Raw genomic sequence first — 143,316 nt, 5'->3', positions numbered from 1 at the left:
CAGACCGTTTTTTGCACATCTGACCACTGTCACTTTAAACATTAATAACTCTGGAATGCTTTTAGTTATCATTCTGATTCCGAGACTGTTTTTTCGTGACATATTCTACTTTAACATAGTGGTAAAATTTTATGGTAACTTGCATCCTTTCTTGGTGAAAAATCCCCAAATTTGATGAAAAATTTGAAAATTTGCATTTTTCTAACTTTGAAGCTCTCTGCTTTTAAGGAAAATGGATATTCCAAATAAAAAAAATTAGATTCACATATGCAATATGTCTACTTTATGTCTGCATCATAAAATTGACGTGTTTTTACTTTTGGAAGACACCAGAGGGCTTCAAAGTTCAGCAGCAATTTTCCAATTTTTCACAAAATTTTCAAACTCACTATTTTTCAGGGACCAGTTCAGGTTTGAAGTGGATTTGAAGGGTCTTCATATTAGAAATACCCCACAAATGACCCCATTATAAAAACTGCAATGCCCAAAGTATTCAAAATGACATTCAGTCAGCGTTTTAACCCTTTAGGTGTTTCACAGGAATAGCAGCAAAGTGAAGGAGAAAATTCACAATCTTCATTTTTTATACTCACATGTTCTCGTAGACCCAATTTTTTTATTTTTACAAGGGGTAAAAGGAGAAAATGTATACTTATATTTGTAGCCCAATTTCTGTCGAGTAAGCACATACCTCATATGTCTATGTAGAGTGTTCGGCGGGCGCAGTAGAGGGCTCAGAACTGAAGGAGTGACAAGGGGATTTTGGAGAGTACGTTTTTCTGAAATGGTTTTTGGGGGGCATGTTGCATTTAGGAAGCCCCTATGGTGCCAGAACAGCAAAACCCCTCCACATGGCATACCATTTTGGAAACTAGACCCCTTGAGGAACGTAACAAGGAATTAAGTGAGCCTTAATACCCCACAGGTGTTTCACGACTTTTGCATATGTAAAAAAAAATTATTATTTTTTCACTAAAATGTGTGTTTCCCCCCAATTTTCACATTTTTGCAAGGGTTAATAGCCGAAAAGACCCCCCAAAATTTGTAACCCCATCTCTTCTGAGTATAGAGGTACCCCATAAGTTGACCTGAAGTGCACTACGGGTGAACTACAATGCTCAGAAGAGAAGGAGTCATTTGGCTTTTTGAGAGCAAATTTTGCTCGGGGGGCATGTCGCATTTAGGAAGCCCCTATGGTGCCAGAACAGCAAAAAAAAAAAACACATGGCATACCATTTTGGAAACTAGACCCCTTGAGGAACGTAACAAGAAATAAAGCGAGCCTTAATACCCCACAGGGGTTTCACGAATTTTGCATATGTAAAAAAATAAAATAAAAATTTCACTAAAATGTGTTTCCCCCCAAATTTCACATTTTTGCAAGGGTTAATAGCAGAAAAGGCCCCCCCCCAAATTTGTAACCCCATCTCTTCTGAGTATGGAAATACCCCATGTGTGGACGTCAAGTGCTCTGCTGGCGCACTACAATGCTCAGAAGAGAAGGAGCGCCATTGAGCTTTTAGGAAAAAAATTGTTTGGAATGGAAGTCAGGGGCCATGTGCGTTTACAAAGCCCCCCGTGGTGCCAGAACAGTGGAAACCCCCACATGTGACCCTATTTTGGAAACTACACCCCTCACAGAATGTAATAAGGGGTGCAGTGAGTATTTACGCCCCACTGGCGTTTGACAGATCTTTGGAACAGTGGGCTGTGCAAATGAAAAATAAAATTTTTCATTTTCACGGACCACTGTTCCAAAAATCTGTCAGACACCTGTGGGGTGTAAATGCTCACTGTACCCCTTATTACATTCCGTGAGGGGTGTAGTTTCCAAAATGGGGTCACATGTGGGTATTTTTTTGGGGGGGGGGGTTTATGTCAGAACCGCTGTGCAAATCACCAATTTAGACCTCAAATGTACATGGTGCGCTCTCACTCCTGAGCCTTGTTGTGCGCCCACAGAGCATTTTACGCCCACATATGGGGTATTTCTGTACTCAGGAGAAATTGCGTTACAAATTTTGGGGGTCTTTTTTTCCTTTTAACGCTTGTGAAAATAAAAAGTAAAGGGCAACACCGGCATGTTAGTGTAAATTTTTTTATTTTTTTACACTAACAAGCTGGTGTAGCCCCAACTTTTCCTTTTCATAAGGGGTAAAAGGAGAATAAGCCCCCCAAAATTTGTAGTGTAATTTCTCCCGAGTACGGAGATACCCCATATGTGTCCCTAAACTGTTTCCTTGAAATACGACGGCTCCGAAGTGAGAGAGCGCCATGTGCATTTGAGGACTAAATTAGGGATTGCACAGGGGTGGACATAGGAGTATTCTACGCCAGTGATTCCCAAACAGGGTGCCTCCAGCTGTTGCTAAATTCCCAGCATGCCTGGACAGTCAGTGGCTGTCCGGAAATGCTGGGAGTTGTTGTTTTGCAACAGCTGGAGGCTCCGTTTTGGAAACACTGCCATACAATAGGTTTTTCATTTTTATTGGGGGGGGGGGACAGTGTAAGGGGGTGTATATGCAGTGTTTTACCCTTTATTATGTGGTAGTGTAGTGTAGTGTAGTGTTTTTAGGGTACATTCGCACTGGCGGGTTACGGTGAGTTTCTCGCTAGAAGTTTGAGCTGCGGCGAAAAATTTGCCGCAGCCCAAACTTGAAGCAGGAAACTTACTGTAAGCCTGCCCGTGTGAATGTACCCTGTACGTTCACACAGGGGGGTAAACCTCCAGCGGTTTCAAAACTACAACTCCCAGCATGTACTGACAGACCATGCATGCTGGGAGTTGTACTTTTGCAACAGCTGGAGGCACACTGGTTGGAAAACCTTAAGTTAGGTTCTGTTACCTAACTCAGTATTTTCTAACCTGTGTGCCTCCAGCTGTTGCAAAATTACAACTCCCAGCATGTACTGATCGCCGAAGGGCATGCTGGGAGATGTAGTTATGCAATAGCTGGAGGTACGCAACTACAACTCCCAGCATGCCGAGACAGCTGATTGCTGTTTGGACATGCTGGGATTTGCAGTTTTGCATCTGGAGGGCTACAGTTTTAGAGAACACTGCAAAGTGATCTCCAAACTGTGGTCCTCCAGCTGTTGCAAAACTACAATTCCCAGCATGCCCTGACAGCAAACAGTTGTTTGAGCATGCTAGGAGTTTTAGTTTTGCAAGATCTGGAGGGCTACAGTTTAGGGACCACTATATAGTGGTCTCAAACTGTAGCCCTCCAGCTTTTGCAAAACTACATATTCCAGCATGCCCAAACAGCTGTCTGGGCATGCTGGGAGTTTTAGTTTTGCAACATTTGGAGGGCTACAGTTAGAGACCACTGTATAATGGTCTCAAACTGTACCCTCCAGATGTTGCTAGGCAACTCACCGGCTTCCGTCGGATCCAGCCGCACGTCATCGCCGCCCGCCGATCTCCGTCGCCCGCAGCCTCCGTCGCCCGCCCGGATCGGTAAGTGGATCTTCGGCGCCGGTCCCCGTCGTTTCCCCGTCCTGCCCCGCCTATTGTGGGAGGGCAGGACGGGGAAAATGAAAGTAAACCCCCCCCGCCCCCGATCTGCTATTGGTGGTCGCGTCTAGACCACCAATAGCAGGGATAGGAGGAGTGGCACCCCTGCCACCTCACTCCTATCGCTTCAGGGGGATCGTGGGTGTCTTAGACACCCGCGATCCCCCTTACATTCCGGGTCACCATAGACCCGTAATGACCCGGAATCGCGCAAATCGCAAGTGTGAATTCATTTGCGATTTGCCGCGATCGCCGACATGGGGGGGTCTGATGACCCCCCTGGGCATTTGCATGGGATACCTGCTGAATGATTTCAGCAGGCATCCCGCTCCGATCCCCGCCCGGCGCACGGCGGGGACTAAATCTGCCCATGACGTAAATGTACGTCCCTGGTCCTTAAGACCCAGGGTGTCGGGACGTACCGTTACGTCATGGGTCCTGTAGGGGTTAAGGACATTTGATGTAAATGTATGTCCTGGTGGTCTGGTACCTAACACTCCATGAAGTACATTTACGTCCTGCACAGGAGCTGCGCTCACATCATGCACGTCAGGTGCCCGACACTATCGGCAGCCCGGGACAAAGCGGTTGCCTTGATGCCCGCCATTAACCCTTCACATGCCACGATCAATACTAATCACAGCATCTGCGGCAAGTTCTCATGGCGGATCGGGATTACCTGTAGCCTGAGTGGAGATCTGATGAGCCAAGATGGCGGAACGGAGGACCCCTCACCTGCCCCTGCTGCTGATTTTTCACGTTCCAAAAAACTTAAGAAGTGATTAAAAAAAGTCACTTACTGTATACGCAATAGTCGTACAAAAAAGAACGACAGATTTTGGCGGGAAAAAAAAGCCACATATACGTAAAAATTAGAAAGTTATAGGTGGTCAGAAGAGGAATTTATGCCATGATTAAGGGCATCATTGCCCCGAAACATGTAGGGCTACCATGCTGTGCCTATTTGTATATCCCTGAATAAAGCTTGACGTTTTTTACCTGGTGCCGGATACTTCTATTGCTATTTAGTTTGATAAAGTCTGACTTTTTTTTTATTTATTTATATTTTTTTATTATTATTATTTAAAAGAAGTATAATAGTAGAAAAACGTGTAACCATGGAGGATCGTTTTTAATCATATTGACCCAAAGAATAAAGAAAACATGTCATTTTTACCGTAAAGTGCACTGCATAAAAACGAAACACCCGACCACCACCAATAGTTGCAAATTTGGGGTTTTCTTTTAAAGGGGTACTCCCAAGGAAAACTTTTTTTTTTTTTTTTTTAATCAACTGGTGCCAGAAAGTTAAACAGATTTGTAAATCACTTCTATTAAAAAATCTTAATCCTTCCAGTACTTTTTAGGGGCTGTATACTAAAGAGAAATCCAAAAAAGAAATGCATTTCCTCTGATGTCATGACCACAGGGCTCTCTGCTGACCTCTGCTGTCCATTTTAGGAACTGTCCAGTGCAGGAGAAAATCCCCATAGCAAACATATGCTGCTCTGGACAGTTCCTAAAATGGACAGCAGATGTCAGCAGAGAGCACTGTAATCATGACATCAGAGGAAATGCATTTCTTTTTTGGATTTCTCTTTAGTATACAGCCCCTAAAAAGTACTGGAAGGATTAAGATTTTTTAATAGAAGTGACTTACAAATCTGTTTAACGTTCTGGCACCAGTTGATTTAAAGAAAAAAGTTTTCCACTGGAGTACCCCTTTAAATATGTGTATCTCACTTTTTATTTACTTAAGGGTGAAGAAGGAGACCAGACTGTGAAAATTGCACTGGCGAACCCAGACCGATACGTCTTAAAGCCGCAAAGAGAAGGCGGAGGTATTATTCATATAACCTGGATCTATTATTTTCTTATTGGGCCCCCAGGACAGTATTTTCCAAACATTGTGCCTCCAGCTGTTGCAAAACTACAACACTGCCCAAGGGGCCCCATAGACTTGATCACACCATTGATTCTGTTTATCCTTGATGCTGCGTTCAGTCAGTTAGTTCACATTAAAATCTGCAGCTTCAAATCCCGAGCATCAAATATGCGCAGAAAACCGTACGTAGAATACACCCTAAGGGTACAATCAGACGAGCGGATTTCGCTGCGGATCCGCCGCTGAAGGACCTCTGTATGCTGCCTTTACACGCACCTGCTCGGACCGGCAATACGCCGCTACGAGCAGACACACTGCGATGTGTGAGTCGCCGCGCGCATGCGCAGTATACCCGCACACCGAGGCAGCTCTCGGCCTGGCTCATTGAGCAGGGGGAGCAGCCGCGATGTGTGCGAGTACACCGCGCATGCGCGCCGACTCGCACATCACTTCAGAGTGTCCGCACGTAGCGGCGTATTGCTGCTCCGAGCAGGCACATGTAAAGGCAGCATACAGCGGTCCTTCAGCGGCGGATCCGCAGCGTAAAATACGATGTTAATCCGCTCAGCTGAACGTACCCTAAAGCCGCAAATTTTTGATTCAGGAATTAATTTAAGCCTTTCCTGCGCATTACAAGGGCTCACGCGTTTGATGTATTTATACTATTTTTATTTTTTTATTTTGTTTCCTTCAGGTAATAATATCTACGGCGATGAAATAAGAGAAGTGCTAGAAAGGGTTAAAGACGGCAGCGAGCGCACGTCCTACATACTCATGGATAAGATTAAGCCTCAGCCGGTAAGGAGCTGTCTATTGAGAGCCAATGGCAAACTACAAGTGTCAGAATGCATCAGCGAGCTGGGGATGTTCGGTGTATATGTGAGGTAAGTAGCCGCTTGGGTATGTTGTTTTTGTGATTTTTTTTATTTTCATTTTTTTTTTCTCTTAATACAAGAAACTCAATCTTTCATTTTTTTTTTTTTTTAAGATTCCAGTTTTAACCCCTTTAAGAACGTAAATGTACGTCCTGATGCGCTAGGACTTGACGCACCACGACGTACGTTTACGTCCAGTACATGAAGCGAGCACAGGAGCTGCCCTCGCTTCGTGTACTGCAGGTCCCGGCTGCTATCAGCAGTCAGGGACCCGCCGGTAATGGCGGACATTAGCGATTAGCATTGATGTCTGCCATTAACCCCTCAGATGCCGTGATCAATACTGATCACAGGATCTGCAGCAATGCGGCGCTTCTAATGGTTGATCAGATTACCCGCGACACGACCGCGGGGAATCAGATCAGCCAAGATGGTGGACGGAGGTCCCCTCACCTGCCTCTGCCGCTCTCCCGGGAGAGGCGGGATTACAGTACACAGGGGAGTGACTTAGCGCCCTGTTACTACAGCTGATGACCAAGCAAACACTCACTGTGCGAGATTGACACTCATTTACTTTAGAACAGTGGTCTCCAAACTGTGGCCCTCCAGATGTTGCAAATCTACAACTCTCAGCATGCCCGGACAGCCAACGGCTGTCCGGGCATGCTAGGAGTTGTAGTTTTGCAACATCTGGTGGGCCGCAGTTTGGAGACCACTACTTTAGAGCATCAGGCCATCTAAGAGCACCCTGACCAGTGTAGGGGCGGAGCTGTCCTGGGCTCTAGAAGCAGAGGGCATCGCCCATTGGGCACCAAAGCTAATTTGCATATCTTATGAAACTCTGATTTCTCGGTCGCTCTTCATTGGGGAACACCTTACTGATGGGTATATGCTCTTGCCACTAGGAGGCGCTGACACTAGGGAAAGAAGTCTGCTCCTCCCTGGCAGGATATACCCGCCCACTGGAAGTGAGGTCATCAGCTTTAGCTTAGTGTCAGTAGGAGGCAGACATAGGTCTGGGAGCTCCCCAGACCTGGTCCTTTTTTATTATTTTCTAGTAAGGGCTGTTAGGTTTTTTTTCTCCCTTTTTTTTTCCCTTTTTCAGGTGGGGGCTCAGGAGCATGGCGCTACCTGTTCCCCCATATGCGACAAAGGGGCACAGACATAGAGTATGTACTGTCGACCCCTTCTTGCCAACGGCCAGCGCCTGGAGGTTGTACCCTGTGTACGGGTCCCCCACTGCCCCTGCTCGCCCCGCTATCTTAGCCTGCTATGATGCAGCATGGCCATAAGCTGGTTGAAGACGCCTGGGTGAGTCTAACATCCTCCCCCCATTCTATACTCTGCTAGGGTTTCTCCATCCTTAGGTCCCTAACTTTGTGGCCTCCTGGTCACGCTACCGGCAGCCCCATCTGCAGCAATCCTCAACACCACAGGATTATTGGGGGTTGTCATTGGGGGGGATATCCCTGACATTTTTATTGGGGCTCTCGGGTGTGGGGGCTCGGTGGGCTGTGTGGCGGCTCATTCTCTCATATATAGACAGCCGGCTCTGCCCACACTTTCACTTTCCTTTCATCGGTGCCATTATGCGCCTCTCATTCTTCGCCCCTCACCTTGTTCCTGGGGCGACGGGAGGCCAAGCGCTTGGACGACGGGGCCTGCCATTCGGCTCCGGCATCTCCCCGAAGTGCATGTAATATCTGCTGCTCCCTGCTCGCCAGTGACTGGGCACGCTGCAGGGGTCGGGGGCGCTCCATTGGCAGTTCTTGGCCTTTCTCTCCCGGGGGTCCGGCAGGTTCTGGCCTCGGGGTCCCTGCACAGCTGCTTCCTGCACTCTCTTTATTTACAAAAAGAAAAAGAGAAAAAATCTTTAGTTTCTCAGTCCATGTTCTTACCCCCCTCTTGTGGCCATTCAGTAGATTGCAGCCCCTACTTTCTGGTCCCTTGTTTGGCTTCCCCTTGTGGTGGCAGACAGCTATTGCAGTCTTTTGATGTCTGCTTTTTACCAGTTTAATCTTGCTGTGTTTCCGCTCTGGGGACCATATATTAAATGTTATTTTTGGGGGCTGCTTTAATATTTGCTTACGCCACCCTGTTTTATCACCTGAAGAAGCAAAGGTCTCTTCGCCAGCTCAGGAATATTGTGCGTGGCATTTCTGCCATGACATGTCAGCCACAGCCCCTGCAGATGCATCCACATCCTTGACCTTAGCTGAGGGCCTTTCCCAGGCGTTTCGTTCTCTTGAGTCTTTAGACATCAAGTGTCCGCATTGTGGTCTTTACTCCCGGGAGGGGGCTGGGCAACCGCAGTGGTATTCATTTTCTCCCACAGGTCCTTATAGGTCTTCGGAATCTGTGGCTAATGTGCTGGATCCCCCCACTTCTAGTGTGAGGTTTTCAAGCACGTGTTCCCACGTGAACATGGACTGGACCCAATACCACAGACAGTGGTATGCGTGGTTTCCTCTGCCGCCAGTCACTCATCACATGGCTGCCGCATCCACGGCTGGAATTACGGCTCCCACTGCTAACAAGTGATGTCCGAAGGAGTGACCTGGCGTGTACAATGGATTTTGTGCAGGGCCACGGGGATACAATCCACGGCTCCTTAGCCTCCCCTGATCTCCCAGGATGGCTGGGGTACTATCCATGGCTCCATGCCCCGATCCCCCACCCCCCTCCATATGCGACAATAGGGCACCAGCGCCTGGGGGGTCTTCTCTATTGATAAGCCAGACTGTTGTCTGCTCAGTTTCTGCCGCCACCTGTCTCCCATCATGGGGCTGCCGCGCACTTGGCTGGAGTTCCTGTATCCCTCTTCTAATGTAAGGAGTCCAGAAGGGTGTTGTTATAGGTGCAAGGGGACCCTGTGCCAGTACGCTGGACAGTGGTCTTCATGGTCTCCTACACCTCTAGGTCGCCCTTCAGGAGTTAACGGTCCCACTGCTATGGCGCGGTGTCCGCAAAAGTGACCCTAGTGTCCTATCGACCCTTTTTAGAGCGACAGGGATGCAATCCAGGGCTCCTCCACCTCCTCTGATCTTCCAGGGTGACGGGGATTCTATCCACTGGGCTGCCACATGCTTGGTGGTGTTTTCCTGTACCTTTCTGTGTGGGAGGACTCTGGACGAGGGTTCCTGCAAGTGCCCAGGGATGATGCCAGTCAGCCAGACTTCTTCTGCATGGTCTCCAGCACCACCAGGTCGCCCATCAGATCGGCCGCACTCCGGTACCCCACTTTCTTTGGGAGGGTTTGAAGGAGTGATCCTGTGCGTTCAGGAATCTGGTCAGCCATGATTTACTGCTATGTCGGGTCAACTACCATACACTTCCCACTCCGTGGACAGAAGTACAGGTATCCCACTGCCGAGGTGCAGTTCTGAGTGAGTGAATCCATGTTGCTCCATGTGCCCTATGCAGTGCACTACATACTGGTTCGCAGGGTTCCCTGCTTTACCAGGTCCCCCTCTACATGTCTGCCATTCTCATGGCTGAAGGCTGGTAACCCACTTTCAATGTGTGGCTCTGACATCGGGACCAGGTGTGGCCATGGCCCCTATGCCATATAGCCCGACTGTGTCTGCAGGGTTTCTAATCCAGTAGGTCACCTCCCCCTTTCCTGACGCTCCCGTCACTGCATCCCGATGACCCACTTTCCATGTGAAGTTCCACGAAGTGTGTCTCTGTGGGTTCATTGAACCCGTTATACTGTTCAGACTGTCTCTGCATGTTTCCTGTCCCACATATCTCCTTCATCTCTTGCATCTGTGACAGCAGTCCTGGTGTGGGGCACCATTAGGAAATGGGGTGTGGGCGCTTCCTATAGGTTCCATGGCTTTGCACCGCTACTGCAGCACTCTGTTCTCCTTTCTAAGAGTGCAACGTTGGTCTGCTAGGGGCATGGTTGTGACAAACCATTGGGTGCCGTGCTGGTCTTTCATACTGTGGACTTGGATGTCTGCGATTCCTTTCGTGTCTGCAATCTTGGTTCCTCACTACTATTGAGAGGTATCCATGTCTGTGTCCCTACGTATGTTAGGTCCCTCGGCACGTGTAGAGCCCACCTTCCCTTCTGTCGGTGGGGTGTGCTTCGGATCGTCTTCTAATCTTGTTTCCACAGGTCTGCGGTGGTTGAGTACCTCTGTTCTGGCATGGGGCATCACAGACAGTTCAGCGCGTAAAATGCCTCCAGGTATCTTCCTGGATTGCTGTGCAGGGTGGCTCAGGCGCCTGCTCGGTTGCCTTATACACGACTAGACTGGCTACGTTAGTGCCCATCTGGCCTGGGATTTCACCCCTACAATGCTGTCGGTTGCTGTGTGTTTATGTGCTTCTTCCTTGCATTTGTAGTCACGTCTTTACATCTTTGCCCAGCTCCAGCGTCCATGATTCCGATCCCTCTGGGGACACAATTAAGCTCCTCGATATGTTCTCGCAGAGTTCCTGGGAGCTTCGTCCACCCAGTATTTTGTCAGTTGCCGCAGGGCGGCTTGTGCCTGGTGCACTTTGACAATCCTCCTTCCACGGGGGTATGGGGATCAGGGGGCTTGGCATGGTCAGTGCCTGAGTTTCATCTCCACCACCCCTTGTTTTCCCCTTCACTAGGGGGACTATTTCGCTGGTCGCTTTCTACTACCGAGATGGAGTCATCTCTCTCTTCCCACTTTATAGGTGGGATATCTGGCTGGGCCCTTGTTTTTCGCTTAGAGCATTCAGTAGAGCTTTTCGCTGTCTCTGCCTGTGTGCTTTCTGCCCACTATTGCAGCCTGGCTCTCTTCTTGTTATCTACTGCTGCTCAGGCAGCCTTAGCAGAAACCCCTCCGACAACGGGGAGTGCCATCATGTGTGGCTCGGCGACAGCTGGTCTAAGCTCCGTCTGTCGTTTGGGTCCTGCCATTACTCTCCTCCCCCTTGGCACAATCTCCCTGGTAGGGTGTGTTCCTCCTTCCCTTGACGGTGTCAGTAGCACTACACTGACTCCACAGTTTTCTAGAGTTACCTTTCTGTGCCCAGAGCCTGGGAGTCCCAGCTGGGTTCCCTTTTGTTCCCCCTCCATTCCTCTCCTGACAGGTTGTTGCTTCGGAGTGCTCTGGTCCGCTTGGACCAGGACCAGTTGGTCTCGTCTTGGCCACTATCCTGGGACGCTGTGGTATGCCTTCTTCTTAGGTCGGCCCTCGTGGTTCTTTGGGCCTTAGTGATGGTTGATGGTCTCGCGCATGTGTAGCGGTCCTGCCCAGATTTCTCTGCGATCTCCTTTATGGAGCGGTCTTTCTGTACCGCACTTCTTCTGTCTCAGCACGTATCTTTGTCACCTGGAGCGTTTCGTGGATGTTGAGTTTCCTTACCCTTCAGGTGTAAGTCTTCCGCGAGACTCTGGAACCTCCAATTCCCATGTCGGTCTCTCCGGTGTTCCAGATGCTCCTTTTTAGGGTCTTCCGCTCCTTTCTTGGCCATTAATTCTTCCGTGTCCATCTTCCAGGTGACTCAGGAACCTCAATTTCCCACGTCTGTCCCTCTGGTGTTCTGGGATGCCCTTTTTTCTGGACATTACGCTTCTTCTTGGCATTATTTCCTTTCTTCTCCTTCTGGGTCCATGTTCTCTCGAAATGGCGGGCGTTCTGGTTGTCCGGATTACACCAGCTGAGCTATGTCACCTCCCAGGTGCTCTCGGCGGGCTCCTGGATAGGGGTTTTGGGTCTGCAGATGTTTAGATCTTCAATCTTCCGCACCAGGCCCCTCTAAAGCCAGTTTCTGTCTCTTTTTTTTTGTTGTTTCCCAGCCAGGCTAGCCCTCTGCCTGGTTCTCTGTTCCTTAGAGTTGATTTCCTACCTCCTTCCGGGATGGTTCCAGCCTCTCTGGCTTCCTAGTCGACTTTTTCTGGTCTCTCTATGAGGACCGGAGGTTTAGAGTCCCTGCGAAGGACGGTCCCTTCCTTTGGTGGCCTAGTCCATCTCCTGGGGGATCATCCGCGAGCCCTGTTTCTAGGCCTCAGTTTTCCCTGGCCTGGGGTCTCGTCCGCATGCCTTATGGAAAAGTGGGTTCAGTCTCAGGACTGATTCTTTCACTAGTGGTTGTTATTCCCACTCTAGGGGACTGTTTTTGTACATCCCATCAGTATGGGTGTCCCCCAATGAAGAGCGATCGAGAAATGGAGATTTTTTTTTTATACTCGCCGTAAAATCTCTTTCTCGAAGCCTTCATTGGGGGACACCACCCACCTATTTCTTAATTTTTTGTCCGGATATTCTTTTATGGTTAGTTTTCTAGGGTTATTCGGACATATTTCTTTGTTGGCTTCTCCTACTGCTTTGTGACAAAATTGATTACCTCACTTCCAGTGGGCGGGTATATCCTGCCAGGGAGGAGCCGACTTATTTTCCTAGTGTCAGCGCCTCCTAGTGGCAAGAGCATATACCCATCAGTAAGGTGTCCCCCAATGAATGCTACGAGAAAGAGATTTTACAGTGAGTACAAAAAAAATCTCCTTTATATCAGTGCTGAAGGGCTCAATTAACTAATGAGAGGCATCTACGGATTCTGGGGTCAAATGCCCTAAACAGCCATGCCCTTACTTTATATCCTTAAAACCTAAAAATACCCTTATACAGATGACTTTATAAGATTTTGCCTGTTTTTGTTCTTATTTTAGGCAAGGTGAAAAGATGGTTCTCAATGAACGGGTGGGTCATCTTCTCCGAACAAAAGCCATTGAACACGATGATGGTGGGGTGGCAGCTGGGGTCGCAGTCCTGGACAATCCTTACCTTGTTTAACACATGTTTAATCTACTGTGACTTCTAATACTCAATGTGCCTACGCTGACCCCTGCTGGACACTGGAGGAACTTTTGTATATCTGCTTATTGAAGGCCCATGCGTTACTTTTTTAGGTTCTTTGTTATCTTCTGGATGTTTCTATTTATTTATGGGGGCCACGTAAGACTGGGATTTTATACAAGGCATAGTAATTATGAACGAAAATAGAACGCTTCCTGGTATTAAGAAAAAAAAAAAAAAAACTCATGTGGGCACAGATCTCTCCATATCAGCAAGGGCTTCCCCCTCAACCCCTCCTGTCTGCTGAGGACCAGACCAGTGATGTGAAGAGGGGGAGCTCATATTACTGCTCATTGGATTCTAAGGCTATAATCACCCTAGCCCTTAAAGTTACCTGCCAGCGTGTTAAACTTTTCTCTGCCTTATGCCACCTTGTGATAGAGAATAAGACATCAGGATCTTCAACTTCTTGGTTGGCTTACTTTTAACCCACCACCTATTTGTTTTTTAGCTGTACCTTGTCTTGTAGACTTTTTTTTTTTTTTTTTTACAAAACTGAAAAAGTTTTTGGCATTAATTGGGCAAAAATGTTAATGCTCTTAATTTTAGTAAATTCCCCCTTCCAATATTTCTTTCAAGCCAATTATGTGTCACTAAATCCTTTTGTTCTGTGGTCAATGTGAAGTTCTATGATGTATCATAATTTTTACCTTTTTGATATGTTACTTTTCAGCTCCATCTTGCTGCTATGAAATTTAGTTTTTAAATGAATAAATGTATCATATGTAGATATGTGATTTAAAAGAACATTAAAGATGATTGTCAGAAGAATTATTTGACAGATTCCCTACAGACCAGCATGGATGATTCAATTGTATCAGAATACGTTAAAAAAACTAAAAGAATTAAAATAAAAAATAGAAGGGATATTACACTTGCATACAAAAGTCTAACATTATTTACAGAAAGTAATTTGAAGAGTTTTTCTGGATACAAGAAATATTTTAAAACACAGTGCACGGTCTTCAAAAATAAGTCATGCTCACCTGATCCAATTCCTGGCTGCTGCTGTTCAGACATCTCCCGGTCCCTGCTACGTCTGTTGATTTATTTTTTTGTTTGTACTATTTCAGCCAGTAATTGACTGAATGTTCCTTTCTTGCGGATTGTACAGTGTTGAGCAGCAAGGACTGGGTGGCCTTGGAAGCTGCGGCAGTCAGGATCATAGATTCTAGAGCAGTGGTTCTCAACCTGGGGTACAAGTACCCCCAGGGGTACTTAGTTATCCAGGGGGTACTTGGAAAAAAAAAAATCAGTAATGGCAGCCACATCCACTGGTTACCGGTCTGGACCAGTTTGAAAGAAATGGTCGGCTGCTGTCACTGCACTGAGGAGCGGAGCAGGAGGACAGCAAAGGGGCAGCACGGGCACTGGGTGCTGGGTGCTGTGGGCAGTTACTACCATCAGCTTTGTTGCTCCACTGCCCCTGAAAACCGGGTACCTACTGCTATGAGCCATAACAATAGGTCTCCAGACCAGAGGAGCAGTAGAGCAAAGCGGGACAGTACGGCGGCCTACAACTATATATGGGGCAGTTTGGGGGGACTACAGCTATATTTGCGGGTAGAGAGGGGGGGCTTAACTTTATGGGGGCGCAAAGCAGGTACTATTACTGTGTGTGACAATAAACATGGGGAGTTTGTAAATAGGTGGGTATTGTACTGCAGAAAGGAGCCTAAAATGTTTGTTTGTTTCTGTGGAGACATCTTGTATGGGAGAAATCTTAATGGCGGTCTAGGCCAGATGGAGTAGAAAAGAAAAGTAAACAACTCTGGTTAGAGAAGACGTCACCTGTAAATTGTGGGACTGGGGAGAGGAACAGGGGGCCTGTTATAGAGGAAAGTGAATAATACTATCATTACAAAATGTCTCTCATATGGGGTACAATTTGTTGGGAAAGGGCTGTCATGGGGTACTCAGGCATAAAAAGGTTGAGAACCACTGTTCTAGAGGGTAAATGCATCTTTTATTTTTAAAACACACACACACACTGCGTACCTGGACAGCGTGGCTTCAGCTAGGTGTATGCTGACACTCAGTGGAGTTACTCTCACACACTCGGTAGCTTTCTCATTAATGTCTTAATTTCAGTTTCAAAACTTCGCAAATGGTAGAGATCCCATCAGACGTCCGATCTTATACAGGTCAGATAGACAAAGACCTGTGCTCCATCCTGCCACGCGCTACGTTTCAGGGCATGGCAGGGGTCATGCGCACAGGGGTAGGAATGGTACGGTGATATAGGGCATAGCAGTATTCCTATTAAGGGTATGTTCACACTACAGAGTGTGAACTAAATCTCCGCCCGCAGAATTCCGCAGGCGGAGATTCAGCCTGGCAGGCAGCGGTAGGACCGCGCGGCACTGCGCCCTCACCATTGATGGCTATGTAGTACTCGCGGACTTCCGCGCAAAGAATGAACATGTTCTTTCTTTGCGCAGAACAATTTCAAATTCCGCAGTGTGAACTGGTCTCGGGGAGATCCCATTCACACTAATTTGTTCACACCACGGAATTCCGGGGGAATGCCGTAGTGTGAACATACCCTAACTCTTTCAGTGCTGGAAATTCAACAATGCTTACACATTTACAATGCCATTAACCTATTACCTGTATATATTTAGAGAAATATCTTAAAAGGGGTTCTCCGGCCCTTAGACATCTTATCCCCTATCCAAAAGGATAGGGGATAAGATGTCTGACCGTGGGAGTCCCGCCGCTGGGGACCCCCACCTCTGTGAGCTGCACGCCGCGCTACCAGCTCACAAACTGCCGGGTGCCGACCACAGGGCTGGAGTATCGTGACATCACGACTCCGCCCCCGTCTGATGGCACCCCCCGCTATGCAAGTCTATGGGAGGGGGCGTGACGGCCATCACGCTCCCTCCCATAGACTTGTATAGCAGGGGCGGAGTTGTGATGTCACAATACTTCGGCCCTGTGGTCGGCACCCGGCAGTTTGTGAGCTGGAAGCGCGGCGTGCAGCTCAAAAAGGTGGGTGCCAAATGCAAGATTGCGGGGGGTCCCCAGCAGCAGTACCCCCGTGGTCAGACATCTTATCCCCTATCCTTTGGAAAGGGGATAAGATGTCTTGGGGCCGGAGTACCCCTTTAAAATTAGTGGTCTCAGTAGTTGAAACCCAACTAATCAAGACTTTTTTTTTTTTTTTTTTTTTTTTTTTTAAATGGGAGACTTAAAAGGGATATTCTACCCCTAGACATCTTCTAGGGAGTAAGATGTTGGATTGCAGGGACCCCCAGGATCTCTAAGCAGCACCCAGCATTCTTTGCCGGGTGCTGCCCCAGTCTCAGAAACCCTGGGTTTCAGAGCCTGGAGATGTGATGCCACGCCCCCAGCATTCAGGTCTATGGGAGGGGGTGTGATTGCCGTCAGGCCCCCTCCCATCGATATGGAGGGGGCGTGGCTCTTCAACTGGTGCCAGAAAGTTAATTTTAGAACATAGGTTTTCCCATAGAGTACCCCTTTAAATGCATAAAATGTGATACAACAGGGTATAAAATTCTGTCTACAAGCAGTTAATTATCATTCTAAACTTAAGGCAAAAATAAATAAAAAGACAAAGTTATAAAGCCAAATTTTACTGTATTTAGCAGAATGTGACATTAGGAAAATTTACGGAGCAATTACACATTAAATGCAGATGAAGAAATCCTGTTGGAGAAACAAAAAGCGCGAGACAAACAACAGACAACGCACATTTATTATTCCCTTCATCCTGTCACTTTTTTGTGGCCCTAAATTCACTCAAGGTAAAGTAATTAATTTAGGATAGACATCACAATCTCCAACTAAAACAAACCGTATAGAACCACGGGACGACCTGGTGCTTCACTATTTACATAAGATCAGCAATGGCTGAAGCGTACAACACTTTAAAAAGGTAACAGTACTGTGTTACTATTACAAAAAACAAAACAAAAAATCTTAAAGGGGTACTCCGGTGGGAAAAAAAAATGCTTTCAAATTAACTGGTGCCAGAAAGTAATACTTGTAAATTATTATTTTTTAAAATCTTAATCCTTCCAGTACTTAGCTGCTGTATGCTCCACAGGAAGTTGTGTAGTTCTTTCCAGTCTGACCACAGTGCTCTCTGCTGACACCTCTTTCCGTATCAGGAACTGTCCAGAGCAGGAGAGGTTTGCTATGGAGATTTGCTCCTACTCTGGACAGTACTTGACACGGACAGAGGTGGCAGCAGAGAGCACTGTGGTCAGACTGGAAAGAACTACACAACTTCCTGTGGAGCATAAAGCAGCTGACCACAATGCTCTCTGCTGCCACCTCTGTCCGTGTCAAGTACTGTCCAGAGTAGGAGCAAATCTCCATAGCAAACCTCTCCTGCTCTGGACAGTTCCTGATACGGAAAGAGGTGTCAGCAGAGAGCACTGTGATCAGACTGGAAAGAACTACACAACTTCCTGTGGCGCATACAGCAGCTGATAAGTACTGGAAGGATTAAACAGAAGTCGCTTACAAATCTGTATAACTTTGTGCCACAAGTTGATTTGAAAACATTTGTTTTCCACTGGAGTACCCCTTTAACGTATCTATAGGCAGAAGAGTTGGGATAAGGCATAAAAAGGATTATATTATATTATAAACATTTTATAGCAATTTTACTACACAATGGCCAAACCCTTTACGATTTTATAAACACATAAAACCAGATACCAGAGAGAATGTCGAGTACATTTGACATTTCATCGTGTACATGGACGGCTGTACACACTGCGTTCATTACATATAATAAATTCTCACACGTATATTGATCTTCAAAATCAAAAGGAGAAGAGATTTTTGTTCTACAAGTACAATGTCCTTTTTTTTACAAAAGTATAATAAAGCAACTTACTAATATAATGCTTTAACCCTTACTGCACAGATCTCTCTATATCAACTGAACTCTCCGGCCCGTAGCTGTAACATCAGGTCACACTCTGAAGGGAAAGCTTCCCCCCCCCCCCCCTCAGGACCAGACCATTCATGTGAAGAGGGGGAGTTTATATTACTGCTCATTAGATTTTAAGGCACTTCTAATGGAAACTACTGTGACTAAAAGGCTTCTTGCTGCTTCAATTTTTTTTTTATTTAAAACATGTTTTATTGGTTTTCCATCAACAGAATAACAGACATAGAAACAGTTCCCATAATACATCTTAAGAACCTCCTTCCACATATCCTCCGAGAGACTGGGAACATCCCCAACCCACTTCAACTGCACCACAGCAAACGTGTCAGGACCCACTGATTGCAGCAACACAACTCTGGGTGAGAGGCTTAGTCAAGTCAGCAGTCCCCAGGAGCAGCTCTAGCTTCTTGCTGCTTTAAATCTAACGAGCAGTAATATGAACTCCTCCCCCCTTCACAGCAAAGGTCTGGTCCTGACTAGACAGGAGCAGGGACAAGAGCTTTGCCTTCAGTCTACTCAGGACCAGACCATTAATGAGCAGTAATATTAGCCCCACCTCTACAAATCAATGGTCTGGTCCTGACTAGACTGAAGGCAAAGCTCCCGTCTAGTCAGAACAAGACCATTGATGTAAAGAGAGGCAGCTCAAATTACTGCTCATTAGATTTCAGACAGCAAGAAGCCTTTCTCACCATAGTTTCTTTTAGAACTAGCTTAAAGCGGATATCCACCATAAGGTGATTTTAGTACATACCTGCCAGACAGTAATGGAGAAATGGACGTGCTTAGAAAGGATCTGCGCTTGTCTTGAGGCTAAATGGCTATGAGATTACCATAACACTCTGGCTAGCTTTTTGTGAACTGGCATTTCCTTTTTGAGTTTTCTTTTTTGCCTACAAATCCCATTTTCCTCCCTCCCAAACATCACCCATTGAAACATAAAATGAGCTGCATCCATTCAAAAGACCTGTGGTTTTCAATCAGGGTGCCTACAGCTGTTGCATTAGTTGAAGATTGATGTCTCTCCCACCAAGCGATCCCTCCACCCATTGAAGGAGACAGGCTCCCTTGTCATCAGCTGACTAGTGATGTCTGGTCTCGGCCGCATTGCAAGCTGGGAAAAATCTGAGACAACAGTCATTTTGTATGCTGTTAAAAATAAATATTGGGGTGAAAAATCACATACGAATTGTGAGAAAACAGTCACATACAGGTACAGACACTATATTATGAACTACACTAACTTTACAGCCCCTGTAGCTTAGTCAAATAAAAAAAAAAATCCTGGAAATACCCCTTTAAGACCTATTAAGCAGTAATATGAGCTCCCCTTCTTCACATCAATGATCTAGTCCTCAGCAGACAGAATGGGAAGAAGCGGACTGCTTTCAGAGTGTGACAAGATGTCACAGCTACAAAACCAGACAGTTCAGCTGACAATGAAAGATCTGTGCATTATGAATAATAGCCTGTGTATGGTGTCAAAAAGTATACTTGCTGTTTCTTTTGCTGAACAACCCCTTTAAAGGGGTATTCAAGCCCCTAAAAATAAGGTAGAGGAATGGCGATATCGGATTATCTGTACATGGCAGGCGCTAGAACCGGTCTGACATATGTTGTCTGCATTAGCGGTAATGTATGCCTCAGCGGGTTCCGCTAAAACTCTAGTTTTAGCGGAAGTATCCACCGTAACCGGATGGAGCCTAGTTGTAATACCACACACAACCTGAGGATCGGTGATGGCGCCATTTTTTATTTTTTTTTTTAAATCTTGGATATCCCCTTAAGTCATGTTCACACGGATTCCGGCAATGCATTGAAAAAATAGAAAAGTCCCTTCTTTTTGTGGATGCCAGAATCGGGGCAGAAACGTCAACGGGACCGCCGCAGCAAAATGTTCTGCAGAATATTCCGGCGGATTTTAACAAGGACATTCGGCCGTGTAATATACACACAGCGGTACTCAACATAAGGAGCGCATTTTTTTTCTTCCCTTAAAGATACATTTTAATAACAATTCATTGGACAGTTCGCATTTAATATTTCCAGCATTACATCTAAGAAAATATAAATATCTACATACCAGGTGGTTTCCCAGGTGTTGCTTAAAGGGGTACTCCGCTGCCATATCTTATTCGCTATCCAAAAGGATCACAGGGATAAGATGTCGGATCGCGGGGGTCCGGCTGCTGGGACCCCCGCGATCTCCAGCCCAGCACCCTGGCGTTCTGAACAAACTCTAGAGTTCACGCCTCCTCGTAACGCCACGCCCCCCCTCCATTCATGCCTATGGGAGGGGGCGTGACGGACGTCACGCCCCCTCCCATAGACATGAATGGAGGGGGGCATGGCGTAACATCAGGACCACTGCTGCGTGAAGATCCCCGGGGGTTCCATGCGATCAGACATCTTATCCCCTATCCTTTGTATAGGGGATAAGATGTCTGGCAGCGGAGTACCCCTTTAACTTTATATACGGAGGACACAAAAATATATATATATATATTAAAAAACACATAGCTTTTCAATAATCACACATCACAATGCCCATTAGATCATTTGTCTCCAAGGACGTCATCTTTCTTTAAAGACCACCTCTTTTAGAAGACCGGATTTTCGGCTCCTCCCATTCTTTGAGACAACCACCCAAAATGAGTGGTCTTTTCTAAGAGGATCCAGTGCAGACCCCCATGTAAAGTACTGGACGGATGTACTTTGGCCCTCTATGAAAATAATTTAACAAGGAAAAAATTATTGTATTTTTACCTGATTCATGTGGACAGCGCCTCCATACAGAGTCTCCTACACACGTCTCATGCCTGGTGATAAGTTGGTGATATTTTAGTTAAAGGGGTACTCCGGTGGAAAAATATATATTTTCTAAATCAACTGGTGCCAGAAAGTTAAACAAATTTGTAAATGACTTCTATTAAAAAATCTTTACCCTTCCAGTACTTTTTAGCAGCTGTATGCTACAGAGGAAATTTTTATTTTTCCTTCTTTTTGAATTTCTTTTTTGTCTTGTCCACAGTGCTCTCTGCTGACACCTCTGTCCGTGTCAGGAACTGTCCAGAGCAGCATAGGTTTGCTATGGGGATTTTCTCCTGCTCTGGACAGTTCCTGACACGGACAGAGGTGTCAGCAGAGAGCACTGTGGACAAGACAAAAAAGAAATTCAAAAAGAAGGAAATAATTTCCTTTATAGCATACAGCTGCTAAAAAGTACTGGAAGGGTAAATATTTTTTAATAGAAGTAATTTACAAATCTGTTTAACTTTCTGGCACCAGTTGATTTAAAAAATAAGAAAATAAATAAAAAAAGTTTTCCACCCCTTTGACCAGAGTGCTTTCTGCTGCCACCTCTGTCTGTCTCAGGAACTGTCCAGAGCAGGAGCAAATCCCCATAGCAAGCCTCTCCTGCTCTGGAGAGTTCCTGACATGGACAGAGGTGGCAGCAGATAGCACTGGAAGAGTGCTCAGACTGGAAAGAACTACACAACTTCCACTGGAGCATACAGCAGCTGATAAGTACTGGAAGGATTAAGATTTTTAAATAGAATTTATTTACAAATCTGTACAACTTTCTGGCACCTGAAAACTATTTTCTTTTCTGTCTCCGGAGTATCCCTTTAATGTTCACCAGGTTTTCTTTACAGCAGTCAAACTTTCACTTTTCTTATAAAGAGCTATAAATCGCCTGCAGACATAGGTTAAATGATTTAAAAAAAATAATCTGTCTGCCTTCAGCCACCTGCTGCATATTTTATATAACTAAATTCCATGATAAAACAGTATGCAGAGAGCCCAAAGGCTGTCCGGGCATGCTGGGACTTGTAGTCTTGCAACAGCTGGAGGCACCTTGGTTGGGAATTCCCAAGATTCCATAGACCGCTCGCTTTAGCAGCAGTTACCGGGACTTTATTATTTTTTTTTTTTAAAGTGTATGATAACACCCCAACAAGATCGTAGGTATGTTTAAAGGAGTTCTCCGGTTCTTAGACATCTTATCCCCTATCCAAAAGGATAGGCGGATAAGATTCCAGATCGCGGGTTTCCCGCCGCTGGTGACCCCCGTGATCTTACACGCCGCACAGGGTGCGGCGTGCAAGATCACGGGGCTCCCCAGCGGCTGGACCCCCGCGATCCGGAATCTTATCCCCTATCCTTTGGATAGGGAATAAGATGTCTAAGCGCCGGAGTACCCCTTTAAAAATTTGTTAAAGTCTGTTCTGTAAATTTAAAAATTGGACAAATCTAAACTGATCTGTCATGGACATGTTCACTGTGCAAACTACAATCTACAGCAGGGTTTCCCAACCCCGGGCATGCTGGGACTTGTAGTTTTGCAACAGCTGGAGGCACCCTGGTAGGTAAAACACTGCTCTAAGTTATTGCTAAGACTTTCCAATAAGATAACCTTAAGAACCCTGCATCCAGCCATCTCTCAATGTTTATACCAGCGTACACCTACCTACAAAATTGCGTGCTCAGTGTGTTTTAACTTTTGTACATTTTTTGCCTAAATCATTATCTCATTATGCGCTATTTTTAGTTTGTCCGCGCTGCCTTCGTATTTTTGCCTATTTTTCTAGTACGCTTAAGTAAATGCACTGAATATATCACTTGCGCAATTTTTATTTATTTTTTTCGCTCAAAAGTCCTTCGGTTACCATCTGGCATAGGATTGTGTATGAGCTTTTTCATCCTCCCCCCCCCCCCCCCACTATCTTGTCATTTGCGCAAATTTATCACGTTACATGCGCAACATAATAGATTTTTGCACTGAAACTGGGAACAACTACACACTTGCGCAGCAGGTTTCGCATTGTGCAAAAAAATCGCCACTAATGATACATTTCCCCTTTACAGCTGGTAGTTTTAGGGCTTATTCACACTACGGAATCTCCCCCCCCCCCCAAAAGATATTTCGGGGCGAAGATTCCATCTGGAATAGGCGCTGGGACCGCTCGGGAATGTGCGAACTCCATAGACCGCAATGAATTTTCTTGCGCGATAGAACAAACACGTTCGTTCTTTTTGCGGAGTCTGGGGTCCGGAATTTCCGCTGCCGAAATTCCGTAGTGTGAATGCGGAAAAGCTGCTGAACTATTTGTTCTTTCCCCCCCCCCCCCCCAAGCATAATTCCGCTCCGAAAATCTGTAGTGTGAATGAGCCTTTACAGGGTTAATTTTTTTTTGCTATTGCACTCCTTATGGTACATAAAAAAAAAATCTTTCTAACGCACTTTGTTTAAAAATGAAGAAGTTTTCTATTTTTTATTTGTGTTTAAAAAAAGCTGCCACTAGGTGTCTCCCTACTTGTCCAGAGCACCCCCCCCCCCCCATCTCTTGCACAGACTTTGGACTGTTGGCCTGGCAGAAGTCCAAAATCAGGAAATACTGAGGAGTGTGTGCAGCCTTAGCCAATCATAGCTCATCTCACACTGAACTGCTCTAGGCTGTGTGTAGCAGAGTGAGGGAGGAAGTTCTCCCCTGTATGGCTTCAGATGATGTCACACCTTCTGGGGAACGCCCCTTCCCAGTCTGGGAATCTGAGCGAGCAGAAAATACAGAGCAATATCAAGGTAGAAAACTAAAAAAATAATAAAAATAAAGGCAGGGGGTGGTTTATCGTGATGGGGGCAGTGACCTGGGAGGATTATAAAATTTAACAAGATCATGAGAGGTTCTCTTTAAGAAGCAGCACCACAGCTGTCCTCAGGTTGTGTATGGTATTGCAGCTCAGTTCCATTAAAGTGAATGGAGCAGAGTTGTAATACCACACACAACCTGCAGACAGGCGTGGCGCTGTTTTTGTAAGAAAGCGGCTTTTGATTTTCCACTCCTGGATAACCAATACACCATTCAATAGCCATCTCCTCCCGTTCACCCCATATACATGAATGTTCAGCTCAGCTGAGCGTTCATGTGTTCTGAATGGGGAGAAGAGAGGTAAGCTGCTGCCAGACTCCTCTGATGGCTGCTTATCTCCTAAACTAAATCAAACATACCTGGTCTATGGAGTCAGTCAGTCCCAACTAATGTGTACACATAGCCTTTAGATTGTTTAAAGCAGTGTTTCCCAAACAGAGTGCCTCCAGCTGTTGCAACATTACAACACCCATCATGACCGGACAGCCAATGATTCAAAACATTTTCCAGGAGGAATAACAGAGGAGCGGCAGAGCATGGTTGTCAGGCAGTGTTTCCAAACCAGGGTGCCTCCAGCCGTTGCAAAACTACAACTCCCAGCATGCCCGGACAGCCAAAGGCTGTCCGGGCATGCTGGGAGTTGTAGTTTTGCAACGGCTGGAGGCACCCTGGTTGGGAAACACGTTCCAAGAGAGAAGTCAGGAGCGCCGACAGCTTAGCATTTCTGGTTTTCTGCTCAGCCGGTTCACCAACTTTTGGTTTTACAGAACGTGGCTAAAGAAACCACGGAACATATTCCATGTAAAAAAAAAAAATAATAATCATAAAAACACACAAGACTCAATTCTTCCAAAATATACAAACACACAAAATCCCTTGTAGACACCGAATGACTATTATGGCTGCGACATCCGGGAGGTATTGAACTCTGAGATTCACAGTGGACATTTTTACGTTCTCCGTTACGACTGAATAGTCTGACACCGGTTTTCAAACAGTTGTTGTAGGACGGCCGTGTCCGCCAAAGTCGAAACGTCGCCCAGTTCTCGGTCATTTTTGGCAATTTTTCTTAACACCCGTCTCATTATTTTACCTGTGCAAAGAGCGAGAGAAACATGGTCACTGGTTGGCGATGAAAGGGCAGAAAACTAGACGGGTAAAGGGGTTTGGGGTTCCAAAACCTATTTTGTTGATGAAGGATTTTATGCTTCCGCGCATACGCTTATGTGCGCGTGCGCATACACTTATGTGCGCGCGAACGGTATCTATGCTTATGTGCGCGTGTATACATGTGCTTGCTTACTTACGTGCGTGCATATGTGCTTCCAAACGGCTGGAGATATGTCGATTAAACCTACTACACACCTTTCTTATGTGTTAAAAGAAAAATATAGTACAGTTTAGCCATATCCATACAATCTATGCGCATGTATGTATGTACGCACATATGCGTGCTTATGTGCACGTATGTGTATACGCACATGCATGTGTGCTCATGTGCGTGCTTTCATGCTTGCGTATGTGCTTACCTGCAAGCTTATATATGGGCATATGTGCATGCGTATTATGTATGCGCTTTCGAACGGCTGGAGATATCTGTCGATTAAACCTACTACACACGTTTTTTTTAATGTCAAGATATATATAAAACTGAGGAAGAGGGGTGCAGACCCCCTCAAAACGCGTCGTCAAGTATTTAATTGCTGAAATAAAAGAACGCTGTTCATCACCACCAGCAAGCACCAGAAAAGTGTACATTTTTCTACAACCTCACCAAGTGTATGTATAATTTTATATATCTATCTATATCTATCTATATCTATCTATATCTATCTATATCTATCTATATCTATCTATATCTATCTATATCTATCTATATCTATCTATATCTATCTATCTATCTATCTCCGCACACTTGTTGAGGTTGTAGAAAAATTTACACTTTTCTGGCGCTTGCTGGTATAGGAAGAAGGAGTGAAATGATGCCAAAAATCCAGGTGGTGATGAACAGCGTTCTTTTATTTCAGCAATTAAGTACTTGACGACGCGTTTTGAGGGGGGTCTGCACCCCTCTTCCTCAGTTTTACAATATCCCAATACCGACAGTCTCAGCAGCCCGAAAGGAATGAGATCAGGAAATAAACCGGAAGAGCAATGCAAGTTTATGGTACTTCCGTAATATTTCCTGATCGCGTAACTCTTCTGAGAAGAAATTTAAACATTCTGCCGTTGCTCCAAAATCATGATAAAGTATGATTTAACTGCTCGCCAGGCAGAAAATAGTTAATGCAGGGGAAAAGGGACAGAGAGAAGATTTATTGTGGGCTGAGAGAAGAGGGAAGGGAGTGGTGGTGGAGAAGACATCAGTGCAGGGGTAATGAGAGGGCATGGCAGCACTGGAGTGCAGGGAGGACAAGCAGCCTATTAATGCTGGGGCTTCAGGAGACTGGGAAAGCTGGGGAAGTCCTTTGTTCAATGCATTGTGTACTGCAGGCCACCTAGCTTTCCAAGTTTTCTGAAAAGCTCAGCTACAGCTGCTTTATTTGACAAATTCTCTTTGTCAGCAGATTGGGAAAGCTGGGTGGCAGGCAGTACACAGTGCAGGGCTCACTGTACTCCCCCAGGCTGGAGCAGCAGTGAAGTTCTGCATTGCATTAGCAGTAAGGCTGGGTTCACACCACGTTTTTCAAATACGGTTACCGTATACGGTTTTCCGCAAAAAAAAAAAAACGTACGGCAAAAACCGTATGCAACCTTATACAACCGTATGACTCCAAATTAAAACGTATACGGTTTTCCCCCCGTACGGTTCTATCCGTTTGCATCAGTTTTTGCCAACGGTTTTGCTATTTTGTTGGAATTAGTTTTCCAGCAATTTAATAAAGTTACTATTGTTCTATTGAAATTCCAATCTGCGCATGTGTCAACTCCAAAAACGGATTAGAAAAACCGTGTGCAACCGTATTCTGAAATTCTGTGTACGGTTCTCATAGACAACAATGTTAAAAGAACCGCATACGGTTCGCATACGGTTTTTCCAACCGGAGGCAAAAACGTGGTCGACAGCGTTTTTGCCTACGGTTGAAAAATCGGCAAAACCGTATCCGAGGCAAAACGGATGCAACCGTACACAACATTTGGAATACGGTTTACAATGCATTCTTTATGCATACGGTTTCGGATACGGTCGTATACGTTTTTTTTGCGGAAAACCGTACACGGTTACCGTATTTGAAAAACGTGGTGTGAACCCAGCCTAAGTCCTGGCTGCTGATAGCTTGTAAGCGACCAAGTGTACATGATGCCCTATATCATCTAGGGCAGTGGTCTTCAACCAGCGGACCTCCAGATGTTGCAAAACTACAACTCCCAGCATGCCCGGACAGCCAACGGCTGTCCGGGCATGCTGGGAGTTGTAGTTTTGCAACATCTGGAGGTCCGCTGGTTGAAGACCACTGATCTAGGGGGTTAAAAAACTAAAGAACAGAGTTTTGGACTTGGATGATAAGATGGCTGGACTGTGATGTGAACAGAGCCTTATTCTACGTCTTCAATGTGTTCCAGGTACATGTTTGCGACCAGTCACAATGGGATGCAGATGAGTGTACATGTATTTTTAGCACTCAGAAGCACGATGTGCTGCACTTTTGAGAATCACGTCCAAAAACTGACCCCAAGAGTCGATCAGGGCCAACGCCAGTGCACTCATCCTCCCATTTTGACAAGTTGCCGATGCATACGTGGAGCAATGTGCAAGTATCGTAATGTTTATCCGGCATAAAAAGTGAAATTTTTTAATGGAATAGCTAAAAAAAATTGGAAAATAATAACATGATGCACCATTTCTTACCTGAGCGTGTTTTGGGCAGTCCAGGGGCATTCTGGATATAATCTGGAGTGGCAATTGGTCCAATCTTTTCTCTTACTTTAAAGACCAGAAAGAAGACAAATACTACTTTAGAGAGTGAACCATAGACTTATACTCCTACACTCTATAGAATGAGCACTGGTATAGCATTCTTTGTTCAGTCTTATGCCTTCAGCAGTTTTGTTACTTGATATTAATGTATTGGTAACTATGCCTTGTGAATATAGTGTATAATTCTATGTTCATGATGTAACAGCTCCATCTAGTGGCCATTTACATACACTGTAGATCTGCTCATCAGAAGCTTGATCCATATCAGCCTCCATAGCCTGTAGCCTATGAACTCTGATGACATCATCAGCTCAGCCCATAGCAGCCATTTCCGTATTTTACAGCCAGTGCTTTAGAGGTAACTAGAGATGAGCGAACTTACAGTAAATTCGATTAGTCACAAACTTCTCGGCTCGGCAGTTGACGACTTTTCCTGCGTAAATTAGTTCAGCCTTCATGTGCTCCGGTGGGCTGGAAAAAGTGGATACATTCCTAGGAAAGAGTCTCCTAGGACTGTATCCACCTTTTCCAGCCCACCGGAGCACCGGAAAGCTGAACTAATTTATGCAGGAAAAGGCATCAACTGCCGAGGCGAGAAGTTCGTGACGAATCGAATTTACTGTAAATTCGCTCATCTCTAGAGGTAACCACACAGCCAGTAAGATCCTGAGTAAGGCTGCATTCACATCTCGTTTTTGCAATACGGGTCCCGTATCCTGTTTCTGTACAAAAAACGAATGTCTCCAAACCGGACCGAAACGTATGCAACCGTATATGCCTCCTCACGTTTTTAAACCGTACACGGTTTGAAAACGGATGTCCGTTTGCATACATTTTCCTTGAAAAACACGGATACAGTTTTATGTTTGTCAACATTTTAAATAAAGTTCTTTTTTTAATTGAATTTCCCAAAAAAAAAAAAAAAGAAAAAAAGAAAAAACAGTATTGTGCAAACCGGATGTAACTGTACGCACTTACGGTTCAATAAGGTTACCATAGAACTCCATTTTAAAATAACCGTATACAGGTTGGATACGGTTTTTGACCGGTACACAAAACCGTAGTAGACTACGGTTTGGTGTACCGTTAAAAACCGTATAAACCTATAAATGATGCAAAACGTACACAACCTGATGCTACGGTTGGCATACGGTTTACTATGAAATGTCTATATCTACACGGTTCAATACGTTTTTTTTCAATGAAATCGGATACGGCAACCGTATTGCAAAAACGAGATGTGAACGCGGCCTAATCCTCTCCATCCAGGCTTATGGTAGCATCGCTGGTATGTTTACACATCTATCTAACATTATGGTTCGCATCGCTATGCATATTGCTGTTCGCCTGCTGTTTTATTACAGTTTATTAGAGAGGAGCGAACTTACAGTAAATTCGATTCGTCACAAACTTCTCGGCTCGGCAGTTGATGACTTATCCTGCGTAAATTAGTTCAGCCTTCAGGTGCTCCGGTGGGCTGGAAAAGGTCGATACAGTCCTAGGAAAGAGTCTCCTAGGACTGTATCCACCTTTTCCAGCCCACCGGAGCACCTGAAGGCTGAACTAATTTATTTAGGAAAAGTCATCAACTGCCGAGCCGAGAAGTTCGTGACGAATCGGATTTACTGTAGGTTTGCTCATCTCTGCAGCTTATAGTTAGCAGCTAGGGGCCAGGCTGGTCATTCTTCTATATCTGTTATGCCTGACCATGCTTATCTCCTATGAGTTCTATGTAACTTACATGTTTCTTTTATATGCATTGTCATGTCAGCGTGCATTAGTAAGTGCGTTATTTTTCTGTTCCTCAGTTTCCCCACATATATCCTTCTAATAAAAGTTGAACGTTGCTCCTTTGTCAATAAATTGCTGGGAAGATTTAGCCGTCTGTCAAGTTATGCACGTGCGTAGAGACGTGATGACGGCGACGGAGAGCGTGGAGTCCAGAGAGTCGGGGACACCACGGGGACAGCGATGGAGCGACATCCAGGGCAGCGGTGAAGGGTCCGGAGCGGCGGGGACAGGTGAGTACTACCTCCTATCCAGTGGTCTTCAACCTGCGGACCTCCAGATGTTGCAAAACTACAACTCCCAGCATGCCCGGACAGCCAACGGCTGTCCGGACATGCTGGGAGTTGTAGTTTTGCAACATCTGGAGGTCCGCAGGTTGAAGACCACTGTTGGGTTCAGAATCTTTTTTTTTTTTTTTTAGATTTTGCACCTATAAATTGGGTGCGTCTTATACACCGGTGCGCCTTATAGGGCGAAAAATACGGTAAAGACAGAACGTTCAGCTTACAGACAACGAAAAGGATTCTGATAATGTAAGTGGCATACACAGTCATAAGATAAGCTGCCATATATGAGTAAAAGTCGTTACCTAATTTTTTTAGTTGATCGGTTAGCGATTTAGTAAACTCGTGTCCATCACGTAGGGTGACGAAGCAATACAGACATTCCCCCTTTACTGGGTGCGGGTGGCTGACGGCAGCAGCCTCGGCTACAGATGAGTGTTCAACCAGTGCGGATTCCACCTCCGCTGTGCTCAGCAAGTGACCTGAGGGTGGAGGAGCAAGAGACCGGCATCGATTGTTACACGGATATTTTTTGGGTGGTAACTTTATTAGGGTTTTTAACCCTAAAACAGATGAAACAACTCACCAGATACATTAAGCATGTCATCTATCCTTCCAGTAATCCAATAATAACCGTCCTTGTCTCTTCTGCAGCCTAAAAATAAATAAATGCAAATAAAAAATTAAATAAATAAGTAAAATACAATTAAATAAATAAATAAAATTAAATAATATTATAGGGAATCTGCCACCTGGTTAATGCTGCCCTGAGAGCACCAATTTCTGCGGTTATCGTACAATATATCAAGTGCTGTGAAAATCAGGAGTCCTCTAATGCAGTGTTTTCCAAACAGTGTGTCTCCAGCTGTTGCAAAACTAAAACTCCCAGCATGCCCAGACAGCCTTTAGTTACAATTTTTCCAAATATACTATTACTTTTTCATAATCTAAATCAGTGTTTCCCAACCAGTGTGACTCCAGCTGTTGCAAAACTAGGCCAAGCATGCCCAGAGAGCCTTTTCCAAAAGCTGGAGGCACCTTCAAATTGTACCATATTAATTTCAGCTTTCCAGATCTCTGCTTGCTGTCACGTACTAGGAACAGTCATTGTTTAAATCAATTAGGGTTTCTACGGAATGACTGCAAGCGGGGATCTTGGGAGCCCTTTAGGAGGCGACATAACATATACAAGAAAATGATATAACTTACCATCTCCTGTCACATAAAATCCAGGGAACTTCTTGAAGTAGGTCATCTCGAAGCGTTCATGGTTCCCGTAGACTGTGCGCATGAGTGCAGGCCAGGGTTGTTTAAATACCTGGAGAATGAAAGCAATACAATTGTCATAAAAGTCATTTCATTGTTTTCTTGCACATATGGATACGTAGACGACGCATTTTTTTCAGTTTAGGCTAATGTAGTCACAGAACCTATTTAAATCACCAAGTAAGGCCCCTATGTATGTCCGTTTTATCTGTAGTATTTAAAGGAGATATGCAGCAAAAGTTATTTAAACTATGGCTGTGCTGCAAAACAAAACAAAAAATAACTCTCCTTCCTATGTTCCCCCGTTGCAGAGCTATCGGGTCCCGTTCCTCCAGTGCTGCAGGTCTTCCGGCTTGTATAAGCTTGAAACATCACGAAGCCGTTAGCGTATCGCCGGCCGCAGCGATGTCCCGCCTCGGTTGGTGATAGGCTGAGCGAACAGTCATGTAAGGAGCACCGGCCGAGGCGGGCATCACTGCGGCCGGCGATACGTTGACGGCTCCGTGACATTTCGAGCCTATAGAAGACAGATGACCTGCAGCACCGGAGGAACGGGACCAGATATCTCCCCGGGCACAGGAATAGTTAAATAATTTTCGCCACATATGTCCTTTAACATACTATATAATTATGAATAGTCAACAGAATATTTACGCCCTCAGCCCCCTGGAGTGAATTGGCAATGTTAATTTATACCATTCAGAAGCCAGAAAGGATACACAGTCCACTCAGCTACACAGATTCTTGTATCATCAATTGCCAGCTCTCTATGGCCAGAAAAGGAAAGTAGCTGAGCAAGTACTCTTCTGCAAACATAACTGTGTATTTCCAGCCAGAGTTAATGATGCGTGACTTTCACGTCACGATTGTCTGTATCATACAGCCCGAGATAAGGAACTGTAATACCCGCTACGGTAAGTACAAGTCTTCGCAAGTATCTTCACCACAGTTAGCCAACAAATAATTATATTTATTGGACTTTATCCATCACCACTAGCATCACTAAAGCGCGCTTAACATATGTATAACTTTCCTTAGTATTACCAATAACAAATCACTTAAAAGGGAACTGTAAACCCTGTGCTGTGAAGAGTAGTATATCTATATGAAATTATATATATATATATATATATATATATATATATATATATATATATATATATATATATTTACACACAACAATCTACATTTATTCAAATACAGTTGTCTTTTCTGGAGCATCATCATAACTCTCCAAAGCCGGAATTCCACCCTGAATTTCTTGCGACTCCATTTCCTTCAGAACCACTGGCCCCAATCTTTCATGTAAAGCAATAGAGCTCTCATTAAATGAGCAGCTCTTATCCATGTGACCTGCTCAGAGTGCATTGGCAACAACACTGTCAGCAATTTTATCCCATGAATTCTTCACCCAATTCCCAACCTCTTGTAAGGCTAGGTTTCACAAAGTTTCCACGCTGATTTCATGTCATTCTATGTTAAGTGTAGTCAATTTCCATATGCAAATGGTCTTTGAATGGCTTCTTTATTGCAGTATCAGGACTCTGCAGATAGGCCGTCATTCCTGCAGGAATCATTATTTGATCTATTCTTCTCTCTGCGAAGAAGGTTTTCCATGTCTTCAGCACGGTGAGTGCTGGCCGAATCCCAGACTAGCAGGCCTCTTTCGCCACCTCCGAAAACAAGTGGCGGCATTAATTCTAGCCACTTCCTTATAACTGCTTGTGTGCACCAGGCTTTATCTGTTTCAAGAACATAAACGCCAGAAACACGTTCAATCCCATCTTTCTTGCCCTTCGTGATGATAAGAGGTGTGACTTTCTTTCCGTCCAGACGAATTGACAAAATACAGGTAGCACGTGAATTTTCGTGACCAGTGGAGGGAACATAGATTGAGGAGGCACCCCTCTGTTCAACTGTGGTTTTGGCACCCAGACCCATAAACACTGCAGTTTCATCATAGCAATCATGTTACCAAGTTGGTATTTCCATCACCAAAGGACTTGAATGCAAGTGCTCACTTAAAGGGGGCTCAGCGTTTAGAACATACTCTTTTGAACGCTGGAGCTGTTACGTTATAGCCCCGCCCCCTCATGATGTCACACCCTGCCCCCTCAATGCAAGTCTATAGGAGGGGGCGTGACTTGCATTGAAGGGGCGGGGCGTGATGTCATGAGAGAGAGCGGGGCTATGACGTCACTAGCTCCCGACGCCGGCTCCAGTGTTCTGAACACTCAGCAGTGGAGTAACCCTATAATAACTTTAGCATCTTCCAGCTTAAACAGCGTTGTTGATTTTCTGAGAGACAGTTCATATCGCTGAAGGAAGCCATCCAGCTAGTGTTGTGATGCTTTCAATTCTGGGGATATGTAAAATTGTGGTGCCAAAGCAAGGGAAAATTCATGAATATCAGCCCTGCACACAACCAAAGACTTCGCTCTCCTGTCAGCAATCCTTTCACTGATCATGTCTTCCAGCTCAGGAACTAAAGGTTGCCGACCTGAACCACACTTATGGTTCTTAGCATATCCTCTGTCCACCTGTAGACTGAGGTTATCATAATCTGTCCACCATTTTTGGCCCATTCGGAAATCCAACTTCTCTTTGCAGAAAGCCATAAGATTCTTGCCCCGGGAGTCCTCCACAATGGGGCTGCCCGCACCTCTCCAGTCCCCTTTTTTTTAAGACCAAGTACTGAACGAGTATCGATACCATTTATTTATTTTGTGACCAACCAAAAGTCCTACCGTATATGAGGGGGAATGGGCATATGAAAGGAGATTTTTTTTTACTCACTGTAAAATCTCTCTCGTAGCATTCATTGGGGGACACCTATACTGATGGGTATATGCTCTTGCCACTAGGAGGCGCTGACACTTGGAAAAATAAATCGGCTCCTCCCTGGCAGGATATACCCGCCCACTGGAAGTGAGGTAATCAGTTTTATTACAATGCAGTAGGAGAAGCCAACAAAGTAGTATGTCCGAATCACCCTAGAAAAAAGAATCCCAGATAAAAAAAAAAAAAAAAAAACAACAATCAGAAAAGAATGTTTGGACAAAAAAAAATGAAGAAATGGGTGGGTGTGGTGTCCCCCGATGAAGGCTACTAGAAAGATTTTACGGTGAGTACAAAAAAAAAAAAAAATCCTTTTCTTGGTCACTCATCATTGGGGGACACCTATACTGATGGGACATACCAAAGCAGTCCCAAAGGGTGGGAATAACAACCACAAGCGAAAGGGAATCTGTCCCAAGACCCTCCCACTTGTCCATATGGCCTGTGGACGAGACCCCAGGCTAGAGAAAACCGAAGCCTAGAAACAGGGCTCCCGGAAGATCCCCCAGCCATGGAGATTGCAGGGACTCCAAACCTACGGTCCTCATAGAGAAAGAGACTAGAAAAAGTCGACTAGGAAGCCAGAGGGGCCGGAACCATCCCGGAAGGAGATCAACTAAGGAACACAGAAAAGAGGGCTAGCCCGGCTGGGAACAAAAAAGGGAAAATGCACAACAAAAGAAAAAGACGGAAAACATCTCTAGAGAGGCCTGTTGCGGAGGATCGAAGATCTGAACATCTGCAGACCCAAAACCCCTATCCAGCTAGGGAGGTGACCTAGCTCAACTAGTGTAATCCAGAAAACCGGAACGCCCTCCATTTCGAGAGAACATGGACCCTGAAGGAGAAGATGGAAGGCAATAATGGCCAAGAAGTAGTGGAATGTCCAGAAAAGGTGCATCCCGGAACACCAGAGTGACAGACGTGGGAAATGGAGGTTCCTGAGTCACCTGGAAGATGGACATGGAAGAATAAACGGCCAAGAAAGGAGCAGAAGACCCTGAAAAAGGAGTATCCGGAACACCGGAGCGGCCGACATGGGAATTGGAGGTTCCCGAGTCTCCCGGAAGACTTGCACCCGAAGGGTTAGGAAACTCAACGTCCACGAAACGCTCCAGGTGACAAAAATCTTGCCGAGACAGAAGAAGTACGGTACAGAAAGACCGCTCCATAAATATGATCGCAGAGAAATCTGGGCAGAAAGGTTTGCTGTGTCTGTCAGCGTAGTGTCCAGAGTATGGAGGCGCTACCAGGAGACAGGCCAGTACATCAGGAGACGTGGAGGAGGCCGTAGGAGTGCAACAACCCAGCAGCAGGACCACTACCTCCGCCCTTGTGCAAGGAGGAGCACTGCCAGAGCCCTACAAAATGACCTCCAGCAGGCCAGAAATGTGCATGTGTCCACTCAAATTGTCAGAAACAGACTCCATGAGGGTGGTATGAGGGCCCGACATCCACAGGTGGGGGTTGTGCTTACAGCCCAACACCGTGCAGGACGTTTGGCATTTGCAGAGAACACCAAGATTGGCAAATTCGTCACTGCGCCCTGTGCTCTTCACAGATTAAAGCAGGTTCACACTGAGCACATGTGACAGACGTGAGAGAGTCTGGAGACGCTGTGGAGAATGTTCTGCAGCCTGCAACATCCTCCAGCATGACCGGTTTGGCGGTGGGTCGGTGTGGGGTGGCATTTCTTTGGGGGGGGGGGGGGGCGCACAGCCCTCCATGTGCTTGCCGGAAGTAGCCTGACTGCCATTAGGTACAGAGATGAGATCCTCGGACCCCTTGTGAGATGCATATGCGGTTGGCCCTGGGTTCCTCCAAATACAAGACAATGCTAGACCTCATGTGGCTAAAGTGTGTCAGCAGTACCTGCAAGAGGAAGGCATTGATGCCATGGACTGGCCGCCCGTTCCCCTGAATCCGATTGAACACATCTGGGACGTCTCGCTCCATCCACCACAGACTGTCCAGGAGTTGGTGGATGCTTTAGTCCAGGTCTGGGAGGACATCCCTCAGGAGACCATCCTCCACCTCATCAGGAGCATGCCCAGGCGTTGTAGGGAGGTCATACGGGCACGTGGAGGCCACACACACTACTGAGCCTCATTGTGACTTGTTTTAAGGACATTACATGAAGTTGGATCAGCCTGTAGTGTGGTTTTCCACTGTGATTTTGAGTGTGACTCCATATCCAGACCTCCATGGGTTGATACATTTGATTTCCATTGATAATTTTTGTGTGATTTTGTTGTCACATTCAACTATGTAAAGATGAAAGTATTTCATACGATTAGTTCATTCATTCAGATCTAGGATGTTATCTTCGTGTTCACTTTATTTTTTTGAGCAGTGTGTATACACATATATACACACTCTGTATACACACACACACACACATACACACACATACTTACTAGATAACCTTCAGCTTCTCCTTCAAGTTCCTCCCCAGACTCATTCAAGATGGCAGGAACAACTCCAAAAAAGGGAAAAGTCTGAACAATAGAGGAGAAAAATACAATTAACATAGGCATTATATAAGCTGATAACATTCTCAGGCTGTGTTCACAAATGTTTGTTTGGCAGAAGATTACCAAAATCTCGGTTTTGATCACGATTTGCACAAACAAAAAAAAAAAAACACGCTGCAGTGTTGCGGAAATGCATCGCCTACACACAGCCATATCTAGTAGGCTTTTATATATGAACATGCTCCTATAACAGGTTTAAACAAAATAAACAAATAAAAATTACACACACACACACACTATATAAATAATATATATATATTTTTTTTATAATTTTTTTTATTTACTTATTTTATTAACACACACATTATATATGTATATATATTTTGTAATAAACTATTATTGTTTATGTATAACTTACTGCTGAACCCGGCTTGGTTGCTGTCGCACCTGGAAGTGGAGTTAACACATGACCTCCCTGCAAAACAATACATAAAAAATATATAAGAATATTTTTACTTGCCGTGCACTACCCATATATGTTTCACATGTACCCAGCATCATTCAATGCCTTCCTTATTGAACAGTCAAGCGTCATTTCTCACCGTTTCTGTCTGCCAAAAAGTGTCGACAATCGGGCATCTCTTCTCTCCTACCACATTGTAATACCAAAGCCAGGCTTCAGGATTAATTGGTTCTCCGACTGTTCCCAAAATCTTCAGGGATTTTCTACTATACCTGCCATGAGAAACATACACATGGTAAATGCGCAGTGCAGATGTAAGGGCATTTGGGGCCTTTGATAAGACAAGCAAGGAGTTAAAAACATTCCCTACAGCATATTTTACACGGCTGTAATCTATGTCTATATATTGTTCAGCTACATACAGATCTACCTTGGTGAGGTCACCAGTGATGACATCTGGGAGGGGTGTCATGAGCGGTTGGACCCCCATGGGGCATCACTGTGGGAACATCTCAGGGTTAGGCTCTATTCATACCACATTGATGGTTTGTATAGAAAAAGCTAAGCGGCAGCAAAAAGCCTGAGCAATAATGTGGAACAATGTCTAGGATACGCGGTGCGGAGGACCAGATATGCTGTAGTAGGTGCTAACAGTAACACGTCATTCATGATGAACGATAAGTGAAAAGGACGTTGCACTCACCACAAATCACAGCAGGTTTTTCTTTTAAATCATGGTTTATTCATCGCGAGTTCAAAGGTGCTGTACAAGCAGGCAGGAGGGAGGGGAGGGGAGCGGGCATCAGCTCCGTGGAACTGACCGAGTGCGACGAGTCGTTTCGCAATAGAACTACTTGATCACGCTACCTTTGGTAGCGTGATCAAGCAGTTCTTCTGCGAAACGACTCGTCGCACTCGGTCAGCTCCACGGAACCGATGCCCGCTCCCCTTCTGCATGCTTGTACAGCACCTCTGAACTCACAATGAAAAAAACATGATTTAAAGTGTATGTATTAAAGATAAAGCCCTACTGAACAACTTTTCAATTGCTTTTATTTAAAAATGTTCCCTCCTTTCAGTTTTTTTTTTTACTTTAAAAACTACTCCACTAGGGGTCTCCCTAGTAATCCTGTCAGCAAGCACTTCGGACTCAGTGAGCGAGTCCGAAATCACTCTGCAGCCAGGACACATAGGAACAGTCAGACAGGCAGGAGGGAGGGAGCACTGAGCTTCTACACAATCAGGGAGCGAACAGAGGATACCTTCCCTCTTCTCTTTCTCCCTTCCTCTCACCTCTCTCCACTTTCCACATGGCTAATTATATATGCACTGCTTATGGGACTTGCCATTGCTATGACAGCCTCCCCTGCATTGTGCCTTCAACTGAGCTACTGAAGAGCAAATAATAAAAATTTTTTTTTTTTTTTTTTTAAAGCAAATAAATGCAGGGATAGACTTAAAGTCAGGGACAGATGGGGAGGGGTATTAGGGAAAGTTTAGATTGTGATAGGTGCTTTTTAAAAGAAAAACCTGCTGTGATTTGTGGTGAGTGCAACGTCCTTTTCACTACTCGTATACCTCATTGATAACCTACACTTGAAGGATCACTCAATGCATTTCTCATACATTGGGGTTGTCTCTCAGCACCATGTCCATGTACGGTATATAGTGCCATACGTTGCTGATACTGTATTCCTCTGTCTATTACACTAGACTATAATGCAAAAAAAAAAAAAGTACAACAGCCTGACTAGAGCCAAAAGGACACTCTTTGGCCTTCATCATTTGAACAGAGCCATTTTCCTATCTATTTTAGGATAATCCTGAAATCTGACAGTTCCCATTCTGACCAATAGGCCTAAAACTAAACAAAGACTTCCTGTTCTGTACAGATCATTTCCCAATAATGCCTTGTTTCTAAGCACAAACCGGAGTCCGGCAACAAGTGACACCAGTATATAGATAACACGTGATCCACCACCATTCACAGTAGAGCTCCAGCCTCCCTGTAGAATGACTTATGAAAAAGGTCACAGAGCATGCTCAATCACGTATTAAATTCATGTGAACAGGACAAGTCCTGTCTATTGCAGTCTATGGTCCTTGGGTCCTGCCATAAAGTATATCACTAAATGCTGTTAAAAAATCTCAGACAAGATGGCAGCCCCCATAATTAAAGGGGTTGTCCAGTATTATAAAATGCTGCTTTTTTTAAGGAGTGTTGCTGTTTTTTTTGCGTGCACACAAAAAAAAAAAAAAAAAAAAAAAAGGAACAATGTTTTCTAATACTGGGCCAACCCCCCTTACTATAAAACTGCTGTCACTTGGCCGAAAGATGAGAATCCTGAACTCGGCTCGGGGCCCCATCTATATTGAGAATTCCCAAATAGGGTTTATGAAAATAGTTTTCTGAACTAGATAACTACAGTATTACTTAGGCAGCAAAATGAGAACTGTACCTCTTCACGGGCTCCTCTCCGTACTTCATCAGCAGGCGGATTGCTGTCGGCGCTGTGTAGAATTTGCTTACGTTGTACTTGTCAATGATCTGCCACATGCGGGAGATGTCGGGGTATATAGGAAGCCCTTCAAACTGGGAAGAACAGAAATAATCAGATTACAAAAATATGTCAGATAACATGTAAGAGGACTTTGAAGCAGACCTGGCAGAAGGTTTTCGGGTAAAGTAAGGGGCGTGGACTGCATGCACTTAACAGTAGCTAAACCCCACCCCCACTTCCTGTGTTCTGTCTTGGTCTCTCTGCTGCTAGAGAGAGAATTTCCCTAACAGCAGGCAGTGGTCAGCAAACTGCAGAGGAGTGAGACACCTAGAGGCCAAGATGTCAGATAATTTTTTTCCTGGGGGTAAGGAGTCATTTCAAATAATCTAAGACAGGGGTCTCAAACTGGTGGCCCTCCAGATGTTGCAAAACATCAACTTCTAGCATTCCCGACAGCCATTAACTTCAGCAAATGACTGTCTGGGCATGTCCAGGCATGCTGGGAGTTGAAGTTTTGCAACATCTGGAGGGCCACCAGTTTGAGACCCCTGATCTAAGATGAGCGGTCAGACCCTAAGAAATAAAAACTTTTGACATTTCTCTGTGACATGTCAATGGTTTTGTTAGAACGACAAGGACGTCTAAGTTTTTTTTGCTATTAAATAAGACAGTCATGTAGTCTGGAGAATTTCCTTACCAATACACTGGTTGCCCCATTGGCTAGAGGTCCATAGGTGAGGTAGGAGTGCCCGGTTATCCATCCAATGTCGGCAGTGCACCAGTATACATCGTCTTGGTGGTAGTCAAACACATACTTAAATGTGGTGGCAGTGAAGATCATGTAACCCCCCACAGAATGGACAACTCCCTGGAAAGTAAAGAAACAGTGGAGTATTTTATTCTTGCACTAGGGAAGTATTTTCCAAACAGTGCATCTCCAGCTGTTGCCAACTCCCAGCATGCCCGGACAGCCAAAAGCCTGTCTACCTTATCCAGAAGAACCACACTGTCCCTGAAAGGTAAATCAAGGCTTCCCTCATCTCAGCAGACATTGGCTGTCTGACCATGCTAGGAGTTGTAGTTTTGCAACAGTTATTGACACACTGCTTGGAAAACGCTGCCCTAGGGACATTAGTTGCACCTGCAATACTTCAATTCTCCCCGTTTTTTTAACCCCCGAGTGTATGTACTCACCTTGGGTTTGCCGGTGGACCCACTGGTGTACAGAATGAACAGCTCATCTTCGGCATCACACCACTCGGGCTCACACTCCATGCTGGCTTTCTTTACAAGTTCGTGCCACCACAAGTCCACAGATGGATTCCACGTGGTCTGAAATGACAACCACCTTATATATAGAATTTATAGAATATATAGAATTTCCAAATAAAAGGTAATATTAGCATGAACCACCATACGGCAGCAAAAAGTTAGAGGTCCCCATACCATCAAGGTCATAATCCTGTCCGGCTACACTATCATCTTTGCCCCAGCTGAAGCACACGGTAGGAAAAAGTCCAGGAAGTGAGGGTGGGACTAGCACTCCTCTGTTTTCATGCTGCAGGTTGACAGGACAGGAGGGGGGTTACACAGAGTAGCCTGCAGTGATTGGATGAAGAGAACAAGCACAGCACAGCAGACTCAGGGAGGAAGTTAATGCATGGCGAGTGAGGGAAGGCTCAGTGCTTGCCTCAGACATGCCCCTTCCTTAGTAGTGGATGTCAGAATGAGTGAGCAGCAGAACAGAGGGATTTGTGAGCCAAATACAGAAGCTAGACACAAAAAGACATTAAGCGTCTGCATGACCTAGTTTTTTTCTCAGTGATATGACAGGTACGCTTTAAGTACACTGCTTAAAAAAATAAAGGGAACACTTAAACAACACAATGTAACTCCAAGTCACTGACACTTGTGTGAGATCCCACTGTCCACTCAGGAAGAACACTGATTGACAATCAATTTCACATGGAACAGACAACAGGTGGAAATTATAGGCAATTATCAAGACACCCCCAATATAGGTGGCGACCACAGACCACTTCTCAGTTCCTATACTTCCTGGCTGATGTTCTGGTCACTTTTGAATGCTGGCAGTGCTTTCACTCTAGTGGTAGCATGAGACAGTCTACAACCCACACAAATGGCTCAGGTAGTGCAGCTCATCCAGGATGGCACATCAATGCGAGCTGTGGGAAGAAGGTTTGCTGTGTCTGTCAGCGTAGTGTCCAGAGCATGGAGGCGCTACCAGGAGACAGGCCAGTACATCAGGAGACGTGGAAGAGGCCGTAGGAGGGCAACAACCCAGCAGCAGGACCGCTACCTCCACCTTTGTGCAAGGAGGAGCAGGAGGAGCACTGCCAGAGCCCTGCAAAATGACCTCCAGCAGGCCACAAATGTGCATGTGTCCACTCAAACGGTCAGAAACAGACTCCATGAGGGTGGTATGAGGGCCCGACGTCCACAGGTGGGGGTTGTGCTTACAGCCCAACACTGAGCAGGACGTTTGGCATTTGCCAGAGAACACCAAGATTGGCAAATTCACCACTGGCGTCCTGTGCTCTTCACAGATGAAAGCAGGTTCACACTGAGCACATGTGACAGACGTGACAGAGTCTGGAAACGCCGTGGAGAACGTTCTGCTGCCTGCAACATCCTCCAGCATGACCGGTTTGGCAGTGGGTCAGTAATGGTGTGGGGTGGCATTTCTTTGGGGGGCTGCAAAGCCCTCCATGTGCTTGCCAGAGGTAGCCTGACTGCCATTAGGTAGCAAGATGAGATCCTCAGACCCCTTGTGAGACCATATGCTGGTGCGGTTGGCCCTGGGTTCCTCCTAATACAAGACAATGCTAGACCTCATGTGGCTGGAGTGTGTCAGCAGTTCCTACAAGAGGAAGGCATTGATGCTATGGACTGGCCCGCCCGTTCCCCTGAATCCGATTGAGCACATCTGGGACATCATATCTCTTTCCATCCACCAACGCCACATTGCACCAAAGACTGTCACCTCCGTTATGCCCCCTCCTATAGCATTGAGGGGTGTGGCTGTGACGTCATGAGCCTCCGGCACTGAACCCGATGCTCTAAATGAACACCGGGTGCAGCAGGGAGATCGCTGGGGTCCCCAGCGGCAGGAGCCACACGATCAGACATCTTATCCTCTATCCTTTGGATAGGAGATAAGATGTCTAGGAACGCAGTACCCCTTTAAACAAGGCAATACAAAAAACTACAAAAAAAATAATAGAACCATGAAAAAAAAATCCGATTTAATATTTACCAAATTGTTTTTTTTCTGAAGAAAATAAAATAAAAAAATAGTCATGAAACCATAAAATGGGAATCGGAGGCAAAAATTTAATTAAAGTTTTTTCTGCAGATCTGCAACTGAGCAAGTAGCGACAAATCTTTCCACAAGAACGCGTCTAGAATGTAATAAAAACAAAAAACACAAAAACAGAAAGATCATATTTTAGAGTCCTTTATGCTCCTGATAAATCACTCATGAATCAAGGTGGTTTACTACCTCCGATCCCACTGACACAAACACAACAGAGACGGCACAGTGACAGCACAAAGACAGAAATCAGTCGCGCAAAACCAGATACGTGACAGGAGGCGCCAGCGCTCAACTCTTCTGCTATCAAAACAGATCTGCAAGGTACAACCTGACAGATACATAAATCCACACGCATCGATGACAGTCATAGCATTGGTGTTTACTGACGAACTAATGGTGAAATCACATTATAAAATAGGGAAAAGTACAATATAAAAGTTACCGTATTTATCGGGGTATACCACGCACCGGCCTATAACACGCACCCTCATTTTACCAAGGATATTTGGGTAAAAAAAGTTTTTTACCCAAATATCCATGGTAAAATGAGGGTGCGTGTGTGCGCGTGTATACCCCGATATACCCCCAGGAAAGGCAGGGGGAGAGAGGCCGTCGCTGCCCGCTTCTCTCCCCCTGCCTTTCCTGGGGTCTAGAGCGCTGCTGTCGGCCCTTCTCTCCCCCTGGTTATCGGCGCCGCTCCCCTTTCTGTCCCCCTGACTATCGGTGCCGGCGCCGATAGCCAGGGGGAGAGAAGCGGCGCCGACAGCCAGGGGGAGAGAAGGGGCAGCGGCACCCATTGCCGGCGCCGCTGCCCCGTTGCCTCCCCCCATCCCCGGTGGCATAATTACCGGTGTCGGGTCCGCGCTGCTGCAGGCCTCCGGCTTGCGTCCCCAGCGTCGTTGCTATGCACGGCGCGGCGCACTGACGTCATGCGCCGCGCCATTCAGCGCATAGCAACGACGCCGGGGACGCACGCCGGAGGCCTGCAGCAGCGCGGACCCGACTCAGGTAATTATGCCACCGGGGATGGGGGGAGGCAACGGGGCAGCGGCGCCGGCAATGGGTGCCGCTGCCCCTTCTCTCCCCCTGGCTATCGGGGGGTTGAGAAGGGCCGACAGCAGCGCTCTAGACCCCAGGAAAGGCAGGGGGAGAGAAGCGGGCAGCGACGGCCTCTCTCCCCCTGCCTTTCCTGGGGGTGTATCGGCGTATAACACGCACACAGACTTTAGGCTAAAAATTTTAGCCTAAAAAGTGCGTGTTATACGCCGATAAATACGGTATATATCAACGCAAACAGCAAATGGGTCATTGTATTCATATGGTAAATACCTTTAAAAAAACTGTATCCTCTGCATTACAGCTAAGGGTGCATGCATGCCACGATTATGCCGTACTGTTGCCCGACCGGTGCCGCATCCCATTTATTTGAACGAGCCTACTGGCAGACCACGGTTTTCAGTATGGCGACAAAACCATATACGGTCCAAAAATGAGCCGACTGGCTGACCGCAGTCTGCTCATTCAAATGAATGGGATGCGTGGTCATCGCATCCGGCAAGGGAAATTCAAAAACCGCCCGCTGTGGTATCCCTGTCTGACCCGTGCCGGGTCAGACAGGGATACCACAGCAGGCGGTTTTTAAATTTCCCTTGCCGGATACAGCGACCACGCACCCCACCCCCTTTTCTTTTTGTTTGTTTGTACCCTCTTTAGCTGTGCACCCCTCCTCCTTTTTCACAGGTGGTGTTTTAAATTGTTAAGGTATCCAACATATCATCCAGTCAGAGGCTATATGCCCAGCAGAGGTGAGTGGATAGGAGCGTTGGGCTCAGAATTTGTGTTAGAGTCCCATCCTAAATGATGCCACCTCCCCGTGGTGGATGGGGGACACGTTTTGATCAAAAAGTGCGCTAAGAGCCTCAATTTTTTGACCAATGTGTGCTGCTGCAATCTTCTTTTTTTTTGTATACTGTGAATTTGCCACAGCAGCGTGCACCTGTGTATTAGGTTGTTGTGCTGGCTAATTTTCTTTTTGTATATATATATATATATATATATATATATTTTTTTTTTTTAATAATATTATTAATTATTATTATTATTATTATTAATAAATAATAATAAATGCATTATGGTCCACAAGTATTTTTGCAGGGTGCTAGGTCAGTGTCTACTAAAGAAAGATCTGGGAAAAGTCATCGAAGAATATCAGCAATTTCACTATACAACACCCCGAGCTTAGTCAGGTGCAGCCTCTATATATTCCAGAAGCCAAATGACTCCCAAACTATAAAAAAGGTTCTTGATAACTTTCCATAGGATCTGCAGTAGTTCGGCCTTTCCTTCTACTTCATTCATTGAAGAGAAGAGGAGTCTCTTGTTGGTCAGAAATCTGGCTTAAAGGGGTACTCCGCCCCTAGACATCTTTTCCCCTATCCAAAGAATAGGGGATAAGATGTCTGATCACGGGGGTCCCGCTGCTGAGGACCCCCCGCAATCTCAGCTGCGCCATCCCAGACATCCGATGCACAGAGCGAACTTCACTCTATGCCAGATGACTGCCCATGCGGAGGCTCGTGCCTTCATGGCCCCGCCCCTCCCATAGACTTGCATTGAGGGGGCAAGGCCTTGACGTCATGAGCGGGGCGTGGCCATGATGTCAAGAGCCTCTGGCGCTGCACCCGATGCTCTAAACGAAAGCCGGGTGCAGCACTGAGACCCCCAATGGCGGGACCCCCGTGATCAGACATCTTATCCCCTATCCTTTGGATAGGGGATAATATGTCTAGGGGCGGAGTGCCTCTTTAAGCTAGGAACCGCTTGATGTCTGCTTCAGTGGAAATGTCTTCAGTGGAAATTATTATAATAAATACAATAAGCAATATGTAGTATAAAGCAGGCTGCACCGACCATCTAATGTGTATAGCGGTCAGGTACACACGTGTATATTGGGGGGAGATAGATGGCAGCTGATTTTACGTGTATGAGAATCTCTTGGACTCTATTGCACGTGTCAGTTTATATAATATTTCACACCTTATCGGTGTAATCCTTCAGTAAACAGAGCTCAATATAAAGTATAGTTCTGTTCCAAGGTAAACATGCAGCACTGGTGAAGACTACGCTTATAAGGCTGGGTTAACACCACGTTTTTGCAATACAGTTCCCATATAAGTTTTCTTTTTTATTATTTTTTTTAAAATTTTTATTAAACAATTTTTTCATACAAGAAAAATAAAACCATATACGTTTTCAATTTGAAAACCGTATAGAAAGTATTGAAAACCGTATGCATTGACTCTCCATTGAAAACCATATGCCAAAAGATGCATCCGGTTGTGTCCGTTTTGCATCTTGTACGGTTTTGTCAGTTTTTTTTTTCCGTACCCAAAACCACAGCCTACTACGGTTTTTGGTCCAGGAGAAAAACCGTATTGAAACGTATCTTTTTTTTTTTTTAAATTAAAAATTTTTTTTTTTTAACATGGGAGTCAATGGGAACCCGTACAGAACCGTATGTGTGTACGGTTCCATCCGGTTTTTAACTTTGCAGTTTTTTTCTTGAAATTTCAAGAAATCAAACAAGTGAAACTTTATTCACAATGGAGTGAAAAGTTAAAAACGTATACATTTTTTTTCTTAAAAAACGGATGCAACCGGATATTTTTCAAACAGTATACACACGTTTTGATACAGTTTAATCCGGTTTTGAGGAATCAGTTTTTTTTTTTTTTTTTTATCAAAAACCTGATACGGGAACTGTATTGCAAAAATGTGGTGTGAACCCAGCCTAAGAGACAGTGCGTGTTAGTGACAACACCCTGTGACACAGAGACAGAACACCACGGTGCTGTTAGTTAGACGCACTAGAAAATTTACACACACAGCCGGAATACCTGGGGTACAGCTTGCCTCGCTCTGTTCTGCTTGTTTCCCTGTTAAAAACCCAGATATATGGTATATTCAGTAGCCTTAAAAACGAAGAAAAAGTACAAAACGCTGACATGGACGGAGAAAAAAAAAAAAGTCTGTACTTCCTGAAAAACAGTCACTTGCACATACTCCCAGTCAGTCCTAAAGGGGTTATTAAAAACGTATCCCCAATTCACAGAATAGAAGATCAGTGTTTGATCGCAGGGGTCGACCACTGGTACCCCAGTAACCTCCAGAACAGGGCCCTGCTCTCAGGGGTTCTCCGGAGAAAGAAACAATGTGTATGGCGTCAAAAAGTAATAATTATAATAAAGAAACGTACTAATATAATGTTATTAGCCATAGTGCAGTGACGTCCCATCACACTCTCTGAATGCAGTCTGCTCCACCCCGTCTCCCCCCTCCCCTTCTGAGGACCAGACCATTGATGCAAAGGGGGAGGTCATATTACCACTGCACAGTGGTCTCCAAACTGTGGCCCTCCAGATGTTGCAAAACTACAACACCCAGCATGCTCAGACAGCCAAAGGAAGCCCCTGATCCCAGCCACGCCGGTAAGCTGCCCAGCAGCCCCACCACCCCCAGACTCTCAACTTTATCCCTCCCTGCCCCGTCATTGGGCGGTCACTCCTGACTGACCAATTGCAGGGGATAGGAGGAGGCGGCACCCCTGCCACCTCACTCCTATCCTTCATGGTGATCAGGGCTGTCTCTGACAGCCATGATCACCTTTATTTTCTGGGAGATCAGGTCAACAGAAACCCGATCAGCCCGGAAAAGCAGTGATTTGCCGGTCAGAATCGACCGGCGAATCACGGTGATCGCCAACAAGGGGGTGGGGGGTAGCCCCCCACCCCCTTGTTGGCGATCACCGTGATTCGCCGTTCTCAGGACCCCCCTAGGTGATGTGCCGGGATGGCTGCTGATAGATTTCAGCAGTCATCCCATTCCCATCACTGCCCCGTGTGTGGTGGTGACTGGAAACGTCAAGGGCGTATACAGGAGGGAAGGGAGCATACAGGAGGGAAGGGGAAGCGGGGACGGTGCTGACTGCTTTCAGAGAGTGTGATGGAATTTCACAGCTATGAGCCAGAAATCTCAGCTCCTATGGAGAGATCTGTGCAGTATGGATAATAACATATCAGTAAGTTGCTTTATTATACTATTTTACACCATACAAGGGTTGTTTCTTTTGCCGAACAACCCCTTTACATTGCCCTCTTCTGCCCGAATTTTTTCAAACTATTTACCAAAAATGTGTTTCAGGGAAACTTAGATAAAAAAATGATTGTAGACACGATTACAGATCCCCCAGACTTCTGAATGTTACATCTGCCTACTTTATTTTCCCCTTTCTTAGAACCATAAACTAAAAAACGGATTAGAGGATCCTGCAACACACAGGGAAGAGGTCAGTGAATGAGATTTCTTTCAAGACCAAAAAGGAAAATTTTTTTTGCATGAAAAGGAGGTTAGTGAATTTGGAGTCTCTTGTTAATAACCAAGGAAGTGACCGAGTAAAGAAGAAGACGGCCGCAAGCCATTAGTTATTCCCGGAGAAGGTAAACTGGGCCACACACAAACATCATGATCACTGACCCTGTATAGCAGTGGTCTACAAACTGTGGACCTTCAGATGTTGCAAAACTTTGACTCCCAGCATGCTGGGAGATGTAGTTTTGCAACATCAGGAGGTCCACAGTTTGGAGACCGTTACAGTATATGATCTGCAGCGGGGAGCTTGTTTCCACCCCCCCTCCCAGCTCTATACACCTCCCATCCCAGCTCTATCTGTATACTGCTGCTATCTCTATGAAATGAGGATATATAGAAGTTATACACCTCCCCTCCAGCTATATCTGTATACTGCTGCTGCTATCTCTATGGGATCAGTAAACATCATAGTTACACGCTCCCCCCACGCCTATCTGTATACTGCTGCTATCTCTATGGGATCAGGATATATAGTAGTTATACACCTCCCCTCCAGCTCTATCTGTATACTGCTGCTGCTATCTCTATGGGATCAGGATATATAGTAGTTATACACCTCCCCGCCAGCTATATCTGTATACTGCTGCTGCTGCTATCTCTATGGGATCAGTAAACATCATAGTTATATGCTCCCCCCACGCCTATCTGTATACTGCTGCTATCTCTATGGGATCAGGATATATAGTAGTTATACACCTCCCCTCCAGCTGTATCTCTATGAAATGAGGATATATAGATGTTATACACCTCCCCTCCAGCTCTCTATGTGATCAGGATATATAATAGTTATACACCTCCCCTCCAGCTATATCTGTATACTGCTGCTGCTATATCTATAGGATCAGTAAACATCATAGTTATACGCTCCCCCTGCGCCTATCTATATACTGCTGCTATCTTTATGAAGTCTGGATATATAGTAGTTCTACACCTCCCCTTATGCCAGAGGACTTAAAGGACATGTAGGCAGCATCAGGAAATCATTTCAATAATGGAAGTGCATCCAGTATGGCTGAAAACCCATGTCTGCCATATTAGCTAAAACAGTTAAGCACAAGACATAAATCCACATGTAGTACCACATGCTGTCCATTCCAATGTGTTGCCTCTATTTAGTACATTTTATTTCTTTGTAGGACTGTCTATAGCCCGTCGCATGTTGCAGCTATTCAATGTGGATAGAACCGCACCAGCATGCAATGGCTGCAAGTAAAACTGCCTTATTACAGGAAACCATGCGGCCATAGGCCACCACATGTGGGCAGTTTCATCCAAATGCCGTAGCTGCAACGTGGGACTTTACCCTAAGACTCCGCTCCAGAATTGGCTCATCCAGGTCACAACAGCAAGTCCGGCACCTTGAGAGGCCCTCACCGGGCACATGCTTCCCACTGACATGCATGCTGGGATATGGATATGTCTTTCTGGATTTACCTGTACATTCTGGCAAAGTCTCTTGCACGGAGGTGAGGTTTTGCTGGATCCATCACAGATCGCATCATCTCTCGCCAAGTGTTTCAACACGATGCACTTCTTCAGGGAATAGTTCCTGGAAAGAAGCATCCAACAGGTTATGTATCTCTTAGGAGATGTCACTCGTGTCAAATATTTCACCTAAAACTGAAGACATTTTCAAATACACATGAAATGCACAGTAGGGGTTGTCATTATGCAATGACTCCATGATGATAAAGAAAAAAAAAAAAAAAAGGGTCAATTGGATTATTTCACCTCAATGGAAGACTGGCATAACCACACATTACTTTATTTTTTATTTATATATATTTTTTTTTTTATTTGTTAATGGTGACCAGGCTTGACTTAAAATTTAAAATGCAGCAGTACTCACTAGCCACAAATCTCTACAGCAGGCGCTCCAATGGACCCTGGTCCCCACTGCTCACCACTTCCTGGTGATGTTTTGACGCAAGGAAATGCCCACTCAGCCAATCACTGACCACAGAGACGACCCACCTAATTTAGTAATTGGTTGGGCAGGATTTACTTGTGTCAAGAGGAGACCAGGAAGTAGTAAGCAGTGGGGACCGGTAATGGTTGGCTGGAACAGCGGTGACAGGAAGTTACAGAGAGTACAGACTTATTTATGTTTTCTTTATTTTTAATTACTGTATATACTCGAGTATAAGCCGACACGAATAAGCCGAGGCCCCTAATTTCACCCCATAAGCCCAGAGGGGGGAAGAAGAAGAAGAAAAAAAAAAAAAAAAAAAAAAAAAAAAAAGTTATTGACTCGACTATAAGCCTAGGGTGGGACATACATCATCCCCCCGTCATCATCCAGACCCCCGTCATCATCATCATCCTCCCCCTGTCGTCGTCATCCCCCTGTCGTCGTCGTCATCCCCCCTGTCGTCGCCGTCGTCATCCCCCTGTCGTCGCCGTCGTCATCCCCCTGTCGCCGCCGTCATCCCCGTCGCCGCCGTCATCGTCATCCCCGTCGTCGTCATCGTCATCATCATCATCCCCCTGTCGTCGTCATCATCATTATCCCCCTGTCGTTGTCGTCATCATCCCCCTGTCTTCGTCGTCATCATCATCATCATCCTCCTGTCTTCGTCATCACCGCCTGTCATCATCTCCCCCCCCCTTCATCATCACCGTCTGTCAGTGGTCTTCAACCTACGGACCTCCAGATGTTGCAAAACTACAACTCCCAGCTTGCCCGGACAGCCATCGGCTGTCCGGGCATGCTGGGAGTTGTAGTTTTTAAACATCTGGAGGTCCGCAGGTTGAAGACCACTCTGCTTTTACTCGAGTATATACGGTATGCTCTGGATTAAATAAAATGTTATATATATATATATATATATATATAGATAGATAGATAGATAGATAGATAGATTTTTTTTTTTATATAAATGATTTGTAAATTACTTCTATATAAAAAATCTTAACCCTTCCAGAAATTATCAGCTGCTGTATGCTCCACAGGAAGATGTGTAGTTCTTTCCAGTCCGACCAACTCTGCCACCTCAGAGTAGAAGCCGATCCTGAAGAGATCCTCACTCGAACAGAGGTGGCAGCAGAGAGCACTGTGGTCAGACTGGAAAGAACTACACAACTTCATGTGGAGCATACAGCAGCTGATAACTACTGGAAGGGTTAATATGTTTAAACAGAAGTCATTTATAAAATTTGTACACCAATTTAATTAAAAAAAAAAAAATTCCCCTCCAGAGTTCCCCTTGAGTTTGGCTCCACTTACTTCTCTGTACACTTCTTTAATGCCTCATCTGCAATCAGCTTCAGGTTAATTAACTTATCCCCACGAAAAAAGCCATCTGGAAAGAAATCCGGAACCAATGTGTCAAGAATATGCGCTACATTTCACTCCTCTTAATTTCCTACTGTATGCGATCGCATTGATCGGGATCCTGACACCAATTCTGTGACACATAAAAACAGTGGCTGGATGCTGCAGAACGTGTAAAGAGCACCGCACCGTTCATCAATATGCCCTTATGTCATTCCGGCCAAAAAATGTACAGTGATCCCTCAACTTACAATGGCCTCAACATACAATGGTCTTTTCTGGACCATAGTAACTTGAAACCAGACTCAACATACAATGCTACAGACAGCTCAGATCTGTGAAACGTGTCAATGGCCGGAAGAACCGACCAATCAGAATGGGCAATTTACTGGTAAAACCCCTGTATTACTGAAGTGTATGCACTGACTGGTGTCTGGTAGCGCCCCCTACAGTACAGGGAGGTATTACATGTTCTGTACATTTTACCTGTACCAGGGTTACCTGTTCCTTTGGACACCAGGTGAGGGCGACTCCATGTTACTTTTTAGGACATTGTGTGTTCTGTACAGGAACCTGAAGAAGCTCCTGTCCTCTACATAGACCAGTGTTTCCCAAGCAGGGTGCCCCCAACTGTTGCAAAACTACAACTCCCAGCATGCCCGGACAGCCTTTGGCTGTCCGGGCATGCTGGGAGTTGTAGTTTTGCAACAGCTGGAGGCTCCCTGCTTGGGAAACACTGACACAGACAGTGATTTACACCTCCCAGCAGATCTTTATTACTTTTATATGTAAGGATTTGCTTTATCTATATTAGTTATCTACTTATTTTTCTTTAATCCTCACTATTTCCTATTTTTGGATGACATTTTGGTGCCTTTAGAGCCGATTACCAGGTTTCCATAGAGTTCTGGTCTCAACATACAATGGTTTCAACATACAATGGTCCGTCCTGGTACCAATTAATATTGTAACTTGAGGGACCACTGTATTTTAATGCATCATGTGCTCTCTCTAAACCAGGAATCACTGGGGTGGGACTGACTCCTTCCTGACTCCTTTTTGTCACACCCGTTTTTTCTTGACTGACACCCCCCTGTATGCCTGCAGTAAGCGCTAGCTGCACAGACATCCCGAGCATGCCCTGTGTGTGGACATGGGATGGCGCTAGCAAAGTCCTGCAGGATTGGCACATGTGAAGCCAGAGTGGTTACACTGCACATGTCCAGATGGCTAAGGCTCCATTCCCACTACCGTAGCGCCCCGTCAAGAACAGCCGTCAAACTCTCTTTTTTCTGGCGTTTTTGACGGCCATCATTTTGACGGGGCGCAATGAGCAACGACGGGTCCCGATGGACCCTATTATAGTCAATGGGGTCCGTCAGGCGCTGCTTTTTTTCAGTGAGAATAGCTATTCTCCCCGGCGGTCCAAATGGCCGTCACTAGAGATGAGCGAATTTACAGTAAATTCGATTCGTCACGAACTTCTTCGCTCGGCAGTTGATGACTTCTCCTGCATAAATTAGTTCAGCTTTCAGGTGCTCTGGTGGGCTGGAAAAGGTGGATACAGTCCTAGGAAAGAGTCTCCTAGGACCGTATCCACCTTTTCCAGCCCACGGGAGCACCTGAAAGCTGAACTAATTTATGCAGGATAAGTCATCAACTGCCGAGCCGAGAAGTTTGTGACGAATCGAATTTACTGTAAATTCGCTCATCTCTGGCCGTCACACTACCGTGTCATGATGGTAGTGTGAAAGGGGCCGTATAGGAAAAGGAACATGAGCTGGATTATGGCGCTGTTAGCATTGATGTCAGACCCCAAGGGGAATATCCCGCCGCAGTGATTCTAAGATCCACATAGATTGTGCACTACAACTGAAGTAAAAAAAAAAGTAAAAAAATAAAAAATAAAAATAAGGGAAACATGCACGGAGTATGTGGAATTATCTTTAGGTGTTCTGCAGCATTCTGCCAATGGTTTAATAGCAATAAAAAAATGTAATAAAATAAACAAACAAACTGGTGACAGGGTCCCTAAGAACCAGACCTACCTGCTGTAATAAGGAGGGTGCAGTGAGAGTCCAAGATCCGCTCGCACAGAGACTCCGCAGAAAACCCTGCAAACTAGACACGAAAATGTCAGAGAAAACTCCTTACAGATTACACAGCATTGACTTGTGTCCAACTACAGACGGCAGAGCAAGGAGGCTCCCGCACCAGCCAGGAGGAGGAGGACGTGATTAATCTCTTGGAATACAGATTTTTTTTATTTTTATTAAAGGGGTACACCACCCTAGACATCTTTTCCCCTATGCAAAGGATAGGGGATAAGATGTCTGATCGCAGGGGACCTGCTGCTGGGACCACCACAATCTCTGTGCAGCACCTGGCATTAGTGTAGGATGATCGGTACAAGAGGCGGGGGGTCGTGACATGACGGCCACGCCCCTCGTGACGATATGCACCCTCAACGCAAGTCTATGAGAGCGGGCGTGGTGTCCACATGACCCCTCTCATAGACTTGTATTGAGGGCGCGTGGAGTAGCATCACGAGGGGCGTGGCCATCACGACCCCCGCTCCAAATGCTGCGGCAGTCGAGTACTCCTTTAAGCAACCCCTTTTCCAGTGGAAAACTATTTTTTTTTAAAAATCACATGGTGCCAGAAAGTTAAATACATTTGTAAATTAAACAGCAAGGAAGTTCACGGTCCAACTCTCGTCAAGCAGACACTTAAAACTCCAAGTTTATTGCACGGTTAACGCGTTTCGAGTCAACGACTCTTTAATGAAACCTATGTGATAATTTACAAATCAATTTAACTTTCTGGCACCAGTTAATTAAAAAAAATACATATGGTTTTTCACTGGAGTACCCCTTTAACCAGGCCAATTTTCATTTTTGTTTCTTCCTCCTTGACCCTTTTAATAGCCATAACTCTTATTAGTCCAGCTAAGGTGTCATATAAAGCAGTGCTTCCCAACCAGTGTGCCTCCAGCTGTTGCAAACCTACAACTTCCATAATGCACCGACATGCTGGGAGTTGTAGTTCTGCAAAAGTTGGAGGCACACTGGTTGGGAAACAATATAAAGGCTTTATTTTTTTGTACTTGCAGATCCAATTATATTTTGAAGTAATATTTTTCATTTTACCATAAAATATACTGTAAAACTTGAAGGACATCTGTAGTGCATGAATTTTACATATTCCTGTGCCTGGGCTGCAAAAACAAACAAACTAAACTCACCTTCCTACTTCCCCCCGATATCTGTCTCATGGTCCTCCACTGCGATCCTCTTGCTGCTTCCTGGGGACTGGAACGTCACAGAGCCGTCAGCGTATCATCGGCCTCAGCGGTAGAGAGCTCCTTACATGACAGTGGGCTCAGCCTATCACCGGCCGAGGCGGGACATCGCTGCGGCCGGCGATACGCTGACTGCTCTGGGACATTCCTGCTTTGACCGCTGCTTCTAAAGTGAAAGTGACCCGGCTGCTCAGTCGGGCTGTTTGGGACCGCCGCGGTGAAATCGCGGCGTCCTGAACAGCTTGCAGGACACCGGGAGGGCCCTTACCTGCCTCCTCGGTGTCCGATCGACGAATGACTGCTCCGTGCCTGAGATCCAGGCAGGAGCAGTCAAGCGCCGATAACACTGATCACAGGCGTGTTAATACACGCCAGTGATCAGCATGCGAGATCAGTGTGTGCAGTGTTATAGGTCCCTATGGGATAATAATGATCAGTATAAGCGATCAGTGTGTGCAGTGTTATAGGTCCCTATGGGATAACAATGATCAGTATAAGAGATCAGTGTGTGCAGTGTTATAGGTCCCTATGGGATAATAATGATCAGTATAAGCGATCAGTGTGTGCAGTGTTATAGGTGCCTATGGGACCTATAACACTGCAAAAAAAAGTTTAAAAAAAAAAGTGTTAATAAAGTTAATTTAACCCCTTCCCTAATAAAAGTTTGAATCACCCCCCTTTTCCCATAAAAAAAATAAAACAGTGTAAAAAAATAAATAAATAAACAAACATATGTGGTATCGTCGCGTGCGTAAATGTCCGAACTATAAAAATATATCATTTATTAAACCGCAAGGTCAATGGTGTACACGCAAAAAAATTCCAAAGTAAAAAAAATGCACATTTTTGGTCACTTTTTATACCATTAAAAAATTAATTAAAAGTGATCAAAAAGTCAGACCAAAACAAAAATCATAGCGATAAAAACCTCAGATCACGGCGCAAAAAATGAGTCCTCATACCGCCCTGTACGTGGAAAAATAAATAAGTTATAGGGGTCAGAAGATGACATTTTTAAACGTATACATTTTCCTGCATGTAGTTATGATTTTTTCCAGAAGTACAACAAAATCAAACCTATATAAGTAGGGTATCATTTTAACCGTTTGGACCTACAGAATAATGATAAGGTGTAATTTTTACCGAAATATTCACTGTGTAGAAACGGAAGCCCCCAAAAGATACAAAATGGCGTTTTTTCTTCGATTTTGTTGCACAAAATTTTTTTTTTCCGTTTCGCCGTGCATTTTTGGGTAAAATGACTAATGTCACTGCAAAGTAGAATTGGCGATGCAAAAAATAAGCCATAATATGGATTTTTAGGTGGAAAATTGAAAGGGTTATGATTTTTGAAAGGTAAGGAGGAAAAAACGAAAGTGCAAAAACTGAAAAACCCTGAGTCCTTAAGGGGTTAATAGATCGGACATTTCTGCACACTGCGTTAATAAATATGTTTATTTGTACATTTATTTATTTTATTTATTTACAAAATGCAAGAGGGTGATTTGATTTTTTAAGTACCTGTAGGGGCTTTTTTAAAAGGGGTATGCCGGCCCTAATACATCTTATCCCCTATCCAAAGGATAGTGGATAAGATGTCTGATCGCAGGGGTCTTGCTGCTGGGGACCCCGCAATCTGTAATTCAGCACCCACCTTTGCAAGCTCTCCGCAGCGCTGGAGGCTACGAGTGTGCAGCATGACGACCACTGGGCCGGAGTATTGTGAAGTCACGACTCCGCCCCCATTTTATGTCATGCCCCGCCCCCTCAATGCAAGTCTATGGGAGGTCTCACAGACCTGCATTGAGGGAGATAGGGGATAAGATGTATTAGGGCCAGAGTACCCCTTTAAGCAATCATTAGATTGCTTATACTGATCAAAGCTATGCTATTGATGACAACAGCTGGCATTCAGTCTATGAAGTGACTTCCTGAGCTCACTTTATAGAGTTAGAACGCACGCAAAGTGAAGCTCAGATTTTTTTGTGTGCTTAGTGTTCTAGGATATGCTAGTATTGTCTGACGAAATTGCACCATGCCCCCCACTTTAAAAAAAAAAAATAAATAAATAAATAAATCATGCCTGCCGTATGTATATTTAACATCCTTTGAGCTTATATCAGATTACACTGTGAATATTACAAAACGCGCCAAACATTACTCACCACAATGGAGTGAATGGCTCCGATTCGAGCACATGCCAGCATAGCTACAACAAGCTCAATCACCATGGGCATGTATATGGACACGCGGTCTCCTTTTTTAACACCTACAACGATAGTTTGTTTCATTGGTAGATGCAAGAAGAAAAAAAAAAAAAAAAAACACACACACACCAAAACATTACTGAATAACAAAAACGACAGTGATAGCAGAATACCTTGGTCACGTAGAACATTGGCAAACTGGCACACTTTTTTCAGGAGCTCTGCGTAAGTGATGGAGGTCGAGTCTCCGGGTTCATTCCCTTCCCTTGAAGAAAATCAAAGACCGTAGTGACAAATTTGTTTTGTATGATCAAACAGACACAGATACAAAAAAAAATATATAGATTTAAAAAGGGGTACTCTGCCCTTAGACATCTTATCCCCGGCCGCCACCATCTCTGTGCAGGCCCCCCAGAGTTCTGAACAATATGTTCAGAACACTGGGTTCGGGTGGCCATGGTCGTGACGTCACGCAACACCCCCTTGTGACGTCATGCCACGCCCCCTCCATTTGTGTCTATGGAAGGCCCACCTTGTCAGTGCAGCCAGGGTGTTCTGGCTTGGCTAACGAGAGGCCTAATGACTGGGTCAAAGGGATAAGTATTCATCAGGTCTCTCGCTAGCCAAGCCAGAACACCCTACTCTGCACTGACAAAGAGCAAAATACTCCGAAACAGCGCTGTCTGCAGATGGGTCCTCTTCCCTTCTGGGGAGACTTCTGGCTTGGCATTAAATCCCAATCAGCTTCATAGATTCCGTAACTGGAGCTAAAGCTGATGTCCAGTGCTTTGCATAAATATATATTTATGAAAATGGTAGGACAAAAACATTGCTGTGATGTGAGCCAATAAACTCAACGTTTTTTTTCACTTATCTTTGGAGTGCTGTGCCATCGTTTGTCCATGTGTATGTATATATGTATATATATTTACGTATGTATCTATGCACATATATCAAATATTTATTTATATAAATACAAATATAATTATATTATAATATATAGTCACTAAACACCACCATAAAACCTACCACAACCTCTCAGTATTGGAAAGAGAGGCCATCAAAAACTTAAGGAATAATCAAGCCATCACAATCAAACCAGCAGACAAGGGAGGAGCAGTAGTGATCATGAACACCCAGGACTACATCAAAGAGGGAAACCGACAATTGTCAGACACAACATACTACAAGAAACTGACAGAAGACCCCACCAAAGAATTCACCATGGAACTAAGAAAATTGATTCAATCCTTCCCAAAGGACTCACAAAAAGGATTTGAGACACTTATACCCACCGATCCCAAAACAGGGACATTCTACATGCTCCCAAAAATCCACAAATCTGGAAACCCTGGCAGACCAATAATAACAGGTATGGACACACTAACTGAACAGATATCTAGTTTGGTAGAAAACACACTAAAACCCTTTGTTACACGCACCAGCAGCTTCATACAGGACACTACTGACTTTCTTAACAAACTGAGTCAGATTACGAACTTGCCTGCCAACTCCATATTGGTAACAATGGACGTAGAATCTCTGTATAGTAACATCCCACACAGAGATGGAATTGGGGCCGGCTCACTGTTCCTCTCCTCCCAGACCCACAACCAGAAATACAGCCCTCAGATCATCACCAAACTAATAGAATTCATTCTCACACACAACTACTTCAGCTTCAACAACGAAATATACCTACAGACGATGGGAACTGCTATGGGGACCAAGATGGCACCACAATATGCCAATCTGTTCATGGCTGACCTTGAAGAGCGATTCCTGAATACCCAAATTCACAAACCCTACAGATACATTGATATTTTCATTGTTTGGACTGAAGGAGAGGATAAACTCAAACAATTTCATGAGGCCTTCAACACATTTAAGCCATCCATCAAACTCAAAATGGACTTCTCTACAGAAAGTGTAAACTTTCCGGACACCACTGTAACTATAAACAAGGACACAATACAGACATCTGTATACAGAAAACCCACAGACCGATCCAGCTATCTACACAATTCAAGTTCCCATCCGTCCCACACCAAGAAAGGCATCATATACAGCCAAGCCATCAGGTACCACCGCATCTGCTCCAACCCTGATGACCGAGACATCTACAAACGCTAGCTGAGAAATGTAAACCAAAAGGTTACAAACCAAGGACCATCCATAAGAAAATCCACTCTGCTCTTCAAACACCACGTGACCACCTGCTGCAATACAGAGAGAAACAAACCTCATCACGCATACCACTGGTGGCCACATACAATCCCACCCTTGAGGAAATACGCAAAATCATCATGGACCTGCAGCCAATACTAGCAGAAGATGAGGTGTTAAAGCAAATCTTTCCTGAACCACCCATCTTGGCCTTCAGACAACCACCCAACATAAAACAAAAGCTGGTCAATAGGAAACTACCCACAGACACATCAGATACAGACAATGGGACAAAACCCTGCGCCAAACCGCGCTGTAAACTCTGTCAACACATCTGCACAAATTCTGAGGCCTCCCACAACAACAAGACATACAACATCAAGGGACAATACTCTTGCACCACAGAGAATGTAGTCTACATGATACAATGCACCAAGTGTGACCTGGGATGTTACATTGGTGAGACCAGTCAGCCACTCAATAAAAGGATGAACCTCCACAGATCGGCCATCAACAACCATAGAGAAAAGGACTATTGCACCCCAGTTGGACACCATTTCACCCAAACAGGTCACTCCCTACAGGACCTCAAAATCAAGATCCTGAAGGGAAACTTCAAGAACACCCAGGAAAGAAAGACATTTGAAGCCAAAATGATAGTTCTTTATGACTCCAAGAACAGGACTTAATGTGGATTTAAGCTTCTTATCCCATTATCAAAATTTCCTATAACCTTTGCTAAACTGTCTTCCCTCTCCCTGCTCTAACACCATCACACCCCTGCTCCCCCTCCCCTGTCTAAGTCTTATCTTCAGTCTATGGTTCTATTGTAAATTGTCCTTTCTCCTCTGTCCAGCGTATTCACCATTCTCACCTCTGCTCTCCAGCCTATTGCTATACAATTTATGGCCCAACTTAATGTCCATTCTCCACATATATTGTTTTAACCCCTGCATATTTTGTGAGATAGAACCTGTGTTTTCTCCTTGTGAGCTCAGAAATGCTTATGACTTGATAAAGGGAGGAATCCCGAAAGCTTCTCTACAAAATCTTGTTAGTCCAATAAAAAAAAGGTATTACAAGATACTGCAACTACAGATGATTTTGCTTTTTGCATCACTGGACTAATACGGCTACTCCTAACTAATCTATCTATTCTATTCTAATCTAATCTATCTATCTTATATATAGGAATATGCAAAGCAGCTCATTACATCACCTTTTCAGGTAATGTTCCCTGGTATCAGCTTAGCTCCTGTTAAGGAATATAAAAAGCTGATCGGGATTTTATGCCAAGCCAGACTACTCCCCAAAAGGGAAGTTTCTACCCATCTGCAGACAGCTGTTTCGTGGTTTTTGCCACTCGTCAGTACAGAGCAGGGTGATCTGGCTTGGCTGGGGTAAGAGGCCTGAGAGCAGCTAAAGGGGACGATCACCCTGCTCTGTACTGACGAGTGGCAAAAACCACGAAACAGCTGTCTGCAGATGGGTAGAAACTTCCCTTTTGGGGAGTAGTCTGGCTTGGCATAAAATCCCGATCAGCTTTTTATATTCCTTAACAGGAGCTAAGCTGATACCAGGGAACATTACCTGAAAAGGTGATGTAATGAGCTGCTTTGCATATTCCCCTAGCCAGAATGCCCGCGGAGTGCTTAATGGCCTTCTGAAGCTCCGTTACACCAGGAGTGGTGGCCTCGCCCTGAGGTAAATACTCGTCCCCTATATATATTATATACACACACATATATATTTTTTTTTATTATTCTTTGTTATACACACACAACACAACACAACAACCTGTCAGGCTGGATTCTCTGTAATATCTTCAGTACATTTCTGTGTAGTATAAACATGTTTATACCTTAACAACACAAAGCATGTTGCACAAAAATCACCTGTTCTATTCTCTAGTTCTGTCGGAGATAACCAGGACGGCGCTTGTCAGACCAGACATTAAATTATTACAGATTCGTACAAACAAGTACAAGACGACACAGCGAGATACGGTACACAGTACGAAAACACATAAATAACAGCTGGGGGGAGACAGTAACACTAAGAAAACAAGAGCATTAGTCAAAAAGACGCCGACAGACTGAAGTACGAGAGCGGGTGATGGGCAGAGGTAATGAATAACCATGTCATAGACCATATCCCTCATACCCTCATCTAATAGTGGGCGGGAGAGTCTCCGGGGCAAAGGAATCTACGAGGAAGGAAGATCGACTCTACAAACCACAATACCCCGCCAAACGTTCCGTCATACTCCCTGTGCTAAAACACCAGATATTTAATAGGGTATAATAGGCGTTAATAAGGATTTCCATTTATTATTAACAGGATTACAGAGAAATCACATCCTCCCAATAGGAGTGAATATCGCCAAATTATGTGCCAAAGGTCAGATCCCGGCATTCTACATCTTTGGCACTGGGTGGTATGGTAGCGGCCCATCCTATGTAGCCGTACTGTATCATAAATACCTGGATAAGTTTATCATTAACCCCTCCTGCCAGCATGCATTCTGTGTGCCTTAAAGGGGTACTCCACCCCTAGACATCTTATCCCCTATTCAAAGAACGCCTCTGCAGCACAGAGATCGCGGGGGTCCCCAGTGGTGGGACCCCCACGATCTCAGTGCTGCACCCGGCGTTGGTTTAGAGTGTCAGGTTCACCCCCGGTTCACCCCCGCGCCCCGCTCGTGATGTCACGGCCCCGCCCCCTCAATGCAAGTTTATGGGAGGGGACGTGACGTCCGTCACGCCTCCTCCCATAAACTTGCATTGAGGGGGCGTGGCTGTGACGTCACGAGCGGGGCATGACAGTGACGTCAGGAACCTCCGGGGGTGAACCTGACACTAAACCAATGCCGGGTGCAGCACAGAGATCGCGGGGGTCACCAGTGGCAGGACCCCCAAGATCTCAGTGCTGCACCCAGCATTGGTTTAGAGTGTCAGGTTCATCCCCGGAGGCTCGTGACGTCACGGCCGTGCCCCGCTCGGGACGTCACGGCCATGCTCCCTCAATGCAAGTCTATGGGAGGGGGCGTGACGTTCGTCACGCCCCCTCCCATAAACTTGCATTGAGGGGGCGTGGCCGTGACATCACGAGCAGGGCATGACAGTGACGTCAGGAACCTCCGCCCTGCATTGCCAGTCATGTGCCACGGAACAAAGTTATCTCCGTGCACCAGATGTCTGGGGTGCCGCAGTCGAGATCGCGGGGGTCCCCAGTGATCAAACATCTTATCCCCCTATCCTTTGGATAGAGGATAAGATGTCTAAGGGCGGAGTACCCCTTTAACCTATTAAGGACACTCAATCATTTTACCATAAAATCAACCAAAGCCCAAAACAATTGTCGGAAAAAAAATAAAAAAAATGTTAAAAACCCTGACATTATGCTAATTTTAGGGGCTTCTATTTCTATGTAATACGCTTTTCAGTAAAAATCACACAATATTTTTGTTCTACACGTCCATATGATTACAGTGATACACAATTTATGTAGGTCTTGTTTAATTTTACTACTTTTAAAAAATAATCATTTGTATGCTTAAAATTATCCACTTCTGACTCCTGTCATTATTTTTTATTTTTCTGTATACAGGGCTCATTTTTTGCGCCGTGATCAGGTTTTATTTTGGTTCCCTAGACAGTTTTTTTTTTTTTTTTTTTAAAGACTAATTTAAAAGATGTTCATTAGATAAAAAATAAATAAAAATAAAAAAAATTGGTGACAGGTACTCTAATGAAGTGACCAAAATACGCAATTTTGGACAGAATTTTTTTTTAGGTTTAGGTCATTCACTCTGTGGTTTCATTAAAGGGGTTTTCCAGGAAATGTTTTTATTTATTTTTTTATATACACTGGATCCAGAAAGTTAAACAGATTTGTAAATTACTTCTCTTAAAAAAATCTTAATCCTTCCAATAATTATCAGCTGCTGAAGTTGAGTTGTTCTTTTCTGTCTGGCAACAGTGCTCTCTGCTGACATCTCTGCTTGTCTCGGGAACTGCACAGAGTAGAAGAGGTTTGCTATGGGGATTTGCTTCTACACTGGGCGGTTCCCGAGACACGTGTCATCAGAGAGCACTTAAGCAGAAAAGAACAACTCACCTTCAGCAGCTCTTAAGTACTGAAAGGATTAAGATTTTTTTGATAGAAGTAATTTACAAATCTGTTTAACTTTCTGAAGCCAGTTGATATATAAAAAAAAAAAAAAAAAAAAAAGTTTTTTCCTGGTTAAGACACTTTAATACTGTAGTTCGAGCATTTATTCACAGAGTGATACCACACATGTTCGTGGTTCCTTTGTTTGCACTTTAAGTTTACGCCATTCACATACAGCAAAAACAAACATTTATTCTGTGGGTCAGCACAATTACTGTGATACCAAAATTATATATAAATAAGTTTATTTTTTATTTTTTTTGAGATGCCGCATTACAAGACCCATAACTTTGTTATGGCTTGTTTTTTAAAGAAAAACTTGATGTTTCTATTGGTACTATTTGGGAATACAAAGGACTTTTTGGTTGTTTTATTTTCCAATTTTTGGGGGGCAGTTTAACAAATTTTTTTTAAAAGCATTCAATGGACAAATTAAAGAAATATTGTTCGGGACATTACGGACGTGATGATACCAAATATCTATATTTTTATGTTTTGCTTTATGTAAAAGAAGGAACTGTAAAAGGGAAAATCAAAATTTTTTGATTTTGGCAATTTTTTTTATTATTAAAATATATTATTAAAGGGGTTATCCAGGAAAAAACGAGAGAGAGATGGAGATGATAAGAGATAGAGATCTATCTACTGGCTCCAGAAAGTTAAACAGATTTGCAAGTTACTTCTATTAAAAAATCTTAATCCTTTCAGTACTTATGAGCTTCTGAAGTTGAGTTGTTCTTTTCTGTCTAAGTGCTCTCTGATGACACGTGTCCCGGGAACCGGCCAGTTTAGAAGAGGTTTGCTATGGGGATTTTCTTCTAAACTGGGCGGTTCCCGAGACAGGTGTCATCAGAGAGCACTTAGACAGAAAAGAACAACCCAACTTCAACAGCTCATAAGTACTGAAAGGATTAAGATTTTTTAATAGAAGTAATTTACAAATCTGTTTAACTTTCCGGAACCAATTGATATATATATATAAAAAAGTTTTTTTTCCTGGATAACCCCTTTAATATTACATTTTATTTTTACTTTTTACTAGTCCCACATAAAGAAATTCCCAGTGATCTGCAGATGATACAACTGCACTAGTGTATGCTGCCTGTAAGCATAATGCCGCACGCATGGCAGCCTTGGGGACATTCACAAGGCACCCCGCTTCCCTGGAAACCCATTGCTGGGAAGTGAACAGGGACTTCTCACATGCACCGGTCACGATTTGACGGCAGAATGTAAAGGGATAAGCTACCAGGAGCGGAGGTAGTTACATCGGGGGACCGGCTGTCTGGGAGACACACGGTGGGCTACAATAACCACTGACTGCTGTAAAAAGGTCTATTAGCAGTCATTAAGGGGGAGAATAGAGGCACCAAGGGGAGGGAGGTTGTATGTAACTTAGCTATAGTAAGAAACGTATACAGAGCAGTAATAAGCCCCTGGGGGCCTTGTGATTTATTTACTTCAATTAAAGGAATATTATAAAAGACAGTGGCAGGTGTCCATAAAAAGATTCCCTAGGGAGATCAAAGTTATCGTGCAACTGCGGGAAAGTCCTAAAACTCCCCTCCCGATAGTCATCCCCCAGTAAAGCAACTCCAAAGGCCGGTTCTAGAGCAGTAGTAATAGGATTTAGCAAATGGTCATATCATAAAGGCTTCTCTAATATAACCATTAAAGGGGTACTCCAGTGGGAAAAAAACTGATTTGTAAATTACTTCTATTTAAAAGTCTTAATCCTTCCCGTACTTATCAGCTGCTGCTGTTTGTTCCACAGGAAGTACTTTTCTGCCTGACCACAGTGCTCTCTGCTGACACCTCTGTCCATGTCAGGAACTGTCCAAAGCAGGAGCAAATCCCCATAGCAAACCTCCTCTCCTCCTCTGGACAGTTCCTGACACGGACAGAGGTGTCAGCAGAGAACACTGTGGTCAGACACAAGGAAATTCAAAAAGAAAAAAAAAAACTTCCTGTGGAGCATACAGCAGCTGATAAGTAATGGAAGGATTAAGAATTTTAAATAGAAGTAATTAACAAATCTGATAATTCAGAGAAAAAGACTTGTAGACGGCACTCGCTAGGATAGTAACTTCATATATTCTTTATTGTGCAGTCATAGGTGCGGTGTCAGGCAGGTATACAAGCAGGAACGCCAAGGCGTTCCTGCTTGTATACCTGCCTGACACCGCACCTTATCTGCAAGACTGAGCACCTACCTATACAGTATTGTATAGGTCTTCTTGCGCACCTGTGCCTTTTGAACTAAATATACAGATCTGTTTAAAAGGGGTTATCCATCTATCAACTGGCTCCAGAAAGTTAAACAGATTTGTAACTTACTTCTAATAAAAAAATCTTAATCCTTTCAGTACTTATGAGCTGCTGAGTTGTCCTTTTCTGTCTAAGTGCTCCCTGATGACAGGTGTCTCGGGAACCGCCCAGTTTAGAAGCGAATCCCCATCGCAAAACCTCTTCTACTCTGTGCAGTTCCCAAGACAAGCAGAAATGTCAGCAGAGAGCACTGTTGCCAGATAGAAGAAAACAACTCAACTTCAGCAGCTGATAATTATTGAAAGGATTAAGATTTTTTAATAGAAGTAATTTACAAATCTGTTTAACTTTGTGGCACCAGTTGATTTAAAAAATAAAAAAAATGATATTATATACACACACACACACACACACACACAGTGGTCCCTCAACATACGATGGTAATTCGTTTCAAACGACCCATCGTTTGTCGAATCCATTGTATGTTGAGGGATTCGTGCATTTAATACTCACCTGTCCCCGCCGCTCCCGACCGCGTCCTCACCGCTCCCGATGCTGTCCCAGGGGCTCCCGATGCTGTCCCGCTGCTCCGGCGTTATCTTCGGGATCCTCTGGCTTCTTCCGCATCTTCTCCGGTGTCCGGGCCTTGCTTTCTGGTGACATTATTACGGGACGGCGTGCGCAGCGACGTAATAACGACGCCGGAAAGCGAGGCCCGGACCCTGGAGAAGATGCAGAAGACGCCGGAGGATCGCGAAGTGGACCCGGAACAGCGGGAATAGGTAAGTGAACCTGTCCGGGATGCTTAAACTGCTATCCGACAGCAGCTTAAGCATTTTGCGCTGTCGGATAGCAGTTAATGCGATGGCCCCGACATATAAAAGCATCGTATGTGGATTTGATCATATGTCAGGGCCATCGCATGTCCGGGGGGGGGGGGGGGGGGGGGGGGGTTACTATATGTTTTCCACAGGAGTACCCCTTTAAACACAATAAGGGTCTATTCACATGGCAGAATTTACGCAAGCAGAATTCCGCCTCAGATGAAAGGCCAATACACTTCCATGGGATTCCGCACTCCTATTCACACTTCAAAATTTCTGCTTGCGGAAATTCTACCATGTGAATAAACCCTTAGTGTTCAGTCACCTTCCACACTGGAGCAGCCAAGGGGGTAATTCCAATAAAGAAAGCATATTAGATGTAAGATCTTCCTGAAAATCTATTAATGACTCCCATGTAATTTAGAAGAGGTACCTTTTATTTGATCATCAAGCCCAGACGGCCCGCATATAAAAAAATAAAAATAAATAAATTTAAAAAAAAAAACCTGGACTTACCTTCCCCCACTCCACCGATGCCTCCAGTATCACTGCCCCGTCCTCTGGTGTGGTCCTTTTCCTAGCTGCTATGGATCGACATGTAAGACTGCAGCTCAGCTCCGCCACCTCAATGCACGCCTATGGGAGGGGGCGTGACAGCTGTCACGCCCCCTCCCATAGGCTTGCATTGAGGGGGCGGATCGTGACGTCACATGGGGGCGGAGCCGTGACTTCACAATGCTCCGGCCCCATGATCGATAGTAATCAGACCCGGAGCAAACATGCTCCGGGGACTGATTTTAGCGGGGTGCTGCATGCAAGATCATGGGGGTCTCCAGCGGCGGGACCACCGCGATCAGGCATCTTATCCCCTATGCTTTGGATAGGGGATAAGATGTCTTAGTGCCAGAGTACCCCTTTAACATTCTGGAAGTCTCACTAGTGCTCTGTACAGCTGCATGAGCACTTCCATCTCCACTGCTAATCGTTATTCCGTCTACTGCCAATACCTCTACCTATACACCCATGAGCACTTTCATCTCCACTGCTAATACCTCTCCCTAAGCACTCATGAGCACTTCCCTCTCTACTGTCAATAATGCTGCCTATAGGCCCATAAACACTTCCCTATCTACTGCTAATACATCTCCCTATACATCCATAAGCACATCCCTCTTTTTCCTGCTGCTAGTACCTCTCTCTACACACCTATAGGGAGGAACATCCTCCGAAGAAATTCAACAGTGTGAGTGTCTCACTAAGTAAAGGGTATCTCATGCTACACCCCCGTTTTTTGGTTTTCTTCCCCCCTCTCCTCAAACTTTCTCATCATATGCAAAATCATCATTACCTAATTAATTGCTCTATTCATATTATGATAGTTAATTTTTATCCTCTGTTGTGCATATTAACACTTAGCCAGGCTCTTTTAATTATATCTTTTATTATTTATAAACAAGCGAATTGCCCTTTAATACACACTGCTTCCGTCACTACGGACGCCGCTGTCAGATCCAGCAACGCCCTCTGTAGTCGTCAGAGAGGGCGTTGCGCTATGACGCGGCGCCGGCCGGAAACAGGATATGACGACAGACGCCGGCATGGTCTCAGTGAGCGCTAAGCAGCCGTCAGAGACAGACGGCTACCCGCCAACGCGGGTATAGCGCGCTCATCCGAGAACCATAAACCGGACGTGTGGCTACAGGAGTGCGAGTATGATGGCTGGTGCGATGCGCACTGTTTGTATTGCAGGTACTAGCATCTCCCATATTGATTGGGACTCTGTATCTTTATTATAGGTATCCGGGCAAACACTTGGAAATTGTGAATATGTGTCTTTTCTCTAGGTATTTATATTAATACTATAAATGGCCAGTAACTATGGAATTCGGATGGCACATTGAAACCTTTTTCTATGTTTATGTTTTACTTACAGGTTGCCCTGAAGGATGATTTTACCTCCTGTTATGATAGCCACACCATGGCAATAGGGATATACACTATTTATCGGGTGTTTCCCTATTGGTTGAGCTAAAGTAATTAAGGGATATACACTGTGTATCGGGTGTTTCCCTATGAATTAAACTACATCGTTTGTTTTATACTCTATTGATATTTTGTTATATAGCAGTATTACTATCTATTGCATATTGTATACATTCCCCCTGAGGAAGCCACGTAGTGGCAGAAACGCGTTGGGTGACATTTGGCAATAGTTATGCTTCTCTTAGATCATAAATCCACATAATATGTGGTAACTGCTTTTTGTGTTGCTTTGTAATTTGTGCACTTTTTCTTTATCACACGGTGTGGTGCATTTTAGAGTACTATATTAAAAGTTATGTTTTTTAAGGTATTTCCCCCTCTCAGCATCGAGAATTAGATATTTCGAGTTGATTTTTGACATATTTATACCGGGAATTTTGGGCCCCTGCAGGCTCATATATATGCAAGTGTTGCAAATTTTTCCTAAACAGTGTGAGTGGTGCAGCAGAATCCCATAGAGAACAATGGGAGGATGCTGCACTGTATTTTCCAAGTGGAATACATAGTGCAAATAGGCCCTTAAGGGCATGTGTGCACTGACTGTTAAGAGTATCGGCGCCATCTTGTTTAGCCAGGAAGACACTCTTGCCACTTTTCAGTCCCATATCATATGGTTTCGTAACTTTAGGGAAAGTTCAGGTAAAGTTAGGGAGTCCAGGGTGTCTACAGGGTTAAGGACGCTCACTGTGCCGGCCAGGCCGTGCCCCCGGACCATACTACTAATACTTAGCACTACAAGTTTCCACGCTTCTACAAGGTGTACAGTCCTTCATGTTCTTGGCTATTATCTGTCTGTATATTTTCTCATTTCTTTTTATAGCATCAGGTTATCGTGTAAATAGATAACGCAGAAGGGAAAACACAGACTCCTGCGTATCGTCCTGTCCCTTACAGATCACATGTAACGGCCTATGAACAATGGCTGCTTTTTCAGCAAGACACGAAAAAGAGGAAGGGCACCAATGTAATAAACGAAAAGTAGTCCTGAGTATTCTTTTCCGGCTGAGGCCTCATCTTATCTTTACCCATTCCTTGAGGTCTGTCCAGGGCTCTGCGCTGCATTAATAGTTATCAAGGTGAAAGCGGAAAGAATTCTGGAGGAATTCTGAGCAATAGAATCTCTGCAAATGTCTTCTTTATAAGAGGCCTGCAGAAACCACCCCATCTAGATTCATGGGACCAATTTTAGGCTGGGTAAATTTCTGCAACAAATTTTGCAAGTGTGAACAGAAACCCAACGACATTTAATATGCACGCACCCCCTCAACAGTAAGAACCCCACAATTGAATCTGTCAGGGAGGTTACAAAGCAGATTGAGATACTATGAACAGGTATGTGATCAGCCCCCCTAAACTTTCTATATGTTTGAGCAGCCGTTTTTTTTTTCTAGAGTGAGCACCGGCCCCCATTAAAGAGCAACATTTAGCATTCCTGCGACACGTGAAAAGGTTACTGCGATGAGAAAACATTAGGGATGCTCCGGAATTTCGTCTACCGAAATTTTTTTGCAATAAAAAAAAAAAAAAAAGAGAAAGAGAAAGTATCAGCAGGCTTGGCAGGAGTAAGAGCAGGCGGTATGCGGCGGAAAAGGAGGCCCACCGAGAAAGGTGGATGAGACGTGCAGCAGAAGGGCACGTCACCGGCGGGGAGGAGAAGATGGAGAGTTGCTTTGGATAGGGGATAAGATGTTAGACCGCGGGGGTCCCTTTAACTGAACAAGTGGAGGTGCGTTTCCTAGTGCACAAAACGCATGTGCATAGCAGAGATGGGAGTACAGGACGCTGCAAACGCTAAGAACGGGGCCGACAGCTGTTTCACCCGCATGCGCGGGCTTGGTCTGACGAAGCTGTGCATGCGGGTGAAACAGCTGTCACACCGTTCCTAGTGTTTGCAGCCTCCTGTACTCCCATCTCTGCTATGCGAGCTGCATAAGTCACTTGTACTTAAAGGGGTACTCCGCTGCTCAGCGTTTGGAACAAACTGTTCCGAACGCTGGAGCCTGCGCCGGGAGCTCGTGAGGTCATAGCCCCACCCCCTCATTACATCACACTCCGCCCCCTCAATGCGAGTCTATGGGAGGGGGCGTGACAGCCGTCACGCCCCCTTCCATTGACTTGCATTAAGGGGGCGGAGTGTGATGTCATAAGGGGCGGGGCTATGACATCACGAGCACCCAGCGCCGGCTGCAGCGTTCGGAACAGTTTGTTCCAAACGCTGAGCAGCGGAGTACCCCTTTAACGTGAAGTGTGTCACATCTGAAAGATGTGGCGAGTGCTTTCTAACTTCTTGGATATAGTGAAATACTGATCTATGCCTACATTCTTCAGAGCAGTGATCTACAATATGTGGCTCTGCAGCTGGTGCAGAACTATAACCCCCAGCATGCCTTGAAAGCTGAAGGCTGTCAAGATGATTGTAGAGCACAGCTTTGTAGCACGACCTGGATGGGAGTTGCAATTTTGGGCCATTTTCGGTTTTCTGCCAACTATATCCCAAATTTATGGGTTCAGCCCAACATTTTCATTTCATTGCACCACTACAAAAACACCATACTTTGCCCATTTTCATCCTTGTAGTGTATATCCCGGCAATCTTGAAATTTTGGAGTGTGACATTGCCAACAAACAGATGTTGGGTAGAGGTGTACATACAAACCTGATGACAGATTATATGTCTAGATACATACACACTAACATATGAGTGCGTATGTAGGGTCATTAGAATTGCTGCCATCTTCCCCTGCCATATACAATTTACCCAGACATATTACAGAGCTCTGCAGAACACGGATTCCCACAGAGCCATTACCGCTGGATAGTTACAGACTGGACGGATAAGATCAGCGTCTCTGGCCATCAAATGTTTTTTTTTTTTAAAGAATTTGATAAAAATTATGAATTGCGGCCCGAGCCTATTAAGGTCATTGATACATTGTGTCTGATCGGAAGTTTCCATTATAGCGTTATGCGGCCTAGGAAAAGGATTCGCCTGCTTGGATTTTTTTCCATTACTTTTCATGTAAGGGTGCATTCACACCACGTTTTTACAATACAGTTCCCTTATCAGGCATTTGATGAAAAACTGATTCCTCAAAACCGGACTAAACTGTATCAAAACGTGTGTACAAATTTTAACCCGTATACGGTTTAAAAAATGATGTCAGGTTGCATCCGTTTTTTACAAAAAATATGTTTTTAACTATTCACTCCATTATAAATAAAGTTTAACTTGTTTGATTGAAATTCCAAGAAAAAAAAAACTGTGCAAAGTCAAAAGCCGTATGGTGAAAACCGGATGGAAACGTACGCACATACAGTTCTGTACAGTTCCCATTGACTCCCATGTTAAAAAAAAAAAAAAAAAAAAAACCTATACGGTTTAATACGGTTTTTAACCCAAACCAAAAACCGTGGTAGACTACGGATTTGGGTACGGGAAAAAAAAAACCTGACAAAACCGTACAGGATGCAAAACAGACAACATGATGAATATTTTGGCATACGGTTTTCAATGGAGAGTCAATGCATACGGTTTTCAATGGAGAGTCAATGCATACAGTTTTCAATACGGTTCCGTACGGTTTTCACATTGAAAACGTATACGGGAACTGTATTGCAAAAACGTGGTGTGGTTCCGGCCTTACACTGAATTCTAGGGTTTCTCATTTTAAATTATTTTTTTTTTCCTTCAGACAAGAAAGAACAAAAAGTATCTGTACAGTAATCCAATGACAAGGTAAGGATGTACAGGCTTCTATGTCTGCAATGGGAAAGAGTGTTTTGCAAACAATGTCTCCAGCTGTTGCAAAACTACAACTCCCAGCAAGCCCGGACAGCCTTTGGCGCTTGCCTGAGCACTGTTTCCCCCGCTCGATTTACGGACGAAGTGAACACCTATCAGACTGCACCCTCTGAAACGAAGTTTTCACACTTACCAATAAAATGCCACTTTATCGCCCAGTTTCTTCTCATGGACGTTTCTATCCAGGACGTTGTAACATATATTGGTGACCGCTCCTTTCATCCATTCGATAAAAATCTTCCCTTTAGTAACGTCAAAGTTGTAGTTCAAGAACGGCTGAGCGGGAGGCACCCTCCAGTAGAATTCATTTGCAATTTCTCCCCAAAACTCTGCAAAATATATATAAAAATAAAAATGTTAAATAAATAAAAGTAAGTTAAATAAAATAAATTTATTATTTTAAAATTTAACTTAAGTGAAAAAGTGCACAAGAGAGATTAGAGACTAAAAGAATAAGTACATATATTTCTATTTAGCACTGAAACTTTAAAGCAGTGATGGACCCCTCTGTGGGCACGCGGCCATAGTTTGCCATCAGCCCATTCGGGACATCCCTGTGTCCCGAAAGATCTTTTCGGGACACAAGGATGCCCTGGTTACCTTTCTGCGGCCCCATGTTAACTTTAAAAACACAGGGGCCGCCGGGAGGTAGCGCATGCAGAGACGTCACTGATGTCCCATGCATGCGCCCATAGCAACAGCAGAGCGAAGCTGAGCAGCGAGGAGGACACGCGCGGAGGAGCGGTGGTCGGAACACTGTGGGGCAGTACACAGGCATACAGCTTCCAGCCATGCACCTAATGTGGGGGAACTATACTGCCAACCTAATGTGGGTGAGGCCACACTGCCAACCTAATGTGGGGGAACTACAAACTATCAATAAAAAAAAAAACAAGTTTGGATCATTGAACTCTGCTGTGTTCTTTTAAAACAAGATGTTAATTAGTTATGGCAACTGTATAAGTTGTTTTTTCTAAACTTAAACCACAGTATTCTGATTTAATCGCTGTGCTGGCACTTTCAGAGAAAAAAGTTGGCGTGCATTACGGTTTGGGCACTCGGGCTCAAAAAGGTTCTCCATCACTGCATTAAAGGATACTTTCTCAGAAATGATGTTGAATGCCTTCATTCATTTATATATATTGCTTTCAAGTATCTTGCCATTCTGTGTATACAGCTCCCATGCAAGCCAATGGGTCTCCATGATTATTAAAGATTACAAACAAATCCTGTATAGTCCGATCCAGTCACGTGCTACTCCTCTGCCTCTCCAGCTGTTGCAAAACTACAATTTCCAGCATGTCCTGACAGCCAGAGGCCTGTAATGTACATTTCTGTCCAGGAGGATTTCCGCAGTGAATGGTGTCATTTATCTCCAGTGATGGGCGACTCATCCCAGGACACTGGCACAGGCAGCGCCATTTATTTAGCTGGAATGTCAGATCTGGTCGCTGCCAATAATTTCTGTAATTGATGGTTCTCATCTGTCTATGAAGGAAAAGGAGGACAAATCTGTGTCCATTACTGGTGACCACTGATCTCTGATGTCCTATCACACTGCACTGGATACTTGGCCAGAGTCAAAACCGCCACAATAGCTAACAGTCTGATCGGCAGGATGTCGGTGTGGGGGGGGGGGGGGGTTAAATCTCTAGTTTATTGTCTTTAAACAATATGCTTTTGTTCCCCCCTTTAAAAGTGCCTAAAAGTTATAGCCACTAGGGGTCCCACTTGCACTGAATTAGCTGTTCACTGCTTGTTGTTAGGCTCAGTCCATCTCTAGTAACAAGAGGCCAGGAAAGAACACAAGAAGTGTGTGTGGGGCTTAGCTAGTGTTATGTGCAGGAAGGGACTGGTCTGTGTGAATGCAGGCTGAGCCTGTCTGCCTCCTTCAGAGGGCCCACACTGTCAAAAATGGCAAAATCATAGCTTGCCTCTCATATCCCTAATAAAAATACATCTGTTCTTACTATGTAGTGTTTTAACTTCTCTTCCTCTTCATTTAGTCATCATTAGCAGATCACTGCTTAGACTGAGGCTAATTGAGACGTAACTCCTTCCTTGCGGTGCTGTGCTGTTGCTCTTACCTTTGTGCTTACATATCACCTTGCAAACACAGTGCACCAATATCATTGTCCGATCCACATGCCATCTAAAGTCCTTTCAATCATCCCCAAGCACAGTGCGAGTCAGGTAAGTCTGGTGCATTTTTCATGTGCTGTGATTGGCTAAAGTAGTAAGGGAAAAGAAGTATCTGTATGTGTAATACTGGCAAACAGCCAAGCTGTGGTCCCTCCCCTAAAATGCAGAGACTGAGAAATAGCTGTGCAGCATAGAGAGGGCTCTGAGAGGCTCAGTAACCGCAGTGACAGCACTTCTCACTTTGTTACCACCCTGAAGGGTTAATCTAACAAAATCATACAGATCTATAGTACATGGAGTTTGTTGCATTTTTCCTTCCTAAGGCTTCAATAGATGGGAAAATGACAGAAGTATGTTCAATAGAAATCCTAGAGTCACATGATGAAAGAATCACATGACTTGTAATTAAGAAAACTCAGGGGATTTAAAAATAAATAAAATACACCAAAAATTAAAATGCCTACTGTTGGACAGAATTAATTATATACAAAATATTTTAACAGAGCCGAAACAACTGAACTGCAACAACACCACAACCCATGGAGGGGCATTGAGGCGTGTCCTGAAGGTGGCCGCCATGTTTTTATTTTTATTTTTTCACAACCTAAGCACAGATATTTGCAAGTCAATAACATTTGTTTTGGTGGAGATGCCCTTGATTGACACATTTTGTGACAAGGTTTTACAACACATACATTTTTGGTAATCCGATCTGGAGGAATGTTTTTTTTTCAGTCGTACACACCTTTGTTTTGGTATAAATAGCCGGAGCAGCGAAGGGATACATGTTACAATATAACAAAGGCTTCGCCACGCGATGCTTTTCAGAGAAAGCGATCCGTCAATGTTCACAGTAAAAAGAATTGTGTGATTTACGGATAAATCCGGTCACCTAAAATTCAGTTCCTGTTCATTAATATCAGGGGTCGTGCATCTTTAGGTGAGGTCAGAGAGGTTGCACCTAAGTCAGTGTCCCCCAACATGTGGCTGAGTAGTTTTTGCAGGTCATCATGGGAGTTGTAGTTTTGTAACAGCTGAAGAACCACGTGTCAGGGTACACTGCATGATACAGGGCCAGAAGTGGTCAGGGCATGATGGGAGTTGTAGTCTTGCAAATGCAGGAGAACCACAGGTTGGGACACACATCTATATAAAACCAAGTGGAAAGAAAATAAATAAAAAGACGAGTATCTAGTTAGTATTATACCCTTTAATTTTTGCCATCAATGTAGAGTGGGGTTTTAAAGGGAACCTTAATCAAAAAAAACTTCTGATATATTATAGGTAAATGTATGCAGAATAACTTTCCAATTGCATGTTATTAAAAAATATACTTCTTTCGAAAAAATTACCACTAGGGGTCTCCCTACCAGTTCTGTCCGCAAGCTTTTTTATAGATTTCAGACTCATGCTGGAGTCCTAAATCTCAGACTGCAGCCGGGACACAGACAAGCTCAGCACTGCTCCCTGCCTGTCAATTAGACAGGCAGGAGCCAGCACTGTGCTCATAGCACAGCAGAGCATACTCCTGATTCTACCTTACTGCATGCCCTCATTCATTTTACTATCTGAGCTCCGATCTTTCTTCTCTCTGCACATACAGTTGTAAACAGAGAGGAGAAGATTCAGAGCTGCCAGCTGAGCTTGTTTGTGTCCTGGCTGCAGTCTGAGATTTAGGACTCCAGCATGAGTCTGAAATCTATAAAAAGGGCTTGTGGCCAGGACTGGTAGAGAGACCTCTAGTGGTCATTTTTTTCAAAGTGGAAAATTACATAGAAGCATATTTTTTTATAACATGAAATTGGAAAGTTATTCTGCATACATTGTTCTATATTATATTATATCAAAAGTTTTTTTGATGAACGGTACCCCTTAAGGGAGCCCCCTAAATCAATCTCCTTTCCCCAGGGTTCCCTAGTCTAATTCTTAATAAAATACAATTTTATATTCTGGTCAAGAACAACTGGTTGTCCCGCCTGTCCCCATGACAGTCTTTCTAGTCTTGTCCGAAATCAGTCACCCATGGTGAAAGAGATAGCGTCTTCTGGAGGAACACCACACCGGGTTTAAAGGGGTACTCTGGTGTTTAGACATCTTATCCCCTATCCAAAGGATAGGGGATAAGATGCCTGATCGCGGTGGTCCCGTTGCTGGGGACTCCCGGGATCTTGCACGCAGCACCCCAGTTAAAATCAGTCCCCGACGCATGTTCGCTCCGGGTCTGATTACCGGCGAGCACGGGGCAGGCGTTGTGTGACGTCACGCCTCCGCCCCTCAATGCAAGCCTATGGGAGGGGGCGTGACGTCACACGCCACCTGCCCTGTGGTCGCCGGTAACCAGACCAGGAGCGAACACGCTCCAGGGACTGATTTTAACTGGGGTGCTGCGTGCAAGATCCCGGGGGTCCCCAGCGGTGGGACCCCCGCGATCAGGCATCTTATCCCCTATACTTTGGATAGGTAATAAGATGTCTAAGCGCCGGAGTACCCCTTTAAGGGGACCCCCGACATCGAATAGAGGCTTGAGGTTGTGTTCACACAGTCAAGTTTTTTTTAATTGCAGTAATTGAAGACCAAGCCGGGGAACAGGTCATCAGTGGAGAGGAAAGACTGAGACTGAGACTACTGTTTCCAAATCCGTTCCAGATTTCGTCTTCACTAAGTGCGACTTATAAACCTGAAGGTGTGAACACAGCCTAAACAGGGAGTGCAGCTTAGAAATAGTGCTGAAATCTAAAAAATGTGTGCACTAAATTTTATATATATATATATATATATATATATATATATATATATATATATATATATATATACATATACACACACACACACAAACGTAGGTATGTAAGTGTAGCAGAGCTGAGTTTGTCATCTTACCAGTATTGTTTGTGCAGTGCCCAAGCGGATAAATTTAAAGGAGTATTTTCATTTCGGAAAGTTATCCAGCAGCTGGCGGCACACTGGTGTGATACTACTCCAAGGCATGCTGGAAGTTGTAGTGTTGCCGCAGCTCGAGGCACACTGATTGGGAAACACTGGGGTAGGGGATAACAAGCAGATAAGAAGTTGGACCCCCACTGATAAGAATTTGCGATCATTAACGGAGAAAACTGCACTGACGGGCACATCAGTGCTCCAACCAAACACTGTTCGGATACCCCATAGAGAATGGCGCTGGCTGCACGCGGATTTTAAATTTAAAACAATAAAATTAATTAATTAATAAATAAAATAAAAAATTTTTTTAAAAAGCGTGTGACCACGGTGGCGGATTATCCATTAAATTCAATAAAACCGGCCACCATGCGCACACATTTTTATTTTTTAATCCATAATAATTAGAGATGAGCGAACTTACAGTAAATTCGATTCGTCACGAACTTCTCGGCTCGGCAGTTGATGACTTATCCTGCATAAATTAGTTCAGCTTTCAGGTTCTCCGGTGGGCTGGAAACAGTGGATACAGTCCTAGGAAAGAGTCTCCTAGGACTGTATCCACCTTTTCCAGCCCACGGGAGCACCTGAAAGCTGAACTAATTTATGCAGGATAAGTCATCAACTGCCGAGCCGAGAAGTTCGTGACGAATCGAATTTACTGTAAGTTCGCTCATCTCTAATAATAATATCTGAAATCCACTTCAAGATGTAGATTTTCAACCATGTACCTCCAGCTGTTGCAACAACTCCCAGCATGTCCTAAAGCTGCAGATTTACAACCATGTGCCTCCAGCTGTTGCCCAAAGTGTTGTAACAGCTGGAGGCACACTGTTTGGGCAATTTCGCTCTATCCTTTGGACAGGGGATAACCTTCCAAAAATGAGAATACCCCTTTAGAATTTACCAGCTGGCGCACTGCAGACACAGTATCGGCAGGATGTCGTCAAACTCAGCTCTGCTAGACATCCACGCCTACCTCATACACATACATTATATATATATATATACACACACAGTGATCCCTCAACTTACAATGGCCTCAACATACAATAGTCTTTTCTGGACCATTGTAAGTTGAAACCAGACTCAACATACAACGTACATACAATCCAGATCTGTGATACCTGTCAATGGCTAGAAGATCTGACCAATCAGAATGGACATTCACTGGTAAAACCCCTGTATTCCTGAAGCGTATGCACTGACTGATGTCTGGTAGTGCCCCCTACAGTACCGGGAGGTATTACATGTTCTGTACTCTTTACCTGTATTACTGAAGCGTATGCACTGACTGGTGTCTGGTAGCGCCCCCTACAGTACAGGTAGGTATTACATGTTCTGTACACTTTACCTGTACCAGGGTTACCTGCTCCTTTGGACACCAGGTGAGGGCGACTCCATGTTACTTTTTTGGGACATTGCGTGTTCTGTACAGGACCCTGAAGAAGCTCCTGTCCTCTACATAGACCAGTGTTTCCCAAGCAGGGTGCCCCCAGCTGTTGCAAAACTACAACTCCCAGCGTTTTCTCTAAACTGCCCTCCCTATTTAGGCTGCGTTCACAAAATCGGGTCCGGATTTGGAAAGAGAATAAGTCTCAGTATTTCCTTTACACGTGTCCTCTCCACCGACGACCTGTTCCCATCTTCAATAATTCCAATTTAAAACCTGACAGTGTGAACACAGGCTTGAGACTATAAAACTGTTGCTGTCTCTAGTCAATGTCAGGGGACCCTTTAAACCAGTGGTCTTCAACCTGCGGACCTCCAGATGTTGCAAAACTACAACTCCCAGCATGCCCGGACAGCCAACGGCTGTCCGGGCATGCTGGGAGTTGTAGTTTTGCAACATCTGGAGGTCCGCAGGTTGAAGACCACTGCTTTAAACCCTCCCAGAAGAAGCTGTCGCTTTTACCATGGGTGACTGATTTTGGCCAATCCAATAAAGACTTTCAATCAGTTCTTGACCACAATATAGAATGGATTTCATTGAGAATCAAACTAGGGAGACCCAGGAAAAAGTGATTGACTTAAAGGGGTTCCCTAAAATCTCTGTTGAATATGGATGTAAAATGGCAAAAAATGTAATGACTACAATACTAACTAGATGGTCCATATCTTTTTATTTTGTATTTAAATTTAATTTATTTAAATTTTTATTTTATTTAATTTTTTTCTGTTTCCATATATTTCCTATGTGATCTATGGGAAACCAGGTAGAAAGAAAATATAAATAAATAAATAAAATAAATAAAAATGCATTTATTTATTTATTTATTTATTTAATGTATTTATTTATATTTTCTTTCTACCTGGTTTCCCATAGATCACATAGGAAATACTGCAGCCTACTTGTTTACATTTTTATCATATAAAAATAAATGCAATTTACTTTTAGGACACGTCGTTGACCGCACGCAACACCGCCCCTTAAAACAAATAAATAATGAAAATTAAAAAAATAAAATAAAAAATAAACAAAATGTGACCTCTGACCCCCCCCCCCATGCACAGTACAAAATTAGACATCACTCACCACTGGGTTCTCGCACCGATTTCTCATACATTTCTTGATATTTCTCAAAAGACGAGATGTGCGCGGCGGCAGACACCTCCGGCGCAGGTGGGAACACGTCAGGTGCAGACATGACCGCTATATATATGTGTGTACACCAAGTGCAAATACTACCAAAAGGTTAAAAAAAAATTATATTATTATTATTGTTTATTATTAATAATATTTCTTCTTCTCAAATGTAAATATTGTGAAAAAAAAAAAAAAAAAAGTTTAAAAATTCCAAAATTTGGTTCTTGAATCTGAACTTGTCAGGTGACCTACAGCCCCCAATGGGATGGTGCACTACAAATACACGTGCAGGGAGAGTCACAAAGCAGAACTTCCTGTGCAACAAGCTGCAGGAAAAATAATAAATAAAAAGAAAAAGAATAAAATTATTGCTTTAAAAAAAAAAAAAAAAAAAAAAAAATTAATTTAAGAATTTCCTTAAAATTTGCAGCTCAGGGAAGCGCCTGTAATGAGGAAGTTTCATTCAGTCCCCGGAGCCGCGGGCGGGAAGGGGTGAGTGGGGACCCGGTGGGTGCAGTGCGGCGGCTTTGGGTGTCCTCTGGCTGCGCCCTCGGGTGTCAGGCTGCCCCGTGCACTGCGGGCTGTCCGCTCTCCTCCTTCCTCCCGTCCGCGCTTGACCCTCACAGAGGAGGAGACTGAGGGACTCACAAAGAAGCGGCGCCTGTGTACTCGGCTGCTCTCCGGCGACCCCTGCAGTCCGGAGGAGCGCACTGCGCCTCGTGCCGGTGACACATGGGTGCGGTTGTTGATGAAGAGATAAGAGTTGCCCCTAGCAACCAATCAGATCCCTTCTTTCATTTTATAGAGCCCTGTTCAAAAATGAAAGAAGCAATCTGATTGGTTGCTATGGATAACTAGGCAGATTTTCCTCTGGACAGGTTTTGACAGATCCCCCCCCCCAGTGTTTCCCAAGCAGGGTGCCTCCAGCTGTTGCAAAAATACAACTCTCAGCATGCCCAGACAGCCAACGGCTGTCCGGGCATGCTGGGAGTTGTAGTTTTGCAACAGCTGGAGGCACCCTGCTTGGGAAACACTGCATTAGGGTGCGTTCACACTGAATTCAGCGAGCGGAGATTCCGTCTGGCAGCCACCGCTGAAAATACTTCAGCGCTAGGGCCGTGGGGCACTGAGCCCGTCATCATTGACAGCTATGCAGTGCTCGCAGAATCCGCGCAAAGAATGAACATCTTTCTTTGCTCGGAACAATTGTCCGCCGCGGAAATTCCGCAGTGTGAACGGGTCTCGCGGAGACCAATTCACACTAATGTTAAAGGGGTATTCCAGGCCAAAACTTTTTTTTTATATATCAACTGGCTCCGGAAAGTTGAACAGATTTGTAAACTACTTCTATTAAAAATCCTTCTTAATCCTTCCAATAGTTATTAGCTTCTGAAGTTGAGTTGTTGTTTTCTGTCTAACTGCTTTCTGATGACTCACGTCCCGGGAGCTGTGCAGTTCCTATGGGGATATTCTCCCATCATGCACAGCTCCCGGGACGTGACATCATCATTGAGCAGTTAGACAGAAAAATTAAGAAGCTAATAACTATTGGAAGGATTAAGATTTTTTTAATAGAAGTCATTTACAAATCTGTTTAACTTTCCGGAGCCAGTTGATATATATATAAAAAAGGTTTTGCCTGGAACACCCCTTTAAGTTCACACCGCGGAATTCCACTCGTGGCATTCCGCGGGAGTGCCATAGTGTGAACGCACCCTTAGGGTGCGTGTCACGATGCCGGCTGGCAGGTAGTGGATCCTCTGTGCCAGAGAGGGATTGGCGTGGACCGTGCTAGTGGATCGGTTCTAAGTCACTACTGGTTTTCACCAGAGCCCGCCGCAAAGCGGGATGGTCTTGCAGCGGCGGTAGTGACCAGGTCGTATCCACTAGCAACGGCTCACCTCTCTGGCTGCTGAAGATAGGCGCGGTACAAGGGAGTAGACAGAAGCAAGGTCGGACGTAGCAGAAGGTCGGGGCAGGCAGCAAGGATCGTAGTCAGGGGCAACGGCAGGAGGTCTGGAACACAGGCTAGGAACACACAAGGAAACGCTTTCACTGGCACGATGGCAACAAGATCCGGCAAGGAAGTGCAGGGGAAGTGAGGTGATATAGGGAAGTGCACAGGTGATAACACTAATTGGAACCACTGCGCCAATCAGCGGCGCAGTGGCCCTTTAAATCGCAAAGACCCGGCGCGCGCGCGCCCTAGGGAGCGGGGCCGCGCGCGCCGGGACAGGACCGAGGGAGAGCGAGTCAGGTACGGGAGCCGGGGTGCGCATCGCGAGCGGGCGCTACCCGCATCGCGGATCGCATCCCGGCTGGAAGCGGAATCGCAGAGCCCCGGGTCAGTGGATCTGACCGGAGCGCTGCAGTGGGGAGAGTGTAGCGAGCGCTCCGGGGAGGAGCGGGGACCCGGAGCGCTCGGCGTAACAGTACCCCCCCCCTTGGGTCTCCCCCTCTTCTTAGAGCCTGAGAACCTGAGGAGCAGACTTTTGTCTAGGATGTTGTCCTCAGGTTCCCAGGATCTCTCTTCTGGACCACAACCCTCCCAATCCACTAAAAAAAAGGTTTTCCCTCTGACCTTTTTAGATGCTAGAATCTCTTTGACGGAGAAGATGTCCGAGGAGCCGGAAACAGGAGTGGGAGGAACAGATTTGGGAGAGAAACGGTTGATGATGAGTGGTTTAAGAAGAGAAACGTGAAAGGCATTAGGAATACGAAGAGAAGGAGGAAGAAGAAGTTTGTAAGAGACAGGATTAATCTGACACAAAATTTTGAAAGGACCAAGATAGCGTGGTCCCAACTTGTAGCTAGGGACACGGAAGCGGACATATTTAGCGGAGAGCCATACCTTGTCTCCAGGGGAAAAAATGGGAGGAGCTCTTCTTTTCTTATCCGCGAACTTCTTCATGCGTGATGAAGCCTGTAAGAGAGAATTTTGGGTCTCTCTCCATATGATGGAAAGGTCACGAGAAATTTCATCCACAGCGGGCAGACCAGAGGGCAAGGGGGTAGGGAGGGGGGGGAGAGGGTGACGGCCGTACACCACGAAAAATGGGGATTTGGAGGAAGATTCAGAGACTCGGAAGTTATACGAGAATTCGGCCCATGGAAGGAGATCTGCCCAGTCATCCTGGCGGGAGGAAACAAAATGTCGTAAATAATCACCCAAGACCTGGTTAATTCTTTCTACTTGTCCATTGGATTGGGGATGATATGCAGAAGAAAAATGTAATTTAATCTTGAGTTGTTTACAGAGAGCCCTCCAGAATTTAGACACGAATTGGACGCCTCTATCCGAGACTATCTGTGTGGGCAACCCGTGAAGACGAAAAATGTGTACAAAAAATTGTTTAGCCAACTGAGGCGCTGAAGGAAGACCAGGAAGAGGGATGAAATGTGCCATTTTGGAGAATCGATCAACGACCACCCAAATAACAGTGTTGCCACGGGAAGGGGGTAAATCAGTAATAAAATCCATACCAATCAGAGACCAAGGCTGTTCGGGGACAGGCAGGGGATGAAGAAAACCAGCGGGCTTCTGGCGAGGAGTCTTATCCCGGGCACAGATAGTGCAGGCTCGTACAAAGTCCACAACATCCGTCTCCAGAGTCGGCCACCAATAGAAGCGGGAGATGAGTTGCACAGATTTCTTGATGCCCACATGACCTGCGAGATGGGAGGAGTGACCCCATTTGAGGATTCCGAGGCGTTGGCGTGGAGAAACAAAGGTCTTTCCTGGAGGAGTTTGCCTGATGGAGGCTGGAGAAGTGGAAATCAGGCAGTCAGGAGGAATGATGTGTTGCGGAGAGAGTTCAACTTCCGAGGCATCCGAGGAACGAGAGAGAGCATCGGCCCTAATGTTCTTATCGGCAGGCCGAAAGTGAATTTCAAAATTAAATCGGGCAAAGAACAGAGACCACCGGGCCTGGCGAGGATTCAGCCGTTGGGCAGACTGGAGGTAGGAGAGGTTCTTGTGATCGGTGTAAATAATAACTGGAAATCTTGATCCCTCCAGCAGATGCCTCCATTCCTCAAGTGCTAATTTGATGGCTAGAAGCTCTCGATCCCCGATGGAGTAGTTCCTCTCCGCCGGAGAGAAGGTCCTAGAAAAAAAACCACAAGTGACAGCATGCCCGGAAGAATTTTTTTGTAGAAGAACAGCTCCAGCTCCCACTGAGGAGGCATCAACCTCCAATAGGAAGGGTTTGGAAGGGTCAGGTCTGGAGAGCACGGGAGCCGAAGAAAAGGCAGACTTGAGTCGTTTAAAGGCGTCTTCCGCTTGAGGAGGCCAAGACTTGGGATCGGCATTTTTTTTTGTTAAAGCCACAATAGGGGCCACAACGGTAGAAAAATGTGGAATAAATTGCCTGTAATAATTGGCGAACCCCAAAAAGCGTTGGATAGCACGGAGTCCGGAGGGGCGTGGCCAATCTAAGACGGCAGAGAGTTTGTCTGGATCCATTTGTAGTCCCTGGCCAGAGACCAAGTATCCTAGAAAAGGAAGAGATTGGCATTCAAACAGACATTTCTCAATTTTGGCATAGAGTTGATTGTCACGAAGTCTCTGAAGAACCATACGGACATGCTGGCGGTGTTCTTCTAGATTGGCAGAAAAAATTAGGATATCGTCCAGATATACAACAACACAGGAGTATAAAAGATCACGAAAAATTTCATTAACAAAGTCTTGGAAGACGGCAGGGGCGTTGCACAGGCCAAAGGGCATGACCAGATACTCAAAGTGTCCATCTCTGGTGTTAAATGCCGTTTTCCATTCATCCCCCTCTCTGATGCGGATGAGATTATAGGCACCTCTTAAGTCCAGTTTAGTGAAGATGTGGGCACCTTGGAGGCGATCAAAGAGTTCAGAGATGAGGGGTAGGGGGTAGCGGTTCTTAACCGTGATTTTATTAAGACCGCGGTAGTCAATGCAAGGACGTAGGGAGCCATCTTTTTTGGACACAAAGAAAAATCCGGCTCCGGCAGGAGAGGAGGATTTACGGATAAAGCCCTTTTTTAAATTTTCCTGGACGTATTCAGACATGGCAAGAGTCTCTGGGGCGGACAGAGGATAAATTCTGCCCCGGGGTGGAGTAGTGCCCGGGAGGAGGTCAATAGGACAATCATAAGGCCTGTGAGGAGGTAGAGTCTCAGCTTGTTTTTTGCAGAAAACATCCGCAAAGTCCATATAGGCCTCAGGAAGACCGGTTACTGGAGGAACCACAGAGTCACGGCAAGGGTTACTGGGAACCGGTTTTAGACAGTCCTTGGAACAAGAGGGCCCCCAACTCTTGATCTCCCCAGTGGACCAATCCAGGGTTGGGGAATGAAGTTGAAGCCAGGGAAGTCCAAGGAGAATTTCAGAAGTGCAATTGGGGAGGACCAAAAGTTCAATCCTCTCGTGATGAGATCCGATACACATTAGAAGGGGCTCCGTGCGGAAACGTATGGTACAGTCCAATCTTTCATTGTTTACACAATTGATGTAAAGGGGTCTGGCGAGACTGGTCACTGGGATGTTGAACTTGTTGACGAGAGAGGCCAAAATAAAATTTCCTGCAGATCCAGAGTCCAAGAAGGCCATAGTAGAGAAGGAGAAGGCAGAGGCAGACATCCGCACAGGCACAGTAAGACGTGGAGAAGCAGAGTAGACATCAAGGACTGTCTCACCTTTGTGCGGAGTCAGCGTACGTTTTTCCAGGCGGGGAGGACGGATAGGACAATCCCTCAGGAAGTGTTCGGTACTAGCACAGTACAGGCAGAGATTCTCCATGCGGCGTCGTGTCCTCTCTTGAGGTGTCAGGCGAGACCGGTCGACCTGCATAGCCTCCACGGCGGGAGGCACAGGAACGGATTGCAGGGGACCAGAGGAGAGAGGAGCCGAGGAGAAGAAACGCCTCGTGCGAACAGAGTCCATATCTTGGCGGAGCTCCTGACGCCTTTCGGAAAAACGCATGTCAATGCGAGTGGCTAGGTGAATGAGTTCATGTAGATTAGCAGGAATTTCTCGTGCGGCCAGAACATCTTTAATGTTGCTGGATAGGCCTTTTTTAAAGGTCGCGCAGAGGGCCTCATTATTCCAGGATAATTCTGAAGCAAGAGTACGGAATTGTACGGCATACTCGCCAACGGAAGAATTACCCTGGACCAGGTTCAACAGGGCAGTCTCAGCAGAAGAGGCTCGGGCAGGTTCCTCAAAGACACTTCGGATTTCCGAGAAGAAGGAGTGTACAGAGGCAGTGACGGGGTCATTGCGGTCCCAGAGCGGTGTGGCCCATGACAGAGCTTTTCCAGACAGAAGGCTGACTACGAAAGCCACCTTAGACCTTTCAGTGGGAAACTGGTCCGACATCATCTCCAGGTGCAGGGAACATTGGGAAAGAAAGCCACGGCAAAACTTAGAGTCCCCATCAAATTTATCCGGCAAGGATAGGCGTAGACCAGAGGCGGCCACTCGCTGCGGAGGAGGTGCAGGAGCTGGCGGAGGAGATGATTGCTGAAGCTGTGGTAGTAACTGCTGTAGCATAACGGTCAGTTGAGACAGCTGTTGGCCTTGTTGCGCTATCTGTTGTGACTGCTGGGCGACCACCGTGGTGAGGTCAGCGACAACTGGCAGAGGAACTTCAGCGGGATCCATGGCCGGATCTACTGTCACGATGCCGGCTGGCAGGTAGTGGATCCTCTGTGCCAGAGAGGGATTGGCGTGGACCGTGCTAGTGGATCGGTTCTAAGTCACTACTGGTTTTCACCAGAGCCCGCCGCAAAGCGGGATGGTCTTGCTGCGGCGGTAGTGACCAGGTCGTATCCACTAGCAACGGCTCACCTCTCTGGCTGCTGAAGATAGGCGCGGTACAAGGGAGTAGACAGAAGCAAGGTCGGACGTAGCAGAAGGTCGGGGCAGGCAGCAAGGATCGTAGTCAGGGGCAACGGCAGGAGGTCTGGAACACAGGCTAGGAACACACAAGGAAACGCTTTCACTGGCACGATGGCAACAAGATCCGGCAAGGAAGTGCAGGGGAAGTGAGGTGATATAGGGAAGTGCACAGGTGATAACACTAATTGGAACCACTGCGCCAATCAGCGGCGCAGTGGCCCTTTAAATCGCAAAGACCCGGCGCGCGCGCGCCCTAGGGAGCGGGGCCGCGCGCGCCGGGACAGGACCGAGGGAGAGCGAGTCAGGTACGGGAGCCGGGGTGCGCATCGCGAGCGGGCGCTACCCGCATCGCGGATCGCATCCCGGCTGGAAGCGGAATCGCAGCGCCCCGGGTCAGTGGATCTGACCGGAGCGCTGCAGTGGGGAGAGTGTAGCGAGCGCTCCGGGGAGGAGCGGGGACCCGGAGCGCTCGGCGTAACAGTGCGTTCACACTGCGGAATCTCCGCTCGCTGAATTCAGCGAGCGGAGATTCCGTCTGGCGGCCGCTGCCGAAAATACTTTGGCGCTAGGGCCGCGGGGCACTGAGCTCGTCACCATTGATGGCTATGCAGTGCTAGCGGAATCCGCGCAAAGAATGAACATGTTCTCGCGGAGACCCATTCACACTAATATTAAGTTCACACCGCGGAATTCCGCTCGTGGAATTCCGTAGTGTGAACGCACCCTTAGGGTGCGTTCACACTACGGAATCTCCGCTCGCTGAATTCAGCGAGCGGAGATTCCGTCTGCCGACCGCTGCCGAAAATACTTTGGCGCTAGGGCCGCGGGGCACTGAGCTCGTCACCATTGATGGCTATGCAGTTCTCACGGAATCCGCGCAAAGAATGAACATGTTCTTTCTTTGCGCGGAACAATTTCAGCGGTGTGAACAGGTGAGACCCATTCACACTGATGGTAAGTTCACCCCGCGGAACTCCGCTTGCATAATTCTGGGGGAATTCCGTAGTGTGAACGTACCCTTAGAATGATAAACTCGATTGATAAAGCCTGGTCCTGCAAGGCTTCATCATTGTCAGAGGCGCAGCCAGCACAGGACGTGAGGTAAGCCCTATGGCTACCTCAGCAGTGGATCGCCCCCCGCGATCGCACAGCGGAGGGGGGGGGGGGGGGCGATCCTTAGTGCCCTGGACCTGTAGTCCAAGGGTAAATGTGTATTTAGATTAGAATGATACCCAATTTACATAGATTTTATTTTATTTTACTACTATTAAAAAATTATAACCTTTTGTATGAAAAATAGTATTCTTCAAATTGTCATATTCTGACCCCTATAACTTTATTTTTTATTTTTCTCTATATGGATAGGGGATAAGATGTCTGATTGGGGGGGGGGGTCCCGCCGCTGGGGACCCTTGCAATCTCCCTGCTGCACGGAGGCTCGTGATGTCACAGCCATGCCCGTTCAATACAACTCTATGTATTGAGGGGGCGTGGCCATGACGTCACGAACGGGTGTGACCGTGACATCACGAGCTTCCGCCCCGCATCGCCGTCATCCATCAAAGTTCGCTCCATGCACAATGTCTAGGATGCCGCAGCCGAGATCGCGGGGGTCCCCAGCGGCGGGACCCCAGCGATCAGACATCTTATCCCCTGTCCTCTGGATAGGATGTCTGATCGCGGAGTACCCCTTTAAGTCATATTATTCTGCATTGACTTTATCTCCCGCACGCCAGCCTGTCAGATCAGGACAAGGTTAGAGAAAGGCCATTAGGTTTTGGCACCAATTGCCAATTGTCTGCTGCTGGTTACACATTGACCAGGCAGCCACTGTAGCATAGCATGGCAGCACAGGCAACCATGAAGCTCATGCTTTGGAATTAAACTTATTCTTCTTAGGGTCAGTTCACACATGCGTATTTTCTGCTGCAGATTTGCTTCTGCAGATTTTGCTGCCCATTGAAGTCAATGCACAGCAAAATCTGCAGCAGCAAATCCGCAGCACATGTGTGAACTGACCCTTACATTGGGAATTCCAAAAGTCAGAGTAACTATGCTCAGGTAGGGTCCCCCAGGTGGGGCAGCCCCTAGTCGCCTCTTCTCTACTCTAATTCTATACTGTTAATACATATACATATTTGGTAATAATGTATATTTAATATAATGTATAGTACTTACCTTGTTTAGCATCGCAGGACCTTCGTTCATGTGACCATGTTAGTATCCTTTATGGTATGTTGGAGGACCTTTGGAGGTCCTTGGGTCACGTGTTACCCACAATCCTTTGTAATGGTGATTGACACAAGTATGGACCAATTAGCACTAGTCCAGCCCCTGCCCATATAAGGGAGCTGTAGCCAATTATCGCTCTCTTGGGTTGCTGCTCTCGTGGATGCCGGACTAGCAGGACAGATCTGTGCAACTTGCAAAGACACGCTAGGCCTGAAAACGTACCGGCCTTAGCGGAACTTAAACCATGAGTTTAAACTACTCCCGTTAAAGCTAGCGTGACTACTGGACCACATCTAAATCCAGTGGAACTGCGCATATTATCCTAAAGACTCTAAATTGCTAAAGTCCCAACCTTTGTCAATCTCCAAAGAAAGCCTACATGTATAGCAACTGTTCCGGTTATGAAGCTTGCATAAAATCTTCAGTAAAAGTTACAACTGTTTCAGCAAACTCTCCGGTTGTGGACATTTCATTATTATCTACCTCCCTATCGCTCTTGGATAGGGTGGGGGTAGGACAAGCATTACAGAGGAGCCCTCACCCTGCCGTCACGAATAGCAAGGGTTAACAAGCACCCTTTACAGCTTGTCAACGCACAGCTACACTCCCCATACCCTACTCCCATCACAAACTTATCAGAAACGCTGCATTCCAGAGCAGGATGACACTACTACTGACTTCTCTGCAGATGAATCTCATGATTTCTATGGCTGCCTGAGGTCTTCTTGTAGCGCGATGGCTGAAAGCCAATGGGAATCTAATTTCACAATAGAATTATCAGAAATAAAGACAAGTTGTGCATGTGTGTGTGTCGTATTCCGTTTGCATGATAACAGCTGTTGTAAACCAGAGCTCTATGGCGATTATTAGCACAGATCTTGAATGAGATCACGGTGCAAAAACACATGTAGCAAATAGTGGGAATGTATTAGGCTGGAATTCCGCTGAGGATTTTAACGCAAAAACGCAGTAAAAAACACCCATTTTGCCACACAGCGTGTTTTCTGCGAAAATACGCTGTGTCCAGATGTTGGCTGCAAGTCAATAGTAAGCTGCAAAATGCCAGATCCACTTGGCGTTTTTCAGTTTGCCTTTCTTTTTTACCGTTTTTTTTGGCGTTTTTGCCAGTGGTTTTAATTCTTTTTTGGACTTTGGCGATCCAAAAAAGTGATGGAGATACCTTTTTTTAATAAAATTTCGTAGGGTACCATTAAAAAAATTGTAAAAAAGATACAGTAGTGATGGAAAAAATTGTATTTAACGAAATGTATCCTTTTTATAACAACATTTTTAAACAGGGATCAATTTATGTGTGCGGGCAGGGCACTAAAAATATAGCCGACAATAAAAATGTAGTGTGTGTGTTTTTCACACATGTAGCAAATAGTGGGAATGTATTAGGTTGGAATTCCACTGAGGATTTTCACGCAAAACGCCCAAAAAAAACGCCCATTTTGCCGAACAGCGTTTTTTCCGGTAAAAAAAAACGCTGTGTCCAGATGTTAGTTGCAAGTCAATAGTAAACTGCAAAATGCCAGATCCACTTGGTGTTTTTCAGTTTGGCGTTTTTTTTAACCCTTTGGGCGTTTTTCAGCTATTTTAGCCTCAGAGGCTGGTTTTCCAAATCCTAGTTTGGCGTTTTCCGGAAAATCTTGGCATTATCGGGAAAAATGGCATGTGGTTTTAACTTTGGCGCTTTTGCTGGCAGTTTTTATTCTTTTTCGACTTTATAGATCCAAAAAAGTGATGGAGATACCTTTTTTTTAATAAAATTTCGTAGGGTACCATTAAAAAAATAATAAAAAAGATACAGTAGTGATGGAAAAAAATTGTATTTAACCTCTTCAGGACATAGGGCGTATGGATACGCCCTGCATCCCGAGTCCTTAAGGACCGAGGGCGTATCCATACGCCCGTGGGAATTCCGGCCCCCACCGCTAGCCGGTTGGGGACCGGAGCCGGATGCCTGCTGAAATCGTTCAGCAGGCAACCCGGCATATCGCCCGGCGGGGTCATTATATCCCCCCATGTCGGCGATCGCCGCAGATCGCTGGACAATTCAGTCCAGCGATCTGCGGCGATTCCGGGTCAATCGGGTCTCCAGTGACCCGATGACCCGGAAATACTGGCTGTTCGGGGCCGTCTCTGACGGCCCCGAACAGCCAGAGCCTGCAGGGGTGAGGTGGCACTGGTGCCACCTCACGATCGCCCTGATTCGTCGGCCGGATTACCGGCCGACCAATCAGGGCGCCTGCTGCGGGTGTCACTCCCGCACCCGCTCCGCCCCTCTTCTGGAGGACGTGAGCGGGTGTGGGACGTGCACCCCGGGTGCTGGGGACCCCGATCCCCGGCGTTAATGTTGGGATCGGGGCCCCAGGAGCAGCGGCGGCGGCGGGACTGACCTGCAGCGTCTGGATCGTTGGAGGTGAGTGACAGCCTCCTGCTGTTGCTTAGCAACAGCTCCCAGCATGCAAAAAGGGCATGCTGGGAGCTGTAGTTATGCAACAGCAGGAGGCAGACCACCACAACTCCCAGCATTCCCTTATGGGCATGCTGGGACTTATGGTTTGCAACAGCTGGAGGCACATTCTTTCTATGGAAAAGTGTACCTTCAGCTGTTGTATAACTACAACTCCCAGCTTGCACAAACAGCTAAAGTGCATGCTGGGAGTTGTAGTGGTGCATCTGCTGGTTGCATAACTACAACTCCCAGCATGCCCGTTGGCTGTCGGTGACTGCTGAGAGTTGTAGTTTTGCAACTGCTGAAGGCACACTGGTTGTGAAACTCAGAGTTTTTTTTTACCTAACTCAGTGTTTCATGACCGGTGTGCCTCCAGCTGTTGCAAACTACAACTCTCAGCAGTCACCGTACACCATGCACCGTACATGCTGGGAGTTGTAGTTTTGCAACAGCTGGAGGCACACTGGTTGTGAAACACTGAGTTAGGTCACAAACTCCGTGATACATAACCAGTGTGCCTACAGTTGTTGCAAAACTGCAACTCTCAGCAGTCACCGACAGCCAATGGGCATGCTGGGAGTTGTAGTTATGCAACAGCTGGATGTCCCCCCCAATGTGAACGTACAGGGTACACTCACATGGGCGGAGGATTACAGTAAGTATCTGGCTGCAAATTTGAGCTGCTGCAAACTTTCTGCTGCAGCTCAAATTGCCAGCGAGAAACTACTGTGAACCCTCCGCCCGTGTGACTGTACCCTAAAAACACTACACTACACTAACACAAAAAATAAAATAAAAAGTAAAAAACACTACGTATACACATACCCCTACACAGCCCCCCTCCCCTCCCCAATAAAAATGAAAAACGTCTGGTACGCCACTGTTTCCAGAACGGAGCCTCCAGCTGTTGCAAAACAACTCCCAGTATTGTCGGACAGCCGTTGACTGTCCAGGCATGCTGGGAGTTTTGCAACAGCTGGAGGCACCCTGTTTGGGAATCACTGGCGTAGAATACCCCTATGTCCACCCCTATGCAATCCCTAATTTAGGCCTCAAATGCGCATGGCACTCTCACTTTGGAGCCCTGTCGTATTTCAAGGCAACAGTTAAGGGCCACATATGGGGTATCGCCGTACTCGGGAGAAATTGTGTTACAAATTTTGGGGGGGTATTTTCTGCTTTTACCCTTTTTAAAAATGTAAAATTTTTGGGAAAACAAGCATTTTAGGTAAAAAAAAAATTTTTTTTTTACATATGCAAAAGTCGTGAAACACCTGTGGGGTATAAAGGTTCACTTAACCCCTTGTTATGTTCCCCGAGGGGTCTAGTTTCCAAAATGGTATGCCATGTGGTTTTTTTTTTGCTGTCCTGGCACCATAGGGGCTTCCTAAATGCGGCATGCCCCCAGAGCAAAATTTGCTTTCAAAAAGCCAAATGTGACTCCTTCTCTTCCGAGACCTGTAGTGCGCCAGCAGAGCACTTTTCACCCCCATATGGGGTGTTTTCTGAATCGGGAGAAATTGGGCTTCAAATTTTTAGGGGTATTTTCTGCTATTACCCTTTTTAAAAATAAAAAAATTTTGGGAAAACAAGCATTTTAGGAAAATTATTATTTTTTTTTTTACATTTGCAAAAGTCGTGAAACACCTGTGGGGTATTAAGGTTCACTTTATCCCATGTTACATTCCCCGAGGGGTCTAGTTTCCAAAATGGCATGCCATGTGTTTTTTTTTTGCTGTTCTGGCACCATAAGGGCTTCCTAAAGGTGACATGCCCCCCAAAAACCATTTCAGAAAAACGTACTCTCCAAAATCCCCTTGTCGCTCCTTCCATTCTGAGCCCTCTACTGCGCCCGCCGAACAATTTACATAGACATATGAGGTATGTGCTTACTCGAGAGAAATTGGGCTACAAATACAAGTAAAAATTTTGTCCTTTTACCCCTTGTAAAAAATCAAAAATTGGGTCTACAAGAACATGTAAGTGTAAAAAATGAAGATTGTGAATTTTCTCCTTCACTTTACTGCTATTCGTGTGAAACACCTAAAGGGTTAAAACGCTGACTGAATGTCATTTTGAATACTTTGGGGGGTGTAGTTTATATAATGGGGTCATTTATGGGGTATTTCTAATATGAAGACCCTTCAAATCCACTTCAAACCTGAACTGTTCCCTGAAAAATACTGAGTTTGAAAATTTTGTGAAAAATCGGAAAATTGCTGCTGACCGTTGAAGCCCTCTGGTGTCTTCCAAAAGTAAAAACTCTTCAATTTTATGATGCAAACATAAAGTAGACATATTGTATATGTGAACCAAAAAAAAATGTATTTGCAATATCCATTTTCCTTACAAGCAGAGAGCTTCAAAGCTTAAAATTTACGGATTTTTCACCAAGAAAGGATGCAAGTATCGACAAAAATTTACCACTATGTTAAAGTAGAATATGTCACGAAAAAACAATCTCGGAATCAGAATGATAACTAAAAGCATTCCAGAGTTATTAATGTTTAACGTGACAGTGGTCAGATGTGCAAAAAACGCTCCGGTCCTTAAGGCCAAAATGGGCTCCGTCCTGAAGGGGTTAATGAAATTTATCTTTTTTATAACAACATTTTTATACATTTTTAAACAGGGATCAATTTATATGTAGCCAACAATAATAAAAATGTAGCATGTGTGGTTTTCACATAAAATTTTTTTTTTTAGGTAGTACTACTACTCCCAGCATGAAACACACTGTTCCATGAAGGGAGTAGTAGTACCTGTACTAATTGACAGATCGCCACAGGTCTGTTGCGATCCTCCGTATATATACACCTATTCATATTTCCTGCAGAGAGCTGTGATTGGCCAGAAGGTTCCAGCCAATAACAACTCTCTGTGGGAAATATTAATAGGTGTATATATACGTAAGTGCAGGGGACCATAGAAGAGCGGCCGCTGAATCTATACATTATACAGGAGGATCACAGCGGGTGTCAGGAGTGACATCCGCTGTGATCTTTCCTTAACTGCAAGTACTACTACTACCAACACGGAGAACACTCTGCCCTATGCTGGGAGCTGTAGTACCTGCATTAATAGACAGATCCCAACAGGTGTCAGAAGTTACACTCGCTGCGATCTGTCTATTAATGCAGGTACTACAGCTCCCAGCAGGGAGCAAAGTGTGCTCCATGTGGGAAGTAGTAGTACCTGCAGTTAAGGACAGATCACAGCAGGTATCACTCCTGACACCCGATGCGATCGTCCTATCTATTGCACAGATGCAGAGCGGTTCTCTACAGCGCTCGCATCTCTGCACTTTACTCCAGCCAGTGATGTGAATAAAACATCACTCATTCATATTTCCCTCTGAGATGATTGGCTGCGACCATCCGGCCAATCAACACTCTGGGCGGAAAATATGAATAAGTGAGGTGAATTTCTATTCACATCACTGGCCGTCCAGAGTATAGTGCAGAGATGCGAGGGCTGTGTAGAGCCGCTCCCCATCTCTGCTATATTATGGACGATCCCATCAGGTGTCATGAGTGACACCCAGGGCGATCTGTCTAATTAGTACAGGTACTACTACTCCCATCATGGAATAGTCTGTTCCATGCTGGGAGTAGTAGTACTACCTAAAAATGTAAAAAAAATATAGAAATAGAGTTTGGTACCCAACAAATTTTGGGAAAAAATACGCCAAAGGTGGCAAAAAAAGGCAAATTCCACACAAAGGTATAAATGCCAGAAAAAAACGACAGAAAAATGCTCTTAGAGCAGATACAATGGACATGTTTACTAAAATATGGGAACCTTGGTTTTCTTCTTCGTATGCCCCAGATTTGACCTACCATTTATCCCTCTGATATTGCTTGGGATATTATCTATATGTTTCCCCCCCTGTTCGTCCTCCCCTCCTCCTAGTCTAGTCTGTCTCCCCTTCCCCCCCCCCCCCTCCATGATTCTGGATTCTTTAGGATACCTTTTGTATTTCCTTTTTTTTTTTCTTCTACATTTGATTGATTTTCTTTTATTTTCTTATTCCTATAGCGCCCTGCTATGCGCAGGTTTTCTTGCATTTCGTTGTATTGCCATGCTTGTTTATTCTTGTCAATAAATACATCTTTTGACACTAAAAAACGCCAGAAAAAATGAAGGGAAAAACAATGGCAGCTTTTCTGGCATTTCTAAGCCTAAAAATAGATGCAACTACCGCAAGACTGTAATGTCCATGGAGCCCTGGTGTAATGCAGAGTCAAAATACTATCTCAAGCAATGGGTCTGATGTGCAGAACCGACAGCTGTCAATTTGAAGCATCAGATCTGTGGTCAGGCCAGCACTTACTGCTGTAAAATGGACATAATACCGTATATACTCGAGTATAAGCCGACCCGAATATAAGCCGAGGCCCCTAATTTCACCCCAAAAACCAAGGAAAAGTTATTGATTCGACTATAAGCCTAGGGTGGGAAATACATCATCCCCCCATGTCATCATCCCCCCCTGTCATCATCCCCCCCTGTCATCATCCCCCCTTCATCATCCCCCTGTCATCACCCCCCCCTTCATCATCCCCCCCTTCATCATCACCGCCTGTCATCATCCCCTCCCTGTCATCATCCAGACCACTGTCATCATCCCCCCCCCCTTCATCATCACCGCCTGTCAATCCCTTCATCAGTGGTCTTCAACCTGCGGACCTCCCGATGTTGCAAAACTACAACTCCCAGCATGCCCGGACAGCCATCGGCCTTCATCATCATCCAGACCCCCCTTTAGTTTTCCACTCACCTCCCCTCAGCGGGAAGGAAGGGTGAGCTGTTCCAGGCCATCTATGCTGCAGGGACCGTCCGGTGGGGAGGGTTAGTCGTTCCGGACTGTCCATCTTCACCTGGAGGCCCTCTTCTCCTCTCCAGGCCCGGCCCCGGACTAGTGACGTTGCCTTGACGACGACGCACAGGGAGGTTCATGCGCAGGGATGGACGTCCCTGTGCGTTGTCATTAAGCTAATGTCACTAGTCCGGGGCCGGCCCAGAGCCGAGAAGAGGGCCTCCAGGTGAAGATGGACAGCCCGGAACGACTAACCCTCCCCATCAGACGGTCCCTGCAGCATAGATGGCCCGGAACAGCTCACCCTTCCTTCCCACCGAGGGGAGGTGAGTAGAAAACTAAAGGGGGGGTCTGGATGATGACGAAGGCCACAGTGGTCTTCAACCTGTGGACCTCCAGGTGTTTCAAAACTACAACTCCCAGCATGCCCGGACAGCCGATGGCTGTCCGGGCATGCTGGGAGTTGTAGTTTTGCAACATCTGGAGGTCCACAGGTTGAAGACCACTGAGAAGGGATTGACACTCGAGTATAGGGATTGACACTCGAGTATAAGCCGAGGGGGGCGTTTTCTGCAGGAAAAATCGTGCTGAAAAACTTGGCTTATACTCGAGTATATATGGTAATTGTATCTAAATGACTCTGATGCGAACCTGGTGTGGTAGAGGGTGTGATGCGGGGCAGATGGAATTACCCTACGGGCAGATGGCCTTAACCCCTTGTGTTCGTGACGCCAGGGTGTGGTTTGTCCTCAATACTAACCGGCCTTGGCTGCTGGACTGACTTGAGGTCTCTTATGGACTCCAGACACACTCTTGGATGTGACTTTGCTGCAACTCAGCATAAGCAGGAAGACCCAGGGCTTATATGGGGGAGACTCTGAGGGGTCCCATAGGTCACATGGTCACTGATACCTCACTGGGTTACACTCACATGACAACTGGTAATCACATGTTAAAAATTCCCAAAGCTATAACACCTTTTATAAACATTATACAATATAATACAGGCAAGAAATATATATACAAGGGGACAGGTGTAGGGGTCACTGTAGGGAGGCTGCCGGACAGGGTAGCAGGGGTACAACTTCTGTACTAGGCCACCGCACTGGTCTTACATTTGTGTCACACACACGGATTTAGGGAATATTTATGCACCAGAAATACATGTTGTCGTTGATGTCTGGGGAGCCGCAGCCGAGATCGCAGGGGTCCCCAGCGGTGGGTCCGCGCGATCAGACATCTTATCCTCTGGATAGGGGATAATATATTTAGAGGCGGAGTACCCCTTTAAACCTTTTACTTTTTTTCTGTGTTATCCTTAGTATTTTGATGCCACCACTAGGTGGCCTCCTTCCCGCTCGTCGCTGCCATCTTGCTTTTTCCCTACACTTTGGGTACCGGCCATAAAGCAAGTTAGTACCCAGTATAGGAAACTGAGCACAGAGCACAGTCTCCTATCTCCTGAAGTCAGCAGGCTGTGGGCACTCCCATGGCTGAGCAGTGGTCCTGAGAGAGGAGGAAGGTTACAACGCGGCGCATAATCACTGTAAACGGAAAACAACTCTCCACTCTCCTGGATGAAAACAGCGTGAGCACAATGCCAGTGCCGCAGCTTGCTTGAAACAGGCTGATAAAGTCAGAAGAATTAGATTAAACAGCCTGGAAGGGGAGGAAAGAAAGGTTTGGTAGTAGGGTCTTTCATCCCCCTTCTTGGGCCAGTCGAGATTTTCCGGTTGGCAAGTGCTGAGACCAATTAATACTGAGCTTACAAAAGGTGTAACCAAGTCTGCACTGAGGGACCGTGAGGAACATCTGATGAGAGTGTGAGACCTGGGCAGCCTCAAAAAGGGGACATTTGCCTTGTGTGAGTAACACATTTGTCTGACTTTTTTTGGGTGACTGGTAGTAAGTCACCTGTACACAGATTCTGTGTATTTAGCTTGGCAAGCAGGATTTATTTTGTATTCATTTTGTTACAAAAAAATAAAGACAGGAGAAACCCATGTGAACATTACTTCTGTGTCCCTGTCTCTGACAGCTATGTTGCTGCTACTTGACTGATTCTACAGAGCTAACGCCACGGGCATTGCAGAACACAACAAATTCTGCCAATGTCGTCTCTTCTCTTATATTCCTTATATGTACAGCCATCAAATACCTGTCTCTACTATGGAAATGTATTTAAAGTTGGGATACACACAGGCTGGCAGGTCGATAACCGCAGCTTGTGTATGTAAACCTCTGGCAACCAAATTCCCACAGGGACTGTTCAGTGAATGATCCACTCGGCATCAATTATCATAACAGCTCCAGTCATTCAACATTATTGATCCATCCGTCAGATCTCCATCAAATGTTTCCTCCATATAGCTGAAGTGGTTAGCTAGTTTTGCATTCAGAGTCCTACTGATGTGTCAGAGCTTAAAGGGGTACTCCGCCTCTAGACATCTTAGGTGCAGTATAGTTCCCCCACATTAGGTTGGCAGTATAGTTCCCCCACATTAGGTTGTTGTTCCCCCACATTAGGTTGGCAGTATAGTTCCCCTACATTAGGTGCAGTATAGTTCCCCACATTAGGTTGGCAGTATAGTGCCCCACATTAGGTGCAGTATAGTTCTCCACATTAGGTGCAGTATAGCTCCCCACATTAGGTGCAGTACAGTTCCCCCACATTAGGTACGCAGTACAGTTCCCCCACATTAGGTGCAGTACAGTTCCTCCACATTAGGGGCAGTAGGGTTCCCCCACATTAGGTGTGCAGTATAGTTCCCCCACATTAGGTGCAGTATAGTTCCCCACATTAGGTGCAGTATAGTTCCCCCACATTAGGTTCAGTATAGTTCCCCCACATTAGGTGCAGTATAGCTCTCCACATTAGGTGCAGTATAGTTCCCCCACATTAGGTGCCATATAGTTCCCCACATTAGGTGCAGTATAGTTCCCCCACATTAGGTGCAGTATAGCTCTCCACATTAGGTGCAGTATAGTTCCCCCACATTAGGTGCCATATAGTTCCCCACATTAGGTGCAGTATAGTTCCCCCACATTAGGTGCAGTATAGCTCTCCACATTAGATTGGCAGTATAGTTCCCCCACATTAAGTGTAGTATAGTTCCCCCACAGACATACAGCCTCCAGCCATATACAGTGTATGGATGGAGGCTGTATGTCTGTGTACTGCCCCACTTCAGTGTTCCGACCACTGCTCCGGGGTCACAATCTACTGCTATGGCCTATAGACCATAGCAGTAGGTCCTGGGACTGGAGGAGCGGTGGTCGGAACACTGAAGATGACGTACAACATACAGGTAACTTACCATGCGGCGCATCCTCTTCCTCGCTGCTCCGCTCTGCTGTTGCTATGGGCGCCCGCACGGGACGTCAGTGTCGTCCCTGGGTGCCTTATCTCCTGGCGGCCCCTGCGTTTTTAAAGTTAATGCGGGGGGCCGCCGCAGAGAGGTAACGAGACATCCTTGTGTCCTGAAAAGATCTTTCGGGACACAGGGATGTCCAGAATGTGACGGGGGCCCCTGCGGGCTGCTTAGTGGCGCCCATGGATCCCCCCCCCCCACCCCTGGGTTTGATTAGGGTGTGCCCAGACACACCCGACACACCCCGTGCGCACGCCTATGGCTTCTCCCCATCTTCGGCCGGCCTGTTACGCTGCGAGCTGTGTCGGATGCCCGGGGCCCCTGTTGCTATGGCGCCCTGTGTGGCCACACAGCTCGACAACCCCTAAGGCCGGCCCTGCACAGAGGGTGCGATGGATTTGGTTATGCCACGGCATGGACCATGCCGGCACAGGTCCCAGCATGGCAATTACCAGCCGGTGGCAGCCCTCGGGGCCCTGGACCCTTACTGGGGTACCAGCTGTGCCCCCCCTGATTATCTTAACCTCCAAGGAGGAGTAGGTTTTCCAGTAAGGGTAGAGCTGTTTCAAGACCTTTTCTGTGTTCGCTGATCTATTTGAGGTCTACAATCTGATCAGCCTGTCTACCAAGTCGGGGAGGACTACCCTAAACGTGTCTGATTGTCTTGACCACCAGAGGAGTGAGTAAAGTGGAGCCCTATCGGCCATCTTGCAGCACAGTTAACCACCCATGAATATTCTCATCCAGTAGTTTTTTTTTGTAATTTGGACTTGGAAGTTTCCTAAACTGTATCTAAGCTGCTAAAAAAGCTCTATTTCAAGGGGCAGTGACCAGATCTGCATTCTTCTTGGTTGTAAATGTGATGAAAAAATTTAATACGCATCTGTAAAGTGAGAGCGACGTAAAACGCGATTATTGTGCAATAATCAAGACGTGATTCTCAAGTATAGTGCCGCTGGTCACTTATGTAACACAAAGGCCCATGTATCTTCCAGAACGGCTAAAAGTGTTAATGCATTAAGCAAAATTGTGCACAGATGTGTACCATATAAATATATGTAAAGGTGGAGAAATTCCGTTTTTTTGTTTTGTTTGTTTTTTTATTAAAGGGGTACTCCACTGAAAACATCTTATCCCCTATCCAAAGGAACTCCGGGCCAGCAGCAGAGGTATAAGGAACACAGAAGCTTGGAGCTTCCGCATTCGTGACGTCACACCACTCCCCCTCCATTCATGTCTAGTACATAGTCGTCCCGCCTCCTCGCATAGACGTGAACGGAGGGGGCATGGCGACTGTCATAGCTCCGTGCACCAAATGACAGAGGTGCTGCAGCGGAGATCTCGGGAGTCCCCAGCGGTGAGACCTCCCGCAATGTAACATCTTATCCCCTATCCTTTAGATAGGGGATAAGATGTTTTCAGTGGAGTACCCCTTTAAGGGTCAGCAGGGTCACCTGCACTAATCTTAATAAACAGGTGACCCTGTTTCTAACGCTTCTTATCAGACGAAAATTGTTGCAACTGTTTCGAAGATATTCGCCCCATCATGAAATATTTACAGAAGGGGTGGAGTTATTGGCCAAAAGGGGCGGGGTTATTGTCCAAGGTGGGTGGAAGAAAGCTGCACACATACAGTAGCAGCTGCCTCCATTGCAGTTAGGAAGAAATTACCATGTTAGCAACAAGATAAATATTTCTGGAACAGCTGCACCGATTTTCACCCAGTAAGAAGTGTTAGAAACAGGGTCACCCGCACTATACACCTGTATATTTAGGTTAGTACCGGTGACCCTGCTGTTTCCATTTATGGCATGTTAACACAGGTCAATTTAGAAGTGAGTTTCCTGCTGAAAGTTTGAACCGCGGGGGGTTTTCTGCGGCGGATTTTCCACAGCAAATCTTCCTCAGCTGAAAATCTGCAGTAGATTGCATTGACTTTGTGGTGAGGGTGTGATGATGGTAGATGGAATTACCCTAGGAGCAGATGGCATTAACGCCTTGTGTTCGTGACGCCAGGGCACGGTTTATCCTCTACACCACCTGAAGGTATACCGCTGGATCCTGGGCTAGGCACGGGGGCAAATAATGACTCCGACGCCAAGTTACGGAACAACGGCAGCTTTACTGAGTCAGACAGATGTAACAGTCTAGCTTGGCTAGGCCCAAGGAGGTGACCAGTGACTTCAGAGACCACAGGGCTTGCTGGGACTTGTAGTGGACTTGTACAATTTGATGCAGGACCATGCTGACTTCATACAGAATACTTGACTGACTTAACTAGACTGACTTTACCCTGTTTATAGCTTACCAGGCTTTGACTTGGATCTGGGGGGTAGTGGACTTGTGGATCCGTGGCTGCGGTAGACTTTAGGCCTCCAATGGACTCCAGACACACACCTAGGACCTGACCTTTCTGCACTCAAGAGCATAAGAGACTGAGGAACCTGCACCCAGGGTTTATATGGGGGAGACTCGGGAGGGGTCCCATAGGTCACCCTGTAGGTCACATGTCACTGGTACCTTCCTTAGTTACAATCACATAGCAACATTACTTAAAGGTATGTAACAATATATATAAATTACCTTGAATAACATAGGCACTTAGTACTATTTATGGTATGGGACATAGGTAAAGGGGGGGCCCAGGGGTCACTGAATGGAGTCTGCCTGACAGGGCAGCAAGGGTACAGGGGTGCAACTCCTATATTGGGACCACCACAACTTCAATGGCTCAAACTCGCAGCAGGAAGCTGGCTTCTGGATCTAAATCCACCCATGTGAATTCTAAGGTCGGGTTCACACAGCGGATCAGTTCAGAAATGCGTTGCTGTAGGGGCAGTGACTGCCCTTGGGATCTCCGGCCTATGGGCAGGGTCACACTAGGCACATCCGCAGCGTATTTCATGCTGTGGATGAGCCGACAGCAGTCACAGAGGGACTGAAGTGCGAGCACTGCAGTACCTCTGTGACTGCCGTCAGCGCATCTGCAGCTTGAAATACACTGCGGATGTGCCCAGTGTGACCCTGCCCTAAATGTATAATGACCTACATCCCTGTACTGTTCTTCTCCCCCTTGGATCTGATCACTTTGACCCTGCGCACACTTTCCCACAATCCCCATTATTTGCATAGACAGTATGGTACATTTTCAGAAATGCTTGTACAGTATATTGGAAATATATTTGTAACTGCAACCACCTGTGAGTTGTGACACAACCCTGTTTACTTACATTACCTGCGATCAGGGGTCAAGTCCTGGGAAAAAAATGTGGGAACTCACAAAAAATTTCTACTCAAGGGCTGGTCCTGCATAACTCCTTGTAATGGGAACAATGTTTCTGCTGTTGAAAAAGTGCCGGAAATCCGTTCCCACACGTTCCTGCAGTACTTGAGCCATGACTGTGATGCGGTCTATTTCTCGTACCCGTGTGTCTCATCAATTGAAGTCCTCTAAATACCAAATCCATAGAGAAAGCTCCATCAGAAGTGCCAGAGATGTCCCCAGTACAGTACTTTGGAACCAAAGTTCTATAGTGTTTGCTAGAGGTGCTGATGAAGAGGACAGAGCACTCGAAACGAGTTGTCCAACCAAATAAACCTTTATTGTTTTACTATATACTTTTAGGAAAATTTGGGTATAGACAGGATTTTCCTTTAAAGTCTGGAGTGCACTTTCTTGACGTCCATCTATCTGCTGAGGCTCCCGAGTTTCTTCTGGGTTTCTGAGGTTTACCAATGGGTCTATCCTTGAGAGGTGTTATGCAGACAGTGATGTACATAGAAGCAAGGGGGTCCCGTCGTAAATATCAAAAAGGGTCTGGTATTTATTTCCCCTTTCTTTCCATGACCCATTGGTCCATACTCTCCACCATTAATTTGCTGACAATGCCCTTCTTTGGGGCAAGGAGTTCTGCACAGCTTCTTACCAATAGAAAACGCAATGGAAGCAACTAGGATGGGCCCCCTCGCTCCAAGGGTCCCATAAGAAGCAGCATGGCCTGCTATTATGGTACATGTTGATCTAAATCCTCCCAGTGGTGGTGGGATTGACTCAGGTGTCGGAAGGCCTTGTGTTCAGCAAACAGATACATTTATTACCCACAATGCAACGCATTTTGCGGTTACCAACGGCTTCATCAGGTGATAATATGGTACATACACCCTTTCTTGCAGAGTTTCAATCACAGAACCCAAATGATGTGAAGCTCTGGCCATTTGCTTCAGCAGAACAAACATAGCCCATAGTACATTTACTCACCACAGAATCGGTTTATACTACCGCACTATCCTGCCCCACAAATAAATCATATACCGCATGAAGTACACCAAACAGATTGATAAAAGCCTATAGCTTTTGCCAGTATTCTGATATATACCAGCGTACATCAGATAATACTTGTGAAGAATGCATTACTGTTTAAACTCCACTGCCGGGGCGTAGAGATATTTTTACCCCTGCGTATTGCCTAGGGAGGAAAGATGGCACAATGTTTTTTTTACAGGATATACATTAGCTGTGTTACATTTCAAGGGGTAATCCGGAGGGAAAAAAGTTTTGAAATCCATTGGTGCCAGAAAGTTATACAGATTTGTAAATTACTTCTATCTAAAAATCTTAATCCTTCCAGTACTTATCAGTTGCTGTATGCTCCACAGGAAGTTGTGTAGTTCTTTCCAGTCTGACCACAGTGCTCTCTGCTGACACCGCTGTCCATGTCAGGAACTATCCAGAGCAGGAGCAAATCCCCATAGCAAACCACTCCTGCTCTGCTCTGCAGAGGTGGCAGCAGAGAGCACTGTGGTCAGAAAGGAAAGAACTACACATCTTCCTGTGGAGCATACAGCAGCTGATAAGTACTGGAAGGGTTAAGATTTTTACAAAGAAGTAATTTACAAATCTGTATCACTTTAAGGCACCGGTTGATTTGAATTTTTTTTTTTCCGTAGTACCACTTTAAGCTGTATAATAAAATATAAAAAGTGTTCTTTATACCTGGGGGTTACATGTGCTGTATTGCTCTAGACCAGTGTTTCCCAACCAGGGAGCCTCCAGCTGTTGCAAGACTACAACTCCCAGCATGTCTGGACAGGGGCATACTGGGAGTTGTAATCTTGCAACAGCAGGAAGCACACTGGTGGGGAAACACGGCTTTATACATTGACTATGTGTACATTTTGCATTATAATTTGTCATGTATGGTGTATATACACAATCACAACTGTACAGTTTACAAGCCCCGTTAGTGTAAAGGGACAGGATTCAGGACGTGACTGGCTCGGTTCCCGCAGCCTTCCATTACTCATACCTATCTGCATGAATATGCCGCCTGTCATCTGAAGGCTACCCTTGAATTTATTGCCCCTTGGGCCATTAACAAAATGAAAACTTCCTGAAATAGAAACCTGTATTGATTTTATTTTAATAAGTTCTATTGCCGCGGCGGGGTGCGCGCTCCTTCAATTACCGTAAAAGGCTTCGTGTTCATTACTTATTACATTAACGGAGATGGCGGTGACTGCTTCGAAATTATGGGACTAAGAAGGAGGAACAGGGAAGGATATATAAGGCTCCGACTATGTGCACACGACGGAATTTCCGTGCGGAATTCTGCTGAACAATTCCGCTGGAAGTTCCGCCAGGGTTAAACTGCCTATTAATTCCAATGGGATTCCACAGTCCCATCTAGACAGCGAAATTTCCACAGCGCGCATTCCTTAAAAATATTTAGAGATCAGTCTTATATTTAGCAGAATTCCCAGGCGGGAACCTATTGGGGGAGATTTATCAAAACCCGTCCAGAGGAAAAGTTGCTGAGTTGCCCATAGCAACCAATCAGATCGCTGCTTTCATTTTTAACAAGACCTCTGCAAAATGAAAGCAGTGATCTGATTGGTTGCTATGGGCAACTCAGCAACTTTTCCTCTGGAAAGGTTTTGATAAATCTCTCCCCCCCAATGAGATCAATGAAGCTTGAATTTTGGCAGAATTCTGTGTTCTGAGAACATAGAAATTCAGCTGAGTGTCTGTCGCAATTCCACAGAAATTCGGTCACAAGCTTTGCTGAACGGAATTTCTGGTGAATTGCAGAACATTCGCCGTTGGAACAGAGGGGACGATTTATCAAAACCTGTCCAAAGGAAACGTTGCCCATAGCAACCAATCAGCTCACTTCTTTCATTTTTAACAAGGCCTCTGCAAAATATAAGAAGCGATCTGATTGGTTGCTATGGGCAACTTTTCCTCCGGACAGGTTTTGATAAATCTCCCCTATAAGCCTTATACATGGCAGACATGTTGCAGAGATTTTTTAGGCTATATTCACATGGGCAATTTTCCGTGCGAACATAGCCCTGACAGAGGAGCGCCAGCAGAATGGGATTCTGCTGCTGCCCAATCTCCGTGCGGAGTTCTAATGCGAAATTCCGCATGCCTTAGACACAGCCACAGACACAGCCTTAGAATGTGGTTTGCAGAAATCTATGCATTAAAGGGGTACTTCGGTGAAAAAAAAAATTTCAAATCAACTGGTGACAGAAAGTTAAACAGATTTGTAAATTACTTCTATATAAAAATCCTAATTCTTCCAGTACTTATCAGCTGCTGTATGCTCCACAGGAAGTTGTGTAGTTCTTTCCAGTCTGACCACAGTGCTCTCTGCTGGCACCTCTGTCCATATCTGGAACTGTCCAGAGTAGGAGAGGTTTGCTATGGGGATTTGCTCCTACTCTGGACAGTTCCTGACATGGACAGAGGTGTCAGTACAATGTAGCACCCTCTTGTTTTCTTTAATGGGATTCTTCTCCACTGTGCACATGGTAGGAATATAAATTCCGGCCCCCGACGAAAGAGTGAACATGTTTATTACCTTAGGCGGAGTTCTGTGCAGACTGTATTGCTGTCAGTAGTGAGGGTACATGTCCGTGCGGTCCTATCACTGAAACTGTGAGCGGATCCGTGAAATAAACTATAAAGGATATGTTTACACGATGGAATGTGTGCAGAATTTTGCCGGAAGGCCCGATGAAGCACTAATCAGTGTGAAACAGGCTGTCATCTCTTTGATACACCTCCCTTGTACTGCCTCTCCCCCCGTGTATATATGTGAGTATTATGATCCAATAAAGACCAATTGCTGGAACTGGTCAGTGCCGCTATTCATTTCTTTACATGGATTTTATGGATTACCTTCTACGCTAGCAGAGCACCACGATCAGCTGTATATTAACTCCTTAAGGACGCCGCCTTTTTATTTTTTACCTATCTGACCAAGCCCAATTTATTCAATCTGGCATGTGTCTGTTTAAGTTGTAATAACATTGAAATACTTTTATTGAGCGAAGCGATTTTGAGTGTTTTTTTTGTGACATATGGTACTTTACATTAGTGGTAAATCTTTGTTGATACATGCAGCATTTTTTGAGAAAAACTCTAAAATAATGTGAAAATTTTGAAAATTGCCCCCTACTGGTTTGACTTTGGGTCAAACTTGGGAGCGGAGTTTTAGTATTCCCCTGGTTTTTCACCCGTTATCTAACTCCAGTATACGAAAGCTGACTTCTGCTGTAGGGGAGAGACCAGGTCACTACCTTAAGAGTGGTCCTGGTTAGGTAGTGACTGGCCTGGCTTGCCAGAACACCAAGGTGCCAAGCATCTAGAATACAGGCAAGAGGGGTTAGCTGATGCTGTAGGTGGTAGTAGCTCAGCAAAGCAGTACTAAATAGCAAAGCTGAGTTGGTGTTATAGCAGAGCTGAGAAGCTCAGATGCAGCCAGGTATTGCAGTGTTGGTACGAAAAGAGGCATGGTCGACAATCCAGGTCATGCACTGGAGAAGCAACAAGGTACAACAGGATCACTAGTAAACAAGCTACAATATTGCTTAGGCAGCAGGACATAGGTGGAGCATAAGTGGTGCCTGACAGCGACTGGTGAGGGTCACTTTAGCAAAGCAAACACTGACACTTTATGTTACAGTCAGTGCTTGCGCTGCCCCTTGAGGCCAGAGCAGGAACTTCAGTAATCTTAAAAGTATCAGAAGTAAGTCCAGAGGAGAAAGCCCAAGGTCTACAATGAAGACATGGAGCAGAGAATGCGTCTCGGAGCTGGTGAGTGCCAGGACACACAGTACGCCGGTGGATGCCAACCACCGGCATTACAAATATTATTTTTTTTTTACCAAAACTGTAGGTGTGATTTTGGCCTAAAGCTTCTCATTGTACTCAGCTGAGCTTTAACTGTGTGCTTTTACTTTGTCAGGTTGTTCCTCAGGTTAACCTGACCTCAGTGTCACAGATGAGACAAGTTTCAATAAAAAGATTTTGTAAATACGATCTGTCAGCTGTATTTGCTGCTAAGAGCTGCAGACATGGTTAGATAGTTGTTTGGGTATAAAAACAAACTAAGGGTGGGTTCACACTACGTTTTCTCCCATACGGGAGCGCATACGGCAGGGGGGAGCTAAAACCTTGCGCTCCCGTATGCCTTCGTATGCGCTCCCATATGTAATTCATTTCAATGAGCCGGCCGGAGTGAAACGTTCGGTCCGGTCGGCTCATTTTTGCGCCGTATGCGCTTTTACAACCGGACCTAAAACTGTGGTCAACCACGGTTTTAGGTCCGGTCGTAAAAGCGCATACGGCGCAAAAATGAGCCGACCGGACCGAATGTTTCACTCCGGCCGGCTCATTGAAATGAATGACACACGGGAGCGCATACAAAGGCATACGGGAGCACAAGGTTTTAGCTCCCCCCTGCCGTATGCGCTCCCGTATGGGAGAAAACGTAGTGTGAACCCAGCCTAACTCTCCTGGAGCCGATGGTTCTTGCCAAACTTAAAAAATCTACTTTTTATTTCTTAGCTCAGTGTCAAGCAGGTGGAGCCAAGCTGATCAAGTGCCACAGCCTGGCACACCTCCTCACTCACCCTCACCTCCCAGCACCTTCTTAATTTTACCTAAAGAGCCTTGTACATCAATCAAGGAGAAGCTGGGAGGGGGTGATCAAAAAGGCGTACAAGAAGGTGGCACTTCAGCAGCTTGGCCCTTGACTGAGAAATAAAAAGGTTATTGGCAACCACCATTATCTCCAGGAAAGATGCAGATTGTTTTTATACGTTAAAGGTACTGTTACGCCGAGCGCTCCGGGTCCCCGCTCCTCCCCGGAGCGCTCGCTACACTCTCGCTACTGCAGCGCTCCGGTCAGATCCACTGACCCGGTGCGCTGCGATACCGCCTCCAGCCGGGATGCGATTCGCGATGTGGGTGGCGCCCGCTCGCGATGCGCACCCCGGCTCCCGTACCTGACTCGCTCTCCGTCGGTCCTGTCCCGGCGCGCGCGGCCCCGCTCCCTAGGGCGCGCGCGCGCCGGGTCTCTGCGATTTAAAGGGCCACTGCGCCGCTGATTGGCGCAGTGGTTCTAATTAGTGTGTTCACCTGTGCACTCCCTATTTATACCTCACTTCCCCTGCACTCCCTCGCCGGATCTTGTTGCCATTGTGCCAGTGAAAGCGTTCCTTGTGTGTTCCTAGCCTGTGTTCCAGACCTCCTGCCGTTGCCCTTGACTACGATCCTTGCTGCCTGCCCCGACCTTCTGCTACGTCCGACCTTGCTTCTGTCTACTCCCTTGTACCGCGCCTATCTTCAGCAGTCAGAGAGGTTGAGCCGTTGCTAGTGGATACGACCTGGTCACTACCGCCGCAGCAAGACCATCCCGCTTTGCGGCGGGCTCTGGTGAAAACCAGTAGTGACTTAGAACCGGTCCACTAGCACGGTCCACGCCAATCCCTCTCTGGCACAGAGGATCCACCTCCTGCCAGCCGGCATCGTGACAGTTAGTGTTGAGCGGCATAGGCCATATTCGAATTCGCGAATATTCGCGAATATCTGGACGAATATTCGTCATATATTCGCGGATATTCGCATATTCGTTACATTCTCATTTTATTTTCGTTTATGCGAAAATTCGCATATGCGAAAATTGGCATGTGGAAATTAGCATATACAAAATTCGCATATGTGAAAATTCGCATATGCTGATATTAGCATATGCTAATATTCGCATATGCGAATTTTCGCACGCCAGTCTCACACAGTAGTATTACAGCCTTCTTTACACCACACAAGCTGGAAACAGAGAGGGGTGATCACTGTGATGTGTACTGTGAAGAAGAAAAAAAAAAAAAAAAAACGAATATTCGTAATTACGAATATATAGCGCTATATTCGCGAAATTCGCGAATTCGCGAATATGCGATATTCGCGAATAATATTCGAATTGCGAATATTCGCGAGCAACACTAGTGACAGTAGATCCGGCCATGGATCCCGCTGAAGTTCCTCTGCCAGTTGTCGCCGACCTCACCACGGTGGTCGCCCAGCAGTCACAACAGGGCAACAAGGCCACCAGCTGTCTCAACTGACCGTGATGCTACAGCAGCTACTACCACAGCTTCAGCAATCATCTCCTCCGCCAGCTCCTGCACCTCCTCCGCAGCGAGTGGCCGCTCCAGGCCTACGACTATCCTTGCCGGATAAATTTGATGGGGACTCTAAATTTTGCCGTGGCTTTCTTTCCCAATGTTCCCTGCACTTGGAGATGATGTCGGACCAGTTTCCTACTGAAAGGTCTAAGGTGGCTTTCGTAGTCAGCCTTCTGTCTGGGAAAGCTCTGTCATGGGCCACACCGCTCTGGGACCGCAATGACCCCGTCACTGCCTCTGTACACTCCTTCTTCTCAGAAATTCGAAGTGTCTTTGAGGAACCTGCCCGAGCCTCTTCTGCTGAGACTGCCCTGTTGAACCTGGTCCAGGGTAATTCTTCCGTTGGCGAGTACGCCGTACAATTCCGTACTCTTGCTTCAGAACTATCCTGGAATAATGAGGCCCTCTGCGCGACCTTTAAAAAAGGCCTATCCAGCAACATTAAAGATGTTCTGGCCGCACGAGAAATCCCTGCTAACCTACATGAACTCATTCATCTAGCCACTCGCATTGACATGCGTTTTTCCGAAAGGCGTCAGGAGCTCCGCCAGGATATGGACTTTGTTCGCACGAGGCGTTTTCTCTCCCCGGCTCCTCTCTCCTCTGGTCCCCTGCAATCCGTTCCTGTGCCTCCCGCCGTGGAGGCTATGCAGGTCGACCGGTCTCGCCTGACACCTCAAGAGAGGACACGACGCCGCATGGAGAATCTCTGCCTGTACTGTGCCGGTACCGAACACTTCCTGAAGGATTGTCCTATCCGTCCTCCCCGCCTGGAAAGACGTACGCTGACTCCGCACAAGGGTGAGACAGTCCTTGATGTCAACTCTGCTTCTCCACGTCTTACTGTGCCTGTGCGGATATCTGCCTCTACCTTCTCCTTCTCTACTATGGCCTTCTTGGATTCCGGATCTGCAGGAAATTTTATTCTGGCCTCTCTCATCAACAGGTTCAACATCCCGGTGACCAGTCTCGCCAGACCCCTCTACATCAATTGTGTTAACAATGAAAGATTGGACTGTACCATACGTCTCCGCACGGAGCCCCTCCTAATGTGCATCGGACCTCATCACGAGAAAATTGAGTTTTTGGTCCTCCCCAATTGCACTTCCGAAATTCTCCTTGGACTATCCTGGCTTCAACACCATTCCCCAACCCTGGATTGGTCCACTGGAGAGATCAAGAGTTGGGGCCCCTCTTGTTTCAAGGACTGCCTTAAACCGGTTCCCAGTACTCCTTGCCGTGACTCTGTGGTTCCCCCTGTAACCGGTCTCCCTAAGGCCTATATGGACTTTGCGGATGTTTTTTGCAAAAAACAAGCTGAGACTCTACCTCCTCACAGGCCTTATGACTGTCCTATTGACCTCCTCCCGGGCACTACTCCACCCCGGGGCAGAATTTATCCTCTCTCTGCCCCAGAGACTCTTGCTATGTCTGAGTACATCCAGGAAAATTTAAAAAAGGGCTTTATCCGCAAATCCTCCTCTCCTGCCGGAGCCGGATTTTTCTTTGTGTCCAAAAAAGATGGCTCCCTACGTCCTTGCATTGACTACCGCGGTCTTAATAAAATCACGGTAAAGAACCGCTACCCCCTACCTCTCATCTCTGAACTCTTTGATCGCCTCCAAGGTGCCCACATCTTTACCAAACTGGACTTAAGAGGTGCTTATAATCTCATCCGCATCAGAGAGGGGGATGAATGGAAAACGGCATTTAACACTAGAGATGGACACTTTGAGTATCTGGTCATGCCCTTTGGCCTGTGCAACGCCCCTGCCGTCTTCCAAGACTTTGTTAATGAAATTTTTCGTGACCTCTTATACTCCTGTGTTGTTGTATATCTGGACGATATCCTGATTTTTTCTGCCAATCTAGAAGAACACCGCCAGCATGTCCGTATGGTTCTTCAGAGACTTCGTGACAATCAACTTTATGCCAAGATGGAGAAATGTCTGTTTGAATGCCAATCTCTTCCTTTCCTAGGATACTTGGTCTCTGGCCAGGGACTACAAATGGATCCAGACAAACTCTCTGCCGTCTTAGATTGGCCACGCCCCTCCGGACTCCGTGCTATCCAACGTTTTTTGGGGTTCGCCAATTATTACAGACAATTTATTCCACATTTTTCTACCATTGTGGCTCCTATCGTGGCTTTAACCAAAAAGAATGCCAATCCTAAGTCATGGCCTCCTCAAGCGGAAGACGCCTTTAAACAGCTCAAGTCTGCCTTTTCTTCGGCTCCCGTGCTCTCCAGACCTGACCCATCTAAACCCTTCCTATTGGAGGTTGATGCCTCCTCAGTAGGAGCTGGAGCGGTCCTTCTACAAAAAAATTCTTCCGGGCATGCTGTTACTTGTGGTTTTTTTTCTAGGACCTTCTCTCCGGCGGAGAGGAACTACTCCATCGGGGATCGAGAGCTTCTAGCCATTAAATTAGCACTTGAGGAATGGAGGCATCTGCTGGAGGGATCAAGATTTCCAGTTATTATTTACACCGATCACAAGAACCTCTCCTATCTCCAGTCTGCCCAACGGCTGAATCCTCGCCAGGCCAGGTGGTCTCTGTTCTTTGCCCGATTTAATTTTGAAATTCACTTTCGGCCTGCCGATAAGAACATTAGGGCCGATGCTCTCTCTCGTTCCTCGGATGCCTCGGAAGTAGAGCTCTCTCCGCAACACATCATTCCTCCTGACTGCCTGATCTCCACTTCTCCAGCCTCCATCAGGCAAACTCCTCCAGGGAAGACCTTCGTCTCTCCACGCCAACGCCTCGGAATCCTCAAATGGGGTCACTCCTCCCATCTCGCAGGTCATGCGGGCATCAAGAAATCCGTGCAACTCATCTCTCGTTTCTATTGGTGGCCGACTCTGGAGACGGATGTCGTGGATTTTGTGCGAGCCTGCACTGTCTGTGCCCGGGATAAGACTCCTCGCCAGAAGCCCGCTGGTCTTCTTCATCCTCTGCCTGTCCCCGAACAGCCTTGGTCTCTGATTGGTATGGACTTTATTACAGACTTACCCCCATCCCGTGGCAACACTGTTGTTTGGGTGGTCGTTGATCGATTCTCCAAAATGGCACATTTCATCCCTCTTCCTGGTCTTCCTTCAGCGCCTCAGTTGGCAAAACAATTTTTTGTACACATTTTTCGTCTTCACGGGTTGCCCACGCAGATCGTCTCGGATAGAGGCGTCCAATTCGTGTCAAAATTCTGGAGGGCTCTCTGTAAACAACTCAAGATTAAATTAAACTTTTCTTCTGCATATCATCCTCAATCCAATGGGCAAGTAGAAAGAATTAACCAGGTCTTGGGTGATTATTTACGGCATTTTGTTTCCTCCCGCCAGGATGACCGGGCAGATCTTCTACCATGGGCCGAATTCTCGTATAACTTCAGAATCTCTGAATCTTCCTCCAAATCCCCATTTTTCGTGGTGTACGGCCGTCACCCTCTTCCCCCCCTCCCTACTCCCTTGCCCTCTGGTTTGCCCGCTGTGGATGAAATATCTCGTGATCTTTCCACCATATGGAAAGAGACCCAAAATTCTCTCTTACAGGCTTCATCACGCATGAAGAAATTTGCTGATAAAAAAAGAAGAGCTCCCCCCATTTTTTCTCCTGGAGACAAGGTATGGCTCTCCGCTAAATATGTCCGCTTCCGTGTCCCTAGCTACAAATCGGGACCACGCTATCTTGGTCCTTTCAAAATTTTGTGCCAGATTAATCCTGTCTCTTACAAACTTCTTCTTCCTCCTTCTCTTCGTATTCCTAATGCCTTTCACGTTTCTCTTCTTAAACCACTCATCATCAACCGTTTCTCTCCCAAACTTGTTTCTCCCACTCCTGTTTCCAGCTCCTCGGACATCTTCTCCGTAAAGGAGATACTGGCCTCCAAGAAGGTCAGAGGGAAAATTTTTTTTTAGTCGATTGGGAGGGTTGTGGTCCTGAAGAGAGATCCTGGGAACCTGAGGACAATATCCTAGACAAAAGTCTGCTCCTCAGGTTCTCAGGCTCTAAGAAGAGGGGGAGACCCAAGGGGGGGGGGTACTGTTACGCCGAGCGCTCCGGGTCCCCGCTCCTCCCCGGAGCGCTCGCTACACTCTCGCTACTGCAGCGCTCCGGTCAGATCCACTGACCCGGTGCGCTGCGATACCGCCTCCAGCCGGGATGCGATTCGCGATGCGGGTGGCGCCCGCTCGCGATGCGCACCCCGGCTCCCGTACCTGACTCGCTCTCCGTCGGTCCTGTCCCGGCGCGCGCGGCCCCGCTCCCTAGGGCGTGCGCGCGCCGGGTCTCTGCGATTTAAAGGGCCACTGCGCCGCTGATTGGCGCAGTGGTTCTAATTAGTGTGTTCACCTGTGCACTCCCTATTTATACCTCACTTCCCCTGCACTCCCTCGCCGGATCTTGTTGCCATTGTGCCAGTGAAAGCGTTCCTTGTGTGTTCCTAGCCTGTGTTCCAGACCTCCTGCCGTTGCCCCTGACTACGATCCTTGCTGCCTGCCCCGACCTTCTGCTACGTCCGACCTTGCTTCTGTCTACTCCCTTGTACCGCGCCTATCTTCAGCAGTCAGAGAGGTTGAGCCGTTGCTAGTGGATACGACCTGGTCACTACCGCCGCAGCAAGACCATCCCGCTTTGCGGCGGGCTCTGGTGAAAACCAGTAGTGACTTAGAACCGGTCCACTAGCACGGTCCACGCCAATCCCTCTCTGGCACAGAGGATCCACCTCCTGCCAGCCGGCATCGTGACAGGTACGTTCACACGTACAGGATCTGCAGCATATTTCTGCTGCATGTTTTGTGCAGCTGATTTTGCTACCCATTAACGTCAATAAGTAGCAAATATGCAGTGGATTTTGTATATGTAAACGCACCCTAAGGGTATGTTCACACGTGTATTTCCTGCTGCAGATCTGCTGTTGCAGATCTTGCTACGCATGTGTGAACATACCTTAAAGGGTACCTCTCATCAAAAAAACTTTTGATATATTATAGATTAATGTATGCAGAATAACTTTACAATTGCATGTTATTAAAAAATATGCTTCTTTCTATTTAATTTTCCACTTTGAAGAAATGACCACTAGGGGTCTCCCTACCAGTCCTGGCAGCAAGCATTTCAGACTCATGCTGGAGTCCTAAACACTACGAGCTGCCAGTCTGCTTTGTTCACAAAGGAGAACACTCAGAGCTGCCAGCCTGCTTTGTTCACAGCCTGTTTGGCTGTGAACAAAGCAGGCTGGCAGCTCTGAGTGTTTAGGACTCCAGCATGAGTCAGAAATGCTTGCTGACAGGACTGATCGGGAAAAATACAATAGAAAGAAGCATATTTTTCATTAACACGCTATTGGAAAGTTATTCAGCATTCATTAATCTAAAATATATCAAAAGTTTATTTGATGAGAGGTACCCTTTAACAGCTATCCAACCGTCTTTGCAGCTCTTACCAGCTAAAACAGCCGACACATTCTCTTTGATCCTTGATTTATTCATATTATGGTGCTAAAAATATTTGCTCCATAGGTTTTTATTAAACATTTTCTTTCTTTCTTGTTACACAGCTTGCTATTTTCCCACTACACATGTACACAGACTATGGGGGGCATTTATCAATGTTTGCTTATGTATTCCTTTTTTTAGTAAATTTTTTAACAATTTTTTTGCTTATGTGCGACTTATTTATCAACTGCTTTCAGCCTGTTGATAATTTTCTTTCACGTAAGCAAGTTTTATTTTTTTGCTTTGGTAGTAGCTTGTTCTGCTCCATGTCTGAGCTGGAGTAAATTTAGTAGCTTTTTTCATGTGATGCGACTTTTTTGCGACTTTTGCACTTTATAAATTTCTGACCACTGCAAGTCATTTTCTTTTTTCTACTTAAAAAAATGCGGGAGAGAAAATTTGCTTTTCTCGCTGTCTTTAAAAAAATCGTGCAGACGCAACCCCCTATATGATTCTCCTTTGCAGACTGCCTTATATCTGCTCTCCTCTCTATCTCCAGCCTGTGTGATCTGTCCTCCAGGGTTTCTCTCCCCTTATCTACTATCTGAGCTGGTGTTTTACCTATCTCTAGAGCTATGTCCACACACAATTTTTAGGGTGCATTAACACATTTTAGCTATACGGGGACAGGATCCAGCTGGGGGGGAGTGAAAACCTGGCGCTCCTGTATCCCAGCTGGACCCGGCCCCATCTCATTCATTTGAATGAGCCGACAGAGTCAGATAGTGACTTCGGCCGACTCATTTTTGCCCCGTATCCGGTTTTCTGACTGGACCTAAAACCGTGCTATACTATGGTTTTAGGTCTGGTCAGAAAACCGTATTCGGGGGAAAAATGAGCCGATCGGAGTCACTGTTTGACTCCGGTCTGCTCATCCAAATATATGAGAAGGGTGGGTCCGGCTGGGATACGGGAGCACCCAGTTTTCACTTCCCTCAGCCGGATCCGGTCCCTGTATAGCTAAAATGTGGTATGAATGCAGCCTTATCGACAATTAAATGTCTCAAAAGAAAAAAATATATATTTTATTTTATTATATTTTAGGCCTTTTTTTTGAGACTCTATTGTTTTTTGTTTTGTCTGACATTTTTTTGCCCCATTCTTTAACTATTCTTATGGCCCTTTTTTAACCTTATTTTTAGCCTGTAGCAAAAGCTATAGCCCACAAAAGGGGCATTTGCAATTGGAAGGTATTTCGGGCTGTTTACATCCCAAAATATGTTTTAAAATACTTTTTTAAAATAAGGTGTAGCTCACAACAGAAGGACCGAGGTAAATAAAGCTATAGCCGGACCCCACCGGCAGCAAAATAAAAATCTAGTCAAAGTAATAGCTTATACCTCTAGGACCTCCCCAACCTAGGTGCATAATGATGGAGGTGGAAATAAATGAAAATATAACAGCGTTACTCATATAACATTTTAATTAAATATAAATAAAATACATGTTATGAACAAATTTACACATTAAATTGGCAGTGTTAGATGATAATTCCACTGGGCCCTAGTGGGGTATCAAAGAAATGTATTGGAATAGATATTGAGATGGATAATATCCAATAATCAAATGGATAGTGTCTAATCTAATGGATAATAATCTAATAATCTAGTGTTCCAGTGTGTCTGAAGGAAAAAGTCCGTTAGTCCGCAAACGAACGAAAGAAAAGCCCGTTTTGTGACAGAGGGAGAAATAAAGTCAATCTCCAGATATAATATACAAATGGTGTTAAACTGGTTCTCACCACTGCTTCTGGCGGAGATGATCCTTTGTTGTGTATCACAGTCCCGTACTCCTCTCGTGCTCCGGTGGCAGGGGGGAGCAGAGTGATGGTCTGTGCCGCAGGCTCCGATGGCAGGGGGGCGCAGAGTGATGGTCCGTGCCGCAGGCTCCGATGGCAGGGGGGCGCAGAGTGATGGTCCTCGCCACAGGCTCCGATGCCAGGGGGGCGCAGAGTGATGGTCCGTGCCGCAGGCTCCGATGGCAGGGGGGCGCAGAGTGATGGTCTGTGCCGCAGGCTCCCATGGCAGGGGGGCGCAGAGTGATGGTCCGTGCCGCAGGCTCCGATGGCAGGGGGGCACAGAGTGATGGTCCGTGCCGCAGGCTCCGATGGCAGGGGGGCGCAGAGTGATGGTCCGTGCCGCAGGCTCCGATGGCAGGGGGGCGCAGAGTGATGGTCCGTGCCGCAGGCTCCGATGGCAGGGGGGCGCAGAGTGATGGTCCGTGCCGCAAACTCCGATGGCAGGGGAGCGCGATGTGATATTCAGTGCTGTAAGCTGCACTTGCTCACCGGCTGTCTCTTGGTGGTATTGGTCTGACACTCCGGCAAGAGTGTCAGTCAGCACGGGAGCGAAAGTGATTCTAGCGACAGCGGTGCGTTCGGGAGCGGTGGACAGTCCGGGGATGGCGTCCCACGTGGAAGCTTTGGCTGCGGGAGATGTAGGCTGTGAAAGATGGGTAGAGGTAAGGTTGCCGCCAGGCAGGGCGGAATAGACTGATAAGCTGGATTAACTCCTCTGATGCCGGGACTTGTAGGTTTGTTGACGGACACTGGTAGTAGTTGTATGAATAGTGCCAAACACCTAAACGCGTTTCGGGGTGCTGGGAATTGCGATCCTCCGACCCCTTCCTCAGTAGAAATGTGTATGAACGTACATACAGCAGCCTGCGGCACGGACCATCACTCTGCGCCCCCCTGACATTGGAGCCTGCGGCACGGACCATCACTCTGCGCCCCCCTGCCATCGGAGCCCGCGGCACGGACCATCACTCTGCGCCCCCCTGCCATCGGAGCCTGCGGCACGGACTATCACTCTGCTCCCCCTGCCATCGGAGCCTGCGGCACGGACCATCACTCTGCACCCCCTGCCATCGGAGCACGAGAGGAGTACGGGACTGTGATACACAACAAAGGATCATCGCCGCCAGAAGCAGTGGTGAGAACCAGTTTAACACCATTTGTATATTATATCTGGAGATTGACTTTATTTTTGAAGTGACTCCCTCTTTTCTTTCGTTCGTTTGCGGACTAACAGACTTTTTCCTTCAGACACACTGGAACACTAGATTATTGGACACTATCCATTTGATTATTGGATATTATCCATCTCAATATCTATTCCAATACATTTCTTTGATACCCCACTAGGGCCCAGTGGGATTATCATCTAACACTGCCAATTTAATGTGTAAATGTGTTCATAACATATATTTTATTTATATTTAATTAAAATGTTATATGAGTAACGCTGTTATATTTTAATTTATTTCCACCTCCATCATTATGCACCTAGGTTGGGGAGGTCCTAGAGGTATAAGTTATTACTCTGACTATGTTTTAAAATACAACAGTTTTTTGAGCTGTAAATAACCGAGGGGAAAAGAATTTCCATGGCAGATGTTATTGCTGCAAAAATCCCGATACGTCCGCATAAATAATAGACATTGCACCCGCCTCATTCTTAAACTTTTAAAATATTTTGAGAGAATTTTTTTTTTTAGCCTAAATAAATAAATAAACAAACTCGCCGGGTGTTAACCATTTAATGAAGATGATTTAGAAAGTAGATTTATTTTACAGTAAATAAAAAACAAAATGTCAAGGTGTCCATAGGCTTTAACAAGAGGATTGTACCCCCATACAGTGCACTATGTAATGCTGCAGGCCACAGGCAGTTGTAGATGCCAATTACCGTATATACACGAGTATAAGCCGACCATTATATAAGCCGAGGCCCCTAATTTCACCCCAAAAGCCTAGGAAAAGTTATTGACTCGAGTATAAGCCTAGGGTGGGAAATACATCATCCCCCCCCCTGTCATCATCCCCCCCTGTCATCATCCAGACATCACTCTGTCATCATCCCCCGTCATCATCACCGCCTGTCATCATACCCATGTCATCATCCCCCCTTCATCATCACCGCCTGTCATCATCCCCCTCCTTCATCATCACCGCCTGTCATCATCCCCTCCCTTCATCATCACCGCCTGTCATCATCCCCCTCCTTCATCATCACCGCCTGTCATCATCCCCCTCCTTCGTCATCACCGCCTGTCATCATCCCCCCCCCTTCATCATCACCGCCTGTCATCATCCCCCCCCCTTCATCATCACCGCCTGTCATCATTCCCCCCTTCATCATCACCGCCTGTCATCATCCCCTTCCTTCATCATCACTGCCTGTCATCATCCCCCCTTCATCATCACCACCTGTCATCATCCCCCCCTTCATCATCACCGCCTGTCATCATCCCCTTCCTTCATCATCACCGCCTGTCATCATCCCCCCCCTTCATCATCACCGCCTGTCATCATCCCCCCCTTCATCATCACCGCCTGTCATCATCCCCCTCCTTCATCATCACCGCCTGTCATCATCCCCCCCTTCATCATCACCACCTGTCATCATCCCCTTCCTTCATCATCACCGCCTGTCATCATCCCCCTCCTTCATCATAACCGCCTGTCATCATCCCCATGTCATCATCCCCCCCTTCATCATCACCGCCTGTCATCATCCCCCTCCTTCATCATCACCGCCTGTCATCATCCCCCTCCTTCATCATCACCGCCTGTCATCATCCCCATGTCATCATCCCCCCCTTCATCATCACCGCCTGTCATCATCCCCCCCTTCATCATCACCACCTTTCATCATCCCCCTCCTTCATCATCACCGCCTGTCATCATCCCCCTCCTTCATCATCACCACCTGTCATCATCCCCATGTCATCATCCCTCCCCCCCTTCATCATCAACGCCTGTCATCATCCCCCCCTTCATCATCACCGCCTGTCATCATCCCCTTCCTTCATCATCACTGCCTGTCATCATCCCCCCCTTCATCATCACCACCTGTCATCATCCCCCCCTTCATCATCACCGCCTGTCATCATCCCCCTCCTTCATCATCACCGCCTGTCATCATCCCCCCCTTCATCATCACCGCCTGTCATCATCCCCCCCTTCATCATCACCGCCTGTCATCATCCCCCTCCTTCATCATCACTGCCTGTCATCATCCCCCCCCTTCATCATCACCACCTGTCATCATCCCCTTCCTTCATCATCACCGCCTGTCATCATCCCCCTCCTTCATCATCACCGCCTGTCATCATCCCCATGTCATCATCCCCCCCTTCATCATCACCGCCTGTCATCATCCCCCTCCTTCATCATCACCGCCTGTCATCATCCCCCTCCTTCATCATCACCGCCTGTCATCATCCCCATGTCATCATCCCCCCTTCATCATCACCGCCTGTCATCATCCCCCCCTTCATCATCACCGCCTGTCATCATCCCCCTCCTTCATCATCACCGCCTGTCATCATCCCCCTCCTTCATCATCACCGCCTGTCATCATCCCCCCCTTCATCATCACTGCCTGTCATCATCCCCCCCTTCATCATCACCGCCTGTCATCATCCCCCTCCTTTATCATAACCGCCTGTCATCATCCCCCCCTTCATCATCATCACCGCCTGTCATCATCCCCCCCTTCATCATCACCGCCTGTCATCACCCCCCCCTTCATCATCACCACCTGTCATCATCCCCCTCCTTCATCATCACCGCCTGTCATCATCCCCCCCCCTTCATCATCACCGCCTGTCATCATCCCCCCTTCATCATCACCGCCTGTCATCATCCCCATGTCATCATCCCCCCCTTCATCATCACCGCCTGTCATCATCCCCCCCTTCATCATCACCGCCTGTCATCATCCCCCTCCTTCATCATCACCGCCTGTCATCATCCCCCTCCTTCATCATCACCGCCTGTCATCATCCCCCTCCTTCATCATCACCGCCTGTCATCATCCCCCTCCTTCATCATCACCGCCTGTCATCATCCCCATGTCATCATCCCCCCCTTCATCATCACCGCCTGTCATCATCCCCCCCCTTCATCATCACCGCCTGTCATCATCCCCCCCTTCATCATCACCGCCTGTCATCATCCCCCTCCTTCATCATCACCGCCTGTCATCATCCCCATGTCATCATCCCCCCCCTTCATCATCACCGCCTGTCATCATCCCCCTCCTTCATCATCACTGCCTGTCATCATCCCCATGTCATCATCCCCCCCCCTTCATCATCACCGCCTGTCATCATCCTCCCCCTTCATCATCACCGCCTTTCATCATCCCCCTCCTTCATCATCACCGCCTGTCATCATCCCCATGTCATCATCCCCCCTTCATCATCACCGCCTGTCATCATCCCCCCTTCATCATCACCGCCTGTCATCATCCCCCTCCTTCATCATCACTGCCTGTCATCATCCCCATGTCATCATCCCCCCCTTCATCATCACCGCCTGTCATCATCCCCCTCCTTCATCATCACCGCCTGTCATCATCCCCCCTTCATTATCACCGCCTGTCATCATCCCCATGTCATCATCACCGCCTGTCATCATCACCGCCTGTCATCATCCCCATGTCATCATCCCCCCCTTCATCATCACCGCCTGTCATCATCCCCCTCCTTCATCATCACCGCCTGTCATCATCCCCCTCCTTCATCATTACCGCCTGTCATCATCCCCATGTCATCATCCCCCCCTTCATCATCACCGCCTGTCATCATCCCCCCTTCATCATCACCGCCTGTCATCATCCCCCTCCTTCATCATCACCGCCTGTCATCATCCCCCTCCTTCATCATCACCGCCTGTCATCATCCCCCCTTCATCATCACCGCCTGTCATCATCCCCCTCCTTTATCATCACCGCCTGTCATCATCCCCCCCTTCATCATCATCACCGCCTGTCATCATCCCCCCCTTCATCATCACCGCCTGTCATCATCCCCCTCCTTCATCATCACCACCTGTCATCATCCCCCTCCTTCATCATCACCGCCTGTCATCATCCCCTTCCTTCATCATCACCGCCTGTCATCATCCCCATGTCATCATCCCCCCCTTCATCATCACTGCCTGTCATCATCCCCCCCCTTCATCATCACCGCCTGTCATCATCCCCCTCCTTCATCATCACCGCCTGTCATCATCCCCATGTCATCACCCCCCCTTCATCATCACCGCCTGTCATCATCCCCCTCCTTCATCATCACTGCCTGTCATCATCCCCCCCCCTTCATCATCACCGCCTGTCATCATCCCCCCCCTTCATCATCACCGCCTGTCATCATCCCCCTCCTTCATCATCACCGCCTGTCATCATCCCCATGTCATCATCCCCCCCTTCATTATCACCGCCTGTCATCATCCTCCCCCTTCATCATCCCCGCCTGTCATCATCCCCCTCCTTCATTATCACCGCCTGTCATCATCCCCATGTCATCATCCCCCTCCTTCATCATCACCGCCTGTCATCATCCCCCTCCTTCATCATCACCGCCTGTTATCATCCCCCTCCTTCATCATCACCGCCAGTCATCATGCCCCCTCCTTCATCATCACCGTCTGTCAATCCAGTGGTCTTCAACCTGCGGACCTCCAGATGTTGCAAAACAGCCATTGGCTGTCCGGGCATGCTGGGAGTTGTAGTTTTGAAACAACTGGAGGTCTGTAGGTTGAAGACCACTGCCGGGCCTTTGTCATCATCCAGACCCCCCTTTAGTTTTCTATTCCCCTCCCTTCGGTGGGAAGTTAGGGTGAGCTCGTCCAGGCCATCTATGCTGCAGGGACCGTCCGGTGGGAAGGGTTAGTCGTTCCGGACTGTACATCTTCACCGGGAGGGCCCTCTTCTCCGCTCCGGGCCCGGCCACGGACTAGTGACGTTGCCTTGACGACGATAAACAGGGACGTCCCTGTGCGTAGTCGTCAAGGCAACGTCACTAGTCCGGGTCGGGCCCGGAGCGGAGAAGAGGGCCCTCCTGGTGAAGATGGACAGTCCGGAACGGTCCCTGCAGCATAGATGGGCCGGACCAGCTCACCCTTCCATCCCACCGAGGGGAGGGGAGCAGAAAACTAAGGGGGGGGGGGGGATCTGGATGATGACGAAGGCTGCAGTGGTCTTCAACCTGCGTACCTCCAGATGTTTCAAAACTACCAAAACTACAACTCCCAGCATGCCCGGACAGCCGATGGCTGGACATCTGGAGGTCCGCAGGTTGAAGACCACTGAGAAGGGAATGACAGACGGAGAATTCACTCGAGTATAAGCCGAGGGGGACGTTTTCAGCACGAAAAATCGTGCTGAAAAACTCGGCTTATACTCGAGTATATACGGTAGCATTAGCATGAAGGTGATAGAAGGGGATAGAAGCTAAATAGACAGAAAACTCCAGGATGGGCAGTGTATGTGGACTCTGCAGACTGGCACAATATCCTTCCTCATTAAATGGTGATTTGGGCAGAAAGTTGTCGGACAGGTCTTACTATAGGGTGTGTGTATATGAGCTGCAGAGGTGACCTAGATATTTCTGACCAGGTAAGGCAATGCCGGTCCAACCTCTTCCTCAACTACATTTTTATATGGATTTCTGTGCAAAAAATGTATTGACTTCTCACCATTACTATAAACAAGACACGGCATCCCAACCGATATATAGACGGCTCTTACCACTACTTTAATACCCTAAATAAGATTTGAGGAACCCTTCCTGCTGAAAACTTTATAGGATTTACTTTACTTTAGGATCTACTGCCACCTAGAGGCAGTTCTATGGATGTATTACACATTGCTGTTGTATTGTTACATTACATTGTTACTATACTGCATAGCTAGATCAAAGCCACTGCAGCAGCCTGCTACCGGTGTATGGGGGTCTACAATTTCTATATGGTGGCTGTATGGGGGTTTTACAATTTCTATATGGTGGCTGTATGGGGGTCTACAATTTTCTATATGGTGGCTGTATGGGGGGGGGGTCTACAATTTCTATATGGTGGCTGTATGGGGGTTTTACAATTTCTATATGGTGGCTGTATGGGGGTCTACAATTATCTATATGGTGGCTGTATGGGGGGGGTCTACAATTTCTATATGGTGGCTGTACGGGGGTCTACAATTTCTATATGGTGGCTGTACGGGGGTCTACAATTTCTATATGGTGGCTGTACGGGGGTCTACAATTTTCTATATGGTGGCTGTATGGGGGGGGGGTCTACAATTTCTATATGGTGGCTGTACGGGGGTCTACAATTTCTATATGGTGGCTGTACGGGGGTCTACAATTTCTATATGGTGGCTGTACGGGGGTCTACAATTTTCTATATGGTGGCTGTATGGGGGGGGTCTACAATTTCTATATGGTGGCTGTACGGGGGTCTACAATTTCTATATGGTGGCTGTATGGAGGTCTACAATTTCTATATGGTGGCTGTACGGGGGTCTACAATTTTCTATATGGTGGCTGTATGGGGGGGTCTACAATTTCTATATGGTGGCTGTACGGGGGTCTACAATTTCTATATGGTGGCTGTACGGGGGTCTACAATTTCTATATGGTGGCTGTACGGGGGTCTACAATTTCTATATGGTGGCTGTAGGGATTTGGGTGGAATAGGGGTGGGGAGGGGGGCAGAGGTCAGTACAGTAGTGGGCGGGGCTCAACAGGAGAGGAATGATTCTGGCTGAGGGACCTGTTGTGAGGAGGCTGGTGAGAGCTTCATATATTGCTCTGCTGTATACAATACATACCCCTGTGCAGGGTAGGTAATGTAACTGTATACAGTGACCCCACCAGCACTGGTCCCTGTGTACATACATTACATTACTTATCCTGTACTGATCCTGTTATATCCTGTATTATACTCCAGAGCTGTACTTACTATTCTGCTGATGAGGTCACTGTGTACATACATTACATTACTTATCCTGTACTGATCCTGAGTTATATCCTGTATTATTCTCCAGAGCTGTATTCACTATTCTGCTGGTGAGGTCACTGTGTACATACATTACATTACTTATCCTGTACTGATCCTAAGTTATATCCTGTATTATACTCCAGAGCTGTACTCACTATTCTGCTGGTGAGGTCAATATGTACATACATTACATTACTTATCCTGTATTGATCCTGAGTTATATCCTGTATTATACTCCGGAGCTGTACTCACTATTCTGCTGGTGAGGTCACTGTGTACATGCATTACATTACTTATCCTGTACTGATCCTGAGTTATATCCTGTAAATCTTTTATTAGAAAAATATAAATCATAACAAAACATAAACCAGCACAACTTTGCCATAACGGAAAACAACAACATGAAATAACATAAACCCAAACTTTACATTTAAATAAAAGAACAAAAATCCTGCCTAACCGGCCAGCCCAGCTTTCCTACTAGGACTAGAAATATTATAACTACACCTTTCATAGCCAAACAACACACTCATAAGAAACATAAAAATAGCACTATTTCGCTTTAACTCAAAACACCCAAACTCGGGAAAAATCATACATAGAAAACACAACAAGCACTCACACTGCACACCATGTTTTTTTTTTTTTAAATAATAATATTAATAATAATAATAACACTATACCACACTCACACATGCACACATATATATCCATATATTAACTACATTTAACCAAGAAACCAAAAATAAATAAATAAATAAATTAAATTCAACTCAAAATACCCAAACTCGGGAAAATATCACAGAAAACACAATACACACATGCTTACACACATCTTTACTACATACTACATATATAAACCAAAGAAAATAAATCCACAACGGGATACTAAAGAAACATTACTACAAAAACAAAACTGGTTCAACTGCCATGTCTATCTCTACTATAAATACTATATACTTAAAAAAAAAAAAATAAGTAAATAAATAAAAAAATAAAGAAATAAATAAGATAAAAATAATAATAATTATATAATAATATTACATACATTATACATACTATATACATAACTAACTATATACACTACTATGTACAATATTATACACAAACTATATACACCTATAAATAAATAGAAAACACACCTACAAATATAAAAGAACATTCTACACTAAACTGACCCTTCACCCACACCACCCGCCCTCCTGTACATGGGTCAGAGTTTTTTCCATACAGTTCATAGTCCTCAATGTCCAGTCCACAACTGACCCATGCCAGGTCCACCAAAAGAAAAGACCACCACCACCCACAAATATACCCTCCCAACCTAGAACTCCTCCCAACCAACTTAACCATAACCAGCTTTAACATACATAAGCAAACAATACAACCCACTTTAGGCCCAAGTTCGGTGCCTGTAAGCCCTTCATAACCATAGCATCTGAAAACAAAACAAAAAGCTAGGGTGCACATGCATTAGCCCACCACCAGGAAGAAGGATGGCAATCCTGAAACATACAGAATGTATATTCTTTCCCTAACTGCACCCTACCTCTCACCCTACCATTATCCCTAAAAATAAACTGACCCTACTATCACCCTAACCCTGTCCCTGCATCACTGTCCCTAACAAAAACAAGGGTACTCTACCCAAAAGGTCTAGCTAGTACCTAGGGCACATCAAAAGAAAACCCACTCCATAGGAGAGAAGCCCTACTGGTACCAAGACTGCCATCCTCCAAAGACCAGATCTTCCCGAGGTCACCGGTGATGTTCCTACAGACCTCCACCTCGGAGAGGACTTTGCGCTGATTAGACACTAAACACCGTGCATTCCACGTGTAGTACCTAACCACTAAGCTGACTAAAAACAAAGTGCCCCGATCTCGGCCACCCAGGTTCCTGAATGCCCCATAAGCCCACTCTGGATAGGTAAGGCCGGCAAGTTGACTCCAGCCGATGGAAGCGCCCGCCCGGTTGTAGACCCTTATATTAAAGGGACAATGAAGCAGGAAATGGTCCATGCTTTCCAGCATGTCCCCGCACTCTTCTCGAGGGCATCCCCGGTCATCAGATCTCCTGCACTTCAAATTGTCCCTCACATATAACTTCCCCTGAAAGCAGCGCCAGGCCAAGTCCCAAAACTTCTGGGGGATCCTTTTCATATTTAAGAGATACAACCCCACCCTCAGATCCCGACCTGGGCAGTCCCTGAGCGCCAGAGGCTTCTGGAAGTGGGTCAACAGAACCCGTTTGTCAAGGAACTGCCTTGACTGGGTCCTGATCTCCCACACTCCCAGACCCCACCAACGTATCGCCTTCAGAGTCGGGGTAGCGTAAGCCGGAAGATGCCCATGGGGCGTACGGAGGTCCTTCACTTGCCCTCCTGTCTCCCATTCCTGGAAGAAAGGCCAAAACCATTCCCTGCAGGAGAGTACCCACGGAGGAGCCCTCTCTGACCAGAGGTTTGCGATGTTGGCTTTCAAGAAGGTGTTTGTTAAGAACACCACAGGGTTTACCATAGATAAACCACCTAGTCTCCTTGTGCGGTACGTAACCTCTCTCTTGACTAGGTTCATCCTGTTCCCCCATAACAGTTGGAAAAACAGGCTGTAGATCCTAGTGAAGTAAGCCTCTGGCAAGATACATACACTGCCCAGATAGATAAACAAGGGGAGCAGGTACGATTTGATCAGGTGTACCCTTTCCCTGAGGGTCATAGACCAACCCTTCCACTGATCCACCCTATGAGTGGCATCCTGTAGCTTACTGTCCCAGTTTTTGGTGGGATAATCATCCTGGCCGAATGTGATGCCCAGAATTTTTGCTGAGTCTTGGGGCCCTGAGAGGGTGTCCGGGAGATCAAAAGTGGGATCTCCCCCTCCCAGCCAGAGACTTTCACACTTATCCCGGTTGATCTTAGACCCGGATGCCTCCGAGTAGCGTTCCACCTCCGACATCACCACATCGACCTCCTCTCTCGAGGACACGAAAATGGTGACATCATCATCGTACGCCACCACTCTCTGGGCGACATCTAGCTCCGCCAGACTCATCCCGACTCCCGCCAACGGCCCACAATCTACCCTCCGGACGAAGGGATCGATTGCGAACACGTATAAAAGCGGGCTCAAAGGACAACCCTGACGGACTCCAGACCCCACCTCAAAAGAGCGGCCAGACCAACCGTTCACCAGCGAGAAACTCTCTGCCCCTGCATATAAGGTCTTAAGCCAATTAATAAAAGCACACGGTAAGCCATATCTCAGGAGGACGGACCAGAGGTACTCGTGGTTCACCCGATCAAATGCTTTGGCCTGATCCAGGGACAGCAAGTACCCCTTCCAGAGACCTGCACTACTCCGCTCCACTGCCTCCCGGACACCGAGAACAGCACTTAAGGTGCTTCGGCCTGGAACAGAGCAGTGCTGGGCCCCCGAAAGGAGCGGGGGTGCAAACTTCACCAGCCGATTAAACAGTATCTTGGCCAGAAGCTTCCTGTCCGTATTGAGAAGAGCTATGGGCCTCCAATTCTCAATACGGCTGGGATCTTTACCCTTTGAGAGAAGAATCAGGGCTGACCTCCTCATTGACTTTGGCAGAGTGCCCGAGGAGAGACACTCATTGAATACCTCAGTCAAGAGGGGAGCTAAAGACTCCTTAAAGGTCTTGTACCACTCGGATGTTAAGCCATCCGGACCTGGGGACTTCTTGGGGGCAAGCCCCTCAATCGCCAGTCTCACTTCCTCTTCCCTGATTTTTTCTGCCAAAACATCAAGAGAGGGGTCTACCCTTGGCTCAGGAATGGTTTCAGCCAGGAAAGCCGACATCCCGTCTCGATCTAGATCCTTCCTTCCCAAGAGGTGCGAGTAGAAGGATCTGACGACCTCCAAGATCCCTGATCTGGACCGATTCAGAGATCCCGTACTATCAATCAGTCCTGAAATGACTTTAATACTCACTGACATCTTACAGTTTCTGTAAGGGTCGGGCGAGCGGTACTTCCCGAAATCCCTCTCAAAAACCAAAGATGCGTGCCTATCGTACTGACACCTCATCAGCAAGGACTTCACTCTGGAGATATCCTCCCGGCTACCTCCAGTCGAGACGAGAAGCTCGAGTTTCCTCCTCAGTCCCTGATACAGGCGGTACCTATTCAGGGACCTGAGGCTCGAGAGCTGGCGGAAGAACCCCGCAACCCGCTTCTTGAACATCTCCCACCACTCTGACTTACTACTACATAGGCCCAGTAAAGGTACCTGACTCTGAAGAAAATCCTCAAAGGACTGTCTTACCTCCGCTTCCTCCAGGAGGGCCAAATTCAGCTTCCAATAACCTTTACCCATCCGAGGGGTCTCTGAAACATTCAGGGAAAACAAAATCATACAGTGATCGGAGAACTCCACCTCAACCACGGACACTGCAGAAGAGACAGCTTCCTCCTTCAAATAAAACCTGTCTATTCTAGACCTGCGACTACCTTGATGATAGGTGAAACCCGCGTGGCCTGAGGGGCTCCGGATGTGGGCGTCCTCTAGGCGAGCTTCCCTAACTATACTATTGAGAGCTATGCTATCATAAGCCAACCGATCATTGGAGCCTCTCCTATCTTGGGATCTCGTGACAGTATTGAAATCCCCTCCAAAGATCACCTGTCGGCTTGTAAAAAGAAAGGGCTTAATCCTCATAAAGAGATCTTTTCGTCCCCACTTGGTTTGTGGGGCGTAGATGTTAATGAGCCGGAGCTCTTGCCCCTTCATGAGGACATCTAAGATCAGGCACCTCCCCATTTCTAACTCAATAACCCGTCTGCATTCAACAGGAGCGGTAAAAAGGACCGCCACCCCACTATACGGCTCAGCCGCAAGAGACCAGTGGGAGGGGCCACGCCTCCACTCTCTCCTGGCTTTTACCAGAGAGGCAAGATCTGACAACCTGGTCTCCTGCAGATACAAAATATCGGCTTCAACACGGCCGAGAAAATCAAAGGCTGCGAATCTAGCCGTATCAGACTTTATGCTGGCACAGTTAATAGATGCCAGCGTCAATGGGGTGAGTGCCGCCATCATGGGTGATTGAGTTAGATAGCCCTAACCCCCTCATTTCTGTTTTTTCTTTACCCCCTCATCCCCGGAAGAGGAGGCTTCTTTCTCTTTAACCCCTTAACGACGCAGGACGTATATTTACGTCCTGCGCCGGCTCCCGCGATATGAAGCGGGATCGCGCCGCGATCCCGCATCATATCGCGTGGGTCCCGGCGCTAATCAACGGCCGGGACCCGCGGCTAATACCACACATCGCCGATCGCGGCGATGTGCGGTATTAACCCTTTAGAAGCGGCGGTCAAAGCTGACCGCCGCTTCTAAAGTGAAAGTGAAAGTGACCCGGCTGCTCAGTCGGGCTGTTCGGGACCGCCGCGGTGAAATCGCGGCGTCCCGAACAGCTGATCGGACACCGGGAGGGCTCTTACCTGCCTCCCCGGTGTCCGATCGACGAATGACTGCTCCGTGCCTGAGATCCAGGCAGGAGCAGTCAAGCGCCGATAATGCTGATCACAGGCGTGTTAATGCACGCCAGTGATCAGCATTAGAGATCAGTGTGTGCAGTGTTATAGGTCCCTATGGGACCTATAACACTGCAAAAAAAATGTAAAAAAAAAGTGTTAATAAAGGTCATTTAACCCCTTCCCTAATAAAAGTTTGAATCACCCCCAATTTTCCCATAAAAAAAACAAAACAGTGTAAAAAAAATAAAAAATAAACATATGTGGTATCGCCGCGTGCGTAAATGTCCGAACTATAAAAATATATCATTAATTAAGCCGTACGGTCAATGGCGTACGCGCAAAAAAATTCCAAAGTCCAAAAAAGCGTATTTTGGTCACTTTTTATATCATTAAAAAATGAATAAAAAGTGATCAAAAAGTCGGATCAAAACAAAAATCATACCGATAAAAACTTCAGATCACGGCGCAAAAAATGAGTCCTCATACCACCCCATACATGGAAAAATAAAAAAGTTATAGGGGTCAGAAGATGACATTTTTAAACGTATAAATTTTCCTGCATGTAGTTATGATTTTTTCCAGAAGTGCGACAAAATCAAACCTATATAAGTAGGGTATCATTTTAACCGTATGGACCTACAGAATAATGATAAGGTGTAATTTTTACCGAAATATGCACTGCGTAGAAACGAAAGCCCCCAAAAGTTACAAAATGGCGTTTTTTTTTCGATTTTGTCGCACAATGATTTTTTTTTCCGTTTCGCCGTGCATTTTTGGGTAAAATGACTAATGTCACTGCAAAGTAGAATTGGCGACGCAAAAAATAAGCCATAATATGGATTTTTAGGTGGAAAATTGAAAGGGTTATGATTTTTAAAAGGTAAGGAGGAAAAAACGAAAGTGCAAAAACGGAAAAACCCTGAGTCCTTAAGGGGTTAAACCTTTTTTTGGACTCAGACTGGTCCATTTTTAAATCGCCATCTCCGCCTGGCTCTGGTTTGGCCCCATCCCCTGAGGAAATTGCCCCATGTGGACAGGGCCCAGTTCCCCCTGGAGGCTCCCCCACTTCAGGCACCCCATCCTTGACCCCCCCGTCCATGGAGGGGGAGGAGATGTCTTCAAGGACAGAGTACCGGTTAGACAGATCAATCAGAGGGGGGGCAGGTAAGCTTCCGCTTGGGACCTGGTCCGTAGCACGGGGACTAGAGGGCTCTGACCTCTTCTTTCTCCCTTTACTGCCCTTCTTTTTTGGCCTCTCTTCACCCTCCTCATCCACTCTTTCACAGTGGGAGGAATCGGAAAGATCGGCCTTGCTGCCCTCTTCTTTACAGATTCTCCCCATTTCCTCATCCAGCACATTTTCCTCCAGGGTCTCAGCAGTTTCAGGACTAACCTCTGGAGCAGGGTCAGAAGCTACCCCTGCCACATGGGAACTCTCCAGTTCCCTGCTCCTTCTGCGATTAGCCTCCCGCCTCAGCTTGGCGGGACTTTTCCTCTTCACTGACCCTGTTGCACCTTCACCCGCACTCGTGCCCTCCCCAGTTGAAGCAACATTACTGCTGTCTCCAGCCAAGGTGACCGTCGCACGGGCAAAGGCGCTAGGACAACGGCTGAAAGGGTGTCCTAAGACACCACACAGATGACACCTGATCTGCCTACAGGATGCGGCAAGATGACCTACCCCACCACACAGAGCACAGACCTGCACAGTACAGGCTGCGCTAAAGTGAGTGGGGCTGCCGCACCTGTGACAGACCTTGGGCTGCCCCTGGTAGAAAATTTGGATTCTGTCTCTCCCTAGAAAAGCAGCTGATGGGATGTGGGCAACAGTGCTCCCCGAACGCTTCAGTTTGACGGAAAACGTCCAGGCCCCAGACCAGATCCCATGTTCGTCATAGTTCTTTTTTGGCATGTCCGTCACATCACCATATCGGCTGAGCCAGGTCATGATATCATAGCAAGATAGTGACTCGTTACGTGTCAAAACGGTCACTTTCTTGGTCAAATTCTGACGGGATATCGCCTTTACGGCAAAATCCCGCCAGCCGGGCTCGTTTTTCACCACCTCATAGTTCGACCAGAAGAGTTCAAGACCCTCCGGCCGAACAAAGCTGATGTCAAACTCAGAAGTAGCGTAGGGGTGGATCAGGGCAAAGATGTCACTTGCCCTGAATTCCATTTGGAGGAGGAGCTCAACCACCTTACCCCGTGGCGGACACACATCTTCGCCCCTCCACACTAAACGGACCACATTCCTACGGCCACTTTCCTGCCCGGATGTCGGGAGGGACCAGACCACCTCCCCATTATGTTCTCGTAATGCGCCTAAGCCATGTCTTTCTATCCAAAAAGACAGGTCAACCTCACCCCTCCCCTCTACATGGATTGACCTGTCTCCCCTACGTAGAGCCTCCAGTAGGCGCTGTTGCAAGTGACCACCAGAGCCAGACGGAGATGGGGATCCCCCTGATTCCCCGGCAGTGACGCTGGCATAGCTTCTGGGAGAAGCAGCCACTACCGGGGGGGCAGTCGAATCAGAACCTGATCCAGACCCCAAACCAGCACCCTTATTCTTAACAGTGGTGTCTGCCACCAATCCTCTCTCTGGCATTCCACTACCACCCCTCTCTTGCGCTCCACTACCACCCCTTTCTTGCGCTCCACTACCACCCCTTTCTTGCGCTCCACTTGCACCCCTCTCTTGCGCTCCACTACCACCCCTTTCTTGCGCTCCACTTGCACCCCTCTCTTGCGCTCCACTACCACCCCTCTCTTGCACTCCACTTGCACCCCTCTCTTGCGCTCCACTACCACCCCTCTCTTGCACTCCACTTGCACCCCTCTCTTGCGCTCCACTACCACCCCTCTCTTGCACTCCACTTGCACCCCTCTCTTGCACTCCACTTGCACCCCTCTCTTGCACTCCATTTGCACCCCTCTCTTGCACTCCACTTGCACCCCTCTCTTGCACTTCACTTGCACCCCTCTCTTGCACCCCACAAGTTCCCCCCTCATCCACACTGCTACCACAACTCCTCCCATGCACACTATAACTCACATTCTGCACATTACCATTTTTAGTCACATTTTTTCCCTCACTTTCACTCTTGCCTACACTGTCCCTTGATGTATTAGAGGCCGGGCTGGCTTGGTCTATAGCTCCGTGTACAAGGGTTGCTGGCTTAAGGATCAGCGCTGCACAGCTCCTCCGTTCAGTCTTCTGGGGCACGGACACAGGCTCCGCCCCCTCGCACAGCGCCATAGATTTTGGCGGGAGCTGTCCCACCGGATGCACTCCCGCCCCGCTTACTGCAGCTGACGGGCGCAGAACCTCCCCCTTCACAGGGGAGAGTCCCGACGCGCCAGAACTGGTACCAACTGTGTAACCTAGGGGACCGCCCCCTGAACCAACAAGGTCCGGCACCCGGACACTCCCCCCCCTCACAGGGGAGTGCCCCGCAGTGCCAGGACCTATACTGCCAGCTTCAATCGGGGGACCACCCCCCAAATTGGTAAATCTGCCGCTATTTTCTGGTGCCTGGACACCCTCCCCCCTCACAGGAGGGTGCCCTTTTTTTTCTATAGCACCCGCGGCCATTTTGGGTGCACTACTGTATCCCCCATGCTGGCCCCGCTCCACTACAGAAACGGGGTCTGGCAGATTGGGGGACCCAGCACCCTGAACCGACTTTTCAGCCGACCCAGACTGCTGGAAGGGAGAAAAGACAAACTTCACTGCCTGTGTCTTCTTCCTCTTCTTGCCCTTCGCTTTTTTCTTCTCCTCTGGGCCCAAATCATCCCCGAAAGAAAAATTTTCTAGACGAGTGGGGGACTCCTGTCTGATCCTGAGTTATATCCTGTAAATCTTTTTTATTAGAAAAATGTAAATCATAACAAACACAAAAACCAGCACAACTTTGCCATAACTGAAAACAACAACATAAAATAACATAAACCCAAACTTTACATTTCAAATAAAAGAACATAAATCCTGCCTAACCGGCCAGCCCAGTTTTCCCTAGAAAATACTAGAGACGCACCTTACATAACCAAATATCTAACAACACTCACATACATACTCAACTTGCGTTACTAAAAAAGAAACATAAAAATAGCACAATTTAGCTGTAACTCAAGAACACCCAAACTTGGGAAAACACATACAACAAGGACTCCCACTACACCCCATTAATTTAATATATATATATGTATATATACACATACTTTTTTTTCCCCCCCTAATTGTTAAGAAAGAAAATTAAATCTATGACTCAAAAACACCCAAACTTGGGGAAAAGAAGACCTAGACCAAAGAAAAACGAAATCCACTACGGGATACAAAAATACCAAAGAAAAATTACTACAAAAATAACAACTGGTTCGACTGCCATAAAATAAGATAAACAAAATTATAACATATTATACATATAGACTATATACACTATATACACCTAAATATACAGAAAATACACCTACAAATACAATAAAACAACCTACACTAAACTGTCCCTTCACCCACACCACCCGCCCTCCTGTACATGGGTCAGAGTCCATACAGTTCATAGTCCTCAATGTCCAGTTCATAACTGACCCATGCCAGGTCCACCAAAAGAAACAACCACCACCACCCACAAATACACCCTCCCAACCTAGAACTCCTCCCAACCAACTTTATCATTATCAGCATTACAATATACTTAAACAAACAATACAACCCACTTTAGGCCCAAGTTTGGTGCCTGTAAGCCCTTCATAACCTTAACATCTGAAAACAAAACAAAAAGCTAGGGTGCACATGCATTAGCCCACCACCAGGAAGAAGGATGGCAATCCTGATACATACAAAATTTACATTCTTTCCCTAACTCCACCCTACCTCTCTCCCTACCATTATCCCTAAAAATAAACTGACCCTACTATCACCCTAACCCTGTCCCTACATCACTGTCCCTAACCAAATCAAGGGTACTCTAACCAAAAGGTCTAGTACCTAGGGCACATCAAAAGAAAACCCTCTCCATAGGAGAGAAGCCCTACTGGTACCAAGACTGCCATACTCCAAAGACCTTATCTTCCCGAGGTCACCAGTGATGTTCCTACAGACCTCCACCTCGGAGAGGACTTTCCGCTGTGTAGACACTAAACACCGTGCATTCCACGTGTAGTACCTAACCACTAAACTGACTAAGAATAAAGTGCCCCAATCACGGCCACCCAGGGTCCTGAATGCCCCATAAGCCCACTCCGGATAGGTAAGGCCGGCAAGTTGACTCCAGCCGATGGAAGCGCCCACCCGGTTGTAGACCCCTATATTAAAGGGACAATGAAGCAGGAAGTGGTCCATGCTTTCCAGCATGTCCCCGCACTCTTCTCGGGGACACCCCCGGTCATCAGATCTCCTACACTTCAAATTGTCCCTCACATATAGCTTCCCCTGAAAGCAGCGCCAGGCCAAGTCCCAAAACTTCTGGGGGATCCTTTTCATGTTTAAAAGATACAACCCCACCCTCAGATCCCGACCTGGGCAGTCCCTGAGTGCCAGAGGCTTCTGGAAGTGGGTCAACAGAACCCGTTTGTCAAGGAACTGCCTTGACTGGGTCCTGATCTCCCACACTCCCAGACCCCACCGACGTATCGCCTTCAGAGTCGGGGTAGCGTAAGCCGGAAGATATCCATGGGGCGTGCGGAGGTCCTTCACTTGCCCTCCTGTCTCCCATTCCTGGAAGAAAGGCCGAAACCATTCCCTGCAGGAGAGTACCCACAGAGGAGCCCTCTCTTTCCAGAGGTTTGCAATGTTGGCTTTCAAGAAGGTGTTCGTTAAGAACACCACAGGGTTTACCATAGATAAACCCCCTAGTCTCCTCGTGCGGTACGTAACCTCCCTCTTGACTAGGTTCATCCTGTTCCCCCATAACAGTTGGAAAAACAGGCTGTAGATCCTAGTATAGTAAGCCTCTGGCAAGATACATACGCTGCCCAGATAGATAAACAAGGGGAGCAGGTACGATTTGATCAGGTGTACCCTTTCCCTGAGGGTCATAGACCAACCCTTCCACTGGTCCACCTTCTGAGTGGCATCCTGGAGCTTACCATCCCAGTTTTTGGTGGGATAATCATCCTGGCCGAATGTGATGGCCAGAATTTTTGCTGACTCTTGGGGCCCTGGAAGGGTGTCCGGGAGATCAAACGTGGGATCTCCCCCTCCCAGCCAAAGACTTTCACACTTATCCCGGTTGATCTTAGACCCGGATGCCTCCGAGTAGCGTTCCACCTCCGACATCACCACATCAACCTCCTCTCTCGAGGACACGAAAATGGTGACATCATCAGCGTACGCCACTACTCTCTGGGCAACATCCAGCTCCGCCAGACTCATCCCGACTCCCGCCAACGGCCCACAATCTACCCTCCGGACGAAGGGGTCGATTGCGAACACGTATAAAAGCGGGCTCAAAGGACAACCCTGACGGACTCCGGACCCCACCTCAAAAGAGTGGCCAGACCAACCGTTCACCAGCGGGAAACTCTCTGCCCCTGTATACAAGATCTTAAGCCAATTAACAAAAGTACACGGTAAGCCATATCTCAGTAGGACGGACCAGAGGTAGTCATGGTTCACCCGATCAAATGCTTTGGCCTGATCCAGGGACAGCAGGTACCCCTTCCAGAGACCCGCACTACTCCGCTCCACTGCCTCCCTGACACTAAGGACCGCACTTAAGGTGCTTCGGCCTGGAACAGAGCAGTGCTGAGCCCCCGAAAGGAGCCGGGGTGCAAACTTCACCAGCCGATTAAACAGTATCTTGGCCAGAAGCTTCCTGTCTGTATTGAGAAGAGCTATGGGCCTCCAATTCTCAATACGGCTGGGATCTTTACCCTTTGAGAGAAGAATCAGGGCTGACCTCCTCATTGACTTCGGCAGAGTGCCCGAGGAGAGACACTCATTGAATACCTCAGTCAAGAGGGGAGCTAAAGACTCCTTAAAGGCCCTGTACCACTCGGATGTTAAGCCATCCGGACCTGGTGACTTCTTGGGGGCGAGCCCCTCGATCGCCAGTCTCACTTCCTCTTCCCTGATTTCATCTGCCAAAACATCAAGAGAGGGGTCTACCCCTGGCTCAGGAATGGTTTCAGCCAGGAAAGCCGACATCCTGTCTCAATCTAGATCCTTCCTTCCCAAGAGGTGCGAGTAGAAGGATCTGACGATCTCCAGGATCCCTGATCTGGACCGATTCAGAGATCCTGTACTATCGATCAGTCCTGAAATGACTTTACTACTCACTGACATCTTACAGTTTCTGTAAGGGTCGGGCGAGCGGTATTTCCCAAAATCCCTCTCAAAAACCAAGGATGCGTGCCTATCGTACTGACACCTCATCAGCAAGGATTTCACTCTGGAGATATCCTCTCGGCTACCTCCAGTCGAAACAAGAAGCTCGAGTTTCCTCCTCAGTCCCTGATACAGGTGATACTTGTTCAGGGACCTGAGGCTCGAGAGCTGGCGGAAGAACCCCGCAACCCTCTTCTTGAATATCTCCCACCACTCTGACTTACTACTACAAAGGTCCAGTAAAGGTACCTGACTCTGAAGAAAATCCTCAAAGGACTGTCTTACCTCAGCTTCCTCCAGGAGGGACGAATTCAGCTTCCAATAACCTTTACCCATCCGGGGGGTCTCTGAAACATTCAAGGAAAAAGAAATCATACAGTGATCGGAGAACTCCACCTCAACCACGGACACTGCGGAAGAGACGGCTTCCTCCTTCAAATAAAACCTGTCTATTCTAGACCTGCAGCTACCTCGATGATAGGTGAAACCCGCGTGGCCTGAGGGGCTCCGAATGTGGGCATCCTCTAGGCGAGCTTCCCTAACTATACTATTGAGAGCTATGCTATCATAAGCCAACCGATCATTGGAACCTCTCCTATCTTGGGACCTTGTGACAGTATTGAAATCCCCTCCAAAGATCACCTGTCGGCTTGTAAAAAGAAAGGGCTTAATCCTCATAAAGAGATCTTTACGGTCCCACTTGGTTTGTGGGGCGTAGATGTTAATGAGCCGGAGCTCTTGCCCCTTCATGAGGACATCTAAGATCAGGCACCTCCCCATTTCTAACTCAATAACCCGTCGGCATTCAACCGGAGCGGTAAAAAGGACCGCCACCCCACTATACGGCTCAGCCGCAAGAGACCAGTGGGAGGGGCCGCGCCTCCACTCTCTCCTGGCTTTTACCAGAGAGGCTAGATCTGACAACCTGGTCTCCTGCAGATACAAAATATCGGCTTCAACACGGCCGAGAAAATCAAAGGCTGCGAATCTAGCCGTATCAGACTTTATGCTGGCACAGTTAATAGATGCCAGCGTCAATGGGGTGAGTGCCGCCATCATGGGTGATCGAGTTAGATGGCCCTAACCCCATCATTTCTGTCTTTTCTTCACCCCCTCATCCCCAGACGAGGAGGCTTCCTTCTCTTTGGACCGTTTTTTTGATTCTGACAGGTCCATTTTTGAATCCCCATCTCCACCTGGCTCCGGTTTGGCCCCATCCCCTGAGGAAATTGCCCCTTCAGGACAGGGCCCAGTTCCCCCTGGAGGCTTCCCCACTTCAGGCACCCCATCCTCGACCCCCTCCTTCAAGGAAGGGGAGGAGATGTCTTCAAGGACAGAGTACCGATTAGACAGATCAATCAGAGGGGGGGCAGGTAAGCTTCCGCTTGGGACCTGGTCCGTAGCACGGGGACTAGAGGGCTCCGACCTCTTCTTTCCCCTTTTATTGCCCTTCTTTTTTGGCCGCTCTTCACCCTCCTCATCCACACTTTCATAGTGGGAGGAATCGGAAAGATCGGCCTTGCTGCCCTCTTCTCTACAGATTCTCCTCATTTCCTCATCCAGCACATTCTCCTCCAGGGCCTCAGCAGTTTCAGGACTAACCTCTGGAGCAGGGTCAGAAGCTACCCCTGCCACATGGGAACTCTCCAGCTCCCTGCTCCTTCTGCGATTAGCCTCCCGCCTCAGCCTGGCGGGACTTTTCCTCTTCACTGACCCTGTTGCACCTTCACCCGCACTCGTGCCCTCCCCAGCTGAAGCAACATTACTGCCATCTCCAGCCAAGGTGACCGTCGCACGGGCAAAGGCGCTAGGACAACGGCTGAAAGGGTGTCCTAAGACACCACACAGATGACACCGGATCTGCCTACAGGATGCGGCAAGATGACCTGCACGGTACAGGCTGCGCTAAAGTGAGTGGGGCTGCCACACCTGTGACAGACCTTGGGCTGCCCCTGGTAGAAAACTTGGATTCTGTCTCTCCCAAGAAAAGCAGCTGATGGGATGTGGGCAACAGTGCTCCCCGAACGCTTCAGTTTGACGGAAAACGTCCAGGCCCCAGACCAGATCCCATGTTCATCATAGTTCTTTTTTGGCATGTCCGTCACATCCCCATATCGGCTGAGCCAGGTCATGATGTCATAGCAAGATAGTGACTCGTTACGTGTCAAAACGGTCACTTTCTTGACCAAATTCTGACGGGATATCGCCTTTACGGCAAAATCCCGCCAGCCGGGCTCGCTTTTCACCACCTCATAGTTCGACCAGAAAAGTTCCAAACCCTCTGGCCGAGCGAAGCTGATGTCAAACTCGGAAGTACCGTAGGGGTGGATCAGGGCAAAGATGTCACTTGCCCTGAATTCCATCCGGAGGAGGAGCTCAACCACTTTTCCCCGAGGCGGACACGCATCTTCGCCCCTCCACACTAAACGGACCACATTCCTACGGCCACTTTCCTGCCCGGATGTCGGGAGGGACCAGACCACCTCCCCATTTTGTTCTCGGAAAGCGCCTAAGCCGTGTCTTTCTATCCAAAAAGACAGGTCAACCTCACCCCTCCCCTCTACCTGGATCGACCTGTCTCCTCTACGTAGAGCCTCCAGGAGGCGCTGTTGCAAGTGACCCCCAGAGCCAGATGGAGATGGGGATCCCCCGGCAGTGACGCTGGCATAGCTTCTGGGAGAAGCAGCCACTACCGGGGGGGGGCAGTCAAACCAGAAACCAAACCAGGACCATTATTCTTGACAGAAATATCAGCCATAACACCTCTCTCTCCCATTCCACTACCGCTCCTCACCTGCATTTCACTAGCACCCCTCTCTTGCACCCCACTTGCACCCCTCTCTTGCACCCCACTTGCACCCCTCTCTTTCACTCCACTTGCACCCCTCTCTTGCACCTTACTTGAACCCCTCTCTTGCACCCCTCTCTTTCACTCCACTTGCACCCCTCTCTTGCGCCCCACTTGCACCCCTCTCTTTCACTCCACTTGCACCCCTCTCTTGCACCCCACTTGCACCCCTCTCTTGCACTCCACAAGTTCCCCCCTCATCCACACTGCTACCACAACTCCTCCCATGCACACCACCATCATTCACATTTTGCACATTACCATTTTTGCTCTCACTTTCACTCTTGCCTACACTCTCCCTTGGTGTGTTACAGACTGGGCTGGCTGGGTCTTTTGCATGTTTAATGGCTGCCGGTTTCAGAATTGGCGCTGCATAGTTCTTTCTTCCCGTCTCTTGGGGTGCAGACACACGCTCCGCCTCTGACATAGGTGGCCACGCCCCCTCGCAAAATGACTGTCCCTCCGGACTTACTCCCGCTACAGCCGACGCACAGGGAACCTCCCCCTTTACAGCGGAGTGCCCCCTGGCGCCAGAACCGGTACCAACCACATCACCTAGGGGACCGCCCCCTGAACCAACAGGGTCCGGTGCTCGGACACTCCCCCCCCTCACAGGAGAATGCCCTGCAGCGCCAGGACCAGTACCGCCCACTTCAACTGAACGGGTGAATCTGCCGCCATTTTCTGGTGACTGGACACCCTCCCCCCTCACAGGAGGGTGCCCTTTTTTTTCCTATAGCACCCACGGCCATTTTGGGTGCACTACTGTATCCCCCATGCTGGCCCCGCTCCACTACAGAAACGGGGTCTGGCAGGTTGGGGGACCCAGCACCCTGAACCGACTTTTCAGCCGACTCAGACTGCTGGAAAGGAGAAAAGACAAACTTCACTTGTCCCTCAGTTTTCTTTCTTTTCTTGCCCTTTTTTTTATTCCTCCTCTTCTCTTCTGGGCCCAAATCGTCTCCAAAAGAAAAATTTTCTAGACGGGTGGGTGACTCCTGCATTACAATCGCCCGCAGGAGACCCCCGTCTGCCAAGCCGCTGCCTTCACCGCAGTCACTGCCATCATCATCCTCACTGGAGAGAGGTAAGGCCACCTGAGCCGGGTTTATATAGTCTGCACTCAGGGTAAGTGGGGGGTCAGGGGTAGCAATGGTGGCACATACCGATACAGTGTCCATATCCCCCTCACTCACATTGCCCTCCTCACCTCCATCACCTTCCTCCATCTCCTCCTCACTGCGGCAATCCTCATCTTGCTGACTTTCACAACCTCTGGAGGCCCTCATGCTGGAGAACCTCTCTTCATGAATTAGCTTCTCACCAAGAAACCCAGCACCCTCCACAATGTCCGATCTCCTCCTCACAAGCTCCTCCACCTCTTTCCTCAGAGACCTCACCTTGGTGTTGAATGCTGATCTCTTTGCCTTAGGTGCCTGATCCGCTTGATAGGTGGCAAACTTTAGATCTTCTCTAAGGCCACGAAGCTGCTTTCCAAGCTGTTCATATTCAGCCATCTTCGCCTGGATTCTTGATCCAAAGGTCGCCAGTGATTCTCTGTTCCCCTTTTCCCCCCATTGCTGGGGTTGTGAGGGTCCAGACACAGCTGCCTTCACTGCACTCCTCTGCCTGGAAGAGCTTCTTTTCCTTGCAGGGCTTTTGCTGGAGGCTTTGCAGCTCCCAGCTGAGGACGGGGGAGGGGGCACCACATTACTGTGAGCCCTGGTTGTTCTCCTAATTCCGTCCGGATTGTTGGCCGTGGCATTTTCCTTGGCACCCCCCGCCGGCCGGGTACGGGGAGTGCAAGATGAAGCTCCAGATCCCCTGGGCTCCATAGCAGGAAACCTACCCAGGTGTATGCCACACACCTGGGGAGGGGCGGATGGAAATCACTGCTTCTGTGGAAGTCTCAGGAGCTCAGCAGAACACAACCTCTCTCCAGAGCTGTACTCACTATTCTGCTGGTGAGGTCACTGTGTACATACATTACATTACTTATCCTGAGTTATATCCTGTATTATACTCCAGAGCTGTACTCACTATTCTGCTGGTGAGGTCACTGTGTGTGTCACGATTCGGCTGGCAGGAGGTGGATCCTCTGTGCCAGAGAGGGATTGGCGTGGACCGTGCTGGTGGACCGGTTCTAAGTTGCTACTGGTATTCACCAGAGCCCGCCGCAAAGCGGGATGGTCTTGCAGCGGCGGTAGCAACCAGGTCGTATCCACCAGCAACGGCTCAACCTCTCTGACTGCTGAAGATAGGTGCGGTACAAGGGAGTAGACAAGAGCAAGGTCGGACGTAGCAGAAGGTCAGGGCAGGCAGCAAGGATCGTAGTCAGGGGCAACGGCAGGAGGTCTGGAACACAGGCTAGGAACACACAAGGGAACGCTTTCACTGGC

General features: G+C 46.6%; 2 protein-coding genes across 8 annotated transcripts in view; one reads left to right on the top strand and one right to left on the bottom strand.

Annotated features, from left to right (window-relative positions):
- GSS (glutathione synthetase) overlaps positions 1–13,949 on the top strand; it is a 175,590-nt gene extending 161,641 nt beyond the window's left edge. For 2 of the 3 annotated variants that reach the window (XM_056549304.1, XM_056549303.1), the window contains exons 11-13: positions 5,277–5,358; positions 6,097–6,286; positions 12,930–13,948. In XM_056549304.1, the coding sequence (XP_056405279.1) occupies positions 5,277–5,358; positions 6,097–6,286; positions 12,930–13,053 (396 nt within the window). In that variant the 3' untranslated portion in view covers positions 13,054–13,948. Of the gene's footprint in view, positions 1–5,276; positions 5,359–6,096; positions 6,287–12,929 lie in introns of all 3 variants that reach the window. The other variant, XM_056549302.1, reaches the window with a different exon arrangement.
- Positions 13,950–22,268: 8,319 nt separating this feature from the next.
- On the bottom strand, positions 22,269–99,521 carry ACSS2 (acyl-CoA synthetase short chain family member 2). Of its 5 annotated transcripts, XR_008849254.1 has the most exons (20): positions 79,665–80,354; positions 72,186–72,381; positions 56,950–57,041; positions 56,735–56,838; positions 53,317–53,389; positions 51,221–51,296; positions 49,429–49,543; positions 46,464–46,502; positions 40,425–40,562; positions 39,928–40,098; positions 39,189–39,322; positions 36,869–37,001; positions 36,685–36,741; positions 36,210–36,290; positions 30,898–31,006; positions 30,275–30,343; positions 29,994–30,170; positions 27,548–27,622; positions 24,379–24,790; positions 22,269–24,267 (listed from the first exon to the last, which is right to left on the bottom strand). XR_008849254.1 is itself a non-coding variant. In XM_056548457.1 (19 exons), the coding sequence occupies exons 2-19, from the start codon at positions 72,272–72,274 to the stop codon at positions 24,660–24,662; spliced, it is 1,863 nt and encodes a 620-aa protein (XP_056404432.1). In that variant the 5' UTR covers positions 72,275–72,381; positions 99,422–99,521; the 3' UTR covers positions 24,360–24,659. The 5 variants fall into 5 exon arrangements, 4 of the variants coding, with proteins under 4 accessions (XP_056404432.1, XP_056404430.1, XP_056404429.1 ...); XM_056548457.1 differs by lacking the exons at positions 22,269–24,267; positions 79,665–80,354 and adding an exon at positions 99,422–99,521 and having other exon boundaries at positions 24,360–24,790; XM_056548455.1 differs by lacking the exons at positions 22,269–24,267; positions 79,665–80,354 and adding an exon at positions 96,066–96,174 and having other exon boundaries at positions 24,360–24,790.
- Positions 99,522–143,316: the final 43,795 nt, after the last annotated feature.

Source organism: Hyla sarda, chromosome 12 (assembly GCF_029499605.1).
Source record: "Hyla sarda isolate aHylSar1 chromosome 12, aHylSar1.hap1, whole genome shotgun sequence".
NCBI lineage: Eukaryota > Metazoa > Chordata > Amphibia > Anura > Hylidae > Hyla > Hyla sarda.
The sequence above is the reverse complement of the archived record's forward strand: the minus strand, read 5'-3'. Positions and strand labels throughout refer to the sequence as shown.

Coding starts and splice junctions, on each gene's coding strand:
- ACSS2 (XM_056548454.1), bottom strand. CDS start 79,776: ATGTCTGCACCTGACGTGTTCCCACCTGCGCCGGAGGTGTCTGCCGCC. Junction 51,297..53,316: donor CACCCTCCTTATTACAGCAG/GTAGGTCTGGTT, acceptor ATTTCTTTCCAG/ATGGCTTTTTTCGTGGGGAT. Junction 40,099..40,424: donor GGTCCACCGGCAAACCCAAG/GTGAGTACATAC, acceptor TTTACTTTCCAG/GGAGTTGTCCATTCTGTGGG.